This window comes from Fusarium mangiferae (assembly GCF_900044065.1).
Source record: "Fusarium mangiferae strain MRC7560 genome assembly, contig: FMAN_scaffold005, whole genome shotgun sequence".
Classification (NCBI taxonomy): Eukaryota; Fungi; Ascomycota; class Sordariomycetes; order Hypocreales; family Nectriaceae; genus Fusarium; species Fusarium mangiferae.
This window is the reverse complement of record NW_024573925.1, coordinates 738,252-873,563: the sequence shown is the minus strand read 5'-3', so window position 1 is coordinate 873,563 and position 135,312 is coordinate 738,252. Positions and strand designations below refer to the sequence as shown.

The window sequence follows — 135,312 nt, the reverse complement described above, 5'->3', positions numbered from 1 at the left end:
AGCCAGTGTAGAGGGCATAAGTTGTCATGACACTACCCAGATTACCAAGACCAGAGACCAACGCAGTCGCGGCAGCAACTCCGACTTCGCCATGGCGCTTCTGGAAGATCTCAGAGCTCCAAGCCATGCAGATAGGGACAGTAGGACCAAGACCGAAACCGACCATAAGAAGACCTCCATATCGAGCCCAGCCGTTGCTAGTTGCCAGAGTAGTGGTAAGCAGACCGGCAATCTGGATGCACACAGCAGCGGAGAAGAAGTACGGGCGAGATCGGTGGAAGCGGTCCGAGATAGGGGTGACAATGAGAATGGCGATGAGATCCATGATCCAGATTGGCGCAAACAGAAGACTCACTTCGACGCCGCTGGCCTCGGGTCGGATAGAGGCAATGATGACGGATCCATACATCTGGGTGCCAATACCGACGCCAACAACACCGAAATACATCAAAGTCAGGGGCCAGAGACGCCAGTCGATCAGAACAAGGCCTAGGTCCCTAAAGTTCCAGGGTCGAGCGTGATAAACACGTCGAAGGTCGTGGTAGTGAATAACTGCGTCTTGGCCCTTGAGAACCTCAGGGGTTGCAGGGAGCCACTTGAAGATACCAGTCTTGGGTCGGGTCTGGCCAGGTGCAAGAGGACGGTCGGGGAGCCACCACAGGAGGATAACGCTCAGAACGACACCAACAAGGCCATAGACCATGAACATCCAGCGGAAACCCACAATGCCCCTCTCTCCGTCCATGAGTTGGAATCCCGCAGACACGAGACCAACAACGGCAGCAGACACTTGAGACGCAGTGAAGTAGTAGCCAATTCGCTGGCCGGTACGGGAAGGAGGGTAGAACAAGGTGAGGTAGAAAGCCATACCAGGCCACATGCCAGCAATGACGAGTCCAAGCAAGAATCGAAGTAGCTTCACACTCCAAGGATCATTGACAGCAGCGAAGCAAGTTCCAATGACACTGGTAGCAAAGACAATGCGTGCCATCCAAAGACGAGGGCTCAGCTTGCTCATGATGAGGTTGGAAGGACAGTCAAAGATGACATATGCAACGTAGAAGAGGGCCAGAGCAGTTGAGACATCTTTTGGCGTCATTCCAAGGACAGTCATGAGATCGTGTCCCTTGTCCTTGTTCATGGTTTGAGCAATACCAATGTTGGACCTGATGGCTGAGCAGAGGAAGTATAGGACCCAGAAAGCTGCAACATGATGAGTGAATGGTTTCACAAGTGGTACAAAGCAAGCTTACCAGGAATGATACGACGATCAATCTTTCTGCAATTCATAATGTAAGTATATATCGATTCGAGAAGAGATTGGTCACAAACCTGTAGATACGCTCTACCGTCTCAACATCATAATCACCCTCTCGGGCATTTCCCTCTTCCTGATTCTCGAGCCCAGTAGAAGCAAGATGAGGCTTGGACGCGGGGTCATCATGCTGGCCACCACTGGCGAGCGAGCTATGAGCTGACTCTGCCATTGGAAGTACGAGACTTGAAAGCAATGGAGGAGCGTGCTATAAGTCTGACCTGATTCAGATATTGCAAGTGACGACAGCAGATTGGGATAGGAAGAGAGGCAATGCCAGTCGAGAGGGTTTTGGTAGTGAAAATCAAAGTAAGGATGAAGAAGAAACTGATGTTGAGGGGAAGAGGGAACAGGAAGAGGGTGGAGGGGATTTATTTAATGAAAGAAAAAAAGTTGAGGGTCCGAATCAATCATTGGATGAGATCCATGTGTTTGTGAGCCGATCTAGGCCGCTAAAACCGATGCAGATTGACTCTTGGGGGATAGCTTTTGCAGGTTGGGGTAGCTACAGCCCACTAAATGCGGCTACTTAGAGCTAACTATCAACCCTTAACCCAACCCTTCTTGTCTTGTTTGTCCGCCGTAGACTCTGCCAACGTGATCGGCTGGTTTTTAGTCACTCCGGACCTGAATATGAAGAGACACGGATAATGTTGTATCTATTGAGTGATTGGTGATCTATAGACACCGGAGGAAAGGTGATTATTCCAGAGATAAGAACTGAATCCCAATAATTGTAGGCATAGAGCTCCAAAGCTCCGGATGCGACACGGCCCGGTAGGAGCCGCCTCGGTACTACCACCGTATAAGAGCTTATTCGGCAATCTACCGAGTCCAACACCGACGATCGGAACAGCAATAGTCATTCAAACTTGTATAAAACGACAGCGTGATCTTTACTGGCCTATCCTCGGCTTAAAGGCAGTGTCTGGTATTCTAGAAACACTCGGTGCAGTCCGGAGTACTCTCGGCTTTGCGGCTGTTCGACTTATGCCTGGGGGAAAGACAAAGTGCCTGCAGCCAGGGTCCAACGACTCTCTTAACGAAGACAGCCTAGTTCAATCATAGGCTCAATCTTGAAGACTCTCCAAATAATAGCATCGGATTATAATGGATACTATGATAGTCACCACAGCTAGGATTGGGTTACACCAAATCGCCTACTGGCAGCTTCGCCTTACGTAAATCAGCCCTTATACGCCTTCTCCAACTCAGCAATATCAAACTTCTTCATCTTCATCATAGCTGTAGTCGCTCTTCCAGCTGCAGCTTTATCCTCGGATCCCATCATCTCTTTGAGCGCTGAAGGCACGACTTGCCAAACAACTCCAAACTTGTCGGCCAACCATCCACACTGTTGGCGGGCCTCATCACCACCTTCGCTGAGCTTCTCCCAGAAGTGATCAACTTCAGCCTGATCCTTGCAGTCGATCATGAGAGAAATGGCTTCGCTGAATTTCCATTTCGCCGGACCGCCATTGAGGGCGACAAAGGAACGACCTCGGAGCTCAAATTCGACAACCATGACCCTTCCGAGTTCCTGTCCGTGTTGGTCTTGACCGGCCGGAGTGTAACGTTGGATGGTGTTGATCTTGGAATCAGGGGCAAAGATTGAGACGTAGTGTTTTGCTGCCTCTTCTCCTTGGTCCTCGAACCAGAGACAAGTAGTGAGTTTTCCGAAAGACATAGCGTTTAGTGATGATGGACTGTTTGACAGAGTATTGAATTGTGTGTTAGTATGATACGGAGGGTAAGAGGGAGAAATACCATCTTCTTTATAGACCTGTGTGTTAATTGAACCAACACCGTGAACTCTGGTGGCTTATGCCAGGAGTATTGTTCACAGATTGAGGCGTAAGACTTGGGTCAATAATCATCTGGGGTTAGCAAATGGAGGAAATGCACAGATGAAGGCTTTCACATCGTAACACAGCAAACTGTTGGAGCACCGTGAACAAAGACATTTGCCGGAAGCCACTTCATCTGGAGGCGTTAGCTATCGCGTTGTCGAACCAATTGTCGCTGTTGGGTCTGAGGATCGAGAGCGGGGAATGCTTCAGCTTCAGTAACACAAGCATAAGACGGAAGACAAATGTCCGACCTGATATTTTGCTGTGATCCATACTGATGACATTACATCGCTTGGGCCTCAACCCCTCGAACTGTTCTGTGGGCAGAGACGATGATGTTGAAGCATTGCTCAAGGGTTAAGGTTAAAAGGAACCTCCAAACACGACCTTTTATTTCTTCAATTGATAAGCTCTAACAAGATTCTTGAGATCGGCTCTGATCGTCGTAATAAACCAATAACGATACGCATAATTCGTGTGGCTCATAGCCATGGTTCATCCTCGCAAGCTCAGCATTAGCTGCTTTAGGCCTGGCCCTTGTCCGGTCAGGTCGCATCCCATCCCGTCGTTGAATAGTTCAACCTGAGGTTCAACCTCATATTTCTGGTGCAAATGCACAAATGCCTTAGAACTCAGATCGCTCCTTCCCATCCCGTCCCCTAATCTATCTAAACCACAAGGCGCCCGAATCTCCAAATTCTCACCCAATTTCAATTTCCCCTCTCTCAACACCCAAAACCGTCACCACCAGGGACTATCTGCGACTCAAATGCTATTGAATCAACAGGATCCTTACTCCTTACTCGTTACAAACTGACCCTCTTATCCTTAGCGATCTCATCGATCTTCGGTAGTCTCGCCAATGCCTCACTTGGGATTATCGTCGTCACCACCAGCGTCATCTGCTTGTGCCACCCACATGTTGGTGCTCTGATACATACGCAACAACTCCACGCCAAAGTCTGCGATACGCTGGTAGTCGCAAGCCTGTCGGAAACTAGCATTGATTTGGACCATCAATCTAGCAAGCCGCGACATGTCCCGCCCAAGACTCAGTGGTCTAGACGTTGATACATTCATCCCTTTTGATATTGTTCCTGTTGGATAAAGCTGCCCACTTTATGTTCAACTGTTGCCACCTGGAAACTAAGGTTGCGAGGCCTCACAACCAAAGGACCAACACCAACCTGGCACGATGAGTCAGGTACCTATGGGAGACCAACTTGGACGAGGCCGACCAGTCATCGTATGCTTCATCCATTTTTGGAAACTGCCTTGATTTATCTGATTATCTCACGCCCAGTAAGTGCACACTATTCGGAAACAGAGATCCTTCACTGGGCCGTTGGCGATTTGAACGGTAGCAGCCTGATGCCTGTTTGAGTCCTAAGAGCCAGGGTCGGACAAGTCACTTTCTCAGTGCACGTCACGGACTTGAACTTGGAAAATCCTGGCAGATGATACGGATCCTCCAATAAGCAAAGTTGGCTTAAAATCCAGAGACTGTGAACAAGATCACGAGATCCTATCGGAATGCATCTGCAAAGGATCCATAAACGCGGCCCGCACAGCCTCATGCCTAACTCTATTATCTTCGAGCGAAGATCAGAAAAGGCAACGACTACGATCAATGGGCGGGCACACAAGGAAGTCTACTTGCGTGCTGTTAGTCGCCGTCGTAGCCTTGCACTTCCCCACGCCTCCATTATGCGACGCCACCAAAAGAGGCACGGCGCGTGAGTCACGATTTTTAACGCTTCCGCATAAGTCCAAGGACTTTGCTTATTATGGGACCTGCCGTATCGAGTCATCGTTATCCATTGTCTGCCTGGAGTAACAGTCAAATACTAATAAAGTCGTGCTCGCAACAAACTTTCACCCAACAATTCGGATCTGTCGGCGCCACAATACTTGCTTTTGCTGAGCCACGCACACGCGATGTCACGTGCCGTCTCTGACTAATCCTAGATTTTGCTCCACCTTGTTCTACCCGTTGCCTTCCGCTTTTTCATACCAGAATTTTCAGGCCTCCAACCTTCAAGCTTCATTCATCATAACCAACCCGAACCGAGCGAGCAGTCATCGGCATAGCGATTTGCAATTACGCCTCCTCTACTACAGCACCAAATTTCGCCCACGATCCTCTATAAAGCGTACTCTCGCCCCCCGACCACAAACGCCGCTTTTAATTCACGCGCCTCTCGATTACAAACTCCTGCGACCGCGATTCTTGCGTCGCTTTCCAATTGTCGCAAAGCAATATCAGTCACTCACAGGCACCATGAGTGTCGCATTCGAGCCTCGTAACTTTATTCATGATGGGAGCTATCCTCCCATCGGCGACGACCACGATCATGGCGCGGATCAAAGATTTACAGACAGTGATGTCGCCGAGCAACTCAGTCATTACACAACCGAGGCGTCCATGCTTCCGGATACCACAGGCGTTCTTGGAGATGATAGAGGGATGATGCCAGAGGATGCTGCTGCTGTCCAGGAAGCAACCCGACTTGACCTAGGACCCCACTCGTTTCCGTCCCCGATCGAGGATGCTTTGCAAGCACCGTCACTCGACCCTCTACCCGACGACAAAGATCTTTCCCCGAGTATCGAATCTCCTCCTCCCTCGTCTTCTCGAGTGAAGTCCATTCCAAAGCCCGAGAGAGATGCGGTCAAGGGTGCTGATGGCAAGTTTCACTGTACCTTGGACGACTGTAAGGAAGAAGTCCGAGTATTTTCGCGCAAATGCGAATGGAAGTAAGTTCCTACCTAAATTTTGCACTTGTAACAGTTTGCTAACTACTTTGCAGCAAGCACATGGACAAGCATGAACGACCGTACCGATGCCCTGCTGAGGGATGCGAAAATCTCCCCGGTTTCACATACTCTGGCGGTTTGCTTCGGCATGAACGAGAGGTTCATGGCAAGCATGGAGGACCCAAGAACACGGTCAATTGTCCTCATCCCAACTGTAAGCGACACACCGGCAAGGGATTCTCAAGACAAGAGAACCTGAACGAGCACCTACGTCGGGTTCACACCAATCCTGATGGGTCTACTCCTACCGAAATCGTTCAATCACCCGGGGATAACGACAGCGAAAAGACGGGCATGAAGCGCAAACGCCATTCCAGCGAACAGGCCACTGAGGAGCTGACCGAACTCAGAGAAGAAGTCAAACGCCTGAAGGAGGAGAATGAGAAGCTGAGGGCTGAGATGAACCAAAACTCCCAACACTCTCTGTCTATGATGGCCCAGATCGCCGAGTTGCAAGACGCTCTGCGTGAAGGTCTCGGACATCCCCTGGGAGCTCCCACTGCACAGATGATCTAGGATCCAATCTTGCCTTAGGCAGTCCCCAACTTCAGTGGGCCATAAGCAGGACAAGGTCTGATGAGCATTATCACAAGCGGTCTGGACCAGGCAAAGTTCTGATATTCTCGGGAAGTTCATTTCGACAGCTCCATCTTCTTTCACTCAACATATACACACTCCACTCGGCGTTCGGCTTTATGCATCGGGCTCATGTTTTAACATCAAGTAGTCTATGAGTCCTGGCATGACTCTTTACACTTTTACACTCAAATCTCTTTTTGGCACGGCGTTTATTCCAAGGTACTGGAACTGAAAGAAATGATATCCCCCTCCTGTTTGATACACAAATACAATGCACACGCACAGTTTACATGATAAATGAAAGAATGGCAGATGGATTAGGGGCTATGGAACGGGACATATACCAAGCAGTATACATGAGAAATGAACCAAAGGTGTCGGACGGTTGAGCTTTTTTATCTGTAATACCCCTGTAATATACTACTAGATGGATGCTATACGCATCCCTTTTCTTCTCCTATGAGTGCTGTTAGAATTCTCATGTTTAAACCAAGCTCCTCGTCCTCTAAACTTTTCCTATGGACTTTCTTGTGTCTATGACTCTTAATTTCCGGAAACTTCGGTAGAGTGGCAAAGACACCACAAATTGCTTCGTAAGCTCATACCGATGGGATGCGGCTCAGCATGTCTTCCATTTTGAACCCCGAGTTCATGCACTATGTACCTATACCCCATGAATGCATCCCTAACCCAAAATATACACAGCTCCTGTCTTGTCATGTCTTCTCCATTCTCTGGGTAGAAGTTTGAAACAGAATCTCAATCATGCAGCTCCGCTTTGCCCTCTTCATATATACATTCGAACCCGGGTTCATGCTGAGAAACCAAATGGGTACAAGGTAAAGTTGGAACTTCTTTCAAGGCGACTTCATGGTGCGCCGACAAAACCCGCACCTGCAACCCCTGCTCGTTCCCTAGACGGCCTGCACGTAACTCGCAGGCACACTTCCCGTGACGCCCGCCTTCTCGACCTCGACCCAGCCATCACCCGGGTCATCCTGCACAAGGACAAAACGTTCACCTTCGGCCATGGAGTGCTCTGACTCAGCCTGTGCCGTGTATTCGTATAGCGCTTCGACGTAGCGGAGCTTCTTTGCGCCTCGCTTAGGCGCTACTGCGGGACCCTTCTTCTTGGTTGATGGTGCTAGGGAGGATGTTGTTGAGGTGGAATAAGTAGATGATGGTCGGGCTGCGGGAGCGGGAGCAGCCGGAGTAGTAACGGTGGTGAATTCGACATATGATGATGGAACGAGGCCTTCCTTGTAGCCTGCGCGGACCTTGACCCAGCCAGAGCCGTCTATAATACAATTAGATATCGTCATTAAGGTATCGGGGGTTCAGACTTACCGTCAGGTTCCAGCAGGACCACATCTCGACCATCTTGTACTGTAAGTTCACCCTCACCACTAGCTTCGAATGCATACAGCATCTTGCCCTTCTTCTCCTCCTTTGCGCCACCATTTGTCTCGCCTCCACCGGACCCTGTGATGTAAGCTGCTGGCGGAGGCGCCATGATTCTGTTCTTGCGCATAGTGCCAGATGACTTGGCCGAAGACAAGCTTGGCCGTCCTGCGTCTGGCGGTGTTTCCTCTGATGGGCTGAGCTGCCCAGATATGGATCCTGATAGAGATGGGCGTGCTGAGTGAGAGCTTAGAGACGTCATGGTATTGGAACGGGTGAGTTCGGGTCCATCTGAAGCATTAGAATGTACCGATGTCATCGTGGCACTGGGCTTGAGTAGCTTATTCGCGGCATCCTGGCGTTCGGCCTTGAGCTTCTTGCGCTCATCCTTGGACTGTTCGCCAGGACAGTCGGGAGGCACCTTCATCTCACACTTGCTATGGCATGTGTAGCCACAGTCTCGACAGTCGAAGCCTTTTGCGCTCAGTCCCCAGATTCTCTCTCCACACAAATCACAATTCGTGGGTATCTTGAACGTTTGACTTTTGAAGTTGTGGTTCTTCGCACCCAGCGTCACATCACCCACCACAGATGTGATCGTTGATGTTTCGACTTCGGCCGTCAGTCTTTGACGGTCAATAGAATGCAGATCTTCCTGCATAGAGAAGAGTATGCGAACAACTTCCACCTCGTCCTTCTTCTCTTTTCCTTCCCTTACTCGTTGCTTGAGTTGTTTGAGACTTTCAACCTCTCGTCGCTTCTTATCAACCTCCCTCCGTAGTTCTCCCAGTTGCGACTTGGACTTGCCCAATACGTTGCGCAAAAAGACCTTTGCGGTCTCATCAACCACCATGGTGCCATCATCGTGCCAAACCGGACTGGCCTCGAAATGCTTGTCGGGTGGTTCGTTAAAAGCTCCCATATTGTGTTGGATGTACATCATGGAGTCGAGATGGGGCAAGTTCCTCAGAATCTCGGTGCCTTGGTGTTGGACCATGCCGTTGCTTTGTTGCAGCATGTCAGACTCGAGGTTTGTCGCAACAGTCCAGAGACTGTTCAGCTTGGTCGTTCGAAACTCGCTAAGATCCTGTAGACTATCCATAACCTCGGGGACATATTCGTGGTAATATTTCTCCTTCTGCTTATTGGTAACATTGATTGCGATGATATAGGTGTTCTTGGCGTTGTTCATCTCGAATAGCTGTTGTGTGTAGGCATTCTGAGCCTTGGCCTTGTCATAATGCGACTCGGTCTTCTTACGCTTAGACTCGACCTCTTGGCAGACTGTGTCGTATTTACCCTTTGTCTTGGCGAGCGAGGCATATGAAGCATCGCGCTCCTGCTCGAGCTTGGTGGCGTAATCGGAGTGTCGTTTGCGCAATTCTTCAAAACGGCCGCCAAAGAACTTGAGCGGCTCAGCGACCTGAGAAATAAGATTGTTGGCGTATCGGTCATGTTCGTTGGCGCGGGATTCGAGCGTCGTAAGCTGAGTTGTCCATGTGGTCAAAGAAGCACTGTAGTGGTCGCACAGTGATCAGCGTGTGCTTTCATGCCAACTCATGAGATATCACGTTCGTACCTTTCGAGCGAGCCGGGCGTCATGGCAGGAGTGTCTCCTACACTGAGCTGAGCCGTCTTTTTGTTCTTCTTGTCAAAGTACTTCTTGGCAAGTGCTGTAAGCTTTGCGCTATATTCCTTCTCGATGGCTGCGCGCTCGCGGTAGAATTGCTGTATGTCTTCAAGCCAGGCGATGCCGTGACCGAGCCATGCGTTCGCGGGTTTGAAGCCATCCTAGGACGCTTTCTGTTAGCCATGCGAATGCTGAGAGAGCATGCAAAAGGAGCTTCCAATGCAGGCGCAAGACAAAAAGGAGGCCAAAACGATGCACTATCAATGGCAGGCTATATTCAGCCAAGTAGGCAACCAACCTTGAGCTCTGAGCCAAAGGTGGGCATCGCGTCCACCTCAGCCATGATGGGCAACGTGTGTATTCAAATCGATCTCAGGAGCGAGGGGTAATCGGTCGGCGCGGATGAGACGGAGACATGTACGAGATCGCAGATTCGAGGCTGAGGATGTATCAAGAGAAAACGGCCTCAGCTATGGAAATAAGTTTGGAATTGAAAGTTATTTGTAAAAGTGAGGTTATAATGGACAATGACAGCCAACGATAGCGGGGGAAGATGAGGCGCAGCTTATGAGGATACAGTATAAGGTAACTAAATGGAAGGTACCTAAGGTAACTTTCAATTGAAGGGTAGAACAAGACTAACGAAGAAGGAAGAAGGCGCCGCCGCACCGCGCCGCGTGGGCAGCCGAAAGAACATGCCCGTTCAACCCTGCAGGTGGTCAGTTTGGGCTCTAGCGTCACTAATTTACAGCATTGAGAGCCTAAAACCCCGCCAATGAAGAAATATTGGGGGCGCCCCCATCATACGCCACAGCGAGGAATTGATGGAGAGCCCCGACTGTTGGAGCAAGCTCGAGATCCTTTTCAATTTAGGCTTGGGAAGACTTTGCCGATTTCCGGTCTGAGCCGCATAAACCTTTGTCAGAGTCGCATTCATGTAGGTACAGACAGTTTGACGTCTTGACTCTTGACTTTGTTCTAGAAAATGTGTCATGATGGATATGTCAGGGGTCGAATCGGGCATCACCATTACCAATTTACATCAATGCAACGGACTACTCCGTACAAACAAGATATATCCATGCTAGATATGATATGCTAACCAACTGTTACCAGTACGGAGTAGTGCTCGTCTGACAGCTTCGACGCCTCAAGATTAATGCCCAGCAGCCAAGAAGTAATCAGACTCAGGGGCTACGATGATACAGGGTCCTCTATGACAATCTGCTTCAGAATATTTCGCCGATACATCTCCAAGGCAACACTGACCTTCAGGGCCCAAAACCAAGAAAAGAGAGACGCGTAAAACTGGCTGATAATCCACTTGGCAGTGGACATAGTTCGGCGGGTGGTCGGCTCGGATGGAAGCCGAACGACCCCCGGGACATGGCCCAGCAGTAACAACAGTTGAGTAGTAGCAGTAGCACGTCATGTAAACTATTCCTAAAATTCCCCTATGCGAAACTAAAACTATCAGACCGTTGCTACTAGTATCTAAAACCGTTCTCTCAACTCTACTTGTTCATCATCAGTTGTTGTCAATTTCAGTTACTGCCTCTCTTCTTCTTATCAGCGATACCCCTGCCAAGACCAAAACCTCAATCTCTCTCACTTAACTACCTACCTAATCACCATGGCGCTCACCCTCCAAACAGCCATTGACAAGAGCAATCCGCTCGCAGAGGCCATTATCGTGCCATCCAAGCCCAAGGCCCTCACCATCAGCTACTCCAACCTCGAGGCCGACGTGTCCGCCTTCCAGCGCAAGCTCGCCGATCTCGGCATCACAAAAGCCGCGCCTGTTTCTATCGCGCTCGTCAACTCGTACGAGTTCATCGTCTCTTTCCTCGCTGCTTCGTGGCAGCGCGGTATCGCCGCCCCTCTCAACCCGGCTTATAAGCAGGATGAGTTTGAGTTCTACATCGAAGATGTCAAGAGCGCTATCGTGCTTGTTCCCAAGGGAGCTTGGGCTGCTGGTGCGGCCAGTGTGAAGGCTGCCAAGAAGTTCAACGCTGCTGTTGCTGAGTGTTATTGGGATGCTGCCAGGGGCGAGGTTGCGCTCGATGTCAAGGACTATGGTCTTCTCAAGGGGAAGAAGGAGAAGGTTCTCACAGCTGAGCCTGATGATGTTGCTCTTATCCTTCACACCAGGTAAGTTCTCATGATAGCCATGATAAGCTCAGAACTAACAAATTGACAGCGGCACTACCTCGCGACCCAAGGTGGTGAGTAGATTTTCTTGTGATTTTCATTGACAGCTTATACTCACATGAACAGGTCCCTCTCACTCACCGCAACCTGACCCGAACCATGAGTATGATATACTACACCCCATTTCACTTCATATACTAACTCTGCTATAGACAACATCAAGAACACATACCAACTCACACCCAAGGACCGAACCATGCTGGTCATGCCTCTGTTCCACGTCCACGGCCTTCTCTGCGGTCTCCTCGCTCCTCTCTTCACCGGTGGCTCTATGATCGTTCCCACCAAGTTTTCGGCCTCCGAGTTCTGGACTGACTTCAACACCCACAAGGCCAACTGGTACACTGCCGTTCCTACGATTCACCAGATTCTTCTCAAGAACCCTCCTCCCAGCCCCAAGCCCGAAATTCGCTTCATCCGATCATGCTCCAGCCCTCTGTCACCCACCGTCTTCCAGCAACTTGAGGAGACTTACAACGCCCCCGTTCTCGAGGCTTATGCTATGACTGAGGCTGCTCATCAGATGACATCCAACCCTCTCCCTCCCGCCAAGAGAAAGGCCGGAACTGTTGGTATTGGTCAGGGCGTTGAGGTGAGGATTCTCAATGAGCAGGGCGAGGAGGTTCCCCAAGGCTCTGAGGGTGAGATTTGCATCATTGGTGAGAACGTCACCAAAGGATACCTCAACAATCCTTCCGCCAATGCCTCTTCCTACCACAAGAACGGTTTCTTCCGAACAGGCGATCAGGGCAAGAAGGATGAGGACGGATACATTATCATCACCGGCCGTATCAAGGAGCTTATCAACAAGGGCGGCGAGAAGATCAGTCCTATTGAGCTGGACAACGTCTTGACCCGTCACCCTAAGATTGGTGAGGCTGTCAGCTTTGCTATTCCTGACGAGGTCTATGGTCAGGATATCGGTGTTGCTGTTGTCCTCAAGAACGGCGAGAAGTTGACTGCTGAGGAGCTCAAGGCTTGGGTCGCTGAGCGATCTGCCAAGTTCAAGGTGCCCAAGAAGGTGAATTTTCCTTGCAATATACTTAAGAAGTAGGGAATGGAAGTGCTAACAGTGACTTAGATCTACTTCACTGAGATCATGCCCAAGACCGCAACTGGCAAGATCCAGCGAAGAATCGTTGCCGAGACCATGATGAGCGCTCCCAAGGCGAAGCTGTAAATGTTGTATTTGTTTCGCAGTCGCATTAGATTTCACACTTAGAAGATTACAGGAAGAGGGTTCTAGAAGAAGTTGGATAGAAATTGTTTCCAACATTGATAGAGCATCGCTATTTAGATGCGGCTGAAATCGATTTATCCCACGCTGTCTAGCATGTTTATTCGCTGGCCATGATCGTGACCAATGACCTCCCCCATATCCCCCTCGTTCTATATCCCGTCCCGTAAGATGCCGACCAACTCCTCCGCATTAATCGCAAATATCCAGTATCTTTTTCCCTTAATCGTAGTGGCCATCATGGTCAGCAACCTCAATGATATCATCGTCGTCGTTGATGTACAACCGACTATCATTCCTCTTTAGCCCGGGCTTCTCAGCGCCCGGCGCCTGAACCTTTCTGTTGGTCACAGTGTGTCGCTCAACCCAAGCCGCTGTGCCATCGGCTGTCTCCCATCGCAGCGGTGCCTTGGTGAGTGAGTCCTTGGCGTCTCCGTCTGCGGGCTTGGCGCTAGCAGGGTCAACGCCAGCTTCTTGTGCCGCATGGAGTAGAGCAGCGTTGGCATCTTGAAGATCGAGGAATACAGAGGTGACTGTGACGTTGGACTCTGTATCGCGCTGGAGGAGGATGTAGACTGAGGGAGCCATGATGGGTTGGTTCCGCAGTTTGTATGGGGATGGGAGGTAAGTGTGGTTTTCAGGTAGAATGTATGGCATAGGTTGTTGTGTGTTTTTGCTTGTAATTGTTGAATAGTAGTGGTATGTTTGTTCAATTGTGTGAGTATGGTTGGGAAAAGAAAGAGGGTGAAGCTGAGATATTATATCACATTTAGATCCCACCTCATGCACGAGCCTCCACTGACACAATCCAATTGCCAGGTGACCTCTCCGTAAGTACTATAGATGTCTAAATTGGACCCGTCCCCCGCCAACAATTGCGCGACTTCTGGCTTGTCATAAGTGGTGTGACTGAACTACTCGTAAGGCGAACGAAGGCCCAAGATTAGCAAGCAAGACTTATTACCCATTCAGTTCTTTTCGAGCCGAATTCACTCGGTTCATCTCGAGACCTGAGATCCCCGTGGGGGGCGAATTGCGCAGTACGGAGAACCAACGCCGAAGCCTTCGGAGCTGAAGCGGAGCCAGTCCGGGTTTAACAACTCCGGCCCGTCCGGTAGTCGCCGATCAAAACAAGTTATGATGTAAATTTTGAACTCATGATATGAAAATTTCTGTGTCAAAATTTTGAAGACTGAAGAAAAGATACAATTTCCGCTTTCACCGTGGTCTCCGTCCCCAGATACTGTGACCCCAGAAATCTATCATGGCACGATATACCCACCATGTCCATCTTACTAGCAAGGATATCACATAGCATGATGACATACGATGCAGACAAACCTCAACAAAAGAAAAGATATCCCATCATAAAGCCCAAAACACAGAAGTATTACAAGTCAGCTCCTGTGACGTTGAGTTTTCGGAAAGTTTTACAATCTCGGGAACAAGACAGAATCAGGTTCGCCGAGCTTCCCGATGGCATGCATCGACTGCTTAAAAACAGGGTCTCGTTGTTAGGTCAGGGTCCAAGCAGGTATTCGCTCGCTTAGCAGAGCTACCCCTGGAGACAAATACATCATCATTTGACCTCATCGACGGGGTACGGCTTCAGCTTCGTCCCCATCTCCGTATATCGGCGATCTTCTGCTTTTTCAACATGAGTCAATTGCTCATGAGAACAATGCCATGGGACATCTATATGTAATGAGAAGTACCGGAGCGGTCGGACGTCTGAAAGGACAATGGTTTATGTCGACAAAAAGAATTGCTTTTCTAACAAATAATAAAATCTACATTGATACAGATACACCAGTATTGGGTACAAAGATAATCTCCTCCCACTTGCACCAACATCTTCGGTCGATGTTATTGGTCCCGAGTTTCCATCGTAGACAAATATATCGAAACCCCATATGTATATCCTTCAACATCATAGACGCTGTGCTCATCACTACGCCTCGACTAGTCACCTTCGGATCTCGTACTCGTCACCAACTGGAAGAGCAGAGTCAAGTTTCTTGATCTCATGCTTCAGATTTCGTGTCACAACTCCAACCAAGAGGAATATCGTTGTAATAAGCATCTCTGGTACAACACTTAGGCAGACTTGAACTGCTTTCGAGGTCAAGAAACCTGAAGTTGGGTGCGATATCTTGAGCTGGAGGTATGCGATACCATAGGCAAGGCGCAATCCAAGGAGAGGAAGGTTGATAAAGACTGCATACATGAGCTTGGAAATGTTAGTATCCACGTCTCGATCTTGGTGATGGTAGGGGATTCAACATACTAGCTTGCCGCCGCGAAAGGAAGATACACGGTTGTTCGTAGAGAGTCTTTGACACTTTCCTAAGGACCACAAAGCCCAGATCGCGAGAAGGAACCATGCTAATGCGATGAGTGCAGACGCAACCTTGAGCAAGGTCTTGTTGGTGGAAACAGAGTTGCCACTTTGTAACCCGACAACAGACACGATGATGAGAGCCATAGCTGCTCCAACAAGACCATGATACTTGATCTCGAGAATGATGTCAAGTTTTCTGTTGAGTCTAGGGTTTGTTCCACGACGGCTAAATGACTTTTAACAAAGACAGGGATGTCAATGGAAACAGGAGTACTAACGCCTCATGCAAGATGCCAGAAGCTGCCAACAGTAAGGGAGAAAGACCAATACTGTTAAGTATAATCGATCCAGTTGAGCTGTTGGTTTCGTGGAGACCAATGCCACCAGTGACGATTCTGAGCACGCAGAATATCTGGACGTAAAGCCATCCTATGAATCCAGTCTTTCCATGCTTAAAGAGGCAGTACAGGGCAGGTTGGAGGAGAATAATGTAAATGGCTAGCTTAGCCGCTGAGATAGAGTCTGTCATTTTGAGAGGATGAAACAGATTGAGATCGTTATAAGTGAGCTGTGATGTCTGTCTGATAAAACTGCCAAGAGCACGAATGTTGCTACATTATTATACTACTGCAGCAACTACATTTCTGGCTGCCTCTTCAACACTGCCTCTCTTCACTATAGGAGCCAATTTCGACGTCGAATCCCAATGAGGAAATGAATTCGATGAAACCATCTTTCGGCCAATCATAGGTAACCTGGAGCAGGTGTAAGCGATGATGATAGTGTAGTGGCGGAGTTGCACTGGTGTCGACGATCACGACTAACAACTTAAGGTTCTCACGTAATTTCATATCATCCTGTATCGTATCGTCGAAGCGTTTTGGTAGCACTGCAACCAGGTTACGTGCAGTAAAGCAGGGCGTCAGATGCGAGCTAGACGACTCAGAGCCGTCACCCAGAAGTGCCTTGCGATTCCGTCGAAAGCTAGTGAAGGCTTCGTGTCGGTGATATACTGATGGAAAATCCTGACCTCTTGTCTTTTTGGGCAATCTGATCCTGGAGATTCAAAAGATGAGAGAAAAGAATGAGAATCTTGAGTTGTTATAAACGATAACGGGGGAGTGCTGAAGGAGATTCCGCCAGCTTATTCCGCTCTCCGATCTGCAACGACCTTGTGAATACTTTGGATGCCGTATTTGCCGAGCACTGATGAGATCTAATGTGGCTTGGGTAAATTATCGTATTAGTAGTAGTCATGTTAGTTCTCAGAGTACGATAAGTCGCCAACAAGTTGTAGCCATAAGTGACGATCCTACCCTAAAGACATGGGATACTTTACGAGGAGGCCATCCCAACCTCAGACTAGCTATTTGTTCACTTGTAATCCTCTTCCAAATAAGTTGCTTTTGCGAGGATGGCCAACCGAGGCGTGTGAACGGGAAGGACGATGAGAATGACCTTCATTTCTGCTTGATTAGTTGATATATGATGACACTGCAGGAACAAAGCCACAGAGAGAGCATTCATGACGACCAGAAACGTTTGTAATTTCCACTTTCCTGCTATATACAGTAGTTGTCCCAGCAAAACTATATAGCCAGATAAGTGGTAGCTCTCCGAGTACCTCACAGTTAGCCATTGAGCTCATTATTCGTGCCAATTCAAGTAATTCCACTGAAAAGAGCAAACCCCAGCATTGGAATTATAAGCCAAGACACGATAATCCACTCCTTCACCCCAAAGGCGCACTATCATCGTCAACTCCTACGCCCTTCAAAACTTMCCCCGCCAATCACGGCAATCACCACCCCGCAACTCGGAGCCCATCTCCGTCTGTATCACCTTATCCTCCATTCGATGCATAAATACAACATCACCATAACCCAAAACATGAACTCTCGTCTTGCATTCTCAATTTCTAGAGCTAGAATTGCACCTCGCTTCACTACATTCCGAACAATGGCTTCCTCATCTGTTACCGTCCCTCCCGGAAAGTACGAGTTTCTCGTTGTCGTCCATGACAAGCCCAACGTTCGCGAGAAGAGACTCGAGGTTCGAGGGTGAGCTTTGTTCTGATATTGTACCATATGTGGCTTGAGCTGACAGGCCGAAGAACCCACTTCAAGAACATGGTTCCTAACGTTGAGAATGGAAGCTGGAAGATGGGAGGTCTGTATTCTCATCCACTCAGGCCTAGGAGCTGGACCCTAACAATGAGACTAATGTTTTGTCCAGGTGCCATTCTAAACAGTGTTCCCAAAGACGACAGTGTTGACAGCCTCGACTTTGCTGGCAGCACCCTTGTCTGCATCGCTGAATCCGTAGAAGAGGTCAGAGAGCAACTCAGCAACGACATCTATGCTACATCAGGCGTCTGGGATATGGACAAGGTAAATAGAACGCGAATCCATTCCAAATAAATTTGCTAATCTGATATACAGGTCCAGATCTACCCCTTCAAGGCCGCCTTCAGAATGAACTAATACACAAAGTCAATACCTTTCGCGTAGAGCCACGATAGAGACCCTTTTCAAAACAGCGAACTGATACTATTTGTGCTAGTTGTCATGGTCCGCTACCATGATGTACCTGTTGTCCATCCGTAGATTGCTGACCTCGAATCTTTGTGATCATTCGTTCGTTCCCTGCCGCTTTGCCAATAATACCAGCCCTCAACAACCCCTGCATACCGATGTCATTACCAGCTCGATGAAAGCGAGCTAAAGCTATTACCAAAAACCGCGAGGAAGAGCTATCTGACCTATAAAATTCCAATTCCAATTCAAGTGATAGTAAACGCCATCGTACACTGACATATCCATGCTCCTTTGGTATGGCCAGCCACCAAAATCCTGCGTGGACTAAGCTTCGTTGCCATTTGAACCATTCTCGGCTGCTTCTTCGGCTGCAACTCTCAGTTCGTAGTTCAGATCAAAGCATTCGGCCAACAGTCCGGTAACACTGCCTTGTCCTTCGGGGATGTCGCCATTTACCACAAACTTGCCGTCAACTTTCATGTTATCTAACGAGTTAAGCTGTTTCATGTTAGAAATACCCAGGTTATGCCACGATGTATCAACATACCTTCATGCTATAGGGGTAAAGCTCCCGCACAGAAGATACACCTCCATTCTTCTTGACCTCAACGAGGCAACGCTTCAGTGTCTGCAGTTGGTTGTAAACAGGCAACAGAGCCTCAGACACTGGTTCGGATGCCAGCATAAATGAGTAGATGTACGCATAAGACCGTCGGATCAGATAGAGCAAAGTTCGCTGTGTCCAGAGATCAGCTGGTCGCCCCCGATCGTCCACCCAGTTTCCGTTCTGTCGGCTCTCATCAATTCTGTCAAGTTGCCGTTGGAAATCGTACAAATCCGTCTCTCGAAGCGACCATGCTTGTGTAAGAGAAAGCTTCTCGAGGTCGTTGCGAATTTGGATGAGCTGATCGTAGATTGGTCGCCATTGCTCAGCTACTTCTCCTTGTCTTTAAAGTGTCAGTGGACATTCATGTAAAGTGTTGGTCATCTCACCTCTCAAGAACCATGTCCGACCAGCGGACACAGCGATGATACAAGTCTTTAAGCACTTCACCTCCCTCCTCCAAAGTTCCATCCTCTGCGGTAAATGTGCCGTTGTTGTGCTTTTCGCCAATTTCCAAGATTTGGTTCCGTAACTTCTTGACCTCGGATGTGGAGAACTAGTTGACGTTAGCAAATTTCGGAACACTCCATTCCATTCCAGCTTCGCTTACCTTGGACTTGGTGTTGGCCAACGAGATAGATCGCAGGATCGAAATGAGCTTCTCATGAGCCTCCAACAAGTAATCTGGCAACCGCTCCAATCTTTTCTGAAGTCGCGACAAGGTTGAGTTGCAGAGCGCAACGCGGTTCTCAAGTAGTGCAAGCATGTATGGAGGGTGTCGCTTGTCGGGCGATGGGTCAGTAGCGGCATCTTTGATGCTTTTAGACAGATCTTCAAGTGTAGACTGGATGCTTCCAAGATCCTTGGCTGAGTAGAGCTCGGCTTCAGTGAGGTGGTCGAGTAGTCGCTTGACAGTTGAGGTCATAGCGTATGTTGCTGGTGCCTCATTGTTTCGTCCGATCGTCAGGTAGAATAGGGACAGCAGCTGGAAGCAGCTCTCCAAGACCTTGTCCACTGGAAATAAATTTGTTAGCATACTCGGGGTTGGATGCGATGAAGACGGTGACATACATCTGTTCTCCTCCTTATCGCCTGTTTCGGCGCGCACAATCGCCAGCTCCTTGACCTGATCCATGGTCTCATCAAACAATGGCATGACATCTTGAGTTCGAATGTAGTTTGTGCGATCCTGTTTCAGAAGCAGTAGGCGATCTCGGACCAGCTGTAGCTTCTCGAGGATAACTTGCTCCCGGGGGTCCCGCGGCATTGGGATTGCTGGAGTCTCCATGCTGATGTGTGCCGTTTCCGAGCTTCTTATGGGGGTGTCGTAGAGGTTTGTGTGATGTAAAGGGTCGAAAGAGTAGTAACCCGTCACTATTGAGCTTAGACGTGTATTGGCTTGTTGTTTGTGCTTTGCGCAGGTCTCCGAGGCTCCGATGAGTGACGAAAGACGACGAGTGGCGGCGGGGCTCACGATCCAGGGAAGTTGAGTCGGCTTTTGGTGGGGAGGTCGTGATGAACTAACTCACGTAGGTAGGCGCGATACAAGTCACAAGATATTAATTAAGCGGTGGATGAAGAATGATAGTCTTGAGAGAGAATGCGGAGACAAGAATGCAATGGATGATGAAATAGTTGATGGTGGAAGAAGTTGACTAGCGAATGGTAGATCGTGGAGAAACGTTTCACGGCTACAGTTAATTCACCTGCCCTTCCCATCTTTGCCTCGACCAAGAACGCATGTTGTCACTTAGTTAATCATGGCAACTGGAAGGAAGGCCTAGACCGACCCCTCCATCAGGTCCTGCAGTCGCTTCACCTATTACCGTACGCGGTACGCCCTACGTTATCGCTACGGTATTGAGCCAGACGGCAACGGCTAAGCTGGACTGTTTGCTAGTGGGGGTTTCCCAACAAGCGATGGTGGGCAAGGGAGAGACAAGAGGGAGTTGAGGGGGATTGGTCTTGAATAAAATCAGACGTCAGTAAGGTTGGATACTATCTCATTCACTTAGACAATTATAGGTCTGGAGACTTTATGGTTCATGATATTAAAATTGTAATTACTCTTATCATCATATCTTCATTAACAATGCTCTTATGATGTCTTCTGTCAAATCTGTCTGGTTCCCTAAGGTGGGGTAAAAAGCGCCGCAATTCACTGCATTCTTGGAAACATATCTCATTGGTTCGTTACCTTGCACCCAATCAAAGGCGTGACTCACACTCTTGCACCCACGGAGCGGATTAATTCATATCGATCGCTCCTGCCTCCACTTTTCCTTTAGGTCTTGAAGCCCTCCAGCCGAATTTCGACCAGATTTTCTGTGGTAAGCCCATTTGGTGATATCCCGACTTCAAACTACAACCGACTCGACTTCGTGCAGACTTTACAATCTCCCACCCGCACGTCAAAATCATTCACAATGTCTCACGCCGAGCTCGCTTCGTCCTACGCGGCCCTGATCCTCGCCGACGACGGTGTTGAGATCACCGTACGTTTTAACCCCGCGATTCCGTCGACGTTTTGTGTGCCCGTGTTTGAGGTTATTGATAGCTAACATCGTCATCGCGACTTTGCAGGCCGACAAGCTCCAGACCCTCATCAAGGCCGCCAAGGTCGAGGAGGTTGAGCCCATCTGGACCTCCATCTTCGCCAAGGTACGAACCGAATAGCCCCAGCGATTTTAATGCGCCCATGCATATCCAGGACTTCGATTTTCTGACGGATTTTATTTGAATAGGCTCTCGAGGGCAAGGATGTCAAGGACCTTCTCGTGAACGTCGGCTCCGGTGGCGGTGCTGCCCCTGCCGCCGGTGGTGCCGCCGCTGCTGGTGGTGCCGCTGAGGAGGCTGCTCCTGAGGAGGCCAAGGAGGAGGGTATGTCTACCCACGACGCTCGACGACTGACTGCGGATTGCTGACAACCACTACAGAGAAGGAGGAGTCTGACGAGGACATGGGCTTCGGTCTCTTCGACTAAGAAGTTACGCCGCTACGACTGTTTCCTTGTTCTTTGTACTTCGACTGCATGGCTTCGGGGTTTCCAATCGATCGATCATACAGGATGGAGAGCGGGCACTGTAACCTGCGCCCTGGACAGAGTAGCTTCTTACATACGATGCTATGAGGAACGCACTCAACGGAGTTTCGCGGAGGGAGAATTGGTCAATTCATACGGCTCTGATAAAAAAAAGTCCCGCCATGGGTGGTTTGAGTTCAACTGGGTTTTCTTCAAAGTGTGACTATCTCGCCAAAGTGCCAGCGATTGTGATTGTGATCAGGACGAATATCGTCGTCCTCTTGTCTGCTCTAACTCTACCTAAAGGACTTTTTTCTGTTCTTCGTAGTACGACAGATTCATCTCTCATGTCCCCCACCAACGCCGCGCCATGCACACTCTTTCAGGTCTACGTCATAAATTTATTTGACGATCAGGACGGACGACGGAACTAATCCCGCTTCCTTCAGAGTCTTGGAGAAATCGAGGTCACCCTCAAAGGTCTTGCGAGGGAACGTAGTCGTAAAGCTGGACACAGCATTCCCCGTCTCACTCTGTAGCTGTTGCGCCAGCTCGAACAACGTGGTCTCAGCGGGCAAGGTCTTGGTGATGTTTCCGCCGTCGGTCTGTAGTCGAAGTCGGGCCTCATTGTGGTTGGTCTTTGGCTTGGATGCGGCCGCGACAGCAGCAGCGCCACCAGGAGTAGCAGCTTCGACTTGAGGGGCTCGACCCTCACGGGCTGCCTTGGCCTCCTCTGCCTTTCGACGTCGCTCAGCTTTGTCGGCCTCGATCTTTGCTTTGATGCGCCTCTTGGCTTCCAGGTCCTCCAGCTTCTCTTGTCGTTTCTGAGCTGCTTCCTTGACTGCTTGCTTGCGGGCCAGCTCTTCCTTTGCTTCCTGGCTCTCCTTGGTAGACTTTTGGCGAATTTGCTACGACAGGTTAGAACTGAGGAGGGGTGCGACTGGATGATTGTGTTACCTCGTTGCGCTTGTGGTCTTCCTTGTCCTTGACAGATTGAAGAGCTCTCTTGGCGGCGAGGCGCTCGCGAAGTTGTTCAAGCTTGGCCTTCTTCTCGTCCTCAGTTAGGGGTGCAATCTCCTCTGTTGACTCCGAGAAGTCAGTATGCTCACTGTAGTCTCAGTCAGCCAAGAATCCCCCAGAAGATAGTTGTGCCAGTTTCACATACGTCTTGGTCGCGTGATAGGTAGCCAGATCATGGTTCTTGAATCTCTTTCCACAATCATTGCAGATCAATGACTTGGCAGTACCAGTCTCAAGCTCTGCAATCTTGGCTTCCGTGTCCTCTTCGTCGTCATCCTCTTCCTTCGCAGCGGCAGCAGCCTTGATCTCATCAATAGGCTTGTCCTGGTTATCCTCAAGCCACTGAAGAGCGCCTTGGACTAGCAAAGTTAGCCTGACACGAGTCATCGAAATGTGTGGCTTACGGCCTCCGGTCTTCTTGACGGCAATCTCAGCACGCTCCTTGTCAAAGCCCATATCGAGCAGGGTATCGAGATCAGAAGGCATGTTGGCGGTGTTGCTTGGTAACAGTTGGTGATAGTGGGGTTGGATGAGGGGCAACTGTTGATGTGTTGAGTAGATGAAGATGGAAAGAATGAAGAGATTAGATCTTGATTATTTTAGTATCAGAAAATTGGTTGACAGGCAAAAATTCCCAGTCGTAAATAAGTCGTGGGATATGCTTTTGCACTGAGTTGTCATTTGATGCTGGAACCAAAGCTTAGGTAAAGCCTGAGAACGTCATTCAAGCCGCCGCCTCAGTGACGTCGCCGGGTTTACTACGGTTAAGCACGGGTGTAATCATGTCTGATGTTTCGATTTCTCTCTCTTCTCATGATGTAGTACAACTCAAGACCTTATTACATACCTACAGTCCGACACACTCGAGAAATGGAAAATCTATGCTCGCTCAAACAACGAGCATCTACGAGAGAAAAGCTTCCCGAAATCACGGTTCACAAACATCAAATATGCAAACGCATCTATCGATTCAAACAAGTATTATCATTAAGTGGGCTCGCTAATGAGCTTTGGGTATCATCATAAGTTCATGCCGCCTATATCTAACATCCAACAAAATCTTGATCCTCCTGTAGCCGTCTTCACCACTGAAGTGGCCAGCTACCGTGTTTTCGAGCATATGCCTCTCCGAGACGATTCAGCACCTCTCGCGAAACATCTTGATGGTACTTCCTGCACCAGTCGTTGACTTGGTTTCCATTGAGGGACTCCTGGCGAGTAAGAGTCAGATATCGATGTAGGTATGCGACTGCATCCTCCATATCATCGGCTCGAATGTTGTCGTAGAGACTGTTGAGTTTGCTGCACAACGCATAGTCCCACGGAGCAGCGTAAACTGTCAAACCGCCGTAGTTACCGCGATGCTCGAAGATGACTTCATGCTGGTCCTTGGCCCATTGAAGAATATCGACCTGGACATTTCGAGGCACAAAGAATTGCATCGAGTTGTTGAACCACTGCTCCCCGAGAGTTCCTTGAGCCTTCTTGTTGGCGAAACTGGCAGCATTGCTGAGTGTGATGTACTCTTTCGAGGCAGGATCGTGAAGGAGGAACTCGACATCAGGTGTTGTCTCTCTGTGACGCAGATAAAGTGTGTTCACAACACCGCCAACGACAGCACAGTTCACATATGTACCACATTCGTTCAGGTACTCGGCCATATGTTGGAAAGCGTCGATGATCTGCTGTCGACTCAACTCTGAGGTTTCAGGGAAGTCTTGAAAGATAGACGAGGGAGCCATGACAGAGCCAACTGAATGGCTTGAGATGGTCACAGGACGGATAGGTCGAGACTCCATCTCGAGGATGTGGCGAGAGTTGTTGCAGCCCATGATGAAAGTGGTGAGAGTTGTGCAAGGATAAGTTGAAGCAATATTGGGCAAATTTCGAGTATTATACTGCAAGACATACGAGAGATCTATCTAGATATCGTATAAAGAGGTGATCTTCTCGGATTCAGTCCACCTGACTCTGGAGATCTGTTCGTATAAATACCAAAGCCAAGTGCCGAATAGCCTTATTGCAACCTTTAAGACAGGAGTAGCACACACACATTTGCGCCATAAGCGGTTGTTCCAGAAGAATTCAGTCAGCCGCAGGATGATTCTCTACTTCTACTGTAACGTAGGAGCAGAGACAATGGAGTAGCCGCCCGTGGCACCGCCTCGTGTCGATCAAATACGAGGGTCCTACCCGCAGATGGCGTTCCTGTGAGCCTAGCTTTCCACCTTTTTGTTGGCTTTGGAGGACTGTGGTAGGCTGAGTCTGACTTATCCGTAGCGTCGGAATTCAATGTTTAGGATATTTTTAGACTTCTTATCCCTCCATCAGTTGCTAGGCTAGGGGAGGAAAGAAAACTCAGGACTTTGACACTAAGCGACAGAATTATTTAGGTAAATCTAGCCTAGATGTGGATGACTTTTAACCAAGTTTATTTTAGCACCTTCTGCTCAAGTCTTGAGTTTTCTTGCTCCCTGAGGCTACCTAGGCTATGGTTGTTTTGAGTGTGAGCGGTTGATTAACATATCGTGATATTTAGTCAAATCGTTCATCGCACCAACCGCGAAACTTCATCAATAAAACACTCCCTTGCCTGAGTTGAGTAACGGTTGGTGATGTTTGCACACAGCCCAAGCCCAAGCCCTATAACTACCGGCCACCACCACCCACGAGCTGACCACCTTCTTGTCAGCATTTAGAGTCAATACACTGCACTGTAGGTTTCACCACTTTGAAGATTTTTTTCCTTCTGGAGTTGCACAGCCTGTCGAGTCTCAAATGTTGGAGAATATGCAGCGAACCTTGGGCAGCAAATTCCGAATTTGCGTCGATGAACGACTCACTCATATAATCCATGACTGATGCGCTTGTTGAGGGAGCTGCTTCAGCTTAGAAGCGGGCAAACTCGAGACCTTGATTACAAGTGACGGGAGTGCTTAGACAAGGGAGAGTAAATAAACTGGGGCCTTGCTGAACAGTTATTATAGTCCTCTGGCCAAATGGTCTCGAGTTTCATTGTTCATGAGTTGCAGATAACGACACATTCTCCCAACCCCTTCGGCGAATGTTGCAAAAGTCATGTTCATTTGATGGCCCCAAACCATTAATGCAACTTGCTCTCCAAACAAGAGATCATTGTGCTCATTCCTTGTCTTTTAATGTGTCAATGAATATGGGGATAGAGGTGGGTATTAAAACTGTTCGAGACGGTTTGTCAATGCTCAACAAAGAATTGAGAGTTCATGACGGCTGCGCTAACGAACCTGCCAAGCTCTGACGCTACCTTCCGTTACCTCGAGTTTGCCTCGGCCCTCCGCATCTGTTCTAAAACCATGTGCCATGATGCCCTCACTTCCCTGATTTGAGACACTTGAACAACCATTCAGGTGCTTACCAATACAAGGAGGACCTGCATATCGTGGACCAGCTAGACCCCTTTTTGTGGACAGCAAACGGAGACCTGCAAAGATAGTGGACAACTGCAGGACAACGGAGTAAACAGAAAAGGTAAAATGCAAAGATGACGTTTGGTCAAGAATAAGGTATGTGCTGCTTCAGAGTGTTTAATCAACTGAGTACCATGAAACCAATGGCGAGCAGAGGTCCAATAGTGACTGATAGCGGAGTTTAAGCCCCCTGATGGCTCGTGCACCCTGTAGCAACCACCTGAAGTTGAACCGACTCAACTGGGAATAGGGCGATAGCAGAAGCAATTACGTCGTAGCAGATCCCCAAGACACAGGCAAACCAACGTCAACCTGCCTTCCATAGGTTCCCCTTCCAGGTATAATCAACTCAACTCACCACACTCCACTGCTACTAATCTTTCATTTCGTCACCAATTTCTTCCTTCTCCCACGCGACCAACTTCCCCAAATCTTATCGACTCGGTGCAGCCTCGTGTTGCTATACTTTTAACTTACCTTTAATCAAACTCGCCCCCCCTTTGCTAATCAACGAACGACATTTCATACTGTACTCTACCTCCCGTTGCCACGTTTCCACTTGGTTACCGCCGAGGAACCATCGCGCGATACCACAACCCGTAACAACTTCAGCATTTTATTACCGCTACCACGATAACAAGCCAAAATGTCGGTCGATATCGAGCCATTTGAGCTGTCTTTTAGACGTGCGTGATCTGCGATGGACGATGACGGGTCTTCGAGTATTGACAGGATTGCTAGGCCCCTTCACCACCGAGGTCTCCCAGACTTTGACTCTGAAGAACCCCAACCCTACCCCCGTAGCTTTCAAGGTCAGTCGGACAGCGATTCCCATGCGACGGATTTGCTAACAAGAAGAACAGGTCAAGACGACTGCTCCCAAACAGTATGCTTGCCCCTCTAACCAAGCCATTCCGATCGCATACCTGACGTCTCCTCACTAGATACTGTGTTCGACCAAATGCAGGACGCATCGAGGCCGGTCAGAGCTTCGATGTCTCTGGTGAGTCTGCTCCTAAAAGCGCATGCCGGCAGCCGTTAACGATCCCCAGTCCTCCTCCAGGCTATGAAGCAGGATCCCCCTCCTGACGCTAAGTGCCGTGACAAGTTCCTTGTCCAATCCGCCCCGATTACCGCCGATAAGGAGTTTGCCAGCGTTGCGAATGTCGTACGTAGTCAGTCGATCTCGCAATCCGGACTTTAAACTAACTCAATCACCAGCTTGAAACGACCGAAAAAGCCCACCTTGTAGAGCGCAAGATTCGAGTCAACTGGCTCGCGGCTGGTGAGGCCGACCAAGCTCCTAACCGGCCTTTGTCCACCCCTAACAAGCAAGCTATTGCCAACGGCGTAAGTTTCACCGACTCGGATCCGGAAGTTGACAACTAATGGCAAAATCTAGATCAACGACACTCCTGATGTTTCGCGTACATTTTCTTCACCTGGCATTCGAGACGAGTCGCCCTCATCCTCGGCAGCGCCCCCTCCTTACCAATCGCCCAAAGAATCCGCCTATGAGGATGAGAAACCCAAATCTACCTACGAGGAGTCCGAAGTCAAGAGCACTATCGCTCAAGCTACAACGGCTATCAAGGAGACTGCAGAGCTGACCTATGAGGAGCTCAAGGCTAAGCTTGCCCAGGCCGAGCAGCAGCTCGTGGCTCTCAAGGATAGCGGTCTTCGACAGCGCAATGTCAAGTCCGCCTCCAGCGATGATGATAAACGACCTCTCGCCCAGACCGCCCAAGCTGTCACCCAAACCGTCGAAGGTGTTCCTGTGCAAATGGCGGCCATTCTTTGCTTGGTCAGCTTCTTGCTTGCCTATTTCTTCTTCTAGAATTAAGGAGAAAGTGACAGCCTTTGGATCTTTTCGACAAACGAAACTAATAGACGGGCTTGACGACGCTCATGAGAACTCAGCCGGAGACTTAGGATCCCCGGATGCATAAATCTTCAACGTACGGCGAAGCTAAAGCATAGGATCAGGAAGCATATCATACGATCGGCGGATCACTGCAGGATTCGCAGTTCAGCATGAATCGAAACCCACTTGGAAGGGTACCTTGGGGACAGTGGACCATGTCCCTAGGCCAACGTGGGTTCGGTCAGCAGGACTTCGGACACCTTGCAACTGAGGATGAAAGCCTCGCTGAGGAGTTTAAAAGCGATGGGAGGAGGATGTGGCTTCCGAGGCGGGAGCTTTGACTGTACACTCTTACCTTGAGCCTTTCGCGGCTCTCGTATTTTCTTGTGTCGTATTATTCTGTTTGCGTTAACTGATAAATTTGGAGTTCTAACTTGTATCTCTCGTCGACTCTCCTTTTCATCTTTCGTGTTTCCGGGTCATTTGCAAGCCTAGCCGCTCAATTATTTACACATTACGGACTTAAAGTCTGGAGCCTTTACACATAAACCAAATGGTGATGGCTCATGAGATCACAGAGCCGGACTCTGAGTTTTGTGATCGCTCAAAAGATTGTATTTGCATTTTTGCCCATACCCTAAACGCCATGCCATATCTGTATTCTATGGTATACTCATCTGAATCTATGTCGCCTGGCTCAGCCAAAAAGCTACCAAAAGCAGCAAGTTTTCGGTTTGATCATGGCCTTGATATACCATAACCCGTATCAGAATATCAAAACATCTGCATTACAACGACTTATATGTACTTTTGCGTTGCTTCTAAATCGACTCGATCTCGGACTGCTTCCAGTCTGCTACAGCACCGCCACCGACAAGGCGTCCTCCCTGCTTACGCTTGACACGGCAACTCATGCCAACGTTCTCATCGAAGATGAAGCGCCAGATGGCATAGCACCAGCTCTCGTGGCGGGGCAAGTCATCATAGAATTCGTGAGCAATCTCGCGCACTTTATGAAGACGAGTCCAAGGCACTGCGGGGAAGTCGTGGTGCTCGTTATGAAGCCCGACGTTGTAGGTGAACCAGTTGAGGGGCCCATAGTAAGAGAAGGTCTCGGGGACAGGGATCTTGTTCTCCGGGTCGCGAGCGGAGGGAGCCACGGTCTCGTACACGTAGTGCTCGGCGATGAAGTGGCCAGCCAGAGGGTGAAGACTCCCGGCCAAAAAGGAGGAGAGCAGCAGGTAGAGGAGAGAGTTGACAGAGGCGTACTGCAGGAGAACGAGATCAAAGGCGACCTGGACAGCGATGTTGAGGGCGTGAACTCCAGTCAAAGGAACGCGGTAGACGGCCATGGGTCGCAGGGCGTAGAAGAAGATCTGGAAAGTGCAGAAGAAGGCCTTTCCGAGAATCGAATCCAGAACGAAGGCCTCGAAGGCAGTGGGAAGATCGGTATCGAGGCCATCGACACCGAGGGACTTGTGGTGGGTAAGGTGGTATGGCTGTAGAGTGTTAGCATTATGTCAGATACCGAAATGCGATCTGGGTCACATACTCGGAACGAAGCGCTGTAAGGAATGCCAATGGGAAGGTTGGCAAAGATAGCGATCAGACGATTGAGACGGGCGCTTCGGAAAGCCAGGTTATGGGAGATCTCGTGAATGGCGAGGAAAAGGTTCTGATTGGCAGTGGCACCAAAGACGTAGGCGACAGCCCAGAACTTCCATGAGAAGAAAGGAGTCGACTGGAGCATCCATGCGAGGAAGACCTGGAGGGAGACGACACCGAGGACGACCCATTTCGTGAGAGGCTCAGGACCGCAGAGCTTGGTGATCTGTAGATGGAGGCTAGATTAGCGACATGTCATGACACAGCGGGGCCAATCAGTAGAGCACGAACCTCGGGGTGAGCCTTGATAATAGCGAGACGGCGAGTTCGATGAGGCTCCTCCGTGTATGTCCAGAAGAAATCGTGGCTCTTATCAGCACCTTCGGCTGCAGCAGGAGCTGGGCTTGGGCTATCGCCCTTTGCCCTCGAAGTGACCGTAGATGAATTCGTCGCAGGCATCTTTCCTTCAATAGTTTGGAAAAAGTGAAAGAAAATCTAAACCCGCGAAGAACAAAAAAGTGCAAGGACGGTTGAATTAAAAACGAATGTGATACATTTGCCTCCTTGGTAGCTGCGGCACGGGAAACAGGGGGCAGAGAAAGCTACGTGGAAGGCGGTGAAAATCCAGGTCCAAATGTTAATTGGGAATCTGGCCAATGATGGATTGGTTAGGGGCTAGATTTGGCGGGTGGGGGAGAAATTCAGGGGACCACCAGATGGATCATGGATGGTTTTTGAGGGGTTCAGGAAGGCGGGGCATGTTCGGGCAGACCATTCAGAGAGGCGAATTGTATGGCGTGGCATTTGAGGTCAACTTTATTTGCGTATATCATGAGCAATTGAGCAGCATTGCCCAGCAGTGATAGTTCAGATAATTCCAATTGGCACTGCGCTGAGTTGACTGTGATGCTGTTGCTTATAACCTCAATGATAAATCAATAAATTAAATCTATAAAAGAAAAATTAAAAAATTAAAAAAAAAACCCTTCATCCTTTGAATAATATTGTCGAACGACAAGAGGGGAAATGGTTCGAGTAGTGCCATTCGGGACCGTCAATTTCCGCTGATAAACACCAGGACCATACGATTATTCGGTTTTTCTTGGAAACTCCCTGGCTCTATCTCTCTCGATTCCGTTGGCGAGATGCGTAATTGCGGCAATCTGGTAGGGCTTTTCCCTTGATAGGTGGACCACCACGATGAGGATGCAACAGAATGCGATTCTTGGTCCCCATGAAGTGCGAATACGAATACTATATTGCCAACGTGTCTTTCCCAAATACTCAACTTGAGTGTATATGGTGAATAAACAAGGCTTCTTCAGTGTCACTATCAGTTCAATGCTCAAGGTAGCTTAAGCAAATAAGGTTCCATCCGAATACACCAGATGCCAAGGTCGGTCAAAGCCGTCAAATTCCTAGAATCGACACCTACATGTATGTTGGAGTGAGCAGCAACGTTGCCTCACTAATTCCCGTTGAGCTCGAGCTGGATTAGCAATTTATGATATGAATATGCCTTAAAGGAAATGCAACAATGGGGAAAGCGCATGTGACGACAGGTTCTGGGCGTTCTTGGCAAGACCTGGTTGGCGTGGGTGTTGAGCTAAGGTTCAGCTCAGGCAGAGCCTCAACCTCCACTTCAACTTTACTTCAACATCTACGACATGTCGATTTCTATTTCAATGATTTACCATGCGGGATCCAATTCTACAATTCCATGTTCTACGTAACGGGACCGATCGTGGCTGAAAGCAACCCACCATCGTCTCGATCAAGAAAGACCAACTCCGCGTGTATTGTTCCAGCTCGGGTATCATTGCATAACGTGTTTCCCTACATCTTCCCCCTTCTCTCCTCTTCTTCAAAGACCGTTAGACGCACACGAGAATACGCCAGCCACGGTGCCAGCCTCGTACTGGTCGATAATACCCTGTACACTGGCATATGTACCAACAGTAAGAAACATAATACCAATCGCAATCAAGATGAGGTTAACAATGTTTCCGGTGAGATCAGCGATCTTGCCATGTCGTCGACCAATCTCTTTATCAGCTTTGCGCATTCGGAAATAGGCAACTCCCCAGAAAATGAAGCCAAACCAACTATCGAAGAGAGACGACATAACGGACAGCACTGGAAGGTGGCGGTTAGTAACGATCGATGCCATAACTCTCCAACGGCCACTTACAAGAGTTAAAGAAGGGGATGACCATGGCGATGATGAAAGCAAAGATCCAAGTCACAAGAAGAATTCCACTCCAAGATCCCCAACCAACAAGGGTGTGACTGTTCAAGTGCTTGGAGTTTCGGAAGAGTCGGAAAAAGACGAAGCGTGCCGATACTGAGGCATAGAGAGTGCCAAGGAAGATGATGGTGGGAATCATAAACGAGAAGGCCGCCTTCTTGTACACGTTCTCGAGCGAACCAAAAGCCGGCGCAGTCACATACTGGTTGCCGGTATAAGCATATACGATGGCTCCAACGAGACTGAAAACGATGATCTCAGCAATCGTACACGCCCACAGAGCCTTGGGGAAGTCACGGGGATCTCGCATCTCTGCAATGAAGCTGGGCAGGGTAATCTGGCCGATGAAGGTGTAGCTGATGTTGAGAAAAGCGGACATTCCGTTGACAAAGGTCGTGCCCTTGACAGGGATAGCTGTGACAATAGGCTCGCCCAGCTTTGCAGGATCATATCCAAATGGGTGATCCTGGATACCGGCGAAGATGGCGGCGAGCAGAACGGAAATGAATGTGAAGAAAGCCGATGCTGTTCCGAGCTTGGCCATCATGTCGAACGTCCTGGGCAGGGAGCAGACCCAGCTTATGACAGCAACGATAACCGAAAACATAACGGTCCGGCAGCTGCCAACATCATCGGCTTCGGTCATGGTGTTGAGGTACTTGGCACCAACCAAAACGTGAAGACCTTGAATGAAGGTGTTGTTGAGAATGAAGCACACAGCAGTTGCCCACCAAGCCCACTTCTTGTCCCAAAATAGCATCTGTCCAATATCGCAAACATCGCGCATCTCTGGGTGGCGGAGGCAGAATTCCCAGAGAACGAGACTGGTGTAGAGAACGATGAGAGCAACAATAATCGTCAGAATAATACCAGGCACCAATCCGAGAACACTGTACGACCAAGGGAAACTCATGATGGCAAGACAAATGTATTCGCTGAAAAGCAGACCAGCAGTTTTTTGCCATGAGCAAGTGCGGTACTGGATCTGTTCTCCCTGTTCCGCAGCCAGCTGTTTGTTGAGAATGGCAGAGCTTGAGTCCTCAGAGTCTGAGAGATCACGCCTCACAAATTCGGGCAATTGAGCAATTCGAGGTCCAGCAGTGACACCCTCGCCACCAAACAGAGACGCCCATCGTGACGAAGGGGTTTGGAGTTCAGATTGGCGACGTTCTGGGTCAGGGCTTCCACCTCCAGAACCGAGAGATGTCTTTTCAGCCATTATGACACTGTATGAGGAGAGGGTGAGCTTGTCAGGACTGAAAGGTGTGTTGTGCTGAATTGAAACACCACGATAGTTCAAGATGTTACGGTATCGCAACAAGAGCAAAAGAAGAAAGGTGGGCCAGGCACAAATCACAAACCAGGCAAGTGCTAGGTGTGGGCGAAAGAAAATGCTGGGAAAGGAGCTGCATTTAAAGAGGGTGAGAAGATCTCAATTCTCAGACATAATACCACACCAAGGTTGCGATCCTACGATCCCTACCAACTTGGCTGTTGGTCACACAAACAAGGTTCAGAGCCTGCTTCCATCGTCGGCGTAGAAGCTCACTACTGAACTAGATATGGGGTCTTTTAGTCGTCAGTCTCTTCATTGACCCCCCTCGGACGTCGTCCATATCGATCCTCTTTGGCCCTCATCTATCAAAGCTCACGCTAGGATAGCAATTCACGACAAACCGCAACACAGCACACCACTCACGATGGATCAGATGTTCCACACACCGGAGTGTCGCCAAATGCCTACCAACGTTAGATATGAGCGGACAAATGAAGTGAAGCCATAGGCCGCAAATCTATCCGGAGCGGCGAACGGAGCCCCCACCCGGTCCACGCCATGTGCCGAACATCCGTACCAGACCTCTAACAATCCCGACGACCCAGACTGAAGCTGCATGTCAGCCAGTAAAGGCCCATTTGGGTCGCATCATCGTCCAAGGTGCAAATCCACCGGAATCTCCGTCAGGTCGATCCCAGATGCATTCCCTGCTGCCTGGCAGGGGCTCAAAACAAAGTGATTTCAACATTCCTGACTGGATCACTGTCCTCCAACGCGTGGGGTCTTGAGCTGTGGTGCATGCGTAACGTAGCTTTTACGTACATGAGCGATGGAGGCGAGTCCGACTTTGCAAGCCTGTTCCTGCAAGCTGATACTGATAGATCGCACGCAATTCGGCTGGATAATGAGCAACAATCAGCTATTGATGAGGCGTCAACCAAATGGATGATCGGATGTGATTGTGGTCAGCTGTGATAACATTGATCTGAGCTCAAAAGAGAGAGATGTTTGAGCCAAACCAACAAGAAGCAATTGAGGTTATGATCTTCGCTGCAGGGTTATGCAGGCCCAACGTCACAGCGATGCCAGTCAATTCATCAGAAGGTTGATGCTTGTGAACCCTTTTCTTAATGAAGACTTCCCGAGTGTTTCGATCGGTCTATCTTTCGATAGCCTTGTTCTTCATCGCCGTTGCTCACTGGGCGATGATCAAGAATGGTCCGAGTCTCTAGAAATGATGCAATCGCTAATGCCAAAGGAAACCAAAAATGGCAACAGGCTTGAAGTTTGCCTTGACCAACGAACCACGTCCCGAGGGTCCGGAGCGTTTACCCCCTCTCCATGGAAATAAGAGTGGTGCCATTCCCGTCTTGGTCGTTTACTTTAGACCCTGCTGTCGCATCATCGAATCCCTAAAAGGCGTCATTTAGGCTAGGAGAAATGAATTGCGGCTCGTCGGGCTTTTCTTGGGGTTGTGAGCCATATCGTCTCGTTTTGTCAGTCTCTCACGTAAGAACGCTCCACCATTTGCCCATTGCTCTGTTTTTATTTCATTTTGCAAGTCTCGGGGAGTTCGGGGATTCTTCTCCAGGACGAGAGAACGCAATGTTCTGTGCGCATGTGGGGCCTTTAAGCTTATTTCGCAAAGCAATTCGTGAGCGTCTGTGGTGTTATCTGAGGTGATTGATATCCACAGTCAGCGAGGTTATCGCCAAGCTAGTGCCAAGGGCTGGGCGATCTCTGGGCGATTAACTCTCCAGCCAATAATAAAGCATCACATTTAACGTCAATTAATTATTATTAATATTAAATATAAAGAGAAGTATTTAAGACTTAATACTTTATATTAATTTAATTATAATTACTTAATATATCTTTTTATATATTATAATACTGTATTATATTATTTTATTTATATTATTTTATATATTTATATAATATAATATAAATATATATTATTTACTTTAACTTAAGTAATAATTTTATTTTATAATAGTTTTTTTAATATATAAGTTATTTTATTTTAGTAGTTTTATTTTAATTAATCTTAAAGTCTTGCAAAAAGGAGAATATTATAATGTATATAATAAGCTTATAGATAAAAATAAAATATACCAAATTGGCAAAAGAGTTCGGAGGCTGGTGATAAGCCTCCTACATCTCTTTGTCGTCGGGGTTTGTCGTCGGGGTTTGTCGTCGAGCCATTTCCTTCGGCGGGAACAGTTTGACCTGACCAGTTGCTCTGGCGCCTTCTGTTCCCCCACCACCTAGGGATTTTTCGGTTTTTTTGTCGTCGGGTATGTCGTCGGGGTTCGAACTCGGGGTGTCGTCGAATTTTCGAATTCCTTATCCACCAGGCGAGAGCAGTTTGTCCTGACCGGTTACCCCGGCGCCTCCTGCTCCCCCTTGGAAGAGAGGTGATTTAGATCAGACTATATCCCCTCCTCTTCTGATGCCCTTCCTGGTGCGAGTTTGAGCGGTAGTGCTGTGAGCTCTGGTGAGGCAAGCGGGGTTGCCAGCGTGCTGCTGGGTGGCTGGCGCTTTGCCAGCTGGTGGGCAGGCTTCAGCGGCATTGTGAAGCGTTAGTGACGTGAAGCTCTTGATACCCCGCCCAATACAGCGCCACGATGATTCCAAGGTGTTTTGAAGTCATCGCAATGTCCTCTACACTCAAGGCATTTCTCAAAATGTGTTGAGGCTATCGCCACTACCCAATATGGTCACGACCATAGCGACCACCACACCCATAGGGACAACACATACACAACAGCAAACATGTGAATAGATAATTCTCAAGCTATTGAGAAATAGGAATGTAAGATAAATGCACTTGCATCATACTGGTAAATCTTCTAGCATCGCAGTATCTGTGCAGCTGTATGTCCCAACATCATGAAATCTGTTGACTCGATACAGCATACACCATGATTTCGCGTTGGCCAAGATTACTCTCTCACACATCGGGTCCACGTTACAGTTTCCTGCTCATTACAATGGCAACACTTGGTACAATTGTTCTGGATATTATATCGATATCGCGTCGGGTCCTCGATCGGTGAGGGAAGCAAGTCAACGTTTGCTTCCAGGTCATTCGGCGCTAGTAGGATTGCAATTGAAGTAAGGCCATGTTGCATCACTCGAGCAGCATTTTCATTTTCAAATCATGGGCAAGCAGGGCAGAGCAATTAATGGATGGATACAGATGTCGTGATAGATTGGGAGGAGCATAATAAGACACGAGAATCTGCGCACTAGCGCAAGAACACAAAAGAGCCATGGTTATCAAATCACAAAGGATCAAAAAGAAGATTGTTGGGGTCGGCGATAGGAGGAGGTGGGTGACTTTCGACGGGTGAATGAATGGTTGTGATGATGCAGGAGTAAGAATGAGGAGGCTCTAACACGACGTGGAGACAAACTCTTACCTGAAGTGGATGCGTAGGGCTTTGGCCGTGTTTTGCAGATCACGAGGTGGGGTCGGTTACAGGCATATACGGATAAGTACAAGACGCGACTTACGCCCAACGTGGAAGGCAAGCAAGCTAAGCTAAGCTAAGCTGAATGAGTCTTATCTTGAGGTTGTGAATGATCAACTTGCTATTCAGTTGATTTTGGTTTCATGACCTTGGTTTTGTTGAATCAAGATTTCGTATGCACGGCGATGCATCATACTTAAGACCTTGCAGATTTTGGTGATTGATAACACTTACCTAGACCGGAAGATTTGTCAGTGCTGAGGTTACCCTCTGATGCTGTCATTGTCCCAGATCTTGCTTGCTTGCCCTGCTTTATGTAGGTACTGATCGACTCTCTTGATTGTGAGATGTGCTGCGAACCTATCATGTTGATGTGACGCTATGCACCAGCCAACCCAGGTCATCCTAGCAGCATCTGTTTGGTCGATCAGTGAAAAATCACAACGCATAAACCTGCCTTTCTTGAAACATGAAACTTGGTCTGTTGAATCAACACAGAAAAACAAAAGAATATCAAGATCATTAGCACGTGCCAATAATCAAATGAAATGGTAAACTTTACTTGGTTTTAGCGGCCGGGTGACTACTTTAGAGATGAGCTGCCTCTGCCACGTGAAGATAGCAGAAGATAAGCAAAATTTGGCCGCTACCTCGATTAGCCACATTGCATTGCTGTGTGCGCAAGTCACACTCAAACATCAAGCAACAGCCGAACCCAGATTTGACAGACGGAAGCTCCAAATCACTACGTACCTTTACCCTACCGCCGTGAATTTTAGACCGACCAACCGCCAACTTTGGGGAACTGACCGTTTTATCTTGATCTTGAACTCTTCAACCTCAAATTTGCTTCATCTTGTTCCGCTCGAGCTCTGCCACTTGTCACCGACCTTCGATATATTGCACGCACTTTGACGAAATCGAGACGAACGAGCCTTATCGATGGGTGAATTCTCCCCTTGAAACTCCCTACTCCGCACACCGGGCGACATCTTAGCTGTCACGATATTCTTCGCTATCGCCTGACGTATCGCACTTGGATGCCCAACTGCTGAACACAACCAACGAACTCGGTACCCTCCCCTCGGCGCGGCCTACGCCTGCCATCTCTTCGCTCCGATGTGGTGGTTATTCAGGGCGCTATTCAGCTCTATCTTTCTGCTCAGCATCGTCCTCTCCATCCCCGTCGCTTTCGATGTCGGCGGTCGCGATAGTGGGCTGGCTTACAGTCTAGCCCTGTTCCTCTTCTACTTTACATATTCCAGCCTCGAGCTTTTGACGCCAGAAAAGTCACGCTCGCGGTATTTCCTTTCTGGATTTCTACGATTGTCGCAGTGGATCATCGTCCCCGCCCTCCTCATCTGGGCGCTGGGACAGTTCGCTGTCGATGCCGACAACACAAATTGGGTGGAGCGGACAGTGGGTGGTCTGTTCAACTCCAAGAGCACAAGCTGGAGGGAATGGATGTTTGGCAAGGACGGCTTGGTTGAGACGATCACGCTGGGTGGGTGGGATAACCTGCTACGGTATTCGGGGCCCGTGTTCCAGCTTCTGGAGGGCTTCTGTACCTTGCTGGTCATCCAGGCAGCGGGGCAGCTCACAAGATGGCTTGTCAACCGTGGAAGAAGCGATACCTGGTTGGTAAGTTTTATATCAAATCATCGAACCTGACACATGCTAACCCTGGCGCAGATCGTTCTTCTGGTTCTCTCCAGCTCCATCATGGCTAGCGCCGTATACTTCCTTTGGAGGGTAGCACAATTCCCTCAAATCGGCAACCTTGATGCTACCCTTATTGGCATCGCGATGACAACTGCCGTGTTCCTGTGCGCTTTTGGCATCGGCAGTGGTCGCGGCAATCCTATTGAGTCGTCACTTCTGTTTGCCTATATTGTACTCTGCATCTACCAGATCTTCACCGATTATCTGCCATCAGAAAATGCAGATCATACGCAAGATCACGATGGCTCAGAGTCTGATATTCCACCTTTACCGCCTGTCATCATGGCATCTTACTCGACTTTCCTCCACATGCTGGGCTCATTGCCATCCGCTGTTCACTCGTCATTGGCGCTACTATATGCCGCCTTCCAGACTATCACGCCATCAGTCATCATTTCGCTAACATACCGCTCTTTGGTATTCTACTGCGCTACACGTATCATCCCCTCAATCCGCGAGTCGGGTGCGCAAGCCATGATGCAAGAACCAGATTGGGAGGACTCTGAGACTGCAAGTAAATTCTTGGGATTCCTCAGCTGGTTCTCCCCGTCAATTTTAATAGCAGTCTACACCAGTCTGCTCTTACAGCATTTCTCCACCAGTGACGGCCCAGATGGCTGGACTCTCCGAGGTGGTGATGTTGAGGGCAGTAACTGGCAGTGGGCCAACATCGGTCTGACAATGGTTTTGTACGGTGTCGAGCTCTATCTGGGCTCTGACGAGCATGATCACTGGAAGGTTGATTAAAAGTCACGGGCTCCAGAGTTACAAAACTACAGATGTCTGCTCGGCAGACCATTACGCAGGGGTTCAATGTACTTCTCGGGGAGTACTGAGCCATAGAACGGACTTAGAAGATGGACGACATGGAATTTCTTTTTTCGAATCAGCACACATTATTTTTGTTTTTCGCAGGCAGCATAAGGAACTGGACTGGGCTGGACTGGGATAGGGCAGTGGACAACGGGACAGGCACGATACCGACACGGCGTTGAGGAAGGGCTTGGCAGGTTTTTGTTTCTTTGTTTACTGCTTTACAGCAGCATGGCGATGGATGATGATGTTGGTTTCATTTAACCCCTTTTTTATATAAGTTAGTTTGCGTAAGGCAATAGCAGCACGACGTGAATTAATAATTCTTTTGAAACCTTGAGAGATGCAGCATCTAAACGTAAATATATGTTGTAAGCCTTATAGTCACTCCGACATTATTGCTAAATCAGGTCTTGCGTTTGTGGTTTTTGGGGCCAGGGGTTTCTGAGAATTATTACTTGACTTCAACGTCAAATAAGAGACGTCTCGTCTTTACAAGTTTACCACACACAATCTTCCCACAACCGCACAATGTACCTTTTGGAGTGAAAGATACCAATGAGATATATTCTGAATACGAATAACCATTTACATCTTAGTGCTTTTGATCCTTGTCTATGATATGATGCTTCTCCGAAATCATGGGGCCGACACCGGCTCGCTACCCTAGACCCACCAGCGATCCTGGGGAAGATCGGATATAATGAATATCCATGGATATCACTTCGAAATAGTAACTTCAACCTCTGCTCATTCTTCTCATACAAAGGGTTTTTTATAATATCTCTCCATGTCTGTAAAATATGTTACCGAAGGCCTTCCGGCCGCCCCAGAAATTTCCCTCAAGACCATTCATATGGCGGGTTTGCGTGTCGATGTCTATGGCCTTGATGAACTTCCTCCCAATGTCCCCGTTTCGTGCCTATGGCTTCTGCACCCTCGTACCAGATCACGAGACACCATGAATGATATCGCGAGACGCACCATAGGAGCATGGGGCACGCACGCTGGTAGCAACTCCAAGCGCGGTCTCATTGCCCTGGCATTTGATATGCCCAACCACGGAACTAGAAGGGTTAGCATATCAGCGAACGATCCTTGGAGCAAGGGAAATCCGACTCATGCGCTTGACATGTTTTCCATGGTGAAGGGAGGCGTATCAGATATGAGTAGTCTTATGGACCTTGTTTCCGGGTATCTTGGCCTTGAAATTGATGGACATGTGTGCCTTGGCTGGAGTCTGGGTGGACATGGTGCCTGGCAGGCATTCTTTGGGGAGAAGAGAATCGACGCAGCTGTGGTGATTATCGGCTGTCCTGATTTTTCAGGTGAGTTATTCTGGCCAAGTGCGAGAAAAGTAAGCTGACGAGACAGGACTCATGTCTGGTCGCGCTGCTGGATCGAAACTCGACTGCGGCCCTGATTTTATCGGAAGCAAATACTTCCCCAAAGATCTCATCGAAATCTGCAGCAGACACGACCCTAAGGCTATTTGCTTCGGTGATTCGCCCATCCCATCTTCACTATCCTCTGCCGAACAGGACCGTCTGAGGGCTATTCTGGATGAGCGCATCAAAGACAAGAAGCTACTTCTCTGCTCCGGCGGTGAAGATGAGTTAGTTCCATACGCCAACACCAAGGAATTTTCGACGTTACTGAAGGAGGCTGTGAGTGAAAAGGGCTGGTATCGCGATGGTGGGTTAGAGGTGGATGATAGAGTATATGAGGGTATTGGACATAAGTTCAGTCCCAAGATGGTGGAGGATGCTGTGCAGTTCCTGGTTCATGCCGTGGAAAGGGGACCGAGAGGCAAGGTACATGTCAGAGAGGGGGAGAAAAGTGTTCTGTAGATTTGCGGTATAGATATAGATGTGATAGAGATCACCAAGGTCGTGCTACTTCCTCGTCCACAACTTCGCTTCCGTTCTCCATCTTGATGACCAAACCACCACGATCGTCATCTTCACTTGGAAACACACCCTGCCATGCACTCCAAGGGTTCCTCTTCGCTCTCTTCCCAGCAAGACTCTCCCCTCGTCCATGAGGATCATCCCTCCACTCACCCATCGCCAAAGCAGCGCCCTTCATCGCCTCTTCTTTGTCTTGATCTTTCAAAGATGCTGCCATACCGGGCGGATCTATACCAATGAAGGTGACTCGGTCGAGAGGGAAGCCAATAGCTGCGCAGTGCCCATCGACAAGTCTCTCTTTCTTAAAACCATGACTAACAATAGTGATGTGAGCTGGCCATCTTTTGTAGTGGGAATAGAAGAGCGTTAAGGAGAAGAGGACGTTGTGGTACGAGTCAAGCGCACGCTCTTCCAACAACACTGCATCGTTGATATCTTCATCTTGTAGCAGCCCCCAGTAGTTGTTCTTGGCTGCGATATTTTTGTAGCCCTCTGCCTCGGAAATTCTCGACTCTTTGCGCGTCGGTCCTCTTATCATGGTTAGAAAATGCGCGAAATAATAGCCGGGTTACATACCCAGAAAACACCAAAACAGAACTTGGACAATTCTGAGCGAGGGCATCTACGCCAGCTTTAATATGCTGAACAAAAGTCGGGGTTTCACCACGCTGGAAGTCTGCGATTAGCCATTCGCTTTCATCTTGGCCGAGGGTTGGGCCACCGAGCCAAACTCCGTGGCAGCAGACGATGATAAGATGTGACGGTGGCATGGCGGTGGCATGGCGGTGAGATGGAGGATGAGGGGATTCAGAAGTTGGAAAGGGTTGGATGTAAAGTGAGGGTATGATCATGTGATACCTAGTTCGTAAGCAAATCAAGCAAACAACGAATTGAGGTTATCAAAGTATAAGGTAAAAGATATAAAGTGGTTTTTACGGTGTTTACATTGGAGGACTGGAGCTTCATGATAGATTGAGATAGACTTTGCCCCCTCTACCCTGGTAATGTACATATAGATTCTACCAAATCTGCCCATCCCATTTCCCCTGCCAATACGTAAATCGCTTTGTGATAGTACATTTGCGTTATAGATATTCAAACATTCCAAGTCATCATGAGTTTCCCTCCGTTTTCCTGTTAGCAGCCACCTGTGCTTCAAAGGGATCGCTGCTGTCCCTCGCCTTGGCCTGTTTTATCTCCAGTGCCCTTTGCTTCTCAGCCGCAGCGAGTTGGTCTTTAAAGCTCTCCTTGTTGTCCTTCGACAAGTGTTTAGATTTGCCTTTGCGCTTCTTCTTCGACCCTGCCGGTTGGAAAGGGGACTTGGTTGGGGGCTTGGGGGTCGCTGGATACCCAAACACTTGTCGATGACTCTTGTACTTCATGTGCGGTAGTGCACGATATCCCCTAATTTTGAACATGGCATCTTCATATTCTGCCTTGTGCTTCGCAGCCTGTGCCTCCAAGTCTGCTAGACGGGAGGCAACATTTTCCACGGCCGTTTCAGGCTTATCTGCTTTCTTCTTTGGGCTTTCCATATCCCTCTTAATGGCGGCGATAGACTTCCGATATGCCTCTGCCTGTTTATTATGAAACGCAGCCATCCTTTGCAGCTCTCTTGTCTTGACGGGTACCTTTAGTGGTTGGATAGGGCCGCCGTCGTGTACTTGGGCAAAGACCTTACTTCGTTTCGGTGATAGGAAGTGGTGTCGTCTCGCCTGTTTGAACTCCCGAGCCTCCTCGTCTGTCAGATTTCTCTCCCGAGCAATCTTGGAATATCGGTAGAGCTGAGCTCTGCCAGGTCTCCTCGTACCTAGTTCTCTTCTTCGACGAATGCCTTTGAGACCCAATAATTGTCGAATCAGGTAAAGACTCCCCGTAACCACTAAAGGACCACCGTCACTCTTCTTGCAAGCCCATGGGAGAGCACTCGCGATGTCAGGCGTTCCAGAGTATACATTGCCAGGAGCGATTTGTTTCATCTGGGCGTATTCGGTACCGAATGAGGCGGGCAAAGGCTGAGGATCATTGGGACCTTGAGTGAATTCAACCATAGCAAAGTTGTCCTGGGGCTCGACAAGCCTTTCCATCATCTTGAAGAAAGGCTTGTGCTTGCTTTGGGACATACCCATAACCCAGGTCACTGGTTGGTCACCTTTTCGTAGTCGTTTGTTGACATGGTTGCGCAATTCTGTGATTCCCAACATGTTATGAGCACCGTCGACCAGGATTTCCCGCGGCTGAATACCAGAAAGTGGCGCGTTGACTTGAACTGTTTCCAATCGGCCTGGTAAGAAAGGATCGGTTTCCATGAGCTTGTCCAAGTTGATCTCCTGCAACGGGAAGAGATGACGGAAAGCCATAGCTGCACACAACAGATTCTGAACTTGGTAACTCTCAAGCATCCATTTTGAGTTGTCGAGAGTTAACAGTAATGGTTCGCCCTTCCATGTGAGGATGATGTCTGTTCCAATTTCTCGAGCATGTTTTCGTAGCACATGGATGACAGAAGGCTTGTTAGTGTGGTCAACAATACAAGGAACGTTCCTTTGCATAATGCCAGCTTTGACCTTGGCAATGTGTTCGATGGAATTTCCGAGGTACTCTTGGTGGTCGAGGCCGATCTTGGAGATGATTGTGACAGACTTTTGCTTCATGGCATTGGTTGCATCTGTGGCACCACCCATGCCAACTTCGACGATACCATAGGGAACATGCATTTTGTTGAATACTCGGAATGCTGTTGCTGTTTCGGACTCGAATGGTGTCAGATTCGGAGGCTCCTGTCCGTGCTTGTATTTCCAACCAGCAGCAATACGGTTGTACTTTTCCTCAACATGCTTCATTTCCATTTCGTACATTCGCGGATTCACATAAAGGCCATTTATTGTGACCCCATTGTGCCTCTCTGGAAAGGCGGGGGATGTGAAGCTTCCATAACCGAGACCAGCGAGCTTGAACATACCAGCAAGAAAGGTGCATATTGAGCCTTTGCCATTGGTGCCAGCAACGTGAATACCCTTCCACTCTTGCTTGTCTGGTATGGCACGGTTGATACGATCCAGGCCTAGTCGAATATCTCTGTAACCTGGTGTCCTCTTGCTGGCCAAGACCCGATTGATACGGCTAATGGCGAACTGGATTTCCTGAATGGAAGACATGATGAAGATTTAGGTGAGACGGCATCTCATCGGAGCCCGGCGCTGGGGAGGAGAAATGCCGTATGAGGCTCCTGAGATGCTGATTGAGTCAGACCCAGGGCGGATTGGCGTATTTAGTGATGATTATGAGATGAGTTTCGTTATAGACGTCACGACGTGAGTGAGACTACTATGTCCATTATTTTTCACTTTGGGGCAATTCATGTCGACATGGGGTGGGGTGTTGCAAGCCACACTCACCCGCTCTCCGAACGCCGATGAAAGTGGTCTGATGTGGCTCTGTGGCTGTGCAGTCTTCAATCTGTTCAGCGGATGGTCAGATGTGGTCTGTTAGTGTTGATTGGCTGAAGCTAGTCGTCCACTAACAGTCCTTATCGCGACACCTTAGAAAGCACTATCAGACGCGCACGCGAACTGAACGCCCTGGGCTCTAAGCCTCAAGAGCTCTAGATCCTCTGATTGGTCAAATAATTTCATCGCAGTCTCCCTGCCCTGGAGCTGCATCTTGAACCCCCCGCACCCCCTTTGCCTGCTGCCCACTCCGTTCTTTCATCCTCTCCACTGGTTAATTACCCGCTTCACGCTTCACGCATTTGTCGCTGGCTTTTATCAACCTTGCTACTCTAGGCAGCATCGTCATCACTGTTCTATCGACTTTTCATCAATGATAACAATTTCTGGTCTTTGCAATCATCTCGACTTAATTCTTTGATTCCTTGATTCACTGTTTTCGCTCGTTTTCGTCATTCACTTTCCACTAAATCAGTCATGGGCCTCCCGTAAGCGCATCCTTGTTTTTTTTCCCTACCTACCCGTCCGTTACCTTCGTTGCCATCGCGCCAACGTAGTGATGCCCCGGTCGATCGATCTTGTCGTTGTCGCCATCGCTTCACTATATCAACGCAAAGGCATGCTGCAAATGTCGCGAATGCGCACATCCGTTGCTTGATTGCGCGCTTCGTGCTTTGCATATTCGTCGCAGTAGTGACGGCCTCGTCCTCTCAACACCGTGCACTTGTTAACCTTGCCTTGCAGATTGTTTGTTGCCCCCGTTGAGTCAGATCTCCCTTCCAAAGCTGCAGAGAAGAGCAGTGCGACGTCGCCACCCCGCTCCGCGATTCGTCGCACTATACGCACAGAACGAATTGAACGCCGCGCCGCGCATCGCCGTATTTTCTCAATTCGCGACCGCTTAAATGATGGTTCGCTACAACAGTCCGGTACTCTGACCGGCCGAGATGGTCGCTCTGTACCATGGGCTGAAGCTGGATTCCCACCTGATCTAGAGACTACGAGAGGTCCTGATGGGCTGCGCCGAGCGAGACCGTTTCGCGATGTTCTTAGAGAGATGGCTAGATCAGATGATCGCAGAAGGGACATGCTTGAAGAGCGCATAAACTCTCTATTTAGGGATGGCAGCAACACGCAAGACCGAAACAACACCAATTCACAGCCGTTATACGATGATTGGGATCTGGGTTGGCACGAGGGCCCTCGACCTCGTCCTGCAGTGGTAAGTTCTATCATCGCTGACGTTTTGTCCCAATTGTGCAAGTTATATGATTTCACTAACGACTAACTCAGATTGTACCGGTGTCTGCGCTTCCCGGACGAGCTCCTGAAGAGAATGGAGCTCAACCGCAGAGACTTCCTTCTGCTGTAACGCACCCCGTGATTCGCACAGATGACTCTGAAGAAATGAGCCAGCGCCGAGCTCACCGCTCCGCAATGCGCGAAGCTCTCCGTGCGTCAAACAGGATTACGCGATTCGCACCTATGCAGCGTGTCGACGGCCTTGGCGACCGTGATAGGAGCCTCAGTCCAGAGGTCTGGGATACTCTCCTATCCACGCTTACCCCTGACCCTCAACCACCTAGCGCAGGTTCCTCTTTTGCATCAAATGTTGCATCTCAGAGCGCCGGTGCTACATCAGGCACCTCTTTCACCACGCCCGATCAAGACCTTGACGCGCTGGCTGACCAGGCCTGTGAGTCGGGTTGCGAAGGCTCCGAAACTGAAGACGTTGACCAGACTCTGAGCGTTCTGGATCGAATTAGAAGACGCCGGGCAGAGATGCGACGTGTTCACGTAAGACTACCTGAAGCTGGCCAAGACTCCCCAATTGATGGAGGCGCCATTCGGGATAACGCAGCAGTTGGTTCTGATCTCAGACAACGAAGATCCCCGGATGGACTAGTGCCCAGTGATCGTCACCACAGGCTCAGGACCTTGCGCCGAGAGCGCTCCCTCCGATCACGTCCCGCCTGGGTGGGACACTTGTCCGTGGGCAATTCAGACGATGAGCAAGGACCGGAACGAAACAGACAGAACCGAGAGAGTTCAACAGCATCAGGCAGCAACACAAACGTTGAAGATGACTGGATGGGAATGCAGCGCATCGTGCGTAGCCTAGCACGACGTGAAGATATTCCCGATGAATGGTGGGCTGAGGCTGGCCTCAGTCGAACCCTACCAGGGGACGGGACAGAATAAAGAGGGCGCACGCTACCAGTTTGCATTCGATTTGAAGCGGGATATAAAATACCGGGATTACTTGCTACAGATTTGGTCAGACGGCGTTAAACGGAAAACTGAGCAGTGTCAGCAATGGATTGTATCATAGTTGTACGGTTTTTAACATTTTGGCTCGACAATGAGCATGGAGAAGATCTAATGAAAGTTGACGTTGAATGAACACATACTTCTGGACCGTTGCTTGTGCTACCACATACTGATATGATGGATAACTGCCGGGATTGCTGGTCCATAAAGCGGCCACGATTAGACGCACATCATTGTGAGATCCTGGTCGATCTATCTTGGTGTGGCTTGAAGGACCTTGTCTTCGGGACGGCTACGTGCTGCCAACTTGCGATATGTACAGCTACGGTGAAGCAATACGAGGACATAAGGTATCAAGTTGATATGATGTTCTTTTGTCGTCCAATACATGCTGCTCAGTTAGTGAAATCACACTCCATTTGCCGGCATAAGCCTCCCCTGAGGCAGTATAAGGGATTGTTGAGCACGGCTGCCGACATGATATATCAAACTCAAAGACGACCCTGCGGCCAAGGGAGAAACCGAATGCCATAACTCATAAGTTGCGATATATTACTGTATTGGTGAATGTCTCAGCTTCAGTGTCTGTAGAGGGCGTGAAGTATCGTCATGGCAGCGTCACGTAATGCCGAGCCAAGCGGAGGCGCTTTGAACGAGAAATGAGATTGCAATCTCAGTTTAGTTTATGGTTCAGCTTACATACAAGGAAAACAAGAAAAGAGAGCCTCCGTGCACGATATCGATCGACGGTGAGATACGATATCTTTCCCAGCTTGGCATTGACGCCTTGTAACTTAACTCTATCAAGCAAGTCAAGTCGAGCTGACTTGACTGCTGGCATGATATGAGACGCATTAACTAGTGGCTTCGAGGGTTGGATCGGCGCGGTCCTCGAGCAAGGTATTTCGATTGGGCTGTTGGTCGTTGCTGACAGGGAAAGACATAAGTTGACTAACTAATAGGTATTTGAGGCGTCGGAGGAGCTGGCTGAAAGAGAATAACCCGGATGGCTATAGAGTTTGTGTGACGGATGAGTTTCCAAGTTGATCGTCGACGGTGAGGCTTGTTTTGAAGTGTGGTAAGCATGTTCGGCCGTTGTTGGAGTTTATTAGCTTAGAGGGCGTAGTTATGAAGTCGGTACTTTTGTTTAATGATAAGCGGAGATGAGATATGTTGTTGACTTGGAAGAGAATACTAGAATACCAACCAATATTGGGTTGCGTGTGCCTGTCTGTGTCTGAATGCATCCACTGCCTTGGCTTACATGGCATGGCATGAACATGAACTGTTTCAAAAGGTGGAGCGTTCCTTGAAAGTGAAGAATTCCAAAACATACCAAGAACTTTGTCTCTTGAAACTGGTGCTGAGAATCGATGTTGACATCATCATCGAGTCCTACTAACAATGAATTGTTTTTATAAGTCGGCGTGTTGTTGCTTGCATTGCTAGGTTGCTTGTGTCGAGCGAGTGTGGAGAATTGAATAGCGAGCGAGCTAGTGGGGGATGGCCCTGCAAGTTGAAGCTGGGCGTTGAAGAGCGCTGGACTTGCAGGCGACACGGGCCCCCGGGCACCCCGTCACGCAACGAGCACAGCTCAAGGTACAGTACGAGCAGTCCAGGGCCACGAGGATGTACCGACCATCCATCACCTTACGGGGCTGCCCCAGGCCCTGGGCCGATTCGGGTTGGGTTGCGAGCCTCCACTGCCTGATGAGTTGAGTTAGTCTAGTGAGATGGAGGTGAATCTGAGACGAGAAACAACACCTTCAGTCGAGTCCAGTCCAGCGCATGATTGATTGGAGATCAGTGGCTTTTTGGTCCTGCTCCGAATTTCCACCCAGTTTCTTACCTTGCTTTTTTTTTCTGTCTTTCTCCAAGTCTACTTCATTTTATTTTTCTACGACCCTTCCACTCACTCTCTCTCCCTCTCTTAACAACAAACTCACGCAATTCAATCCCTTGCCCTTCCGGGTTATTCATCCTGTCCCTCCTTTAACCCTGGGCTGTTCTGTTAGCGACCGCACGAAACGAAACGACCGAACGAACGGGCCTTGTCCATCCCATTCCCCTCCTCGACCACGCTGACGACGTCAACCAAGCTTTCAACGAGCTCAACTACATTCGCCAGGCTCGACGACAACAGCTCTGTACCGAACCCGATTTCATATGTAGAAACGAATTACACTGCGCCGCTCCGCTCCCTTCCTTCGATATTCGCCGGGAATGATATCTCCGTCTTGGCCTGAACATTGTCCTTCCTCCGCCAAACTGCCTCTGCTTTCACCGAGGAGGCATAAACCAGCTTGTGCCGGCCAAACCAGAGCATTACTGAGTTAGAGAGCGCCTGAGAGATAATGCCCGAGCGGCAGTACCACGCCAATGGCCGCGCTGCCGTGGCCTCCCGCGAACGACCCTATACACCAGGAACGCCCTCACGAAAAGACAAGATACGAGAAAGCTCTGCCCTTCAAGATCCAGGGCTCAAGGACTACGTGCGTATATCCAACTACCAATATCACCGGCGTTCGATCCCGATCCCTGGAAAGTCGGATATCATGATAAGCGAGAGTAGCAGCAGGGTTTAGTAGAAAGTTGTCGCTAATGTTTACCTTTTCTGCTTTTAGCGTTTAGGTGAATGCCTCGGGAAAGGCGCTTTCGGATCTGTGTACAAGGCTTTCAACTGGGGAAATGGCGAGGCGGTTGCTGTGAAGCAGATCAAGCTCGCAGATCTTCCCAAGAGCGAATTGCGCATGATCGAGGTGGGTTGTTTCTGAGCTCTACCCTAAAGCTCAATGGTTTGTGATTCAGGCGAACTGACATGAGTGAGTGCTGTTTAGAGTGAAATCGATCTGCTCAAGAACCTTCATGTAGGAATCCTGGTCTGAGATGGTATCATATCTGAAGACTAACAAGAAGTAGCATGACAACATCGTCAAGTACATTGGCTTTGTCAAGTCCGTTGACGCCTTGAACATTATCCTAGAGTATGCGACTCGATTCTACTTTTGAAGCTTTGGAACTAACAAATCTAGATACTGTGAGAATGGCTCTCTGCACTCAATATGCAAGGCATATGGCAAGTTCCCCGAGAATCTGGTTGGGGTCTACATGACGCAAGTCCTGCAGGGACTACAATACCTGCACGACCAGGGTGTAATACATAGAGATATCAAAGGCGCCAACATTCTCACCACAAAGGACGGCACCGTCAAACTCGCAGACTTCGGCGTTTCAACCAGCACCCTCGCTGGTGGTCAGGATAAGGAGGCACAGGTTGTCGGCACGCCATATTGGATGGCCCCTGAGATCATTCAGCTTTCCGGAGCGAGTTCTGCATCCGATATCTGGAGTGTTGGATGCACGGTTATCGAGCTTCTTCAAGGCAAACCACCATATCACAACTTGGCCGCTATGCCTGCTCTATTCGCAATTGTCAACGACGATCACCCCCCACTGCCTGAAGGCATCTCTGCTGTGAGTCTCTCCAGTTGTATTTGAGGGTGTTTTTACTGATCTCGGCAGGCCGCCCGTGATTTTCTCATGCAATGCTTCCAAAAAGACCCCAATCTACGTGTGACTGCCCGAAAACTACTTCGTCATGCCTGGATCACAGGCTGTCGCCGAACTGAAGCACCCGTATCAAAAACACCAGCCAATTTCAGCGATGCCGTGGAGGAAGTGAAGCAATGGAACAAAGCTCTAAAATCCTCCGGACCAAGGCTTCGACAATCGACTGGCTCTGATGCCGGGCCTTCGTCAAGATTTCTTGGTGGAACTCCCGCCAAGGGAGGACTATCACTTGCAAAACTACGTCCAGGAGCAGGAGCCTTCAGTAAGCCTGAACTAGCTGGTGCGTCAAAGTCTCGGTATCTGAGTATTCTGCTTAATCCTGACCGTATCACAGATGATGACAACTGGGACGATGATTTTGCGACAGCTATTTCACCAAGCGCACTACAACTGCCTCATCTCAAGCCACAAGACAACTTCGGTGGTCTGCTATCAAGTGATCGTCTCAAAGCCTTTGCCTCAGTGAATGATGGAAGAAATGACAGTAATTCGTACGATGACGACTTTGAGGGCGAGTTAATGACAATAAAGGGGCCAGGCCTTTGGCAAGACATTGATCCACAGGAGCAGACAATCAGACCGTTACCGAAGAAGCCCACGAAATCTTCAGAGCCTGCGAAAACGCACAGTCGAAATAAGTCAAGCTCAAGTAAGGTCGCTGGCGCTGGCCGGACCAGATCGCCGACAAAATCAAATCTAAATACGAAGTTCGAGCTTCCACCAAGGCCTGATATAATCTATCGGGAACAAAGTATGGAAGACTTCTCAGATTTATTCGTGGATAACGATAATGTCTTCACCCACAATGCGAATCAAGCTGTTAGACGAGTAAGTTACATGTGTTTGCACCCCATGCGATCAAAGCTCACATACCTACAGAACTCACGACAGACTGATGCACCACAACTCTTTCATCCATCTGATCTTACATCATTACCGAGGTCAATGCAGGAATCTAGCTCAGGTAGTATGAAGAAGAAGCCTTTGTCTCGGCCATCAGTTCTCCCTGACAGACCAATGCGACGAACACGATCATCGATAGAAATCCAGAAGTTCGCAGAAGATGACGACGAAGATTTTAGCGACGTTTTCGGACCTGAATCGTCAATAGCGGAGAAGGAGGAGAGTGAAAAGGGGTCCGAGGATGGCGGTTTGATGCTCATGTCTCGCGTATCGAGCAATTCCTGGTTAGGCGACGACGAAGACGAAGACGATCCCTTCGCATCGATGGACCCAGGATGGGATGAGATGGATCTTGAGGCCAACATTGCCAGAGATCGACACGCCAGGTTAGCCGAGAGAGTAGAGGACTTGGTAAGGTCTCTCAAAACGACTGAGGGTGAGGATGCCCTGGCTGAGTTCTCGGAAGATTTGGTAAGTTCTTGTTGTCCTTCACACAGAGAACCAATTTGTTAACGTATCACAGCTTGCCTTGCTCTGGGAGAACAACGAGGTGAAGAATCTAATCATCAGCGCTCACGGGTTGTTACCTATTCTTGAAATTTTGGAGCCTTGTACAGTCAAAAGCAGGCAGTACATGATCCTGCAGCTCCTCAAAGTCGTCAATGCAGTAAGTTTTAGTGCCCGTAGTATACTCGCGACCTGCTAACTCTTCAGATCATCCTGGACGACGTGGAAATTCAAGAAAACCTGTGTTTCGTCGGTGGCATTCCCATCATTACCAAGTTTGCTGCGCGCCAATACTCAGATGAGATTCGTCTAGAGGCGGCTGCTTTTGTCCGTCAAATGTATCAAACGTCGACATTGACCCTCCAGATGTTTGTATCCGCAGGTGGGCTGAACGTGCTGGTCGAGTTTCTTGATGAGGATTACGACGTTACTCGAGACCTTGTTCTTATTGGGGTCAACGGTATCTGGAACGTATTTGAGCTTCAAGGGCCAACCCCCAAGAACGACTTTTGCAGAATCTTCTCACGAAGCAAGATTTTATATCCACTGGCACTTGTGTTGCACCGAGTCTTAGACGAAGAGGGTGAGGACGAGCTTGGTGAACTCGTTGAAGGACGAATCGTCAACATTTTCTATCTCTTCAGCCAAGCAGAGAACTACGTCAAGGAGGTCGTAGCAGATCGGCAAGTTCTGAAGAGTGTACTAAAGGATCTGCGGCGCATGACGCCGATACATCAGATCACAATGCTCAAGTTCATCAAGAACCTCTCGATGCTTTCCACAACGATTGAGTCGCTGCACTCAGCCGATGCTATCGAATTCTTGATTGATCTTCTGAGCTACAGCATGAAGAAGGGCCAGACACATTTCCGCGAGATATCTAATCAGGTTCTCAACACATTATTTAACCTCTGTCGCCTGAGCAAGGAACGACAGGAGGATGCTGCTGTCGGTGGTATTATTCCTCTGCTCCTACGAATCATGCAGACCGACCGGCCTCCGAAGGAATTTGCGCTACCAATACTCTGCGACATGGCACACTCAGGGTCCAAGGGCCGCAGATATTTGTGGCAGAACAAAGGTCTCAACTTTTACGTATCACTACTCACAGACCAGTACTGGCAGGTTACTGCGCTCGATGCCATCTTGGTCTGGCTACAAGAGGAAACAGCTAATGTAGAGACTCACCTTGCTGATGGTAATTTCACACGAGCGATTATTAGCTGCTTCAGCACCAACAGGGTGAACGCCTTTGATTCCAACTTGTTGGAACCACTGCTCAAACTGCTACGCCTCAGCCCGTCAGTCGCGGCCTCGCTGGCGAAGCCCGAGATGTTTGCGGGGATTGCGCAGCGTTTGACTCACAAGAAGGCGGTTGTGCGACTTAACCTCCTGAGACTGGTGAGGACTATCATGGATGCCTGCGAGCCTGGCTTGGGCAGTGGTGATGGAACGAGATCCCTCAACAGCTCCCAAGTGCGATCTCTCATGGCTGCCATTCAAACTCTATCGGAGAAGGACTCGGCTGTCCTTGTACGAAACCTCGCTTCAGAGTTGGTGCGGTCCAATATCGAGCCAAGTGGAAGGTCCGGTGAGGGAGCTTCCAGTGCTGTACCAAGCTCATCGTCGTCAAGAAGGCCAGGATCCCGACGGGGTGCAAGCTACACGCCCCCTGGCTTACATTCGTCGGCCTCAGTTCCGCAGACACCTACACATAGGAGCCGGGGTAGTCTTGCAAGTAATACTTATATCGAAGTAGCAGCGAGCCCACGGCGAACAGCTGCTGTCGAACGAGAACGAGAGGGAGCACTATACAGGCCCCGAAGTAGGGATGGGCCAACAGGTATCCCCCGGCGTGTCAGCGGCGAGTTTGTATCCGCAAAGAGTCGCCTCCCTCGCACTTCGCTAGCTACGTCGGGTAGCTCCAGGGCAGCTATTGGGATCAGTGCCAACGGCAACAGTCCAGCCCTGAGCTCCCGCAACGATATTACCATGAGCGCGCGAAGCGACAGCAGCTTGAGCAATAAGGAGAATGTGGGCCGCGCGCCGAGTAGTCGCGATGGGCTCAGAAGCAGAGATGGGTTGAGCAGTAGAGATGGATTAAGTAGTAGAGACGGGCTCGGCAGTAGAGATGGCAGCATGGCATCTCCGGGGTTGCCAGAGGTAGCAGAACGAGTGGGCATAAGTAAGAGACGGAGTCGAATGCCTGGAGAGCCCAAATGGACATGACGAATTGAAAGGAAACCAAAGGATGGAGACGAAGATGAGAGATGAGCGGAATGCATAATATGAAGAGCACGATATGATAATTCAGGGGCTACATGATAGACATGAGGATGGGTAAAGAAGCAGCGAAACTGCGATTGCATGAAAAAACAAGACAAGACAAAGACAATACATACATGAAAGAGACAAAACATTATGAAGCAACTCATTTTGTCAATCAATACTGCCTTCTTGCCGACTTTTTCACTTTGTTCTTCCCATTCCCTTCCCTTTCCGCTCCTGCTTCCAAACATCCACACAACCTCAACACCACAACACAAGCTCACGACATCACGACACAACGTAAAAAGACATCACATAATTGCCAGAAACGGCAAAAGATTGATCTGGAGGGCCTTTGGGATTGCTCCCGCCAGGGCTTGAACCTGAGACCTTCGCATTACCGAACACTCGGATTGAAGTATTAGTACGACGCTCTAACCAACTGAGCTACGGAAGCCATCCAGATGTGATTGTTGAAGGTCGGTGTCGGATTGGGGAACTTGAGCTGATCCAGGACAAGCGGAAGGCAGACGAGATGTAGTCATAACTACTCATCATAATATCATCCTAAATTTATAAAGAGTATATCTATCCTAAGCTTAGGATAAGTGTGATAAATGTTTGGGTTATATGTGAGGAGTTTAGATCAGGCTTCCTCAGACATATGTGTATCTCTGTATGAATTGTTTATGCGAAGGACATATGGTTGGTTCTTATATCCTTTACATGACGAATTCATCCTCACAAAGACATGTCATTATATGAACAAATAAATATCAAGTGGCTTTCAAATTGTGATTGTGCCATTGTAAAACTAATCTATGAATATGCCTTTCCCATGCCAGTTCACATATCGGTCCATGATAGCATACCAGGTTTCCTGGCTGCCTGCATAGTATGTACCCCTTGACATGAAAAGAACCAAGTCTCCTGGGACCTGGGCCATGACCAGCAGAGAAAGACAATACGTGGTACCTTAACGAATGCAAGAAAGCAAATGTCAAATTTGCCGAAACATTGTCCCCGTAGGAACGCCGGCCGTAAATCACATCAGGGGCTGGCTGAATGCCTCACAGAGGCCGCCAGTCCAGACTTTATTCCCCGGTGATGGTTTCTCATCCTCATTGGTATAAAGATTCCTCATCAACCCCCCCCAAATAACCCATTCGTCCATCTAGGCTGAGACAAGATTATCCCCGGGCGATCCCCCCAATGTCGTGACGAAGAAGAAAAGTCTGAAGGAGAGACTGTGAAGTGAATTATAAAACTTCTGTAATAGTAAAATTCGCGGAAATAGATAAGGAAAACGTGTTTCATCCACCCCATGCAGATGGTAACAGGACTCCCAGCGTGATCAGAAAAGACTAAACGACAGCCATGAAAATGCAGTCCGCCAGTCCAAGCAGTCGTGTGAACAGAAAGAAAAAGTCCGGGCGCGTAAATCGTGACAGTGTTAGGGGTTCCGGCCGAAGCGTCACCTTTTAAGCAGCGGGGGTGCTCTTGGTGAGCACCAGTCTAGGTGCCTTACGCTGGCTATCAGCCGAGTCTTGTGCCTTGGCGGCTCGCAGAGCGCCATTCTTGAACACATTAGCAAAAGAGCTGTTCTCGCTCTCCGTGTTCGAGGCAACACTGTCCACACTGTCCACGCTCTTGCGAGCCTTCTGTCGCGAGCTGGGACGATCAGAGCCAATAGCTCCCCAGCTACCACTAGCAGAAGTGCGCGAGCTAGGGCACTCCATATCACCAGCTAGGCTGCCGGATCCACTGCGGCCGGAATCGGACTCGTTATCGGTGATTGGTGTTGAAGACTCCTCGGCAGTCTCGGAAACGGGGCTCATGCTTCCACAAGAACTACCGGTTCCCTTGCGGCGTTCAAGGCCGGCACGGACAAGATTGTGCACAGCGGAACGACGAGTGCGAGCAGAGAAGTTCTTGCTCCCCTCGTGCTTAGCAGTGGGCTTAGCCTTGAGCTCGTCCAGGGAAGGAGGTCCACGGGGCTGACGGATAGGATGCTCTCCAGCACGGGCCTGACCAGGTCCGTATCCACCAGTCAAGGGAGTGATTGGGAAAGTAGAAGTCTTGGGTCCAGCAGACTTGGGAGCGTCAGAAGACAAAGAAGCAGCTAGAACACTGTTGACGGGAGCCAAAGATGAGGCCTTCTTGTGTCCACGGCGGAAGGCATTAGCAGAAGGTGGAGGAAGAGGAGCAACCTCGGTGGGGGACTCGTAGCGCTTGGGAGGCGAGTTGCTGCGGAACGAGAAAGGCTGAGACTCAACGGGAGGAGAAACCTGAACAGAGGGCGTGTTCTGTTGGTGGTGGAAGCCACCAAAGCCGGGGGTCGAAGGCTGCTCGTTGTAGGGCGAAGTGACCTGAACAGAAGGCTGAGGATCTCCAACAAAATACTGACCAGTCATAGGGTTGTAGTAGATTTGCTGTTGCTGCTGCTGTTGAATTTGCTGCTGAGCCTGTTGCTGGGCTTGCTGCTGTTGGTTGAAAGCAGCCTGGACGTTAAGTTGCAGGTTCTGGAGCTGCTGCTGCTGCTCATATAGAGCAATTTGCTGTTGTGTGAACTGAGAGTTGTTTAGGTTCAGCTGCTGAAATTGCTGAGCAGCTGCCTGGACATTCCTAAGCTGCTGCTGAAGGCGCTGCTGCTGCTGAGCCAGGTACATGTTGGTAGCAAGAAGCTGGGCGTACAGGCCAGGATCGTCATGGTTCTGCTCATCCATAGCAAGCTCAGGGGGCGCCAGAACCTGTTCAACAGTGTACTGCTGGCCTACCATTGAGTTGTAGTTGTTCTGAGTACCGTATTGGGGATAGGCCGTCTTGGGGGCGTTGTAGGCGTTGTCCTGGCCCATGCCATAGGCATTTCCAGCCATGGAGTTCCGGGCATACTGCTGCGTAGGACCGGCGGTCGTGGGAGATTGAGGGCCGAAGGAAGCAGCAGTAGCGGACTTGGGGGCCGTTCTGAGGCCAGCAAGAAGGTGTGAACGACTGGTGCGAGGGGTGGGAGCACCAGGGTCCTGGTCTTTTGTCTGGTTGATGAGATCAACCGAGAGGGGCTTGGGGTTTTGGCCACCGCGACGGGCAGCAAGGCCGCCAGTGGGCATGGAGAGGCCGTTAGCGAAACCGTTGGAAGACATTTTGAGCGAGACCGCCTGCGTCCTTGGCTCAAAGCGGGATTCGTAAATCTAAAGATTCGAGAGATAATAAAAATAGACAGAGAATGTGGTTCGACTAGTTCTTGCGTTGAAGGAAGTAGCCGGTCGGATTAGAAAGTAGCGTTTGTATAAATCAAGGCGACCAAATTAAGCGATGTGGGTATATCGATAAAATCGACCAAAGTTGGATTCCGATGAATTGTCGATGCAGAACGTATGCCGAGGAAGCGTCACGAGAAGCCAAAAGAGGCAAATCCAAGAAGCCGGGTGATCGAACAGAACAAAGTTGAGAGAGAGTCAAAGATTAAATCCAGAGTAGTCGATGGAGTAAACAAGTAAAAATTGATGAATGAAAGGGCGATGCGAATAGGCGATCGATGAAAGGATATCGAAATGTCGAGCGGTAGATCCCTCAGCGAAGAGCCGTTGAAAAAGATCGAGGGAAGCAAGCTTCAACGAGGTTGAGTACTTGCTCAGACCGTGATCAGGTGACAAAAGGGCCTGGAGTGTGGTCGGTTTGAAGTGTATTCACGCTCAAGCGGCGAGTCGGGTGATTAACACACGACCTGAAACGCGAGCACCAGCTGGTTGTTGTCTTTCCAAGACAGTTTCAGCAGACAACGTCCTCCAAACGATGCCTATCCAGATGTGAATAGTCCAGGTATTACCTTCTATCGAAACCTCCTCTTGTGAAATTTTGATAAAAACTTTTGATGTTTTCGATTATTCTGTGAGTGGAAATTCTGTTTGCAGTCTGATTTCGATGACGGTGTGTCGAGATTAAGCTGTGGTGGTGACGATGTATCCGAATACCGAAGGCGGAATAGGCGATAAGGCAAAGAATCGACGAAAGAATAATACAGAGATTAAAATGTGAGTTTTCAGGTATCAATCACCAGTAGATAGATGCGCCTTCCAGAGCCTCAGGGTTTGGTCTTGTTCCTACAAATTTCCGTTCCGTTCCGTCTCGTCGTTGTAGTTTTTCTTTTTTCTCTTTGTGATGTGCAAAGCGGGCAAACGGACGGACTGAGAGCGAGAGCGAATGCGTGCGGCAAATTGAGTGGGAATGGAGTTGACTTTGTCTCGCAAACGCGGAAGCGCAAAGCTTGCTTTGGGGAATTGCGATGCAGCCGAAGCGACGCGGGAAAGAGGGAGGAGGGAAAGAGGAGAGAGATGGAAATGAAGGAAGGGCGCAAAATAGTAGGCGAAGGGGAGAGGAAGGAAGGAGGAAAAAAGGAAGTAAGTGGTGGAGTTTAAGTCTAATACGGATACTAGAGGAGAGGAAGGAAGGAAGGAGTGGAGATGGAGAGGATGAGCGAGCAGACGAGAAGGCGCGAGTGCCAAATGGAGAACGAGCAAGAGTGGGAAGTGTGGAGACCAGAGAAGCCCTTTGCTTGGCGGGCGGGTGTGCTTGGGCGTGCTGGGGAGGAAGGAAGGAACGGAGGCGATGCTGTATGCTCACTGTGCGATGACCCAATGAAGCCTGCCACGATACAGTAGATCTTTAGGGGCCTACTGTACTCCCCCGAGCCTTCCCACCGCCTTGAGTGATGTTCGTTTCGAAGACTGTGAATGGACAGAAAGCATACAGTGCATCACACCCAGATTAGAGGCTATCTTGGCCAGTGAGAATACGTGCCAGCCCCTTGGGCCAATTTTGGATATTCCCTATTCCATCATTTCTAACCCTCCATCTTCAAAGTCGACACGACGGTAGAAACGCCCTGCAGCAGTCTAAAGGATGCTGTTGGATGGATGGAATGAAAGCTACAGGGCTAAGGCACGTTCACTCAGCGGCCAACGCGCTACTGAGAGCCCAGTTGCTCACTAACAAACCAGGCAAGGGGGGTATGGCCTGTATCGACAGTGCCTGAACACAGTACGAGATCGATCACCTCATTTATGCCTGGGGGACATGGATTTCTTCTGATGCTCGCGCACTCGGCTGAGTTTAATCCATGTATTTGGTTTCGGGCACTGACTCACAAAAAAAGATATATTGATGACGAAGTTGACCCCATCAAACATTCGCTTGACCGCAGCCCAGGGAAGAAGTTAGGGTACGTATGCACACAAAAGCAAGATTTTTTATTTGGATACGAATAGCTAGACGGAACAGCTCATTTGAAATGCCAAAAAGGAAAGCTTCCACAGCAGGCAAAACCTCCCACCTTCCGGTGGTGGCCAATCGTGGCTCGAAATAACACCTGAATATGCTAACTTGGTCGCGCAGTAGTCTCTGACGAGATAGCGCGTGACAATCCAGTAAGAACCTTAGAAGGACCTCCTTCTGGTGGGTATGGACTGGACAGCTCATCCACAAGGACGCCCCCCTGGAGCTTACATGCAAGTGACAAGGGGTGCTCGAAGGCTCATCATCTCCAATCAGAGGAGGCTGCGGGCGCCGCGACCGACATGAGGCAGCCTCCAAGGGGTAGACGACAGGGGGCACAGTCTCAAGGCGGCGTTTTGGCGTCTGATGCCGCCAATCATACGAGGCCTTTCAGGGGATCGAAGCATCGGATGTGATGGGAGAATGGATCCTTGCCGCTTTTTGTAACGGCCTGATCGGCATCCATTCATTCTTTTCGAGGGTCAGTCTCTTTGAAGCTGTGCCTCTTTGTTGGTTTGATTGTTGCTATATCTGGCTGGCAAGATCAAAGAGATCACGACACGTTGATGAAGGATTCGTGAATTGTCATGGTAGCATACCGACACGCACGCACGCACGCAAAAAGGTCCGAGTGTCGCTTCTTTTACTCCATAAACGAAACATTATGGGAAGCGAGACATCGGAAATGACAGTAGCCACAGGTTAATATTCAGCGCCTTGAGGAATGAATAGAGTCCCGATGAAAACAGTCGTCAAGTAACCAAGAACGAGCGCCAGACTGATTGCCAGTCGCAATTAAGAATCCCGGTGAGCGACAGGGAAATACCTGGCGCGTTGGAAATTTCTTCGCTGTCAATGTGAGAGTCAACATCAATGTCAAATTGAAACCCTGCTACAGATCGCCCTCAGTGGGCTTCGTCCATGCAAAGCATGTCTACTTGCTTTTGTCGCCATGGCTGGACTCATCCAACAGGGCGGCTGTTGTTTATTATCGTCGCTTTGCTTATAGCAGGGTCATGTTATTCTTTGACGCCTGGCCTGCCTCAGCTTGCCCAGAGTCTGTATTTGGCAGGCAGTCGTTCTACCGGAGTGACCGTTAGCTCTGCCTTAGCACCGACAGCTGCTGCTCAATTCATCCACACGACCCAACAGCACAGCACAGGGCCCATGGCCACCTATACCTGAATCTTGGGGAACGGACCATCCCGTGTTGCTTGAAAAAGCATAAACATGAGTATCAGTGTTGTAGCACATCCGTTCTCCTTGTGGGCTATCAGTTCGGGAGGTTCATGCCCATCGTGGTCAGCATCGCCCGAGGCCCCTTGTCGGCGTCCAACTCGATTCGTATTTTCCCCACGTCTCGAGATGTTTCATCACCGCAGAACTCCTTGTCCATTTCCCATTTCGTTCCATCGTCCTGCCCTACCCTACCCTGTCCGCTTTGGGGGCTAAGTTCGATGCTAGGCCCAGCACTAAGAAGACCCTGGCTGAACGCGACACGTGCCGTGAAAAGATGACGCGCTGCCTATTTCTCAGACGAGCCGAGGTGATGGATTTTTTTTTGTTTATTTGGTACTAAATTAGTATCTGCATCTTTAAAGGATGCAAGTGGTTGTTGTTGTTATGAATAGCTCAGTGGCTTTCTCCATTGTTTCTTCATTCTGGTCGAGCTGCAGCTCGAGAGACATGGCGCAAGTTTTGGAATGAGCTTTGATGCACCATGGACTGGACCCTTGTCTCGAGCCATTGAGAAACGAAACACTACGGCACCGTAGCCACCAAATAAGTCGATGGGACAAGCGAGGATACTGCCTGCAGCCTGTCCAAACGCAGGTACATGCAACCGTACGGACACGCACAAACACACACCAAGAAACTTTTTGGGTTTGTGTCAGTGTAGGCTAACTTGAACCCTAATGCGATACGTGGTCGGTCGTGTTCGTCTCATTCTTATGCAGGGGCTTTGATGATAGGAGACGGCTTGCAAGACGCGATCACGAACAAGATAGCATAACCCAAAAATGAACTACATAGTAGGTAATTTACCCGCTCCATGTCTCGAGCCTAGCTGGGGTTTACCAGAGGCATACGGAGTAGACCTGTCTTGATCTCCCTTATTCTACTCTACGCGGGGAGATACCGAAACCCATCCGTCATTCTTGACTGGCGCCGGAATAGGAATTTGTGTTGGTTCTGTGCTGTTTCAATCGTGTAAGCTGTTGGTTGAACATGCAGCTTCGAGCTATAGGCCACCGTCGGCTCTCTTGATTCTCTGCATATTTTTGACAAATACCATGCTCTTACTGTGCATCTAGTATGCATATTGGCGCCTGGGCGCAACTAACACTGGCTTCCATTATAATGTTTTCGTCTCCCAGCCCACATCACGAACCATTCATTTATTGCCGCACATGCATCCCTCATCCTCGCGCTTACGTGCAGACCTCCCTCTTCATACAGTACAGCTTTATCAAGTATACAGTCGGTATTTCTTGCAGATCGCGTCTAACAACCAATATCATAACCTCCCAACCGCCCTTTACGCGCTTGCCAACTGCTCAGCACCAATAAATCAGCACCAAGAGACGCAAGACGCACAACATCACAATGTGCAACCGCATGCAGATATGCAGCCATCATGTATTGCTCACGGCGCTTACAAAAGGGGCTTCTGCACTGTTTACATACCGTATTCAGTATTTTAGCGTCAAGTGCGTGTAACCGAAGGTCTAGAGCTTTTGCTTGTTGTGATTTGCCTGTCTGAGACCCTGCAGCCGCCGTCGCGGTTATGCCCGAGTCGTTGAATCGATAGCGTTGAGGCTATTGAATCAACCCAGTTATTTTCACAACCGGAGGTGCATATTTAATTACAAGGGCAAATTATGCTTTTGGCCGTTGAGATGGTTAAATTACTCCATCGTCTCCTCTGATCTCTTACAAGGAAGGTCAGTTGCGGCATCGCAAAGTCAATCTACCTACCCTGCATCAGAAGTGCTCTGAGTCTGAAATGTGCCACAACTTGATGGCAAACTTTTGTTGAAAGTCTTTTTGAGTTCAAATTAGCAATAATCTTTCGACTCTGTGGCATTAGCTGCTTCGCATTGCTCGTACGCCAGCGACTCGCAGTAGTTTATGTCGTAACTGCGCCAGACATGTGCAAGTTCCACGTCCCTAGTAAACTCTGTACAAATTGACACGGAGCCTCACTCGGTAGATCGGATGGACACGCTGTCACTACAGTACCTAGTCAAACTTTCGTAGACTGGTACTTCAATCAAACGAAGCGGATACCGGCAGTTCGGTAGAGTTTAGACCAGATCGTCGGGAATGTCTTCAGATGTGAATGAGATGAGTTTCGACTGGGCTTACCGAGGCTGCTCTCGTGGCAGGCCGACAGGCTATCGAGGCCACTTGAAGAAGACATGGCCAAATGAAAGTGATTAACTGTGTTGAAAAGCTCCGAGTCCCTAGAAGGTCATGACTGTTATCATGAGTTGTCGAAGTTTTACTTGTCTATGACCTATGTGGACGGAGCATTGATGAGCTTCGACTATCACCTCACCCACATGGCACGAGTCAAGATCCCAATAGAGAGTCGCCCGGCAATTCGCCGCTATGACTGTCCCCGTTTGGACAAAAGAACAGTAGCTGTGGTTGTCCTCTTTAGATTGTGATAGACTCTGCAAGTAACCCTGTAATATAAAGCCCAACAACCTGATATGCGATACATGAAGTTGAACCACAACTCTGCGATTTTCAGTTCATACAAGACTAGAACCTCGAAGAAAAATAATCAACTAGATAGAAACTGGTCAGTGTGTTTGTAGGAGTTGTGCCTTGGGTGAATAAGAACCCAACTCACGTTGGCAATTGAAGTCACGAAGTCTCAGCATGTACCTTACATCTATCGTGAGGCCCTAACTATCCATTATGGGAAGCGGAATCAATACAAAATTGTCTCAAATTGCCAGATTTTCGTTCGATATTCTGCAAAGTTGTTCCGGAGCGTTGTTAGTTTGGGCCTCGGCGGTTCCAACGACTTCCAACAACATCTTGAGAAAGATCATAGAGAGTGTTAAGAACATACTACAACACCAATTATTAAAGAAATAGAGTGCTATTAGAACGGAAAACTTGGGGAGAACTGTAAAAGAAAATGTTGAAACGTGGTTTGCTGCGTGTGAATCTGAGAACATCAATGCTGCAAGAGGACTTCAGACTAGAATCCTAGTGACTACATTCCGAATTTACAAAGGACGCATAACAATCAATGAGACCTTCACTTGGTGAGTGGGATAATTGAGTAAGTGGCTACCTATAAAGGCTAATATACTCATACTTGGCCACCCATGATCTTCACTATTGTGTTGCGTTGCTGAGTTTGAAGAGGCAAGTCCAGCACATTCATATTATTCGGGTCAGAAACATCTCTTTGAGAGACGCAATAAAGAGAAGAGAACAAGGTAACGTAAAGCCTATGTGTAACATCTAGCACAATTTCAATGTGGGATAATAGCCAGCATCAAACTGGCATAATAGACGGAGAAGGACCTTGTTATCCTAAGGATTACCCCAGGATGAGAACCACGTGATGGCTAAAGTTCCCTTCGACATAGAGTTTGTACCTGTACATATAGTACTTACCAGAATGCAATGGCCTTGTCTGGTCACCTCCTCACACTGGCTCGCTTGCTCTTAGATAGCTAACCCCCAGTTCAGCCCTAGGCCGCCAAGCATGACTAGAACCTTGGCGAGATCGACCTTGACCATTTCAAGTTCCTTCTTGTGCCGGACAATAAACAAGACAAGTAACCCTCGCTCACATAGTATCACACTCTTCAGCAATGACGACAAGCCTACGAACAAGCTGATGGGAGCTACACTAGGAACAATATACTGAGTTCCCGATTCGCTGTTCCTGCTCATCACCACGTGGCTTGCTATTAAGGTGCTAATCAAGTCATGTCGTAAACTCCGTGTCAACTCGGACCGAACGTTGGTCGCCGGAGAGATATGTATGTATCCTGCAGAACCTCAAAAAGATGCACTACAACGCACACTAAACAGATACGCAAGCAGCAATGCGTCTGAACCAATAAGGTCCCCTCACAAAACAGGGAAAAGGAACACAAAGCGGCCCTATGTAATGTATACAAGCTGCAAGCTGTCAGTGACACCACAACCATGCTCGACCTCTCACGACGTTCCCCAATGACACTTGCCCTTTCGAATCTGCAAACACCTAAAGCATACGCGCTAGAAGCATCCAAAAGGGGCATCATCTTTCGACCATCCCAGCCGTCCACTTACGAGGCCAGGCCAAATCTGCGACCATGTCAAAAGAGTGTTTCAATATCCCAGGTCCTATAGCATATGCAGATGCACCAAACACGTCATGCAGACATGGTACAAAAGTCCCACAGCCGGGCTTTGTTATAAATCTTTCTATCCTAGACCAAGCACATCTCTCCCCACAAAAGCCATCAGCAAGGGGGTTAGATAGCCTGTTCTTGTTTCTGACAGATGTTTCTGACAGATGTTTCTGACAGATGTTTCTGACAGGACTAACTCCGAAGACTAGGACTTCGATTCAGTTTGGTCGTATCCCGTACCTAGCTCTCACTCCATGTGACAACTCAATCTCTCAACATCAGCCCTATAAACCCCGTCTTCTCACGAGCACATGTCCTCATTCCCCGTCATCACCCGCTCACCGCACACGACCTTGGAGGTAATTTCCTCTCATCTGACGTGAGATCTCTAACTTCTTCCCAGCCGCCTTTATACTATCCTATCCCGAGCAGAAAGAAGCCACCCCTATTCCTTCAAGAGCTTACCGTGCCAGAGCATCATAGGCCAAGAGAACTCGGCACACATCGCCGATCATGGACGCAGGGTAAGCTTAGGGGCGGGCGGGTAAATCACCTGAATTCGGTGAAAGGTGTGTAAGTCGTTGGTTTGATCTTCAGTCCTAGACCTGCATAGGCTGCATGACGCGCGAGTGCTCCCCCTCCCGCACGAGGCTTTGCAACGGCTCTTAGTCTTGGGCGATCTTCTATGTTGTTTCTGCATTTGGTGATCCATTCGGACATCGGGTATCTTCTCTGGGATGCGTCCGAGGCTTAGTCCTACGATAAGCACTTGCAAGGTATGGACTGTGGCAGACTCCTCTGTAAGGCTGACGAGAGCTTCATGGTTCAAATCCCGTGATATGGCCTCGAGGCTGCTTACTTTTACAAGGACTGGAAGACGTGTTCGAATGGCGACCCGAGCAGTCCGAGTCAAAGTCTCCGTCAATTATGGGGCTTTGTTGAGGGCATTCGCGAGTGGCTTTGGGTATAATATCAATGTGGGGCTCTACATTCAGTCATCATGCTACGATGCCTATGTTCTGGCAGAGATAGCAAGAATAAGATATTGTCGTTGAAAGAAAATAGGTCATTATATCATCATGAGCCAAGATCTAAACCTCGACATAATAAACTTTATGAAATACATCTTCAGTTCCATGCGCCCTTAGCCTAATAGCCAATAAAGTAGATGAGTACCTTAAGGGGTATATTATACTGAGCAGTGCAAAACAAAGATCCAACCCAAATCCAAACCGAAAGCAAGTGAGACAACACATCGCTTCAAAACAGCGGCGCAGGCCGCGGTTCATTGAAGTAAGACATGAGAAAAGGAAATTTTTGCCCAGAAGCGCAGTTGTTGCACCACGTCCACCTCTAACATAAGTCGTAAACGGTCGTTACACATGGGCCCCTATGCCGAACCAAAAGTGCCAATCACGTTTGGTCGGAAAAGTCAACTGACAGTAGTACACCTGGTCGTTACGAAAGTGTCAACCCGTCATCGCATCTCCTCAGGCCGGACTGTTGCTCCGTAGAAACCGCCCCCGTGATTGCCACCGGAGGCCGCACATGCAAGGCAGACTCCGCCGCCATAGACACGCGTATGTCTCGTCCATCCGGCGCCTTCGGAGTCCAGAACACCAATGATCTCGCCCTGGACGCCGATCTCCACGGTTCCTGCGTTGGGTGGGGCCGGTGGAAGCAACGGGCTTGCAGGTGGATAGGAACTGGGCGAAAAAGTCAGATCGGCAGTATCCGACATCCTTTGGGATGGCTGAGACACGGGAACTCCGATAGGGAGAGTCTTGTTGTAAGAGCGCCGGCGGGTGACCGATGTTGAGGGTGGGTTGTCAGGCAGAACAGCGTTGGCTGTCGACGACATGTAATCGGGGTTAGGCTGACGAATAAAACTGTCCTCGCCTGGTCGTGGGCGGTCATCAAAAGTGAAGACGGCAGTGCTCAGCTCAGGCGGCGTCAGAGGTGGTGCAGGAGGTGGTCGCGACATGACATGCCTGGACATGAGATTGTCTGTACTCTGCCAGTTGGGGTCGATGACCAGTTTCTTGTCTTCTTGCTTGGCGTGCAACATATCCTCAGGGGCCATATCCTCCTGGTTAGCAGGCGGCGTCATAGTCTTCTCATTCATAGCCCAAAAGGGTTGCGACTGAAGCCGTCGAGTATGCGACAACGATGAGATGGGTAGGGTATGCTGATCCAAGCCGCGCATCTGTCGCAACCATAGGTAGAGTCGCAAAACGCAAAAGCGTGCGATAACAGCAACAGCAAAGATTGCGAGGCCAGCTTGAAGAATCTGAAAGGAGGAAGACGACTTGTTCAAGTAGTTGCTCTGAGTTGACCTTGAGGTGGTGGTGTCAGGTGTAAGTTGTGTTACACCTCGATTAGTTACGGGCATGGTGCGTCGTTTATGTCAGTGATTGATTGATATATTCGCGGAAACTTAATTTTGGCGCCGTCGTTCACTTGGCGGGGCCAAAGGTCACTCTACTTTCTGCGGTCAGACGGTGACTTTCTGGGGGTATGCTTGCCCGTTGCGTTGACAATCCTCGTCTGGGCGGAGTCGACTATGTAGACAAGAAGGCTGGGCTGGGCTGAATAGACAGGGTTGTTGGCGGTTTTGAATCAGGTCGACCCAAGGCTATGCTTCAAACACCCGCGGTTAAGGGCGCTTGGTCAGAAAGAGAAAACGAGTTTTGTTTGGAGAAAAGCGGCGCCTGAGTAAGCCTTGTGTGTCTCCAGACTTTGGTAGTGGCTTGTATCAGATAGATTATCTGGTTGATGACTCGGTCACGAAGTAACTTCCGTCGCAAATCTCAACACTCAGTAGATGCTGGAGCTGATTAGGTCGACTTATACCAGGGGATCGCCGTCGGATTATTCCCCAGCAATGCGGGTATGGTAGATGGCCTCTTGGTCGTCCTTGGATCACCAAAGTGATGCTCGAGTTGTGATTGAATAGACAGGGCGTGGTGTGAAGCCTGTTATATGAGATGCATATAAGAGAAGTCAAAGGATCAAAGTGCAAAAGCAATATCGGCTATTTGTGTAAGGTTACGTAGCTGGGGGTACTGAGTCTTATATGATAGTTGTTCATGAACTGATGGAAACTCTCGAGTAAGGTCAATGTAGCAAGCCAAGCCAAGAGCATCACTTGATGAACTTCGGGCCCAATGTCGAAGGATAGTACGACACCCCTCTTCGAACACACCCTGCTCTTCAAGGGTCTGGGCTAGGAATATGGAGAAAATGAACATGGATTCTCTTTGCAAAGGAGCGGAAAGAAATGCTTCAGACAGCCTCTTTCAAAGGGGCTACTAATCGAGACTAGCTGTGGCTTCGGTCCCGGGACGTGGGTACAACGTTTGACTTGTAGGGGTGGCTTTGACAAGTGGAGTATTGATTTCTGGAGGTGTTGGAAGGATTTGAAAATGACCGAGTAAGTGTGCCTCTGGTTAAGGTTGCCCGAGTTCGAAGAAGCTGTCACTGAAGACATCAACAAGAGCTGCCAGTGGGACGAGCCTTTCGTTGATCGCTCCGTGCGACATTTTTGGCATGATCTCATGTGTAATTCAGAAAGGACCGGGGTTTTCATGATGAAACATTAATCGGGGGCAGGGAATGAGATCCTAGAAGCAAGTGTGAGATTGCAATGTCATCGCAAGCTGAGCCGGGCTGGATCGTGTCAATCAAAGTTGATCAAGGAAACTCGATGAACCGGGTGCTCCAAAAAGTCTCCAGCCATCAACAGCTGGTCATGGGGCCGTCGAATAAAGTCAGAGCAAATTGGTTGATGGGTCGTACTGGACCCCGAGGGCGTGTTGTAAGAGTCGTTTCCTGCAGTCTGCACAAGATTGGCATCCCTGTTTTCAGCCCGAGATTTCCAACGAAGGCGTCAGAGGCACAAAAGTCGCTTGGCCAAGCCGGGCGTCCCTGGGCCATGATGCCCCACGATCGCACTGCAATCTGCTTCGAGCCCCCAGGGCCCAAGCCCTGCAGATTAGTTGACTGACCAAACCCAAATCTGACCAGTTTGGCGAGGGAGTGACGCCAGAAGATGGGCTAAATTGAGCATTTTCAGCTGAGGTGAGCCCTACTTGTAGCGACGCCATGGACTAGAGACAGACCCCTGCGGCGAGCTTGTTCCAGACCAGGGGTGTATCTTAGCGGCCATTGGTTGAGCTAGATGGGACGATGTCAAGCCTTTGGCCTTTTGGGCAAGACAAGGCTACGTTAGTGGCATGGGAATCGGGCAAGTCTCAAGCCTCTGTAGAGAAGGAATCCCTACTGCATCTATCGAACCGTTTTCGAACGATCTAAGGCAGCGACAATTGGGTTGGTCCGACACGTACTGGCGCACAAGATCGACGAATGTGTCCACATCGCAATAGGGCTTCTCAAGAAGCTTTGCGAATCTGGATCGTCAGGCTGAGCGGTGTGGTACATTTATTCAATACTGGTGTAATGACGCCGACTATGTCCCTGCATGAGGCGCTGCCAATGCAACCTTGAACAACCGATATTTGTAGAGTAGCAGTAACGGTCGCGGTCATAAAGGTTATTACGAATTCTTTTGCTTCTTGGACACTTTCCCTGTCCACTGGCGGTGCAGGGCGCCTGACGAAACTGGAGTGGTCTCTCCGCGAGGAGAGACAGGCAAGCCCGCCTCCGCGTACTGTAGAAGATACTCCAGCAGCCAAGCCCAGTGGAAGTCATCATAGGAGCATCAATGGCGGGGCTATTGTTATTATTCGACTGCCTCTGCATTCGGTAGAAAAGGTGTAAGTGATATTGCATATGGAGCTAACCACGATGGTTGCCATGAACTTTTGTTGGGCTGGAAGAGTCTATGCAACTCGAATTCCCTTTGACTGGTGAAGCGCCTCATCATGGGTTTCTGCGTCGTTTCGGGAGCTTCTTTGTAGGCTGAGAGGGTCTCGTATTGGAATCTGTTCGTTTGATAGGTTTCTTGGTCCAAGCATGCCTGTGCTAAATGATGACGATTAATGAGCATTTCTCCCCGATTTGATGCATCATAAGGACGTGTCGCGTGGCTGTATACCACCCATGCCACGCGGAGATCGATGCCTGCCGCTGTACAAGACACGGCACGACGCGGGACAGCATGTCATTGCAGCTGGAAGTGCTTGCTTCCGAACTAGAAGGTTGAGTTTTGGTCAATGCATCCATCGATGGATGGAGATCCCCGTCCTCCCGATATCGTTGCCCTTGGGCTGTGGAGGATGCTCTTGTCTTGGGGATCGTCCAGTGCAGTCTCGATTGTGACACTGAAAGGAACCGACCCAGCTGAAACCATGGAACCGCGACACGTGATTGGATACAAGAATGGAAGGAATGGGACCGCCTTCCCTTGTTTGGCGCCGGGCTTGCAAGGGGCGCCTGAAACTTGACGTTCACACCCAACCACGGAAGGAAGGAGACCGACCACATTGTATGTACAAGTTAAAGGTTGCCGCTTAGATCTTGCTTTATCGAAAAACTCAACCAAGGACGTGACTCGGTTCGTCAATGTATTGCATGATGCATGATGCATCCGTACTGTATGTACTATCATGACAAGGATTCGCAATTATGATATCGCCGCGCATTATTGCCCAGCGTCACATTGCATTGCGAAGCGACGGTTGGCTGTGGTCGTCTCCGAATACCCTCTCTTAACTCGGCTAGGTTCTGACATTCAGTCCAAGCAGTTCGAAGCCTGTTTGATTACTTATTTCCAATACCGAACGGGCCGTCGCATGCTAGTTCATGATATCTCACAAGCCACACAGACGCATGGTTCAGGTTGACCGTCAATATAACATTGTCTACAACAATTCATCAGTCTCGGCCAAGCCAATGTCTCTCTTTTTCCCTGCTGGCGCTTTAGACCTTCTCCAGCGTTTCGGTAGCCAATCATAGACCCAGGATCGGCGACGGCGGTAACCTTGCCCAGCTGGACTCATTGTCAATACGATGGGTCTGGGCTTCTGTCAAGGGCCATGGAAGTGAACTGTCAGTTGCCATCAAAGAGAGTCGCGGGTAAACCGCTAACAATAAATGTTTATTCAGGCTCCCCTTACCTCCCGCAGAATCTCGGACTCAGCAGCTTCCTGCCGAGTCAGTCGTGACTACGAACATGAACCCACCCCAGGGTAAACCGATACCCTACTGTTTTCTAGAAGCCACATTAGGGCGTCTCGTCGCATTGCAAGAGATGCGGCTGCGCCGCATGCAACGCAATCTCTTTCGCTAGGTACCAAGGCTCAGGCCGAATTGAAAAAAAGGTTCACCTTGAGGCCAGTGAAAATACGAGGGTGAACCCCGTCTTTACAAACATCAATGGGACAACCCCGCGCGTTCCGAAGAGCCCCTTTTCATTCAGAGAGGTGCATGCAATCCTACTCTGAATGGGTTTTCAGCCGTGATGGGATTCGTTTCCTACATCATCATGCTTGCTTGGCCAAAGTGCACATCAAGCAACGATCTTCAGATACGCATCGGTAGCGTTTCCATTGGGCTGTCTGGGGTGGTGGCCGAGATTTCTAGCGTTCTTATACGATGATTATCGCCTGCGATTTGATGATGACAAGACAAGGATGCAATGCGAGTCCTATGCTTTCTCTCCATGTGGGTGGCTGTCTTGCGCTCTTGCAGTATGGTTGTGGCTGTCTTACAGGTTGTGGATGCAACATACGCCGCATCTCAACACAACGTCGATTTTCGCAAAGTGCAACAGGTAGTCTTCCTCTCATACAACCCTGGTCTCGGCAAGTACCTCTAGCAGAAATATCGGCCGCTCTGCAACTTAATCAGGCGGAATCCTTTCCTTCGTGGATCCACGCCGACATTCTGACGGGGGATGCAAACTCCGCCATTTCGTCCTGGCCTGGCTCTGGGACTAACAAGAGCTCCTAGCCACTCTTGGTCAGTGTTCAAAAATAGCACCCTGTTCAGCCTTACGAGCCAGTCCCCACCACCTTGGTCAATATCCTTGTCAATGTCACATTCAAGTTCAGTCAAATCCTCGCCAACCCTGCAAAACAAACAACTACTGGCGGAGAACCTCCTACGGATACGGAAAGCTCCTTCAAATCATATCAAGTATCACAGATATATACCTTGTCTAGGACTTTTCTCCCTCTCTTCTTTGGAACCAATGCTTTATGCGTACAGGGTATAATATCCGTCTTATTCCACTTCTTGGTCTTGAGTCATCCATCGCCATCGCTCGAATTGCCTTTTTGAGAGTTGGCAAACTGTTGCCTCCAGCCTCGTGTTTGAACGTGGGCCTTGCTGACAAGGAAATGACTTACACAAGTCTGACTGGCGCAGCACGACAAAAATACAAAATGGAGAACAAGCTCGGCGCAATTCTCCAGCAACGGATTGCTCGGCCTCATTGATTGCGCAAGATACGCGACGACTCTTGCCACTCTCACAAGTCAATTACTCGCGTTCGTGTCCAGTTTCAGATAATTCGAGCGCGTCTAACAGCATCCCAATCATCATCGTCACAAGCTATGGTTCACGATGAAACAATGACATTCGCTCCACCTGGGATGTCCAACCATGAACCAGCCATTACATCTCACCGCTTGGCCTAAGCGCGGATCTAACCAACCTCTTGATATCACACACCACTAAAGCCTAGATATTGAGCTTCATCGTTGACTACGCAACGCCCGATTCTCATGGCCGTTAATTATGCTTACTTCAGAAAGCCTTAATCTTGGCTGGTCTTGAACCCACTTTGGTTAGGTTTCCACTTCACATGAATTGATAAACTCACATGATTTAGACTCATGCGGTCAGCTACATTAGTCGATTCTCTTGTCTAAGGAAAAGCAAATAAATCTCAAGATCCTTGTACAGGAGAACGAGAGGCAAGTCCAGTGACGATGAACTTGATCCACAGAAGCCGAATATAATACTTACTAACGATACACTGGACATCGAACACCACAGCGTAATTGGTTTAGTGGTAAAATTCTCCGTTGCCATTCGAGCAGCGTCGGGGAGCCCTGGGTTCGATTCCCAGATTACGCATCACAACAATCATTTCAATGAGTGGGTAATTTTTTTGCATATCGGGCATGCAAAACCCTTTTTGCTGTTCTATGGGAAACTTGTTGTACGTAAGAACTGGAAGATGCTGGTCTGTTGAAGAAACAGGTGATCTGACTGCCCCGAAATCTTCTCATCGCAGGAGGTCCCCTTACACATCATTCGAACCATCTGATTCGAGGAAGTTTTGTCCCGAGCAGATTTCTCTCAGGTGGAATGAAGAAGATGGCTTGCGCATGACCAAGCCTCTTTGAGAATATAACTCACGGATCACCGCTCTTAGAAATCAATATCAGCCGCATTATCGGTGCTGGAGCCCCTCCTGTTGGTGTACTATGGTCAAGTTGAGCAAATCGGTAAGGCACAGAAGCATGAGGCTGGCTGACAAGCCTCGGCGCTATCCTCACAACCTGGCAGTTAGTGAGCGCCTCGGTTCCGATAACTTGGAATCCCCCCTCTATTGAATGCCTTGGCGTCAAGCCGTCTCCGGCAGTGCATCCTAGTTTGATTGACCAACTCTGACCGTTGACCTGGTGGTTGGTTCTCAAGTGCCACTGACTGACTTCCCCGGAAAAAGCTAGTTCTGAGTTCAAGAGCAAGTGTATTTCATAGGCAACTATCAACTCGCTTGCGCTCAGGTCTATCGTGCAAAATTGCATACACCCATCGCCCATTCCTTTAGAAACTCTGCTTCTGCTAAATCCTCCCAAGACTAGCAGAGGATTAACCAACCCCATAACTATGCGCGCCCCTAACCAATAAGGATATATATAAGTACCTTCGTCAAAACAAAAGAGCAAGATAATAGAGGAGCTAGATCCGCAACGGAGAGCCCAATGATGTTCACTAGATGCCACCTGACAGCTCCATTGGTTCGGACTCCATAGCGCCGACCATACCATCCTCGTCCCGCTCTTCCTCCATCATCTCGATCAGGCTGTCGAGATTCGTGTCTAAGCTCTCGCCCTCCTTCGGATCCAGGCACCTCTTGAGAAGTTTCCTATACTTTTCAATCTTCTCACCCGTGCCCACCATGCTCAGCGCCTCAACATAATCCGTCTCGGCTGTCCTTTGCTCAGCAAGCAATGTACTTAATTGGCGGGCGAGACTCAGCCTCTCTTCGTATGACTCCTCCTGCACGCCTCCATCGCCATTGATGCGGCTGAGTTCGCTGTCCACTGACCGCTGAACATGTAAGCGGTTCTGGTGTGTGATGAGTGACAGCACCTGATGCTTGGCTAGGTTGGCTTCTTGGTTGTTTTTGGACGCCGCTTCTTCTGACTCGAGCTGCCCCTCAGCGTCTGTGATGTTTTGACGGAGGGCATTTAGATCTGCCTGGGTGTTGGCCAAGATTCGCTTCGCCTCTGCCTCTGCTACATCCTTCTCCCGCCATTCCTCTTCGTAGCTCTTAGCTAGATCCTGGAACTTCTCCATAATCAGGGGTGTGATCCGGGACTGGACAGTGTTAGCTGCCGCAGACTGGAAAGCCACCGGGGGGTTCCGGTTCGCCTTCTCGAGCAGTGCATCCTTGAAAGAAGCATGCCGTTGGGATTCAGGGGCAAAAGGAGACGACGATCGTTGAGGTCCTCGTTCTTTCTTCGTCGCGTTCAAGTCCATAATAAGATCCTCTGCCCTGACTCCTTTGTTATTCGTAAGATCCGATGAAGCGTTGCGTCCTAATAGTGCTCTTATGCACTTCCTAGCGTTCCGATGCGCCGCAAGGTGTAGTGCTGTATTTCCGTCGTTATCTTGAACATCCAGCAATCTCTGAAATGCGCTTGGTTCTAGGCCCTCCTGAAGTTTGTTGAGAATGTTGTCCAAGTAGTATCGTGAGCATGATGAGTTGAATACTCTGCCGTTCTTCATAACAGCCGCATGATGTATCACTGTACAGCCCATATTGTCACGAGCATCGAATGTTTCGAATAGCTCTTTCATCACGGCGGGAAAGCTCTGCTTCTCGTAACAGTTCGTAAAGTTTACTGAGTGCATGAACGGTGTCTCGCCGCGTATGTTTCTGACAGTGGATGAAGCGTTAAATCGCTTGAGTTGTTTGACAACATCAACGTCTCCCATTGCAGACGCCCAGTGAAGCGCCGTATGATCCTCCGCATCGATCGGCCAGTTAGGTTGAAAGTTGGCGGGTGGATCAGGCTTCACGGCTGGTTGGTCTGTCTTACTGAGGAGGAAGTAGTCGAGAAGCTCGTCGCCGTATAGCGCATGCTGTTGCTCGGTAAGGTCTTGCAGGTTGCTGTCGTCTCTTCTGCGTTTCCGTCCTGTGCCTGGCACTTGGGGCATCTCGAAACGTTCGTCTTCGGCCATGTACGATGCTGATGCCACTGTAAGGTTATCTGGTGTGTCTTCGTCACCCATCACCGTATCGGGATCATCGTGAATTACGGGCGCAGGAGCTGGAGCTGGAGGCGGATCTGATAACTGTCAGCTGGATCCTAACTGAATCACACTCGACATACTGTTCCATTTCGGTAGCGGAGGCTTAGACTTTGGTCCCTTGGGTTTACTAGCATGCCTGGGAGCAGGAGGTGGGCTCTCCGCACCAGCGACATATTCAAAGATGGGTCGCAATCGATCGAATACACTGTGCCGCTCTGCTAATGCCTGTCCGCTCTCGAGTGGTATCCAAGTACCTATGCAATGGCGTTAGATGATAAACAGCGTATTTGAGGAGTTGGCGAACCTTGATATTTTCCATAACCACCTTGTATTTTCTCGTGAACATCTTTTTGCACGTCTCGTTCGAGAATTCTGGTTCGAGCTGGCTTGTCGAACCCAGCAGCCTTCAGAATATGTGTCGCATTGATCCAGTTGTCGTGTCTCCTTCGCATCACATGTTCTTTGAGGTCACCACCAAACTGGAATTCGTATACAGGAATCTGAAGGAGAATTGATTAGTAAAAGCATAGAATAGATAGTACTAGTGGGGGATGGTAGTATCAGGGGCAAGCTCCATCAGAGACTTTTGCTGCTCATGACGCCCCATCCTCAAACGAAGTTGTTCAGAAGAATGCACCAATAGAGTCACATAAAAGAGGTCGCAGCAACTGAGAAGACTTACACCACTGTATACTGCGCTGTAGACGCCAGGTCCAGAAGCAGCAGCTGCTGCTGCATTAGCATTGGCCTTGACCATGTGGGCGGCTAAGATGAAGCAATTCTCGGACCATGCGTGATGGTGACGGGACGAGGGCGGAGAGGATTGGATTGATCGGGGGGGTCAGCAGGGCAAGATAGAACTCGTAACAATCATAAACAGCAAAAGAGAGGTCGAATTGAACGTTGCAAATGGGCTTTGCAGTATCGTCGAAAGCTCTTCCCAAGGTTCAAGTTGCCTAGGTAATATGAGTTCACGTCAAAGACGCGGTCCACGGTTGACGAGACGCGCCTTCACGCGAAGCACTTAAAGTGCTGCTGCCTGAGGCGCTGAAGAGTTCCCTCGGACTCACGTGACTCGAGTACTGCCACGGGGCGCCTCCTGAAGCTGGCAGATTGCTAGCGGGCGAGGCATTGGCCTCGACGGGATTGATTGGCAGGGGTACAACAAACAAATAGACAATACCAACCAACACTCGGAACTTTCTTGAAAGACCCTTTATGGATACGACGAGCTGCAGACGCACCGTGGGATTCTTTGTTTGTTAGTTAATACGTGAGGCCTTGAGGCTATTACTCGCTGCGAGCTCAGAAGGACCAACACTGGGGAGCTCAGCCGGGACTCGTATGGTAGCAACAAAGACGTCGGGAACGATATATTATAGCGACGACATACAACACCCAGGGAGAAATTCTTAAACCGACACGCCATGGCCGACTCTTTACATAATGCGCCTATAGTTCTCGACAACGGATCTGGCACTATTCGAGCTGGTTTCGCAGGCGATGATCTACCAAAATGTTACTTTCCCTCATGGGTTGGTCGACCGAAGCATCTGAGGGTTCTCGCGGGCGCGCTCGAAGGCGAGGTATTCATAGGACAGAAGGCTTCCACCGAATTGAGAGGGCTGCTCAAAATTCGGTATCCCCTCGAGCATGGTATTGTCACCGACTGGGATGATATGGAGAGGATTTGGGAGTATGTTTACGGTGAAGGTTTGAAGACTCTCAGCGAAGAGGTTTGTTGCTTGAGTGCCTAGCCGTGCAATTGTACTGATATCTTTCAGCATCCTGTTTTATTGACGGAACCTCCTTTGAATCCCCGAAGCAATCGCGATACGGCCGCCCAGATCCTCTTTGAGACATTCAACGTCCCCGCACTCCACACATCTATCCAAGCCGTGCTATCACTATACGCCAGTGGTCGAACAACCGGTATCGTTCTCGATTCCGGTGACGGTGTTTCTCATGCTGTACCTGTTTACGAGGGTTTCGCCATGCCCAGCAGTATTCGCCGAATCGACGTGGCAGGCCGAGACGTGACTGAGTACATGCAGACGTTGCTACGGAAGAGTGGATATGTCTTTCACACGAGTGCTGAGAAGGAAGTCGTGAGGTTAATCAAGGAGAGCGTCTCTTATGTTGCTCATGATCCACGGAAAGAGGAGAGGGATTGGGTTGGTGTGAAGCCCAATGAGAGCAAGTTTGCCGAATACGTGCTTCCAGACGGCTTCAAGCTCAAGGTGAGATTCTTTGTTCTCTGCTCAATGTTGAGACAGGCTAACGGATTGAAGATTGGTGCGGAACGTTTCAGAGCATCCGAGATTCTCTTTGATCCCGAGATCATCGGCCTCGAATATCCTGGTGTACACCAAATCGTTGTTGATGCTATTAATCGAACAGATCTCGACCTACGAAAATCTCTCTACAGCAACATTGTGCTCTCCGGAGGTAGCACATTGACAAAGGGCTTCGGTGACCGTCTTTTGACAGAGTTGCAAAAACTGGCTGTCAAGGATATGAGGATCAAGATCTTTGCGCCACCAGAGAGAAAGTACTCTACCTGGATCGGAGGCAGTATTCTAGCTGGATTGAGCACATTCCGAAAGGTTAGTGATGTTACTGTGCTTCCTTTCATTACTTTACTAACGTGTGACAGATGTGGGTGAGCATTGACGACTGGCATGAGAACCCCGACATTATCCATACCAAGTTCACGTAAGAATGGCGTATGCGTGTCACCCTTTGACTTCGCACCTTTGTGATGCAGCCATAACGACGAAACAATCGGACATGAACATGCCTGAGCTCATCGACACTGATTCTTTTTCGCCGTCTGGACCTTTATGATCGAGATGACCTTGACCCTTTGTGATCGCAAGCCCTCACAACCCAAATCAACCCCCTTTGACGCGCTGCTGTTGTTGATAGAGCGATGCAGAAGCCTTGCATGGAATGGAAGATTTAGTGCTGCCTGGTGTGTAGAGACACCAGTGCAGTTGTAGACAACCTTTGCCAGATAGAGGAAGCCTAATGATACCCTGATGTGTTGAGATTGTGTTTAGTTTTGTGAAGTTCTCTCGACCAAAGAGTCGCTGTTTCTGAGCATAATGTTATATACAAGAGGACACAAGAGTACCTAGCACTTCAGGTCCGAGTGATGAAAAGACTTGGGTGAGTTTATATCTCTCAAGATGCCTTGAGATCCGCTTATTCTGGCACCCTGATATTCATTAACGGCAGTGATTTTCTTGCTTCCTGAGGGTATACAAATCACGAGGGTGAGGAGGAGGAGGAGGAGGAGGAGGAGGAGTAATAAGTAATAATGCTTTTATAATAGAAAAGAGCTGCGCTCGGGGGTATATAAATCTTCACCAGAAACAAACATCATACAGGCAGAGCAAGAGTAGAAGGGCAGTTTCATATCGCCCCTCTCAATTGTCAGTGCCAACCGTACATCCGGGGTATAATCGTCAACCCATTTGCTCTGAGGTCCCCATTATGTTTTTCGCCCAATATCAAATCCTTTCAACGCCAGTCGCTAATTCATATCTTTTCGTACAAACACCCTCAATCATTCTTTTCTTCTTATGTCATGTCTTGTCTTGTTGTTCAGTCTCGGCTGAAAGTGCTGCTAACACGAGCCCAAAGCCTCGTCTTGGAGCTCATGGAGCTGCTGTCGCTAGCATCAGAGCCGGCATCGCTATCCTTGCGATGGAAGACATTGCCGGCGCCGCCAATGCCGACATGTCCAGCAGCCATTTGGTCACGGGCAGCAATGCGGTCGTACTCGTCGTCGAGAGACACAGAGGGCTGCTCGCTTGCGCGGTGGACGTTGCCAGCTCCGCCGATGCCGCTGAAGAAGCGGCGAGAGGGGGTAGTAGTGGTTGTGCTGGGGGTCACGACGGTGCGGTTTGATGGGGAGGATGATGTGGTGTCCTTTGAGGCACGAGAGATGTTGCCGTAACCGCCGCGGCCAGAACGTACGAAGACGTTTGTGGAGGGGGAGGGCTCAGTGAGGATGTAGCTGGGCATTGTGGTTGTGGTTGTGGGCGTGTAAGTGAGATGGGTTGTAAGTTGTGGTGATTTCTCAGTGTTGAGGATGAGAAGAGGATACAATTGATTCAATGTCAGGTTGTAGATTGGACTGTCAAGAGTAGTAAGTAGAGCTTGAGAAGGGAAAGAGAGGTTGTCATGATGGGAAGAGCTTGGGTAGTTATACCACGACTCAAGCTTAATCAAGGGGGCCACAGCATAACCTTACCTTGGCTTGGACACAGCCAAACCAAGCCAAGGCAAGCCAAACAAACACAGCACAACAAACGCAATTGCTGATACTTTTTGAGCTCACCCCACAAATGGACCCATCTTTAGATTTTTTTTTTCTCTTCCTTCTCTCTTGTTCCTTCGCTTCTCCCCGCATTTTAGATCGCCATGTCAATACCCGCCACTCCCTGATCCCATAGCCGCCAGACGGACAGGAGACGTGATCACCCAAAGAGTCAACAACTCCGCCAGTCTAGGAGCTGCAAGGCAAAAAGTCAGAGCTTTTTTCTCGTCTCCTGACATTCTTGGTCAATTGCGCTTTGCAGTTAACGGCAAGCACTGTGCGTGTGATCCCAAGACTGTTCCTTGCCCAGAGAAATGGCGCTGTCACGCGGTCCCCCCAGATTTTCTACCAAATTGTGTTCCTGGATCGTCTAGAGTTTTTAGTATGTAAAAATTACCCCATCGAAATGCACTCCCCCCGAGCTATTGGCCAATGCAGGGATGCGAGGATCCACGACTAGGACGTCTTTGCGTTAGCGTCATCTTGGAAGAGGACGACGTGCTTTGGATATTGGATATGACAACCCAGTCCCAGTCCCAGTCCCAGTCCAGATAATTCCTTGCAATTTTGCCTTGTGATGTCGTCGTCATGAGGGGAAGCGTAAGTGTCAGTGTAACAGAACACGTTGTCAATGGGACTCTGTAATTGAATGGGGCCTGTTGGTGGTGAGACCTTGAGACTCTCAGCCAGGTCGATCAGAGCGATCAGAGCAATCAATAGACTCCAAGCCATGCATCGTGAGTTTGGAGTTTGTCTATAACACAGTTGGCTGTACGGAGTAACAGCTCTCCACTTCAGACAACACAGATGACCTCAGTCTGATGTACAAACACTCAAGGATAGTGACCACATCTTCATTCAACATCCTTAGAGACAACAGGCTAGCAACGGCCGCTCCCGCCCTAGATCTAGGTTGTGTCCCTCAAATCTTAACTCAACAATGGTCTTTCTCGGTTTCGAGGCCCAATTCCCATCTTTTACGAGATAGAAACGTTGATATCCTATCGTCTCACCAACTTGTGCTATGCTCTGACCGAGATCTCGAAGCTCCCCATGTTATCAGATCCGAGCCCTGCTTGGCCTACGTCTCTTCCCCAGATCTTGTTCCAAAACGGATATGCTCCATCTGAATAGACTATTCTGCAGGTAAAAATAGACACACCGAGTACGAGAGCAGTCCATCAAACACCGAACTTTCCGGCTTTCCGAGTATTCCGAAAATGTCGCTTATACTGACCGATTTCGAGGTGTTTCGTAAAGTAGAGCGTCTACTTTCATCTCATGCCATTCCATCTTTTGACGTGAAAATGTACGTGATCTTTATGTGGCATGTTGTTGTCGTTCCGAATTGGCACTAGATAGTTCCGTATGGTCGGTCATGTGCTAGTTTGTCAAAGCCTCTGGAGATCTTCGAGAAAGAAAGTTTCACTCTACTATTAGCCTCATGACAGTGGTTTCTAACGACAACTGGTATCACACTCGAAGAGGCAGTCATCATTCTTTCAAGGCTTCTCCTCGGTGTTAAGAGACCTGTTAAGAGAAAGACAGCTTGTCTCAGTCCCATAGTGGCACAACCCCATCACCAATGATACCGTGCCCGAACCATTGACGTTTCAAGGTAACCGTGGAAGCATCACCTTCCATACCGCCTCCGTTTCATGGCAGTGTTCAAATTGCCGAATATCCAGAAGCGAGATATTCTATGGAGATTATCAGGATCTGCGCGAGTACGGTGCAAAACATACCGACTTTTGTCAAGTTGGCAACAAACTCTATCGTGCTGTAATATCAATTTTCTGAGTATGACGCAGCTTCTCAAATTAGACTTGCGTGGTCACGACGAAAACCCATTAACATTTCGGTAAATGCTCAATTTGGTCAATTAGACTGTGTTGTTGATGTGCTTGTGTCACTCGCTAGTTGTATAGCAAAGTGTCTGGGCCTTTGAACATTAGTAGAATTGTGTGGATGTTCTCACTAGTTGCAGGGTACAGAGTAAATGGTAAAACATTATAACATTTAGAGAATAGATATCCAGCCTACCAGGCTATTTAGGTCAAGTATACTCCATCCAACGCCCCAGAGATCATTTCTTCAGATTCCAAATACAAGGCTGCAAAAGAAGCACAATTGTGCATGCCGGACTTCGTCTTTCGGCATATTCAGAAATCGAGAAAGATCCTCTATTTGCCCATGCTCATCCAGCCAAAGATTCCGCATGCAAAGGACAGAACCAAGAAAGTGATGATACCAGCACCAGCCCTATCCGCAGTGGTCAAGGGCTTGTAGGTCCTATCAATCTTGCCGTCTCCGACATTGCCGGCGTTGGGGTTACCCTTGGAGGTACCTCCAGTCTTGGCCGTGACAGGAGGAGGAGTGTTCTCCATGAGCAGAGACGAAACGGCAGCAAGGACGTTCATCTGCTGGCCGGCACCTGTCTTGCCATCATAGACACCGCTGGCCCACTTGAAGCCACAAGCACGCTTCGTGTCTCCTCCAGTACATTGCTTGATAGCAGCTTCGGTTGATGTCTGGAGAACAGGAAGGATCTTTGGCTTGATAAAGGGAGCGAGATGTGTTGCCTGAGACATCCAGCGGTGGACGTAGCCCTTGAATGAGTACATATCGGTGGTGCAGGTGCCGTGGTTCTCGCAGGCAATCTCGACAGCGATATCCTTGGGGAAGAAGTTGCTGATGGTAGCGTCGACCAATTTATCCAAACGTTCCTCCCATTTCTGCGAACCATTGGTCTGAAGAAGTTAGTGGATTGTCATCAGATTCATGCTTGGCCAACTTACATGGTTGTACATGAAAGCAGCGCCTTGGAGGAAGACGCCAGAGTTATAAGAGAACTGAGCCTTGTTGATATCGGTACAGTTAGTTCCGACATGAGCACCGTCATAAATCTTATAAGTGGTAGGGTCAAGGAAACCGACGCCCTCAATCCAGTCCCAGGTCTTCTCAGCCCAGTCGGAATAAGTCTTGTTACCAGTGTAGCGAGCAAGTCGGGCACCCAGGTTGAAGAAGCAACCATTAGCAATACCTTTGACAAGTTAGTACAGGATCGATCAAGGTAAATATCTCAAGAGAAGCGCTGACTATTTTTGTAATCGTATCCGTTGTTAGTTCGAGGGATTTGCCATCGAAGACCACCGTTGCAAGTGCTGTCATGTCTATCGGGATTGGCCTGAGTGTTGAAAACGGCCTGGGCGAGGGCAAGCCATCCAGGCTGGTCTGAAGCAGGGTTGGGGAAGTCCAGCTCGGCAGCCAGCATGGCAGACATTCCCCAGAAACCTTGATCGTCGTTTCCGAGGGACAGAGTGACGTTGGCAGGTTGGTAGTCCTGATCATCGCCGACTTGGAACTGCATGGCCTGCATCACCACTTTGTTGTAGGTAGAATCGCCGGTGCACTTCCAGTAATCCATATACGTCCCCCACATAGCACCACCTTCCCACCAGTAGTAGTCGCCATTGGGGGGAGGACCAGGTAGAATACCAGGAATACCGCCAGGGTCGTCTCCGTGGTAGTATGTGATCAAGTCAGCAGCGAGTTGCTTGGCTGACTTCTTGATGTCGGCTGTTGCTAAAGTCAATGTCTGTTTACTTCCGAGCCAACCGTTGTAGGGACCGCACCTGTGGATGCAATGCTATAAGGTGACTGGGCATTAACGAAACCCGTTGAGGCCAAAAGCGCAACGGCGCCGGCTGAAAAAACGGACTTCATCGTGGGCGAATGTGAGTGAAATGAAGCGAGCGAAATTGAGAGCGAGCGATGGAAATCGACGGGAACGAGCGGTAGACGCGCCCAGTGAGGGCTTGGTCGAAATGTCGATAAAGCTGTGAAATTTATCGAAAAACAGACCGAGCAGTCAAAGAGTGTGAGTCGATCTGACGGGCTAAAACGACAAACGGTCGACGTAAAGTCTGCGATGAATCGATGTTGTTGAAGAAGTCAAAGTGCCAAGGAAAAGAAATGGAAACCGGCGACGGGGGTTAATGCGAGCGTTAGTAGGAATAGGTACTTGCCGCAAGGTAAGGTACATGCAGAAGAGCGCAATGCAATTAAAAGGGAGCGAGAGAGGGAGGGAGAAACAAGAGGCTCGAACCAATGAGATTGACGGTGGATCGCGAAGAAGGAGGGTGACACGAGCTGTTGAGTGGCTCAAACGGAGTGAGCGAGACCCGGAAAACCGTCACATTAGCGGCGTCAGGTACCTATTTTTGCTGCGATGGGTGGGCGGGCAGCATGATTACGCATTGATACGAAGCAATCAGGGGTTGGGGAATGGTTTGAGCTGATGGATGGTTCGTTCTTGTTTTGATCTTGCACTGCAGCTTCAGCGCAGTTGCTCGACCGTATACGCTCTCTTTACTCTGTACGACGAATACCGTATGTCCTCAATTGTTGCATTCAACTGTTGACAGATTGACCGTTGGGTTCTGGAAGGTTTACGCCGTTGCAAAGAATGGTCTCCATTACAACCAACGTACGACGCCAGCCCTGGAATCCAGACTTGCCGTGCCTTGCCTGAATGGAGGAGCCCGCCCTGCAAGCTTATTCCGCCCCGATTCACCCATTTCTTTCGCTTCTGCCGAAAACCTAATTGACGCTGTTATTTGCCTCTGCTAAATGCTCATCTCCATGCTATTTTCCTCTTCCTTCAGCGCATTTTTGGTGTCGTTAATGCTTCAAACACAAAACATGTCGTCAATATCTTTGTTCAATGCCAAGGCGCTTATCGGCACACTTTTCCCATTCGCGACCCAGGGTCTGGTATGCCAAGATGTCCAGATGCCAAGTTTACCCTGTCCCGTTGTCGTTCGCGTGGTCTCCCGTCTCGGCGCCGAGATGATTGACTTCAGGTAGGGGAGCACGTGATTCGTATTCCCGTTGATCGGGTTTAACAGGCTTCAACTACAGTTGAAACCATAGGTATCTAAACATGTGAGCTTGATTTAAGCAATCTACATCCATGCACACCAACGCTCGACCCATCTACTTCTCCATATTCTCCATTTACTTTATCTCGGAGGATCGAGATGGTGGGGAACTGGTCCGAACCAACTCTGCCCTTGAAAATACCCCAGAAAATGGATGACGGACCCAGTATTCTATTCATTCAACAGTGCTGAGATGATCGACTTTGTCGAAATACAGCCGGACCGAGCAGGCTTCTGTTAGTGGTGCTTCCTGTAATGCTTTGCCTCTTTCAGTTGGTAAGCATGGTGATTGTGACGAAACATTATGGCATTTCGCTCCCAAAATTTCTATTCCACCGTACTCCTACACTTGATGAGTATTGTCGTAAACAGGACAATTAAGGGATTGATATTTCTCAAGCAGGATCATTATCATAGAGGACTATTTGAATATTCGTGTATCGGTGTCTAAACAATTCCAAAGACTCAGAATAGTCAAGACGGCGCAGCCCCTATCGTTTAGCAATTTCTGACGAAGTACAGCATAGGTATGAGCTTGATTCCGGAATACTGGATCTCTCGTGTAGAAATGGTATCTCCCTACAATTTCAAGCATGGATTTTCGTTCTAAAAATGACTGAGAAAGATCATCTTGCCGTCAGCGCTTGTAACTCTGTCGAGTATTTCTCTATTGAATCTTTATGGTCTGAAACACATCACAATTGAGCGGCCTGAAATGTCACAATAGGTTCTATGAAATACCCAAACATTTATTTGCCATGACAGCTGGCTTTATTAATTCGAAGCCCAATTTGGTGACTTACACTTCCCCCAATCGACATATCAGAGCCCGTCGCCCGAAAACATACCTTCGATAAACACCTCCACACGTGGTCCGATATATGCAGTTGAATCGTCTTGAATGAAATAAAGGTGAATATTTTCTAAATTCAATTCTGCCAAGTTTAAGGGATGGTCTCCGTTCCGGCCTCAGCAATGAGAAACAAGCATTGGCAAGGGGAATGTCTGTTCAACTCTAACCGTCATCATGCCCCTAATCCAAAGCAGTTTAGACATAATCTTGTGGCAAATTTCAAGAAAATATCAATCCTCGAGTATGAGTCACGGGCTTATATCTTCTTTTGTTCGTTTGAAATCTCATACTTGAAATCGAAATATAGGTGCGGTTTGTGATGATGCTCGATGCAGCCGTTATCCTAGCTGATATCTCAGAGCTACCCCCTACCAGCCTCACTATAGATGATCACTAGTAGCATGTGTTATCATGAGAATTGACGGTCTTAAGCTAGGAGGCTTCGAATAGACGCAGTGATGTCGCCATTTGTGCTTGAAGTGGAACCGCTACTCGAGCAAACCCGCTTTAAGGCCGACCTCGATTCAGGAACAAGCTCGGTTCGGCGACACTTTATCCCATCTTGGCTTTGCCCACCAATCAGCGACTGGACCCTGACGACGCTGCTTCAGGGGGATGAGTTTAGTTACAGATAGCTGTCCTTTCTGATTGCGGCTGTCAGCGCAACGAAGCGACGACATCGAGAATTCCCAATTTCGTTCACCAACAAATTCCCGGTCAACTTTCGAACAAACTTTCCAAGACCACTGAAACCGGTTCCAATTGGTTTCCAGTCCTTCGACCGTTATTTCACCGAGGCATGCGGCAATAGGCTCAAACTCCTTTGCGCCTTTGCTGTCGATCAAGCGGCTCTCGACCATAATTTGCGACAGGACCGATTTCGCGACGTCGCAACATCGAAACAGCTTTCATTGTATATATTCGACTTGGCCTAGCGGGACTAGAAGACTTTAGCAAAGATGATGAACGGAATGGAAAAGCCGGATTATGACGAGGACAGGTTTGGTCCTAAGGAGGGAAGTTTGGTCAGCGCTTTCGATGCATTCCGTATGTCTCTCGTTACTGCTGAGATTATGTGCGCTAACTTTCGACAGCCAAATCGAAGCCGCAATACATCCAGCGAACATCGGGAGGTGGAAAATGGACAGTCGCCGTGTCCATCATCTCAATTGTCCTCATCTGGGGCGAACTCGGTCGCTGGTGGCGCGGCGCAGAGTCTCACAACTTCGAAGTCGAGGCTGGTGTTTCGCGAGAGCTTCAGATCAACATGGACATCGTGGTGAAGATGAACTGCGACGATATCCATGTCAATGTCCAGGATGCGTCTGGCGATCATATCCTAGCTGCTAAGCGTCTCAAAGCCGACAGGACCCTCTGGAGCCAATGGGTCGACAACAAGGGCATGCACAAGCTCGGGCGGGATAGTCAGGGCCGCGTCAACACTGGCTCTGGATACAATGAGTTGGGATACGAGGATGAGGGTTTCGGCGAGGAGCATGTTCACGATATCGTTGCGCTTGGCAAAAAGAGGGCCAAGTGGGCAAAGACACCCAAGTTCAGGGGCAATGCCGACAGCTGTCGTATCTATGGAAGTTTGGACTTGAACAAGGTGCAGGGTGATTTCCATATCACTGCGCGAGGCCATGGTTATAGGGGTAATGGCGAGCATCTCGACCACAGCAGTAAGTCGGACGACTTGTAGTCCACATCACGTGCTAACCAGGTTACAGAGTTCAACTTCTCGCATATCATTTCGGAGCTTTCGTATGGCCCATTCTACCCGTCGCTGGTCAACCCTCTCGACGGCACCGTCAACACAGCTCCTGGTAACTTCCACAAGTTCCAATACTACCTCTCTGTTGTGCCTACCGTGTACAGCGTCAACTCAAAGTCCATCCTTACCAACCAATATGCCGTCACCGAGCAGAGCAAGGCGGTCGACGAGCGATATATCCCTGGTATTTTCTTCAAGTACGATATCGAGCCAATCCTGTTGACCGTTCACGAGAGCCGCGACGGTATCATCAGCCTGTTGGTCAAGATCATCAACATCATGAGCGGTGTCCTCGTTGCCGGACACTGGGGGTTCACCATCAGTGATTGGATCCACGAGGTGATCGGTCGGCGACGACGCAGCAACGGTGGTGTTGGAGTGTTGGGAACCAAGGAGGGCTTTGATGAGTAGGTGGATTGATGAAGAATACAAGCATGTAGCATATAGCGCTGCTGGAGAGCCAAGCAGAAGGAGTTATGGCTTGGGGTTATATACAACTGATTTGTGGAGTTTAGGTTAAAACATGGGAATTCGGGTTTAGCATAAGAGAATTGACAACAGATTTGCATAAAGCAGCAGCCAATATTCGTGAATTTGCCGAGATGTTCTGGTCGACTACCCTGTAAAGCACTCGGCGATAATTCGTCTGCTCGTAGCAAGGATGCATTCTTGAATGTGGCTTAGAGAGCGCAAAGCCAAACGCCTCTTCTCTGCAACAAAGAACCAATCCTTTTATTGCCCACCCCTGGAGTTAAAGTGCTTTGCCCGATTTCTTATGATGGCTGTATTGAAAACGCCGCCAAACTGATATGGGAAAAGACAGAAGCATGGAACATTCCAGTCATGAGAACACCACGGAACTACGGAAAAGGCCATCAGACGGAGACCCTTCTCGACGATGGTAGTGCGTGGAATAAGGCTGTCAGCATCTGATTGTGCATGTGGTCTCAACAAAGAGAGTCTGGTGACTCAAACCTCAAGAGACCGCGTAATCAATTGACCTTGAAAGCGGAGCCTGATGACTCCGGAAATGTCTCTCCTGATGATTTGTCCTTTCATTACTTTCTTTTTTATTATTGTTAATAATATGATGGACCTGGGCTGAGGTGAGGTGACTCCGCTGTTAACTAAGAATAAAAACCAAGATGTTGATCGTTGACGGGTCAAGGGTTTAAAGAGGTGGGGTTCTTCCATTAGAAGCCTATGACGACACCAGCGACAGCCCAGTTCGAGTGGAGACAGACCTGGACTGGACTCATATGTATGTAGCTTGTTCATGATGATGCATGCTCATGCTCGAGCCTATTGATTCGCACGAGATCGACCAAGGTTCACGGTTCGGCACGTCCAGTCTCTACTAAGGTGGTAGGCAAATGGAAAGCTTCGTCGCCTCATTCCTTTCATTCCTCGAGCTCTAGGAAATGTCCCTGTCGATGAAGAACTGGGCCTTGGTTTGATTGAGGTGGGCTCTTTAGATCCCGACCGAGATGGAGGGTGGCCCCGTGCGAGTTTGGTCTTTCTTTGTCTTTTGACTTTTCAAGTTTGTTGGGTTTATTTAATTGAGACAAGAGACAGGGCGGGATAGGCCTGGATCTGTTCAACTCGAGACGGGCGTTTACATGAACCGTTTCGTGTAACAAGGGTTGAAAGAGACGGGACAAAGAGTGCATTCGGCAATTGGGTACTACTATAGATATTGGATGCTTGTTTGCAGTTTGAGTCAATGCGTTTGGTGAGGCTCTGTGCCCAACTCAACTGGACTGGACTGGACTGCTAGGACTCGATATTCTTGGTATCATCTGTGGATCTTGGAATCGTATTTCGGGCATAAACGATCCCTAACAGTTGATCAAGAAACTGCCCGAGATAACCCAGAAAAGAACCATTCTCTTCTCCCCAAGACTACAGATTCTATCTGAGGTTGCATTGAAGTTGACTCTACCAAAGACCTGATTGGCTTCGGTCTCAGAACGCCCAGCATCAGCCGGGCAGAACAAGAGACCTTCTGCCACCCATCACGATATCTCGCCCAATCCCGTGCCATGCTCTACTGCACAAGCAGCATCATCTTCCATCATAGCCACAGCAGGCAGGCTTTCACTCCCAACCCCTGTCAGAAAAAGCCGTCCACTGAAGTTTAAGGGCTCCACGCACACTCACACGCTGGAGCCGGGCACTGATGTCCATGCCCATGCCCATGCCCACGCTAACTGCGCCTGGATGAATCAGAATCAAAGCCCAGCCATTCATTCATTCCGGGATGCCCAGTTCCTTTCTTCTCTCTCTCTCTCAGCAGGTTCCGTCATAGCTCATCTTGGTTACTTCCCAGCTTTTTCCCCCCCCACCAAACCACTTCTCTCCCGTCCCCTTCTTTCTCATACAAACATACAAGCAAGCAAACAAATCTAGATTTCGCTGTTGATTTCCCGTTGGGCGTTCTCTATACTAAACCTTTGGATTTACTTCCATTTTTGACGACATTCCCTCTTTTGGATCCTCATAACTCTATCGCACAGCCTTATACCCCACTTGTCACACCCCGCGATGGGTGACGTCTACAGAGAGTCTCGCGTCTATCGCGAGAGGGACTGGGAGCGAGACGATGGCTCTTCAGACGACGAGCGCTATCGCAAAACCACAATCAGACGATACAAGGTCGCACCAAGCAGGTCTGATCGCTTCGAACGAGGTTCCGAATTTGATGATGGACGTTCCCATTTCTCCCGCTATGGTCGCTCTTCTGGCGACTTAGCTGAGCACGACCGACGCTCTTTCGTCCCGGATCGCCCTCGCTCTGCCTTTGAAGGAGCTCCCTCCCATGCTAGTTTTCATGAGGATCGTGGGCGAGACACGGCTCCTCGATCTTACGTTTACGAAAAGGAAACTGAACGAGAGACTTATCCTCCGCCGCCCCCGCCTATGCCAATGCAAGCGCCTTCGCAGGTCGGAGATCGATCTCGTGCGCCAGCTTTCGTAGAGACCAAGGAAGTTGAGCGTGACTGGGACCGACGATCTCGCTTTGACGCTTTGTTCGACGAGGACGTCAAGGTTGAGAACCAAATGGTCAGGACTGAACGCCGAGATAACGGTGAATACCGCGTTGAGAAGCGTGTTGAGGAACACATCGATGATACCCATGGATGCGACGTTGAGCGATACCGCAAGGAGACGGAATACTACACCCCTTACGACCCACCGCCTCCTCCAGCTCCCGTCATTATTCGACAGCGCGCGCCTGAACCACAGAAGATCATTGTTCAAGAAGCTCCTCCCCCGGCTCCAGTCATCGTTTCTCCTCGCCAGCAACAGCAGCCTGGTGTAGTTGTCATTCGTGAGAGAGAGCCTGAAAGACAACAGGTTGTAGTTAGAAGGGAGCATCGAGAGCATCGACACGAGCACCGACATCGCCCTTCGGAGGAGGAGTACTACTATCGCCACGAGCACCGCGACTCCCGTGGAGACCGCGACTACGCCATTGAGCGATATGACCGCAGACGTCGTGATCACGGCTACCACAGTGATGACGATGATTATTACGTCCGGCGCAAGGTTATTCGTCGCCGCGAAGGCAGCGAAAGTCCCCACCATAAGCGACACTTGGCTGAAGGCGCTCTTGCTGGTGCGGGTGTCACAGCTCTTCTCAACAGTCGCCGCGACAGCTACGGTGAACTGCCTGAGAACCGTGGCCGCAAGGTCATTGCTGGAGCTGCTCTTGGCGCTCTTGGTACCGAGGCCTTGCGCCGAGCTCGTAGTGCTTATGGCGATCGCTGGCATGGCGACGATGATTCTCCCGACCGCTCCTCTCGACTTAAGCAGGGTCTCGGAATCGCTGCTGTTGCTCTAGCTGCTGCTGGTGCCGCCAAATACTACCAGTCAAATAAGATTGAAAAGGAGGAGGCGATTCGAGGTAGAAGCCGCCGTCGTGGTTATTACTCTGATGACTACTCGCGCTCTCGTTCGCGATCCATCATTCGAAAAACCACGACGACAAAGAGCACTAGCCGCGGTAGCCGTCGTCGTAGTTTGTCGACGGCAGCCAAGGCAGCTCTGGGAACTGTTGCTGCTGCAGGTATTGCCAAGCACATTCGCAATAGGTCCAAGTCATCACGCGGCCGCAGCAGCAGTAGGTCGAGCAGCTCGCGCAGCCGCAGCCGATCAAGGAGCCGCAGCAAGTCTAGACTTCGCCGCGGTGCCGAGATCGCTGGTGCCGCTGTAGCAGCCAAGGCTGCGCACCACGTTTGGAAGAAGCGCAAGGAAAAGAAGGATGGCAGTGACAGTAGCAGCGATGATGAGTACTACCGCCGAGGCCCCTCGAGAAGCCGGAGCAGGAGCAGGTCCAAGGCCAGATCCATTCGTTCAGAGCGCGGGACTGATCCTGAGCTAGGCCCCGTAGTTGAATACGGCACCGATCCCCTCGCGACGCAACCGCCGGCCTCAACGTCGCGAGGCTACGAATCCGAAGCGGAGGCAAGACGTCGACGCCGTAGACGACGCGACCGTAGTCGATCCGCGTCGTCTGCGGGATCTGACAATAACCGTAAACGCAGCAGAAGCCGACTCGGGGCCGCCGCAGCCGCAGGAGCTGCAGCCCTTGGCATCAAGGAATACAAGGACAAGAAGGACAGGGAGAAGAGAGAGCAGCGCTCTAGGGAACGACGACTCGAACTTGAACGAGAACGCGAGCGGGAAGATGAGCGAGACCGTCGTGGTCGAGCTACCAGATCTCCTTCGCGAACCCGATCTCGAAGTCGTTCCAGGAAACGTGAGCAGTCCTTGAGTGACCGTGACTGTGTTGACTGACCACTATGAAATAGGATTCGATGACTATGATGATCGTCGCCCTCGCTCACGCTCACCACCTATGGCTTCTGGTGGCGCTGGCTTCCCACCTTATCCTATGGACCCTACTCCTCCACCTGGAAATCCTTACACCAATATTCCGGACCGCTCTGCTGACTTCCAGCCGTACGTTCCTCAAGACTATACGGGCTATCCCCCGCCGCCTCCTGGACCTCCTCGAGGACTTTCCACAGGACCCGCCAACTACCCACCGCCAGGACCTCCTGGGCCACCACCGCCCCCTCCAGGACCTCCGGGACCTCCACCGGCTGGCGGTCCAAGAGCGCCTGACAATGTGAGTAATCCTGTCCACAACCTTGGCTCAAGAGGCCTTGATGAGGGTGCGTCCGACCGTAAAGGGAGGGTTGTTGGCACAGGAGAAGAAACGGAAGCTGACTCTACAACAGTTAGTCTAGACTCGTCTGATGAGGGCCAACCGGCCAAGTCGGTAGTGTTTGGCCCTTTGTCACCGAAGAGCTCTATGACCATGAGGCGGCACCGCGAGGAGACAGCAGCCAAAGAAGAAAAGGAGAGACAGGAGCAAGAGGCTCATGACATACTTCAGGGTCTGGTACATGCTAGGCCACGTTCAAAGTCTACTCCTCCTGCTATGGAAATGGATGACTACTTTGGACGGAGACGTCGTCACCGAGATGATGACTCCAGCTCGGATGAGTCTGTAGAAGAACTACCTGACCGATTTGACAGACAGGGTAGGCCCCTGGATGGACGGTCGAGTAGGAGTCGTGGTTGGACACGCAGACAAGGTGATTTTCAGTATAAACCCAGACATCGGGATGATTGGGACGTCAAAGGAGCTTGGCAAGTAGCTGGGACGGATAGTCAAGCTGTGGATCAGCTTGTTCGTGGTGTCACTGGAGCACTTGAAGGCAAAAGCGGATGGCTTGGTCTAATTGGGAATATTCTTGGAGGACTTCAAGAACCGGAACAACGGGATGCTATTGAAGATGGAGGTCACGAAAGAAGAAGACGCAGAAAGAGGCACAGAGACTAACGACGTGACGACTGTGATTTTGGGAACGATTTCTTTGGGAGGATATGATTAATGGTCTGCTTTTCCAGTTGAGCTTTATGATACGATGTTATGACTATTATACATTACGGCCGATATAGAGAAACACGGTTTGATGTCCTTTTATATGATGTCCCCATTCCGTCTATGTGTGTTTGTCTCTAAACTTTCCAAATTGCAAACCTCTACATGCCCTGCGAAAGGTGACACTTTATACGAAGACGCGATGATGGAGCCGCACTGCAGCTGTATAGCAATGTTGATTGAGTATTGCTTGTGACTGAAGTGTGAGTTTTTGATGTATTATTTAGAGTGGAGTTTGTAGGAGAGCTGAAGCTCGATCCTTTGTATTACCTCGCTCGAAATGGGACGAATGGTAGATGAGACAGGCATCTTGTTTTGAAAGTAACGTATGTGTATGCATATCGCTTGCTGGTTTCGCAAGAATCGTCTCCTTAGATGTAACCCACGTCTTTGGCAGACATCGGGGTATTATAAACCAATCAAGCAGCGCGAGCAACATCAGAACCATGCTCGCACATGCAGCTGTATTTAGCGACGTTCAAGACGCCGCCACATTTCCCGCAGAGGATAAGATACTTGTCCGTGTGATAGTCCGTGTCTTTGACTGTGACAAGGTCTGAGCGGGGAACTTCTATCACGTCTGGGGTCGACGTGCTGGGGGTGCTGTCACCAGGAGTGTTTGTGGTGGTTGAGTCTGAACTTGACATGTTCTAAGGAGTGTTTACTGGCATGATTGTTAAGGAGTGAAGAAGAAGAAGAAGAAAAAGGGAAAGAGAGGAAAAAGAAGAAAAAGGCGAGATGTGATTGATTGCATTGAGATTTATATAGCTATCTGATGGGCGCTGCTGTTAGGCTGTGATGGCTTCATTTATGGAGAGGTCTAAGCCACATTAGTCAGGACAAGGATGTTGTAGAAGTTTCGCTTAAGCTTCGAGATCTAGTCGATTGGAGGATTGGTCCCTTTAGGTATGTGATTGAATGATATGAGGTTGTGAATACTGTGAGAGCGTTGGATTGTTCTGGGTGGTTCCTTGTAAGTCGAGGTTACATTCTGTGGGGCACATCTTTACCGTTGTCAGTAACTGGAGGTTTTGTTCCGGTTCCTGGATCTCACACCAACAGCCTTAAGCATCTTGTAACCGATACCTTAAAAGCCACTTCCATAACGTCTATAATATTCTGAAACATGCCATTGGTATCCTTTCGTATCGACACTAATACATATCATATAGCCCCCCTTCTTATAAATCATACAACTAACTCCTCATCCTCGACGCCAATCACCTTTTACTCATCATAACTCGTCTCTAGTGTGCACTGGCTCTGGTCGCCCGCTGTCTTTATGTAAATCGACGCCGCTCTTGAGTCGCCACTTCTCCCAGAGGCTCCAGAAATCGCTTTCCATGTTGGAGTCCATCTGATCGGGTAGCACGACTGCGTACTCGACGTATAGGTTTCCGAACTCGGTCTTGTGGTACACGCTGTCGCCATCCTCGTGCCAGATGGGCATACCTTCTCCAGCGACAGTCTCGATATGGCCTGGCTGGATGACCTTACCGCGGGGTCGACTTAGCCGCACGACGTGGTTATCGAGATGAGTGAGGTTGCGAGTCCAGCCGCCCATCCAGGCTTCCCGAAGAGAGAGAACCTCGGTCCAGTACAAATCATTACCCTTGCGACGGAAGAATGCGCCATCGGTCTTATCGGGGTTGTTGTCATATGATGGAGCCCTCTCAGATAATGTCACCAGCAAGTCGCCAGGGACCCAATCGGGACTCTCATCAGCTTCGTTCTCGTAGACAACGCGGGAGTCGCGAGCAGCTCCACGCTGGACGTTGAGTTGAACAGTCGTCGCCTTCCTCTCCACCCGTTCACCCTGGCAGACCTTGCACTTGTGCTTGATGTTCTTGCCCCTACCGCCACAAGCATCGCATCTTTGCTGAAACTGTTGAAACATTCCAGGAGCGAGCTGGCGCTTGACGATGCGTACACCATGGCCGCCGCACGTATGGCAGGTATCGACTTGTCCATCTGCACTTCCAGTGCCTTCGCAGGCTTCACAGATATGTTGCTTCTGCCAGGAGAACTCGGTGGTGGCGCCGTTATAAAAGTCGCGGAGGGAGATTTCGACACGGACTTCGACATTGTGTCCTCGGGGTTCGCTGGATGCTCGTCCGAAATGGCCGTGCCCACCGAAGAAGCGGCTGAAGAGATCGAAGGGATCATGGCCACCACCTCCTCCACCTCCTTGGCGGCGCTGTTGAACACCCTCGTGGCCATATTGGTCGTAAACTTTGCGCATTTCCTCATCGCTCAAGACATCGTAGGCTTCGGAAACCTCCACAAACTTATCGTGTGCGGTGTCATCGCCACTGGAAAAGGTCAGTATTAGAAATCAAGCCGAGGGTGGATGGAGGGGCATACGGATTCTTGTCTGGATGGAACTTCTTCGACAATTGACGATATGCCTGCTTTAATTCCTTCTTCCCTGCTTGCCTGCTTACACCGAGAACCTGCATAACTGTCAGAATATGCATACTTGTGGCATATGGGAGTTGTTGTACCTTGTAATAGTCCTGGGCGCATACAGCTAGCTGGACCAGAGCTAGAAGGACCACGAGGGCCGCTGTATGGAATAACATCTTGTCTCTCTTCCTGCAGATATAAAAAAGAAAAAGAAAAGATAGAAAGAGACTTTATATAAAACAAACTTAAACTTCCGACCTTGAGTGGTAAAGAAGGACAGACCTCGAGATGTTGCGAGGGACTAAGGAGGGTGAGTTGAACTTGATAAAGAACGAACAAAGGAAAGTCGCCTGAACCTCGAAACACCAGCGTGTTATCAAGTGCTACACTTTTTGGGACAGTAGCAAGCTTATCAGTAGACCCCTGCCAAGTGGCTTCTTATCGAGAGTATGTGACTGGCTGTGAGGCTTGACTTACAGTCGGATTATGCTTTCTCCGTTGCCAGACATAATGCCACACCCAGCTCTGTACTCGATGGTACAGTTAACTCACAAGAGTATTCACTTCTGGATATCAAGAAGCATCCTCCTGTGGCCGGTCTATAACTCACATGCCAAAGTTTCTAGCATGGTTTTGTAAGTTTAAGAAAATTGCCCTGTTTATCCAGCACTTTACTTGGTCAAATATTTGGCTGGCTGCAACCTCCCAGTTTAGCAGCGATACCTGAATTCGAATACGTTACTTATGAACTTAGTCGTAAATCTATCCTTATTTGAATATGGACACTGGATTTTGATGCTTCATCATAGACTTGGCTCGATGTCTGTTTACCAGTGAAAGCTTCAGTCTTTGGCCACAGCCCTGGGGCAAACGGAGAATAACTTTTGCTTGAATCATCCCCGAGGAGCAAGAAAACATTATATTGCTTTAACCCAGTAGCGACCAATAAGTGGGATTCAGGTATTCCAATGCCACAGAATTATCAACAATAAAGTCTCTGGCTAGGCTGAAGTCTCGAATACATTTATTCAGTAAGGTTACCTTTAGGCTGCAGCATCTCAGGAGCAAGAAACAAAAGACTCTAGTAGAGGATGTCAAAATAAACCCAGTAAAGAATCCCCTAAGCTTAGGCTAAATTGCCTAATTCTTTTCATCACTTAGGATAAATGTCCTAAAGCTTCAAGTACCTCGTCTAAGCTAAGTGTAACTCTCAGACTTTTAGACTACTACACTGATAGACACCTGACAATACAACCAAAGTTAATACGATTTTTTATGTATATAAGGAGACTGCGGCCCTGTCTTTAAGCGCGATTCAAGCTTTGAGAAGTCACGTGACCCTGTACATACAGTACATACAACCTTCTACGGACCCAGACCCACCTTTCCACCTCAACCTACTCGACACAAACATATCATGAGCGCCAAACGCTATGCCTTCCTCCCTATGGAGGATGAGGCGGAGTCATCGAAGGAGCCCTCGAAAAAGAGGAAGAAGACAGAAGATACTGCTGCACGGAATAAGGCGGCGCTACCTGATATTCGAGAGCGATCGCGACAAGAGTACCTCAAGAAACGAGAAGCCGAACGACTTGCTCTCTTGCGGAAGCAGGTTGCTGAGGAGACGGATGAGTTGAGGAGCGGCGTGCGACTTTCGGAGAAGGAGAAGGCTGAATTTGCCAAGAACAGAGAGATCCTGCGCCTGGCCGAAGAACGACTTAATATTGATGACCATCGAGATGGATACTACATGCCTGAGGACTACATCACCGAGAAGGGACGCCTCGATCGCAAGAAGAAGGAAGAGGTACTCTATAAGAAGCACATTGAAAGAGACCAATTCGGACGGGAGAAATTCGTTACTGAGCATGAAGAATGGGAACGGGAACAAACCACAAAGGTGAAAGCGCAAATCCAGCGCGCCGAAAGAGAGAACGATGATTACGACTTTCTTATGGATGAATCACAGTATATTCAGTGGAAATCGGATGCGAGAAAAACCGACGATGGTCGAACATTGACCAAAGAACAACAAGCCCTGAATGCGCGGATCGACGAAGCCGAGAAGAAGGCGCTGTCAATACAGGAGACGCGAAAGAGTTTGCCCATTTACCAATATCGAGACGAGTTCCTCGCTGCACTGGAGAAGTACCAAGTTCTTGTCATTGTCGGAGAGACTGGTAGTGGAAAGACGACTCAGCTACCACAATACCTCCACGAGGCGGGTTATACCAAGAACGGCATGAAAGTGGGATGTACACAACCTCGGCGAGTGGCCGCCATGAGTGTCGCAGCTCGTGTGGCCGATGAAGTAGGTGTCAAAATCGGTAGAGAGGTCGGATATACGATCCGATTCGAGGACTGCACCAGCGACAAGACCATCCTCAAGTATATGACTGATGGAATGTTATTACGAGAAATCATGACAGACCCAGAACTCTCGTCGTATTCAGCGCTGATGATAGACGAAGCTCACGAACGCACAGTACATACTGATATCCTCCTGGCGTTACTCAAGGATCTCTCGAGATCGCGACCTGATCTGAAGCTGCTGATTTCGTCAGCTACCATGAACGCCGAGAGGTTCGCACAGTATTTCGACGACGCCCCCATCTTCAATATTCCTGGTCGACGATATCCAGTCGATATTTACTATACACCCGCTCCCGAAGCGAATTATTTGACCGCGGCCATTGTAACAACATTCCAGATTCACACAACACAACCCAAGGGTGATATTCTAATCTTCTTGACCGGACAAGACGAGATCGAAGCCGCTGAGCTTGAACTTACCCAGACAGCAAAAAAACTTGGCAACCGCATCAAAGAACTCGTCATCTGCCCAATTTACGCAAACTTACCGTCCGACTTACAGGCAAAGATCTTCGAACCAACACCAGAAGGAGCTCGGAAGGTCGTATTGGCCACAAACATCGCCGAAACCAGTTTAACCATTGATGGAATTGTCTACGTTATTGATCCTGGTTTTGTCAAGGAAAACGTCTACAACCCCGCCACCCGTTCATCGAACTTAGTTGTTGTTCCTTGCTCAAGAGCATCTGCGAACCAGCGAAGTGGTCGAGCCGGTCGTGTTGGCCCAGGAAAGTGTTTCCGTCTATATACAAAATTCGCATACATGAACGAAATGGACGAATCAACTACACCAGAAATCCAGCGAACAAACCTGAACGGTGTTGTGCTTCAACTGAAGTCCCTGGGCATCAATGAACTGCTTGATTTCGATTTCATGGATCCTCCGTCTAAAGACTCTCTTATTGGCGCGCTGAATCAGTTATATGCTTTGCAAGCGTTGAATCGTCATGGGGCATTGACCAAAGTTGGCCGTCAAATGGCCGAATTCCCTACAGACCCTTTGCTAGCCAAGGCTGTGTTGGCTGCCGGCAAGGAAGGCTGCGTCGAAGAGGTTCTGTCCATTGTATCGATGCTTGGTGAAGCTTCCACGCTGTTCTTCCGACCCAAGGACAAGAAGATTGAAGCAGACAGCGCCCGAAACCGATTCACCATCAAGGATGGAGGTGACCACGTCACACTCCTCAACATCTGGACCCAATGGGTTGACAGCGGCTTCTCCCCCATCTGGGCGAAGGAGAACTTCCTTCAACAACGGACTCTCACAAGGGCACGTGACGTTCGTGACCAACTGGAAAAGCTATGCGAAAGGGTCGAAGTTGCGTTGTCTTCGTGTGGTGCCTCCAACCTCACCCCCATCAAGCGAGCCATCACATCGGGGTTCTTCGTCAACGCTGCACGGCTGCAGAAGAGCGGCGATGGTTACAGGATGGTCAAGACCAACACATCCATGTGGATACACCCAAGCAGTGTCATGATGTCCGTCGACCCCCCGCCGAAGATGGTCATTTATTTTGAGCTCGTGCAGACGACCAAGGATTATATGCGCAGCGTGATGCCTATCGAGCCTAAGTGGTTAGGGGAGTTAGCACCGCATTTTTATAAAAAGGATGATATGGAGGACTTAGTGGCCAAGATGCCGAAACAAAGGACATATAACTAATAGGCAGTATTGCAGCCATAACTTTGAGTAACTATGATAAGCTTAGGATTGCACACCCATAACTTTGAGTAACTATGATAAGCTTAGGATTATACATTCATAACTTTGAGTAACTATGATAAGCTTAGGATTGTATATCCATAACTTTAAGTAGTTATGACAAGCTTAGGATTGCACATCCAGAACTTTGAGTAGCTATGACAAGCTTAGGATTATACATTCATAACTTTGAGTAGCCTTATGACAAGCTTAGGATTGTTGCTCTGAGTAATAAACATAATTAGGCAAATCCTCACTAAAGAGAGCATCAAGGAGAAGGGCTACAGTAAGGAAATGCATAATAAGTGGACTGGGATTAATCAAGGTGGGAGCATTTGATGATAGCCTGTCAACATTAGAGTCTTGTTACCCATAACTTGTACTACTAAATTCACTAGATATGCCTTCGAATTTTTCATTCCTCAAGATCGAGGTCCCAAGTTTTCATGCCTCTCTTAGTTGGCCTCTTCCGTTTCCTTATCGGGAACCCACTCGTAGAGAATGTCTGTCCTCATGGTGTATTTGACCCCTTTGTGTACCGTTGCTCCTTCATGGAAAAGCCCTCTGTGTTGGAAAATGAGAACGCTTCCAGTTTTGGGGTTTACATCGACTCTCTTCTCTCCCTTTCTGTCGAGGAATGAAGTTGCGCCACCTTCAAGTTCCGAAGCTGGATCATTCTCAATAGAGTCATTGAGGTATAGGTGAACGGTGTAGAAAGTCTCAAACTCTTTGCCTGGGCCTTCGGTATAGTAGAAAGGGCCGTCGCAGTGGGCTGAGATATGTTAGCTGTGAGACACTGGAGACGGTTGGTTACACATACGCTTGAAGAACTGTCCCGGTGAATACTTCAAGAACCTCATCCTCTCGTTAAAGCGACTAAACACCCATTTCCCACCCTTCATATAAGGTTGCGGCGGCACCACAGCCAAAAGTTCCCGCAACCCCTCGGAGAGCATGCAGCGCTCCCATAGGCGATCAACAACTGTCTGCTGATTCCATATAATCCTATCACTCTCCCTGTACCCCGGCGCCGGGGCCTCCCATCCAGGACCGGCGCTTATCAAAGCAGGTCTCCAAGTCGGTGCACTTTCATCAGGTCTTGGGACGGACGCTTCTGCTAGAGAGAGAAGCTGTTTGCATTCTTCTGGTGAGAGGACGTTGTCTAGCACGATAGCGGTGTGGCCATCGTACTGGGGAAGAGGAGAGTTTGCAAAGTCGATGGGATGAGTCGTTATTGGTTTTTCAGGCGGAGAAGAGAGGAAAGTATCAGGGATGGGAATGTCGTTTGATGTGTAGTCCACTTTGGTGAGCATGTTCTTGGAAGGGTCGCGTGGTTTGAGGAAGGATTGGGATCCGGGTTTGGAGCTGAGGCCTAGTTTTGAGGCGAGGTTGGATAACATTTTATAAGCACTGTGACGGGGGTATCTTGAGAGGATGAGAAATGAAATAAAATTGATGCTACTCTGAGAAGAGAAACATAGATGCCTATTAAGTAGATTTTTCTAAAAAGGACAGTTTTATGACAAGATATTGGCGGTTTTATTGTTGGTGTTGCTGCCTATGAGCTGAGCTAGGATGGGAGGGAGTGGCTGTGGGGAGATGCAGCCACCACAAGTCCTACGCCAGTGACAGCTAGGCTTTCACCATAAATTAAGGCAGACTAACTCAAGTAAAAGACTGGCTAATACATGGTACCTTGATGTTTGTAGACCACTGAAATGAGGACAGATTGGTGATGGTGATGGTGATGCTTGGTTGGGCTATGGTTAATTTGGTAGCCTTGAAGGATCACAGCAGACTGGGTCCAGTGTAAGTTGGAAGCCTGTAGCCTGTGACAACCGACGAGATCAAGTCGAGTCCAGCCAAGGCCAAATGTTTGGTAGACACATTTAACGGATTGTTAGTTACAGCCAGGTCCGTTGAGATACGGCTATGTGACCATTGCTTGACTCTAGGGTCATATTAGGCATATTCTCGGAGTCATATGTGCTATGAACTGACTGTAAGAACACAGCACATCAAAAGACGCGCATTGACTGGACATGACAAACAATTATTGGCGCATTTCCCTGGAGAAGATGTCTCAGTCTAGCTTGAATCGCACGAGACATAAATTTATTTTTGTGTTATGTGCTAATCCTCTAGGACATTGAGGTGTCTGAGCCTAGGTTCGCATAAGTTGGCCAAACAAAGTCATGTAGAGTGGGCATAAGAGAAAGACCATAATAAATTCAATCTATGCAAGATCATGTTATGTGGAAATGAGATCCTTGCAAATAAACAGTCTGTAAAACTGTTGTTTATGCGAGCAATGAGTCTGTGAGTGAGCCCGTGAGACCGATTATGATAATCTATGAGGTGATAGACATCTTGAGTGTTGAGTACAGCAACAAAGACATCAATAAGTGAGAGGGTCACTAAGTGGCGATATAGGCAGAGCCATGGAGTGATAGAGAGGCAACCACACGGGAATAAATTTCATGATCTCGGAGCTGAACTGCACTGCTTTCTGCTTATTAACCCAAGCAAGCTTCTAGAAGAGGGCGAAAGCGAAAAAAAGAGATCTTGGCGATTCTTGGCTCAGATGTTAATTCCCGGCTTGGCCAGACTAGTCTATACTTGACCCATGCCGCCGAACATCATGAGAGCCGCACAATGTCTCGTGAGTGTCAGCAGCATTGGATAATTATGAGAAGAGGTAGACATGGGCAGTGTTGTCATTGAGGAAAGAATTGCGACATTGAAGTTTATATACAAGATGTCAGATGTAAGATGATGTTGGTTGCCTTTGAACATAACATGCCACCGAACCACGAGCTTGGAATCCTTCAGACTATACCTAAGCAGAGATTTTTCTGGAAAACTCGGCGACGTAACCCCAGCCGGCATGATGGGGCCGAGAGTGACCCTCCAGATCGCCGTAGTGACTCTGTAGTGGGCTACTTGTAATTTGATATCAATATTTCCGTCCAGCGATATCTCAGACATGAATGAGGTTGAGAATATGTAGAAATGCTGGAGGAAGAGCCGAGAATTCGAGAAACAGTAGATACAATCATATCTTATTGTTACCTACCGTCAACAGGCTGAATTCAGTTACAATGTGGGTTCATGCGACGTTACCACGGAACTTTAGTGCTTAGCCAGATCCAAACTTAGCGACCTTCCCTTAGCGGGTTCAAGTTTGTCACTCTGAAGATCCCATTGACATGGTTCAGCAAGGAAGGGATAGTAGTAGAATACCACCCAAATACACTTTGCTCGTACGTAACTGCAACTCTCTTGACATTGGAGAGTGGATTTGCCTCTGAGCACGCAATTCCTCGTGCCTCGTTTTTGCGGATCTCGAAGCCAAGTATATCATCTATCAAGAGATGAAACTTGTATCTCTATAGATTCCAACTTACATGTCTTACTTACTGTCGCAATTGTGATCAAGACAACAGTCACAATGGAGTTCCCACCGGAAAAAGAACATGGCAAATCTCCTGACGATGACGTCGAGAATCTACCGCACAGCGATGTCCCGCGACCCACGCAACAGGATCTGCTGCAGCGTTCGCTCTCAGCGCGCCAGGTGCAGATGATTGCTATTGGCGGCACCATCGGTACTGGCCTGTTTCTCGGTACTGGAAAGTCCCTTGCCACGGGTGGGCCAGCGTCGATATTGATCGCCTACGCCATCGTGGGTGCTATCGTGTTTACGACCATGTTGGCTCTGGGGGAGATGGCGGCGTTTATACCCGTTGCTGGAAGTTTTTGTACTTTTGCAGGGTGAGTTGTCTTAGTGAGACACTTGTAGGCGGGATTATTGCTAACGAGGCAGACGTTTTGTTGATGATGCGTTTGGCTTTGCTCTCACTTGGAATTACTGGTTCAACGACGCTGTGTCCACTGCCTCGGATCTCGTCGCCCTGCAGCTCGTTCTCCAATACTGGACCGACAACTTCCCCGGCTGGGCCCTCAGTCTCATTTTCTGGGTTGTGCTCATCGGCGTCAACATTATTTCCGTCAAAGCATATGGTGAACTCGAGTACTGGCTCAGTCTGCTAAAAGTCATCACCATTGTGGTTTTCATCGTCATGGGCATCGTTGTTAATTGCGGTGGAAATGAGACGGGAGAGTACATCGGCGGGAAATATTGGCATATCCCTGGTGCGCCTTTTGTTGGAGGTATTGGTGGCTTTGCCTCTGTTTTCGTCACGGCCTCTTTTGCTTGTAAGTTGAGATGTGAATCTCAGATGGTATGAGATGAAACTGACTGGCGTAGATGGAGGAACTGAGAGTATTGCCATCACGGCTGGTGAGACCAAGGATCCCACACGAAACCTCCCCAAGGTCGTCAAGAATGTCTTTTGGCGGATTATCCTCTTCTAGTACGTCTCATTCACCCGCACTCACTTACTCATCTCACTAACAGAACCAGTCTCCTTTCCATTCTTCTCATCGGTCTCAACGTCCCTTACAACTATCCCGATCTCAACTCCAAGGAGACCCGCACTTCTCCTTTCACCATTGTTTTTGAAATGACGGGCGCCAAAGCTGCTGGAAGTGTCATCAACGCCGTTATTCTCACTAGTGTCCTGTCTGCTGGAAACCACGCTCTCTTTGCTGGAGTGAGATTGATGTACACTCTTGCTATCGAGGGTCATGCCCCCAAGGTCCTTGGGAAGCTCAACAGGAACAGAGTACCTTGGGTTGCTGTCCTTGTGACAGGGTTCGTGGCTGGTCTCTGCTTTGGCTCGAGTTTCATCGGAGCGGGCGATTTGTGGAATTGGCTCCAGAAGTAAGTCAAGCATCGATCGGCATCTACATCTTGGGCATAGCTAACATTCACAGTATCGTCGGTGTGTCCAACCAACTCAGCTGGATCTCCATCGGCATCACGTCAATCCGCTTCCGCCAAGCCCTCGCACTACAAGGCAAGACTCATCTTCTCCCCTTCAAGAACTGGACGTATCCCTACGGACCCTGGATCTGCGTCATTCTCAACAGTTTCCTCGTTCTCGTCCAGGGCTGGAGCTGTTTCAGTCCCAAGTTCGACGGTGTTAGCTTTGTCAGCTTTTACATCGAGCTACCGGTCATGCTGCTCATGTTTGTGGTGTGGAAGCTTGTCAAGAAGACAAAGTTCGTGGGGCTGAGCGAGATGGACCTTGAGACGGATGTTTATACGATTGAGGAGAAGGTCACAGAGGAGACGGGGTGGAAGGCCAAGGTGAAGAATGTGGTTACTTGGCTGTTTTAATGTAGCGGGATATGATTTGCATTTTTGTTAGGATACCATGATGCATTGCAATTTGATGAATTTCTTGATCCCTTTTTAGTCTTGGAATTTAAGAACCTGTATCAGTGGATGAGCAGGATCATCGCGATTCAAGTTCCAATTGATTATATGCGAAAAGGGTTTATTAACAAACAATAGTTGAATGGTGAGACCTAGTCTCGATGAGAAGTCAAAAGATCGCTCGCTCCATAAGCGCCTTCACCAACACTTCACTCTCCATCGCCACCCTCAGCATACTCCTCAGGAACCTCTGGCCACGCATCAACACCATCCTGAATAACCATCATCATGCCACCAACCATGTGATTATTGATATGGCAATGGAGAAGCCAAGGACCAGGATCGGCGGCGTGATATCGAACTACAACCCAACTCGGCTCCTTATCCGCCGGCGCCGAAAGAAAGGCATCTCTTCGAGGCGGATTGACAAGATTGAACTGATCGGGAATTTCTTTGGCAGCTTCTTCAACAGAACTCCACCTGAAAGGGCCAGTTCCCGTGCCTAGCATGTACATCTTTGAACCGTGCTTGTGAATCGGATGTGGAGGTTGGGGAAACATGGCTGCCACAAAGACGAGATCTACCCATTGTCCCAGTTTTGTAGAGATTGTAACGTTGTTGTGGACGTAAGGCTGGGGGTTGAAGAGTGTAGGTCTTTGCTCGTCGAGATCCTTTGACATAAGACCTGTGCTGTTCAAAGCCCAGAGATACGAAGCGCCTTTGATCTCCATGCTTAGATTAAAGGTGACATCAGCAGTTGGCGAAATCGAAACTGGGGGGTAAGGAAACGCCACCATCTGGTTAAACACCACGACGTTCTTTGACACAGGAATGCCCACGAGGTTGATCCACGGTTCAGCCTCTTGTGTGTAACCGAAGCCGTCAACTGAGAGAATAGCATGGCCGGTGATGATCTGCGGCGCACTGTTCGAATTGAATCTCATTTTGAAGTCCCCGGACTTTTCAACCTTGACAAGAACGGAATATCGGTCTCCGTTTGTGGCGGCAATGGCTTGGACTTTCTGAGGTTGGATGTAGGAGCCGTCCATGGCGTATACCCACATATCGTGGCCATCTATGGAGAAGACGCCGTTGACAAAGTTGACTGCAGCAACAATGTCAAAAGCAACCCATTTTGAGGAAGCGTGGTATTTGTTGGAGACTCTGATGACTTCGATTTGGCCCTCTGTTTCTTTGCATCCGGAGAATGTTCCAGGGAGGAGGGCCTCTTCGTTGCCTAGACCACCGGCGAGGGCATTTAGAGCAGACGCAGGAAGGCAGCTGTAAGTGTCAGCAATTGACAGTAGAGTTTGCCCTGGAGACTCACGACTTGTCAGTAAACTCAGCACCGCCTGGTATCAACTCAAGGTAGCTCTTCTGAATCTCGTTGAGATTGGCTGCCACGAGATCCTTAGGTAGACACTCGACTCTTCCCTTGCCATTAAAGAGGATCGAATCATAGCACGAGTCCTCGATCCCAGCTGCCACTGTCATATCCCACTTCTCAGTAGAAGTAAGGTGCACAAAGTCAGAAATAACGACTGGCTTAACATTCCTCGTTGCCTTTTGGATCTCATACAAAGTCTCCTTATCATCGGAGATCAAGTGAAACGGGTTCGGTTCGTGGGGTCGTGGATGAATAATGATAGCTCCGTAGAGACCATCTTCGATCTGGCCCCGGTGATGAGAGTGATACCAGAAACTTCCGTATTGTGTGGCGTGAAACTTGTAAGTGAAGCTGCATCCTGGCTTGATGGGATGTTGTGTAACGCCGGGAACGCCGTCGGTCCATGGTGTGCCTTTCATTTCCAGTCCTAGCTTATCAGTACCTCCGAGCTTATTCTACACTAGAGACATACCATGGTAGTGAATAGTGAGTTCTTCTGGAGACTGATTGTGGACTTTTACCACCACCAAGTCATCCTGGTTGATCTCAAGCACAGGTCCAGGGGACTGCCCATTTACGAGCAGCATCTTTCGTGTGAAGCCATCTGGGGCGTAGTTCTCCCATGTTATGGTAAGGTCAAACTTCTTGGTGTTGTTCCAGTATGTGGCGGATACTGATGTGATGAACGATTGGAGAACTAAGGGGAGAAATATGAGAGAAGAGAGTGAGAAGTACATATTGCAAGTGCCGAGTTAGGACCTGCGCCCAATTGAGGAACGAAAGGATAAATATCAATTATCTGTCTTCATATTGACCAAGGTACTCGGGTTCCGGCGCTGTAATATACTGAATTCGGAGACTTCCTTTTCTCACAATATCCATCCGACGGTGAATGCACACAACAACAACATCATCTTACATGACAAGACCCTCTGCGCCACGAAGTCACATTTTGGCTCCCCTAATATCACGACTCAACCCAATCAGCAGAGTCAATTGTTGACTTTACCTGGAATTGAACAGGATTGGGGGCCATACCAAGACGGACGCTCTCAGCTCAGTGGCATACCACGGAGTTGGCACCGGAATAAGCATATTTTCGCAAATTCTGTCAGCGCTAGGTCCATCACTTGGGACGAGTCTAGAAAATCTGTCAAGATATGGTTGGATAGCATGCGATGTACGTTGTCTGAGATAAGCGGGTGTGGTTGCCGTCAAGTTCTCGATGTTGGTCAATATGATGCTGTATAAGAGGGCATACTACCAGTTTAATAAGACTTACCAAGTGTTGTTTTACTCAAAATAATTGCATAGAAAACTTATGGAAACTCAACTGAAATGGTGATTGAGTGTACGGTTGTTCGTTGAGCTTGAAATAGTTCACCGATACTTTGGTAGGGCTGACATGTTTTGAGGCCTTGATTTAGCTACCAACTAGCAAGCTTGGCTGTCAGCATTTACAAATGACTTGGTCTTGACCAACAGCCAATGCCTAGTGTTCTCTTGAGGTGTTAGCTACTGGGTCATTGACTGATTGGCCAAATGCTTGAAGGACCAGGGTAAATTGATGAAAGTTGATATAGCCCCCAATTATGAAATTTCGATAACTTGTTTTGAGCCCGAAATGAAGTAGAATGGTAACACAAGTAATCTAGCTTTTGTCTCAGATAAATTCGAGCCATTATTCCCTTCAATTTAGGTGAGAGTCCATTGCGAACTCACTTAGCGGTGGTACCAGCTCAGACTAATCATACATGCATGTCATAGTATAGTAGACCTCTAGATATACCAGAATGGCTTTAGAGCTGACCCTCCTGTCCTTCTCAGTCTCCCATTGGCACGCGTGCCAGCCTTATATGCACATCTTACCACTGTTCATCAATGCCTAACAGATTCTTTATCGCATCCCGTGATTATACAGTCATCCTTTGTCAAGGTTAGACTACCTTATCCATCCGAACCACAAGCACAGATCTAATCTTCCATGTGTTACCGCACAAAACCGACTGAGTCAGACGTCAACTGCGATATTGACAACAGTCTTGGTCAGCACATCTTAGCAATTTGCAAAAGTTCCTGACATGTGCATGCTTCGGTTACCTGAGGGTCACTTTGCTCTACGCCTGTAGCATTTGGAGACTCCCACTAAGCATTCAAAACCTGAATGAAAGGTCACGAGTAGTCGGAGAGGAAAATATGGTGGCTGGTGGGTTCTCGAAATCTTCTCATGAGGCCAACTCATAAGAAGAGGCGGATGAGACGGAATGATATATATGTGTACAGTATCGAGTTCAGGACAGATCCAGTTGCTGTGGTGCACTTGAAACTTGTTTCTTGACATACTCAGGCATTAGCGATCCGGTCATTCTACTTTTTGAAGTACTAAAAAAAGAGTTTTAAAATCTTGGGTCAGATATTGAAGTCTGACAGATGTAAACTCGCGCTCTAAGCGCAGGCGTGGTTTCTCGTGAGGTATTCTATGCCATGGACAAATGTTGTTCCACAAAGGATTCAAGAATTCCTCCACGCTCTGATCACCTCGATTCTACTGTATACCTTTCTTCGATTTGTGACACAGCAGGCACGGGCACGTTCTTCACGTCCCTGGTGGCCCCTCTGGTGTCTCGTTGCTGATGTTTGATGCCTCGGCGACCTGCGATGAGTGGGATTCTCGTCGGTCTAGCATCGATAATTATAAAAGTGGCGGATCTTCATCACTTCCTGTTTGCTCTAGTGAATTTGTGCCATACTGGTGGAGCGATGATCTCACTATATCGTGACAGTGTAATTGTAGAAGGTGCGCTTCTTCGAGGTGACCCTAAGGTTAAGAAAAAGGCTTCAGGTTTCTGGGGAACTATACCCTTCGATCTCCATTGTCTGTGCTGTTGATTGCTATGCCTCATGATGATTAAAGCTTAGACAATGCTTGTGGTCTTGATTGAATAGTGAGCCAGTTGGTTCCTTTGTAGTCTCACATGTATGAGTCTGCGGACAAGTCCATGCTTTGAGGGACGACAAGAATTTTCGGGTTCACAGCATGACCTCTTCCACGGAATCCGATCAAATTCCGCCATCGACCGATTCCCATTTCCGTATAACTGATACAGTCCCTGACCGTGAACTTCTCATTTTCCCAAATAGGAAAATAAGCAACCAAGCTAAATGTGGATCATTGCAACCTTAATATGAACCTCAAGACACGTCCATTCGTTCAGACATTCAGAAAACAATACCAAAACCCCATCAGCCCATACAAAATCTTTAATCTTTCATTACCGTGTGAGTCACGGTGCAACGATCCGTGCATTTCATGAAACACTTGTACGTTGGCATTCGGATAGATCGCGGACTTTATCTCAAGTCCGGGTCGGATCATCGCTGGGAAACGCCACGGACGTGAGGGGGGTTCACGCTGAGGAGGGGAAATGTGTAGTTGGACCGTGAACTAGGGACATGTAAGAAATAAGTATATAAGAGCTGAAAACTCCTCTTATCATTCGATCTATTCATCAGCTCATGCCATCAAAAACAACAGCCACTTCCAAAGAATAGTCAATCACTTCATCATGCCTTTCAGTCACGTTGCCCTCGCCGTCGGCGAACACTACGTCGAGATGCGCGACTTCTACAAAGCTGTTCTTGCTCCTCTTGGCTATGAACTCAAGTTTGAAGGCACAGGTGCCAAGGGAGCTCAGTACTGCAGCTTCGGCGTCAAGAATGGCGCTCCAGACTTTTGGCTTGGCGGCGGTGGCCCTGCGTTGAAGAAATATGATGGCAATCTTGAGAACAGAACTGCACCTGTTCATGTCGCTTTCGATGGTGAGAATCAGAAGCATGTTGATGAGTGGTATGATGTGGCCATGTAAGTCAATTGTCAATCTGAATATGTGATGAAGATGCTGATTAGGTTGGTGTAGTAAAGCTGGAGCGGTGGATAATGGAAAGCCTGGGCTGAGGGCGTATAGAGATGGATACTATGCGGCGTTTGTTCTGGATCCTGTTGGGAACAACATTGAGGTACTTCACATGTCTTAAAGCGGTGTGTTAGGTATGAATGAACTGGCGTTGGTGTGTGGGATGAAGAATTGAATGAAGCGAAGTCATTTGATGAGCCGATAGTGTAGTTACAAAAGTGTTGTCCGCCTCAATTTCCCTCTCCGAGTGCTTCCTTGGTTACAGTGCCTAAGATTGAAATCGTTGAACCTGTGGGTTCTCCTGTGTCTCAGGAATACCATCCCTTATCAACCACCAACCGATCACTTCGAGCGGATAATGTCCTGCACTTTCTCGCTCAGGATCCTCTTCAAGACCATTTTCAATATCCTTCTTAACCTCTCCCCAAGTCACCATGAGCGGTGTAGTATCTCTGTTACCGTGTGACGCATTGAACAGAAACTCACTCAGCATCGCTGCCCGATCATTTCCCCGATTCCGCGTCGTCTCCCACGGGATCTTGACCCTCTCCGGTAGCGGTAGAAGCACAGCCTTGTAGCTCTGCGCCTGATACGGTTCACGTCCCCAGACCATACCGCCCTTGTGTCGCAGCTCAGGGAGAATGTAGTTCAGAGTGCGCATGCCCGGCATGAAATCGTACAGCGACTCTATAGAAGATCTCCAGTATTCCGCCATTGTCTCACCGGCAGCTGGGCGGGGAACATCTCGAAAGAAAGCGCGCCATTCAATGCCGACGTTGAGGACTTTGTCATAGCCATGAATTGTAACTATTGAATTATGCGGTTTGGCCTTGAGAGTGACACGTTGGTTCCGGTCAAAGTAGAGGATGTCTGTTTCTGGCCTGAACCACACGCCTGGGTTGTCTCCGTGAGGTGAGAGGAAGAAACCTTCGCGCTGTGCAACAGCACGAGATTCCCGACATATTCGAAGAGCTATCGGAGGCGCATAATGGATGTGGAAGCGGAAGAACAGTTGGTCGACTGTAGGATTGGTAGATGGCTCTTGAGTTGACGTCTTCTTTACATGGAATAGACGACAGTCAGGGAGGGAGAACTTCCAGATGAGATCTCTCAGCTCAGGCGGGAGACCTTCCATTCGGAAGTGTCTTGAGCTCGAATCCTCAGTAAAGGTCATGTTGATTTTTCGGATTGTAAACGAAACACGAAATACTCATGTCTCGGGATGGGTTTCGATGAAAGAAGCACGTTTTATAAACGGGCGTCAGGCACCCGAATTCGGTGATACGAGAATGCGAGTCTGCCTTAAGCTACCTTGGTTAGCCCAATCGGCTTCGTCAGCATTATCGTCACCTCGACAGGCACCGAAATAAGAGCACAACCCCTCAAATTAGGTTACACAATTAGTTCATATCATTATTCTATCTAGTAGGTAGGTATCAGTCAAGTTTGGGCTTCGTAAATGTATAAAGTGCTGTTATGCTGATCAGGCAGTAGGTAGAGCCTCAGCTTACCATCCTTGACGCTAACATCCATTGGATTCTGCGTCAATCTCACGCCAAGCTTACTCTCCAGCTCAATTGGCACCTCAGCTAGAGGAACCATCGTTTTGACGTCCACGAGAGCGATGCCGCCAAGATTGTAACCGCCAATTGTCGTGACGCCTGAACAAAGCATGACACTCTTTCCGCCGTAGAAACCACTGTGGCCCAGCCACTTGCAGTCTTGGTAGTCGATGAAATAACTTGGATTCCGTACGACTCTTTCGGGTCTCGGTGCTGCGTCACAACCTGTTTTGGCACTCTTCAGATCCCATGTTGCAGCGTCTCGTGCGCCCCAATTCAGAGCCGTAATGAAATTGTCGCGGGTGTCGTGGACAATACCGCCGAGATGGTCTTTATAATTGAGGACACGCTCTGGCACCAAGGTTGCTGGGTCTGTCCGATATACATACGCGATACTGTTGGGTCGGTACTGCGCGATGGTCCCCCAGATATACTGACCATCGTAGTCAATTCCTCCATTGTGATACTCATCATTCCCTTCTTTCGTGATTGTCGCATCAGCAAGAAGCTTTCCTTCACTGTTGTACACCATCAGATGAGCCAGCCCTGCACCAGCTGTTCGGTCTGTTCCATTGATGATCTTGCCGTACTTTTCAGTTGGCACGGTCCAATGCCCTGAACTGACCACGTAACGGTCATCGCCCAAGCGTACCATTCCCTCAGGCTCAAACGTGTCGCTCTCAAAAGTAATGTTCGAAATGCTTTTCCATACAGTTGTGCGACTCAAAGACTGGAAAGCGTGTATAATATCTGGTCCATCTGAAGCTGCATGAGCCGGCGGTAGTGGAGTCGGAGCCAGGGCATCATCCGTATAAAATGTGACGTTCCTCGCCATAGCCAGCGCCGGACAAACCGCAATTGAGCTCGTAAGCTTCATATCTATCGATCCAAGATCAAAGAGAAAACAAATTTGAGGTGCAAGCATGACAATCGTCAAACCCACAATGAGCGGAAGGGTCAGTTTAAATGCGATGCTGGCACACCACGGCTTCCCCGGAGGACGATCGCGATCAGGATCTGGGTCTCCATCTTCACGCATGCTCGACGAATGTGAGGAGAGGTAATGATGATTTGATGCTGTTGATGGTGCGAGGTAAACAAATAGAGACTCCTTAAGTTAGACCAACCCGATAGCTCGGCGCCGTCACGTGGAGCTTCGCCGATCCTCCGCCGGTAGTTGGTGTCTTCGGGCCCGGGCATTTACAGTGAGGGTCCACTTTCCGGGGGACTAAACTTTAACTTGAGTGACCCTCGATCCTAAATGAGAAGATACTAACACAGGCAACGTACATAGTATAAGTATAGGTTAGGTAAGTTTAGGATGGGTTGAGGATACCTGTTGTTGAGTTTATTTCGACAACCTATATCAAGGTCTTGTGTTGGCTACTAGCCTGCAGAGGAAACGAACATGTTCAAAGAGAAAACAACGGGGGCCGTCGCATGCAGGCCCCAGTCTCACCGCCATCTCATGAATCTCTCGCCAATCAGGCATCCTGACAGCACGTGTTGGCCCGTTATACCAGCCCGCGAGGCGTGTTTCGCATTGGGAGATTGGTCGGTATCGATGATGAAATGGCCGGCCCCCAGGTTGAAAGTGAGGCTATGGTTGGACGGTGATAAGATCTTTGGACCGAACATCGCAAGGCTAATTCATAAGTAGGAACCCAGGCGGGTATTTAAACTTCACTCAGTCGCGCGTATTACACTCTTTCAATGGAGTCATTTCTCATTGTTTCGCTTAACATTAGCTAGGCGTTTTGAGTTTCACGATGGGGCTTTTCAACGACATTGACATTGAGCGAGACTTTCCTGACCATGGTAAGACTTCTCTTTAGGGTGTCAATCACTTGAAAAGAAGCTAACTTGGGGCCAGAGGTCAAGTCTATGGTGAAGCGTTCCGAGTGGGCAGCTCAGCAGCATCAAGACTTCCTCCATCACCAATACCCAACCCAAGAGTACAACACTATTCACTCTTACAGCCCAACATACAATGGCAACGAGCAAACTTCAGCCAACACTTCCTACAGCACTCCCAGGCCTCAGATTTAGTCTGGGAATCATGCACGTATTTATGGCTTTGATCCACACGCCGGTGGACTGGCCGATCTACAAGCGGGATTGTCGTTGGATAGTAGTGGTTCCGAGGATGATGGGTCTGAGATTAGGAGTGAAGACGAACATGCGATGGGCAAGTCAGATCTCTTCTAACGTCATCTTATCAACTTCAGCTAATTAGTATCAGGCACGAAGGAGGTAGTGTGTTGTGGAAGATCTTGGAAGCAAGGAGCCAACTTCAGGTCAGTTCATCTCCTCCCTCGGTACAGTAACAGGTTTTCTAACATTTCCTTTGACCAGGAAACATTACAATCGTAAACATAACCGTCGTCTGAATTGCGTCTTCCAAAACGACTGCGGCTATCTCGGGGCAGACAAGAAGGAACTTCATCGTCACTACTGGGTATCTCACAAGGACTATGCTCGAGCGAACAAGATCCCTGATCCGAGTGGAACTTGCGAGGCTTGTGGGAAGTATTTTAGTCGGAAGGATCGTATCCCCCGTCATCTTTCACGGTCGCTTTCATGCCGTACTAAGTTAGGGCTTAAGAAATAGTTGTAGCTTACTATGGCATGGGGGAACGGTGCAAGATGATGAGGGATACGGCCTCTGACTTAACTAGGGCCATCACTGTGGTTGGGACATATGTTTCGTGTTTTTGTTGCTCTGTATTTTGCTCTACTATACCATTCACTCTGAGAACTCCCAGCGCCTTACATGTGCTACTGCTTCATGATTAGCTCTAGATCAACTCCATCAATCTATACAGGACATCGCCAGCAAATCCTGCGAGTCCTCTCAGTACAAATACATAAGCCTCTTTGTTTACCAAACAATGCTTTCCCACTGCTTCTTCGCCAGATCTTCCTTCGACTCGGCGGCAGGCTTTGTAAGCGGAGGGAGCTCCTTCAGGTACTCAACTAAAAGCTTCGGATGGAGTGCGATACCCTTCAGCTTCTCCTCCCATTCTTCTTGGGACGAGCTCTCAATGATCTTTCGAATCTTAGTCGAACTAGGCGCATCTTGAGGTCGTCGATCCAGGTCACACGGTACGAATCGGATAGTGCCCCTGGGCTGAACCCGGTTCTGGCGACAGATCGAGATTTTGTTGTCGAAGCGAGGTCGGCCATCCTGGAGGTTTACCCAGGGCGTGCAACCCGCGAGCTGTCGAAGACTGTTGGGATAGCGAAAGTCGACAGGGCGAGAGATATCACTGGTGATAGCGTCGCCGCAGTTCCAGCCAACAGGATTATAGCCGCCATCTGCAGTAATGGCATCTGGACCGAGGAGAAGAGTGAACTTGAGGTCTACTCCATCCCTCTTCAACGCATTGACAAGCTTGGCATGGAATCCTGGCCAGCTAGCTTCAGAGTTATCATAGACCCATGCCCAGTCAACAGGAATGCCGTCTCCACGCCAGAGGTTCACTCGCTTCTCACGAGAAAGAACAATACCGGTCTCTCTCCCATCCATCTTCCTCTCAAGTCTCTTGTCGTCAGTGGTAATGATGATAGCTGCGATGATATTGAGGTCTGCTCCCGCGTTATAGAAAACATGCTTGAGGAGGTCAAGATGACCTTGGTGAGGAGGGTTGAAAGATCCGGGGAATAGTAGGATGCGGTTGACTCGACCTCGGATAACAGGCGGCTGTGTTGCCGTGCCGTTGTTGAAGGGGCGGGCGGTAGTCTGCGATGAAGTCTTGTCAGCCTCCTTGATGCGTTCGATGTAGTCAGCGAGACGTCGTGGCGCCATTGTTTCTCCTAGAGAGGTTGCTTGAGGGTTTGCAGAAAAAGAAGAACTCATGATGAAGAGAAGCAGTGTGAGATACCTTTATAGGGGTATAGTCGGTTGTTCAAACGAATGCGCTGGTAGCAGGTGCTGTGATTCACGGATGTGGCCTGCGCACAGAGTATGGATCTTGACGGCTGACTTGGATAGCTTTTTTGTATAGGTAGTTTAAATGAACAAACTTGTTTGAATCAGAAGTGAGTCGTCCCTCTTGGTATCTCAACCGATTCGAGGTGATCTTGTTGATGTTAGTGTATTCCGCAACGAAATTATGAGTGCTGGTGAGAAGTCGTGATAACTATCGTGAAAGCGATGTCTGTAGGTGATCTAATGTATTGTTGCCCAGTCTATTCGACAATTTATATACACGTTGGTGCGAGCCGTTGCTGGTGGTATCCGATTCGTAGTGCCAGTGCACTCACTCAACGGACTGGTGTTCATAACGTTGTATTCGCATACCCTAGAATGAATTGGGGAACGCTAAGAGAGTACAGGTAGTAATCGGGTGTCAGCGTATATAAACTTGTATGCTGGATTCAAACAATCATTTGCTCTTATGAACAAGCGCAGTATAATAAACGAAAATTATAAGTCGTGAGTGCTTAGGTTTTCGGTGTTGCGATGTTCTCCAGGGTAGCACTTTGAAATCGCAGGGACATGACGTTGAACAGGGATATTCACCGATCAAGCTAAATATAGAAGATCGAGCTATGACACATGATCAATGAATTTTGCATCTGAGATTGACGGGAACATTCACTTGTAGATTGTCATAAATGAACAATGATTTGTTTGTTCGTACGCGACCCAGCAGAGCCAAGCGGACAAGATGAGCAATCATTTTGTTTCCAACACAACAGTCACTGAACGTCTCAGCTGATCAACAAACAACCAGGTCGCGAAACCCTGTCAGCATCTGAATCAAGCACGGTCGGTGATGGTTCGTCAATCAGAATCAGAACGGGATAGTCGCAGGCACAGCTGCATGGGATCGACACCGCACAAACACCACATTCACCTAAGCACAGCACAACATAGCATGAAAATAAATACGATACGATGGAAAAACGGTCGGACAGATGCATGAGAACTGAGATTTCCGCTGGGAAGAAAAGAAAGAAGAAAGAAAGATTTGCTGATCTTGTTCCTGAGTAAGAACCTTGCATGAGCGGAACGACGGATGATGATGCCGCGAATAGTAATCGTAAGGCGGTGAAAAATGAAAACAAAAAGAAAGACAGAAAGAAAGAAAGGGTTTGCTCCGCTCATCATCTCGCTGAGGTGTGCCATCAATGGAAACAGGCCAGGGGTGATTGGATGCCGACATGCCAGCTCTCAACCAAAAGATATGGGGTAACGTCACTACAAGTCATGGCAAGACGAGAACAGCACCAGCCCTGTATTTACTGTCTGTCTTACAGTGCAGTAACACTCACTCATCAGTGATCTGACGGGGCATCTCACCCGGCCAGAGTCAACACATTCGTGAGCTGTGTCTCTCCCCCATGATCTTTTTATTACTAGCCAATTACTCCAAGACCAGTCTCGGGAATGTGAGGATAAAACAAACGAACCAAACCAGACAGCGGAACACACGACCCCCTGTCATGCTGATATGGTAGGGTATTTCAGGCGTCGTCCCATTCGTCAGATGGACCGCGGCCACGGCAGACAAGGCTTGGGGCGAACTGGGACTAGTTTAGCTTGAAAGCTTTTTGTTGGAGATTTTCATTCTCTGGCGTCATGGGCATGATGAGATGGTTTGATCATGAAGAGGACTCGAAGAGTGAGCTAGAGTTCCAGGCTGACTGAGCACTTGAAGGCGCTCTGATTGAGTGCCATGCTGAGGGGTATGTAGCGGGATATTCCCTGAGCTTAAAATATACGTGAGACTCGAGTTTGCTTGTGATAATGAGAGCTCCAACCTCCAACCTCCAGCTCCCAGCTCCGAGTCAGCTGTCGCTGGGTTCAGTGTTGCATCACATCAAGCTCCCTGTCTGCCGTTGCCAGTTTTGCTGTAGGTGCTTACTCACTGTGCATCGCTTTTCTAGCAAACAGCTTCTCCCCTCCCCCTCTTGACTCTCTCAAGTATCTAGAGTATGTACCTACCAGCCATCGGTTTGAACCTGATTCAAGCAAAAAAGACCACCAACAGGGTCTTTTGCCCATCTTGTGTGTGCTGTGTGTGTCACTCGCCCATCCATGTCTCACTGTCCACTTAGCGCCCACCGCTTCCCAAGGTCCCCCCCCCTCCCCCTGGCGCATTCTCCCCATGCCCCGATCCCTGTCCATCTTTTTCGGCGCGGGTCCTGGGCGTTCAAGCCATGATGAGCTAGACACGGTATTCATACAGTACGGTATCATTGTGCAGACGAGGTGAACGTGATGCATCCAGTCGAGGAGATATCTTTGGTTTTGCGACAGATAATACCTAGATAAGAGAACAAGGTCTGAGCTCATGGTTGTCATGATATCGACTTATAACCCTGCTATTGCTTCTCTGTTAGTCTCGATCTTAGTACAAAATCGGATTCTTATTACACCCCAGCCGGGGCACAGCAGTGTAACAACAAAGTCGATCTATTGGGTGATGTGATTGTTTCTGATCACGCCTCTGTCCTGCTTTGAGCCAGCCAGCACAACACCTCAGTTTCAACTGTGTGTGGTTGAGATGCGCGAGTGGAAGAGTGGACTTTACTGTCGCCTCGTGGAGCCATCTACTGCCCTTTACTCCTCCAAGATAAACATCGACATTTCCAACATTTGCACCATTTCTTGTGTCTCGTCGTCAGTATCACGTTCTTCTCGCATCTGGCACGTGTCGTATGTGTTTGTCCGTCCCTTGCTTTTTGCGTGTTCGTGTGTGGTAACCGTATGTATCGGGATGTATGTACCTACGTCTTTTCTGCTTACCGCCGCGTTTTTTGGTCGCATAATCACAGCCGTTTTGCTTTTTCGCTTCTGACCTTTGCGCGCGCGCGCTCTTGTAACGGTCTGATTCACGGCGGATACATCAGTTGCGCATTTTTTCCTTTACCTTGCACTCCGAGGCACAACGTTTGCTTGCTTGTTCTTCACTCCCGCGCAAACTAAACCCAATTATCACAAACACGAACTGACAACTCAAAACGTTGATGAATCCAATTTGCTAACTGACTTAGTACCTAGAGTTAGTGGATTCGACTCGACCTGACCTCCACTGACTGGCATTTTTTTTTCTTTGGAGATTTCCTGGGGTGGGAACAGGATTGGGTGGATTCAGGCCAAAGAGGAAAAGCGCCTTGTTAAAGCGAAAGGGAATTTTGGAGCTAAAAAATTGGCGCCATGGATCCACGGCATCCGCCCAAGCTTCCCTTTTCGCCGTCGCCATACGCTATTGTTTCTCCTTTCCCTCAAGTTCCAGTTCCAGTTCCAGTTCCAAATCCAGCTCCGTTTCCCGCTTCTCCAACAACAACAAAACGACCATCGTCAACACCAAACGGCGCCATCACGATCCCTTCTGCAGGCAGCGCCCCGGCCACCGCGACTGCGGCCGTATTCTATCCCATCGCCTCACCTCCTCCGCATTCTTATGGAATCGCGCGCGCCGAATCTTATCATCATCCTCATGCTGAGAATTTGAGCCCCGATCAAAACCCTGCGTATGCCGCTCCTCACAGTTTGGCCCAACGACGACCCTCCGATACCTCCATCTACGCTCCAACGATCCGCCATACAAGCCACGAATCAAACCACGCGCGCTTTCAAAACTCTACGGCCATTAACTCTCTGGGAACTCTCAATCGCGAAATGCCCCCTCCGACGTCGCCTCCACAACCGGGGGCGAAGCCGCCGCAAACTCAACCTCAACAGGTGCACAGCATGATGGGCTACGGGCCTCCTCCTCCGCAACCTGGCCCTCCTGTCGCTGTCGGCCCCCCGATGGCTTTTCCTTCAGGTCGCGAACTTCCTGCCCTCGGCGCGCTGGCGAGATCAGGCAGCAGTAACAGCTCCATGTCGATATCGTCAATGTTGGGCGGTCCACCTCCAGCCATGCGCGAATCGCAACCTCCGCCATCGCATTATCCTCCTCATTCTGGGCCACCCGTCTCTGGTCCTGGCTTCGCGACGGCAGTGCATGCTTCACCACGAATGCACTCTGCAAATTCCAGCTACCCGCCATTTCGTCGACCTCACACTCCCGATCATCAGCGACCTTACGAGCCCAGAAACTCACCGCCTGGACACTACCCCACCCCCGAAGTCCCTCGCTACAGCACACCTTCTGCCTATTCAAGGCACCCTTCAGGCTCTGCAGATCATGCAAGAGAACCTAGCAGGTTACCACCAGGGCCTCCCCCAAGGCCGAGCAGCCAGCCTAAGTATCCGGGAATGCCTCGACCGATGGAGATGGGACGACCGCCAGGGCCAGAAGAAGCATATGGGCGACGTGATGAGATGGGCCGACCTCCGCCTGGCATGGAATACAACCCTGAAAGAGTTGGTTTGCGACCCAATCCGTACGAGGATCGGTACAGGGCAGAACGCGAGCGAATGGGTGAAGTAGAGCAACGTGAACGCGACAGAAGAGAGCGCGCATACTCTGGCAGCGATTCGGGAAGACACTCGATACATCCCGGCGACTATGGGCACCGCGAACCACCTCGAAATCCTTTACCTTATGGCCGACCGCCAGATCGTGACCCGAGGGACATCAGAGATCCCCGAGACCCTCGTGATCCCCAAAACCGTGATCCTAGAGACATGCGAGAACGGGATCCTAGGGATGCACAATGGGGCCGGCCAGGCCCTGACCCTAGCTATCGAGCACCCATGGATCATCAGCGACATCCCGATTACCCCCCTGGCGCGCCTTATCCGCCTCATGGTCACTCTTATCAAGGGCCCCCACCCGATCGATACGCGCCATCCTCACATCCGCCAGCTCAGAATATGCCACCTGGACCGGCACCTTACGAGTCCCCAGATCGAGCGCGTATGACTTTAATCCCTACACAACAACCGCAACATCCCCATCGAAGGCCAGAGGAAGGGCCACCACCACCAACAATTGCGTACAATGGAGCCCATGGCCCTGGCCAATATGACTCCCCACGACATAGGACTAGTGACGATGCCTCAGCCCCGAACGGCCAGCGTAACTTGTTAGCCATCCAGGAGATGAACCGAAAGGGTAGAATCTCGCCACTCCCACAAGCTGTACAGGGCGCGCAATTACAGCAACCTGGACCAACTGGCGAGCCGGGAATCAAGAGCGAATTCGGTCGCATGTTTGCGGGTATTGGCAATGGAGTCATGGGCGTCTCAAGTCCCATCGCTTCTACAGCCATGCCTTTCACAAATGCAAGTCTCGCTAAGCGCGAGGACTCGGAGAACATAACACCCGATTCAGGAACAGAGGCAGGAGGCAAGGCCACCAAAGGCAGAAGAAGGAAGCTCAAGGACGATGATGGAAAGGGCGATGATGACAGCTCAGGACGAGCAACTCCAGCAAACAGGGCAAAGCGTCCCAAGACTCACCAGCATCACCATCATCATCAGTACGTTGGCTTGCCGTTTTCTCTTGATTTCGCTGACCGTAATAGTCACCCGCATCACCACCATCATCATCCAGCCGACTCCGCGCCATTAACTGGTACTGCGCCTTTCAAGAACTTCAAGACTGGTGCTCCTCCAGGTGAAAAGGGCCTACCTGTTCCTCATCATCACCACCCTCCGCGACCTGTACATACACACCAGCACCAGCCAGCGAAACAAGCTGCCATCAACTCGGCCCCGGTTATTCCCCCGAAATCGAAAACCATTATATCATCGAAGGCTGTCTTGGAGTCCGTTTCTGACCGACCCAGGCACCACCTTGGAGATTTCATCTACGATCCCGGACTGAAACCTGGGCGTTTGGTACCAAGTACCTCTACACACCGAGCTTTTGCTTCCAACCCGAAACCATTGCCATGGGATATGATTAAGAACAAGGAGAATTGCATCCTAACAGTCAAGGTCGCAAGAATTCATCTCTCGTCAATCGCAAGGGAAGAGATCACTTCACGAGGATATCTATGGGGCACTGACGTTTATACCGACGATTCTGATGTTGTTGCGGCGTGCATCCACAGTGGCTGGATCAAGGGAGAATGGGCTGAGGACGTTGACAACTCGGTTTTGGACATTGATCAGGGAGTCACCGACAAGCGACGTAAGAAGCCAGCGAACTCGACTGTCGATCTCGAATCCGAAGACCTTATCATCGCCCCTCCACCCAGCGGCCCCATGTCGATCCCTGCGCAACGCGATCTGCACGTCAACGTCCTGATCCTTCCTCGATTAGTCAAATATTACTCTTCCACACGACATGGGATCTCTAGCCGGGAATTTGGTGGCGATTACGGTCATCGTCATTCGGTTCACGATGGCATCAGTTATATGATCAAGAGTGTACGATGGGTTGAGAACGGCGCACAACCACAGGCTCGACTTCGCGGCAAAGCTCGACGTGAGCGCATGCGTAAAGCTATGCGTGAGGTCAAATGGGGCGTTGACAACGGCCCTGATCTCGACAAAGACAAAGAAGGACAACTAAGAGGAGGAATATCTGCCACATGGAGAAAAAAGGAGCCTGAACCATCCACATCGAAGTCTAATGATCCCGTAGCAGAAGCCGACAAGGAGAATCAGTCATCTGCAAACGACGAAGAAGAAAAAGAAAAGAGCGAAGAAAAGGCTCAGGACGTGGATATGGACGATGTCGCCGAAACTCCAGCCACAGAGGAGAAGACGGATCGATGACCTGGTCGTCACGATTTATCACGTTGATTAAAGGCGTTGGTGTCATTGCATTGCAGGGCAGAGAAACCGAGGTCTTGTAGCATTAGAATACCCCTCTTATGATAATAACAAATTTAATCAGAAGGCGTTGGCCTTTGAGTCTAAATCGCCTTGTCTAATTTTGATACAATTTTGTACAATTGCCACCACATGGTGAACCAAATTCCCTTTTTGAAGGCACAGCTTCGATGACTTTTAGAAATCCGTAACTCGTCCATTGTAAGACCAGTCGCCCTCTCCACCCCATCTCAAGGGCTCGTTCTTTGGACCTCCAACCTCTCCAGTCTTGGGATTCCTGTCACCCTCAAACTCAGGCGGCGCACCACGGAACAAGCCAACATTCACATCATCCGTCTTTTCGGGGGTGGTTGTGTGACGAACCTGCGACGTAGCAGGCGTAGTAGCAGCAGGTGATGCTTCTTCGGGCTGGAAGGCAGATGATACGGAGGCTGCGCGCTGGAGACGCTCGAATTCCGCTTGTTGATCGGCGGGGAGTTTTGGTGGTGAGGGGCGGGTCTGGAAGGTCGAGGAGAGGCGGGTTGTGCGGAGGGGGGTCAGGAGGATGCGTCGGGGAAGAAGGCGTGACATTGTTGCTTGTGTTTGAGTGTGGGTTTTGAGGCGCGAAGTGGTTTGTTTGGTGGGATTGAGTTGCGGTGGTTTGGATATTGAGAATGCGATGGCGAATTGATAGAGGAAGTGACGCAGATGGGATCGGGGAAGAGACGGGCCGAGGTTAGATTGACATGATTGATCGGTCATAAAGTGGAGAGTGATCGGGATGGAGAGGTACGTATCTTTTGAAGTGGTGATGGCTTCATTTACGACTTGCGGAGTAGAGGTGCTTGGGCCGAACACCTCCAATAGCTCACATAATGAAGATGGCTTAGTCTAATTACTTCTAGCAAAGCCGAGAATTCTGTTTCCGTAGCAGAATAATGTTGGTTAGCTTGCCCCTGAATAAAAAAATATCACGAGAACTTCCTCATCAACACATTCGCTTCTTCTCCTTGGGACCTTGATAGACTTTACACTGCTACAGTCACAAGTTTTGACGGAGGCACCCGCCAAGTCAAGAACCGCCTTGACCTCTGACACATCGTCCCATAATATCGGCCGCTTCGGTCGCCCGATCGGGTGGCTTCAATGGCACGTGGGATTAAGGCTGTTCCTGGAGCCTCAAGACAAGGGGTTCTGCAAACAAAGAAGTAGCCGAGACGCTAGGATACTATCGACGGTGTCTATATGTAGGTGTGGCGTTGTTAGTCCGACGTCTGAGCTCGGTCAAGGATATCGAAGTGATGTGATATCTTTCTTCGATTGCTGTCTCGGTGAGGACCGCAGTGAGATCATTGTCTGAGAAGTTGACTCATTTTATAGACATGCTTATTCGTGGAGGTGTTGGTAGATATGCCTTATTGTGGTGGTGATGAAATGGCTTCACTCAAACCAGGCGAGGATGAAGTCATGATATACGCGCCACAATGGCACAGAAAAGCCTTGAATATCCGTCGATTCCGTTGAAATAACCTCCTTGCTAGCTTCTAAACCGCCAAGTCTCTTGAATTGTATCATCCTTCTTAGTATCGCCTCAACACGCGTCTCTCACCAGCCTCGTGCTCCATCCTAATCCTATCATTGGCCCATCAAACATCTTCACCACCACAGCCCCCAAATCACGACGGCATCTTTGATAAGTCTCGCTCGGTCCTCAATTCGATCAATTTCACCCCCTGCATCGCCCGTTTCTTCACCAGAGAAAGCCAAGATCGGGTCTGGCATCTCGCCTATCGAATCATAGCTTCGCAAGGACGCACACTTTTTGCGGGAGCGCGGATAGCTTAACCAGTCCTTTGGGTGTTTAAAGGGAGCTTGGGACCCACGATCGTCGACTGCAGCTTATGTATGCTTTGACCAGTGCTTATCGACCTTTGTTGATGGTTGTCTTGTCTTGGTCATGGATTGAGAACATCGCTGTCGTGGAGACAGCAGCTAAACTCTTGATATTCTATTATTGCTATTACCCCGAATGAGATGGCGGTGCTTCATCAGTATGATTATATCTTTGCTCTTACTGTTATATTTGCCTGTCTCGATGCCTGGAACATTGGTGAGTATTTCGAGTATCTTGTTGAATAATGCTGACATTGTAGGCGCCAACGATGTTGCCAATTCCTTTGGGACGTCGGTCTCTTCGAGATCGCTGACCATGAAGCAAGCAATGCTCGTGGCCGCAGTTTGCGAATTCAGTGGCAGTGTATCAGTCGGGTCTCGAGTAGCAGATACCATCCGAACAAAGATTGTCGACCCTCATCACTACGACAGTTCACCCGGCGTTCTACTTCTTGTCATGATGTGCACTATCATGTCGTCCTCACTCTTTCTGACCTTTGCGACTCGACACGGATTACCCGTCTCGACCACACATTCGCTTATTGGAGGACTCGTTGGAGCTGCCACGGCATCGATAGGCATCATGAGGATCAATTGGGGCTGGCATGGCGTGTCGCAGATCTTTGCGGCGTGGATCATTGCGCCATTGATCGCGGGCTGTATGGGGTTTGTGCTGTTCATGTTCACCAAAAACTTCATCTTGACGAAACAGACAGCTGTCAGGAGGGCATTCTACTCCATCCCATTCTATACCTACTTGACAGTAGGTGCACTCACAATGCTTCTCGTCTGGAAAGGGATCCATACTATCAACCTATCTACTCGAGATATCGTCATCTCAGTCTTTGCGACAGCTACTGGAATGACTCTCCTCCAAATCTTCTTTCTACTGCCCTTTCTATGGACGAGAATAATGCACGAGGATTGGACTCTCAAATGGTATCATGTCTTTCAAGGACCACTTCTCCTCTGGCGATCACCACCTCCGCCGACTCCAGCTGGATTCACCAAGCCTCGCATCAGAGACTACTACCAGGGGCATCTCACGCGGGAGGAACTCAACCATCTACGTACCTCCGAGACTCTTCTTCAGTCGATTCAGACCCCAGATGGCCAGTTACCAGATCTCGACCGCGACGATGAATGGATTCTCCCACCGCCAGCTCAGACACCCCCCAAAACACCCCCAGGCCGCTTCGAACCTCGCGCCTCATCAGAATTCATACCTCCGCGACCCGACGGCTCATGGAACAGTCCAAAAGTAATGGCATGGAAAGTGAACCGGGTCCTACTCCGCGGACTGGAGAAGGACGTGGTGGCAATGCAGAAGCGGAACAACATCCTCAACTGGGACTTGGAAGACATGCATGCTCGATCAGCGCACTATGACAACCGTGCAGAGTACATGTATTCCGCACTCCAGATCCTCACCGCCGCAACAGCGTCTTTCGTCCACGGCGCAAACGACGTCAGTAACGCAGTAGCCCCGTTCACAACAGCATATCAAGTGTGGTCCAGCGGGGAAATCCCCCAATTCGTCGCCATACCGATCTGGATCCTCGTCGTAGGCGGCGCATGTATCGTGGTAGGACTATTGACGTACGGCTACCACGTCATGCGGACGCTAGGCAATCGTTTGACACTTATTTCGCCAAGTCGCGGTTTCTGCATGGAGCTTGCGAGTGCAATCACCGTGCTTATGGCGACGAGGCTGTCTTTACCCGTATCTACTACGCAGTGCATCACGGGAGCTACGGTGGGCGTTGGGCTGGCGAATGGGGATTGGAGATGTATTAATCCGAAGCTTGTGCTTTGGATTTACATGGGTTGGTTAATCACATTGCCCGTGACAGGAGTCATGTCGGGCTGTTTGATGGCACTGATCATCAATGCGCCGAGATGGGACGGGTGATTACATCAAGGTGTTTGTATTTCTGGGTTTAGCGATGATACCTAGTCTATATGCTTGTTTGTGCTTATGATAAAATGGCTATATTTAGAAGTATGTACTAGAAACTTATAATACTCGAGACCCAAGCAACTCGTGCAAGTAGAGACCAATGCAACTCGCTCATGATGGCTTTATGGTTGATTGCAACGGCTAGCTTCCTGCAACAAGCCTCGTGCATGGCACCTATTACGCTCCAACATCTCCTCAAGTTGACCCCACAACTTGCAAACATCAGACTCGTCAAGTTCAGGATCATTATCACCCACGGCGTCCCACTCCTCCACAGGTGCGATATCGTGCTTCGCCAGTCCAACCACGAACCTCCTCATTTTAACATCCGACCCGTCTGAGTGATCAGCAAAAGGGTCTCCGATGCGTTTATGCACTGGAAGCACTGTGGTCGTAAATTCAAGTAGTTGCTTAGGCTGTCGTTCAAGGAAGAGGTTGATGATGTTGATCCATATTTGCTTGGCTGGGGCTATACAGTTCCGCAGACTGATTTTCTCAATTGTCCCTGCATGTTTGGAAAGAAAGGCAACGAGCTGGCTCGAGATCTGAGAGTAATCCAGCTCTAATGTTGTTAGACATGGTAGATTGATAAATGGAGATGCCCAGTTTATGGGTTCCACGAGTTGCTCATTGCCCATGACTGCGTTCGCCTTCCCAGTGAATCGTAAGACCTGAACATTATGTAAATTCTCCAGAAACATCTCGGGGAAAAGAGTTATGAACGCCTGGTGTGCTGAAGTCATCTTTCCATACATGTAGCTCCCCCCATGTCCCATGTGTCCGACACCAGCAAGCGTCATCTCAAACGACGTCAAGTGTCTAAGAAGATCTTTCCACGTTTCTGACCCACATGCACGATATGTTTCTCGTCCAGTTGGCGGAAGACTATCGATCTCGAGTCGAGAAAAGGAACCAGCGCTTTTGCTTAACGCCAGTAGACTCTCTTCAATAAGAACTCTCCAAGGTTCTGTATCATGTTTTCCGTGCCATAGATGAAATTCCCATCGATTCAGACACTGTGGTGATAGAGCCCATTCTGATAACTCCCAGTGACTCAGGTCGAACTGAAACTTGTCCAAGGACGGGAAAGAGCTGAGAGATTGTAGTGCTGTTCGAGTCTCATCACTGAGCTTGATCTCAGGCTTGTGCCTCCTGTCACGAGCTGGCCAAGGATGGTGAGGTTTGTATCGAATTTCGCGAACAATATCCCTTCGAGGTCCAGATGCGAGGGCCAACAAGGCACTTCCAGATTTTGAAGTTTCGTTTAATTCAATGGTCGAGTAGGTTTGATGCTCAAATGTTGACATTAGACGATGAGATACGGCGCAAAGTTTTCGCAGATCTTCATGATCGACGTGGTTAGAGATTTCGAGAAGAATCTCGGGGGCAACTCGATTAAGTGCCATTTCCACGGTGTGCTTTAGTGAAATAACATATAATAAAAGAAGAGATCAAGTGAGAGATGTAGAGAATCTCAAGTGAGTGAGAAGTGGAATAATCGGCTTCACATTAAATTGTTATCGAAATCTGACGTTGGATCGTGGCTCTTGGCGTATGAGGTTTGAGTTGAGATGACACTAACAGATAAGAATCTCTCTGACGACGACACGAGTCATGCAGTGCCATCCGACCGGAATGACATCAACAAAAATTTGTTGAGATTCTTCTTAGTCAAGCCAGTCCATCAAAGCTGGTATCCGTGACAACGTAATCTGAGTCGCGGACGACTTCAAAACCTGCTGTTGAACTGAAGCCTATTGCCCATGGAAGACCTGGCTGCGGCTTGTGAGCAGACCCAGGTACTGTGCCAGAAAAGAATGGGCTTTGATATCGCAACCTTGTAAACTGACTACCTGCTGCGCTAAATAAATGGCACTTTTTACGTGTGAAGGCATGGATTTGAAGAAGAACACACTGTCTTACACTGGTGGCCGACTACCCTGTACCCTCTACGAAGCCAGTGGGCGTGGCCTAATTCAGCTAGCGACACCCTTTGCCTCAACTCCCATGGCCATATCAAAGAACAGGATCATCATATAAATATTCAAGAAATTTATCAGATCGAATGTCTTCAGTTTATTTCTATTCACTGCATGTTCTATCTTTGCAGGATTGGCAGCTCAGATAAGATGAGATGAGATGTGAGTGGAATGCAGATTATTGGGACCAGGGTGAACCAAACTGTCGGGTCAATCGAGTGCGATCATGCTGAATGGGACCATGTTGAGGGGTGAACAGTATTTCCCCCACCTCCCACCAAAGTTGACTTTCACTGCTGCCTTCAGTACTAAACCGATTGAGGGATAATAAGTTAAATCGTCTGGTGCTGTATTTGCAAATACCTATTCAAGGTTGATATGCGCTGAGTTTACGAGTCAAGTTCTGCATAATTTCGAGTCCAGCAATATTGACTTTTTACGGCTTTCATGATAGCCAACCCAAGCTTCAGATGTTCCATTTATAGTTTATAATAAAAATCTACAAGGAGTAGATAAGATCACTGAATTGCGAGTCGAATCCATCCAATTGTCTCATTGTCATCGATATAATTGCAGTCTTCACGAACCCCCGGATACACACCAAAACCCATGGTCATATCCCCTATCGCATTTAACGATGCCGACCGCAATAAGAGCACCTGTGGTGTGGATCAACGGCTTCCCAGGTACTGGAAAGAAAACCATCGCCGACGCCATGAAGCAACTGGACCCCAACATCATGGTGCTAGACAACCACAAGTTGATCGATCCCGTAGACGCAGTACTCTCCAGAGGCCACCTAGACTACAATGTCCGGCGAAAGCAATTACGCCAGGCTATCTTACAAAGAGTAGTACGCCATCCTTCCAGCCACGACCGTCTCGTCGTCTTCACAGGTACACCCCCTCCTCCGTGTCATCATCTAGCTAATGCTCACACTCCCTAGACTTTCAATCGGACAACGAGCTGGGTCAAAGTGTTGCACAAGAGTACGCAAGCGCTGCAAGGCATGCAAACCTCCCCTTTCTTCCCGTGTACTTGACCTGTGGGATTGAGGCAAACATTGAACGGGTAGACAACGCGGAGAGGTTGGCGAGCGGCACGACCAAGTTACTCGACCAGGAGCTTCTGCGAGATATGAGGGGGCGGTGTGAGCTGTTTAGGTTTCAAGGATATCCCGGTTTGATGATTGATTCAACGGAGAAGACGGCTTTGGAGAATGCCAAGAAGATTCTCGATACAGTGGAGGGATGGCGAGATGTAGAGTAACCACAAGTAACAACGGCGGGAGAATATCATGTTTTGGCACGGCTACGGAAGGCTTCCCCGACCCGAGAAAATGAATCACGTAACGGGAGAGACGTTTGGTATCGGGGGTAAGTCCAGCTTCGGTGCGCGCAGACAATTTGACGTTTGGTGGTGGAAGCGTGGGCAGATATGCAGACTCCCGCCTAGGGGAGGTCAACACCCGTCGGATACAGCGCAAACATGATGACGAGGCACCAAACAACAATGGAGTCTTAGAGAATTCTATGTATTAAATTAGTGAACATAATGTGCGTAGGCATCGGATCACACGTTTCGCCCTCGGGACGGGGAAGCTAGATGCCCTCACGCGTGGATGTTGAGTATCATATCAGTGATGAAAACCGCGGGATCCAACAGATATGACTTACAGAAATCACTATGACGACTCAGTTTCCCCAAAGACAATCTGATCACGTGCGAGGCACTGCTACTTTCTATCTCAAATACTCGTTCCTTCCTTCCATTTCCTTTCCTTCTCTTTTTCTCCAGAGTCCACCAATTTCCCCACCTGTCACCTTGTCCTGCCTTCTCATCACCTTCGTACTTAGACGAGTCTTCTTGGTAGAGTATCAAGTTCACCTCCAGTGCCGGCAGTACTGGTATCAAAGCAACATCCCCTTTCATGATATCTTCTCCTTCATCACTCCCCTACGACCTGGAGTGCCTTTGCCCCCCCTCAATGTACGAGCGGACTGATGGTATCGGCAGATGCCAGTCTCGTTCTGTACAGCTTTGTGCCCTTGCTGAGTAACCGTGATCTCATGGTTTCCAAAGGCAAGATATCAGGCACCGGAGGACAACGAATATATTGCCCACCTTGTTAGTTTGTCTTCTTTGCCTCTGTGTTGGGGCTGAAAACTCTTCTAACATCACAACCTTACCACATTTATTTCATGGACAGGACACTGCCGCTCTGTCGCATGACCATCACCCCTCTCATCTGTGCAATGAGCCTATGTTTCCTGCCCTCTACCAACTCCGCCTACATTCTCCCACCTGCCCAAGTTTGCACATCGTCAAACCAGCGGCCAAGGCCATGGAAGATATCATGACAATCAAGACTCGTCTGTCTTGGTGTCTTTGACTGGACATCCATAATGCCCGGCTTCGAGCCTGAGCTGCGGGATTCACTTCGCACTTCCCCTGGCAGCGGTGCGAAAGAACGCCAACCAGGACAGCCTTATTGCTCCAGCCAACATGCGAAAAGACAAACAACAGGCCAACCTGGTTGCTCCTCCCAAGCATTATTTTTCAGCTGGACAGCATGACTCTACCTCTACACCGGAATTCACCTAAGTACCGACCGCATACATTGCGACAATCGGAACTATCCTTATACCCTTGCACACCCCGCCGCATGGAATGATTCCCTGCGTTACTACAAAGCGAAGGCCAACTTCCCAGAAACTCTGCATGTACCAGCACGAAGCCGATGCTGTTACTTCTAGCATCAAAGCTGTAACCAGGGAAGCTATACCTGGACAAGCCAAGCTGCAGTTAACGAACAGCAAGGTGTGTCTAGGCTTCGGTTACATCCTCACAGACAAAGACTTGCACAGGGCTGCATGGAGAGGAGATCACTCTTGTCGCATCCATCCATCATCTTGGGGCGTTCCCAGACGGATTACTTTCTCCCCAACACGTTGTCCAAACAACGAACCTTGAGAAAATGTCCGCCGGTTCTCTGATTTCATCAGCGGCACCGAGACGGAGAGCGTTGACATGGAAGCTTCCATGACTTGATTAGTGTCATGTCACAAGGGAACTCGTTTCAAGATAGAAAAGCTGGAAGCGCGAGCAAACCTACTAATGTGGTTCATCCTTCTCCTAGCTCTTTCTACCCGAAACCTCGTCCTCGCACAAAATGTCTGCAAATATCACAAAGATTCTCAGAAAAAATCAGGTCGACTCTTCAGATTTACAAAGACTTCTTGACGATCTCTGGGAAAAGGAAGCACTATGATGCTGAGATGGAGTTCAAAAAATAGAAGAAGAGTGAGGAAGCGGTTCACGCACTTCTGGGCGGCGAATCGGGCTGCTTTAGCTTCTGCGAGGATGGTAGAGCATTTATATCACCATCTCACCATCTCACCACAGGAGTCACATGACTTCATATTTAACCAATCGACATTACTTCAGCTCAATTGAACCACATAGAAATGATGGTTGGTCTGTCCTGAGAAATTATTCAACGGTCCATATCTCAAGCGCATGGCTCTCGCGACTGGACAATATCGTGACGCGTCTGAATCTACCGGAGCGCTACGATGCTGCTTCTGGGGAGATCAGGGCTGTATGGCCAGCTTATGGAAGGGCCCTTCCGACTCGGAAACCTTGGAGGTCTTCCATCAACGTTTGGAGGACCTCAGGGGGCAGAGGCTTGATGATGAAAAAGCGGCTCAAAAGAGCTACAAAAATGCTCTGAACGCATCAAGCCACAATTGGTCAAGATCGTCAAGCTTGATGAAGCCTTTCATATAGAAAAGGAGCTCACATAAAACCTTCCCATTGCCAACCTGTTCCGTGGGTTCACTCTACCGCCCATCAACCAAAGACCAAAGCTCAATGTTGATACTCGAACCCGAGTCTTCCTGCCAGTTGTTTTCAAACCATATTGATCATTTCAGATGGAACCTTTACCTGGCGGGCAAAGGGGATCCCACCTATGACCGTGTATACCTGCGGCCTGGGGATGCCCAAGGGCATCGGCCCTAAGCTCAAACCCTACCTGTCTAAGTTGCACGCCTATCTTACTGTCAGTGCACCCCATGAGAAGGCCTTCCGCTCCCGCACAGGCAACTCTATTAACAGACCCGCTGTGCAGTTCAACCTGAAATATATACAACCTCGATATGACGTCCCCTATCATCCGGTTAACCTAGCTCCTGGCGAACCGGAACGTGAAGTCGCTCCTGGGCACCACTGTCTGACCGTCTAAATCTACCTGCACCACCTGCAAGAAGAAGCCCCTGCTGCGACCCTCCGTTGACGACTCGTTTAAGTCCCTGAGCCCCCTCGAGAAGAAGAGTAAGGAGGCCGAGGCGCGCCGCCAGCGACCTGAGGCCAGCGCCGGCACCACCGAAATGTTAAAGATGTTTATTGGCGTCTTGCGGCCACGATGATCAACTGGAAGAGACTCCAACTGTGACCAGCATTCATCCGTACTGCATTGTCTGCCCGGCGCAACTTCTGTGCACTCACAGATGACGAGGCCTCGAGAATGAGTGTCACGGGGTAGGACAAAAGGAAGATCATAGTAATGCTGCCAAGCAGTAAGCATGCTAGCCAGTTCATAGCTGAGAACTTCAAAGTTTGTCGAAGGCCATCTGATCAGTGTATGTGCCAGAGGGAGACCTAGTGTCGTATGGACGCGGAAAAGACTACTCATAATTTGAACACTGCGTAAAGACCATCGCTGGCCCACATTCTACGATCTTTTAATGACGACAGAGGAATAATTCACATCACGAAAAGACAAACTCAAGGTTCACGCTATCGAACTCATCTCTCTGCGTCTCAACCTTTGGGTGACCAGGATCACATCTGTGCAAAGATATGAGCAAGGATCCTTCGTCATCAAATGAGCCAAGACTGGCGTTACCTGTAAGCCCTCAACGACATGATCCCTATGAGACGTGTCCGGCTATCAAGGCACTGGGAACAATCGGACTCGTACTCAAGCTGGCCAAGAACATGGCCCAAGTCACTTTATGCCATGCTGGCGATGAAGAGAAAAGTTGATCTGAGCGATTGTTAGGACATCCAGCGACCGTTATTCTTGATGTCACTGCCCGGATGCATAATCTACCACAACTCATCCTGGGCGTATGTCAATATAGCCAAGGAACTGGACAAGAAAACCGTCCAAGGGGTTGAATTGAGCTTTAGCGAGACGTTATTTCTGGAAGCCTTATCCCTTCTCTCTCTTTCACCAACGAGCTTCGTATTGCAAGCACGAGGTCCTAAAACACTTACCGACATGTGTTTTACAATTTACGGACAGGAAGACGACCACTGCCGATGATATCAGAAAGAAAGTACGGTCACATGCCAACTCTCCCAAGGCTTTCAAGTCGGCGGAAACCGAAACTGATACGAAGCAAAAAGACTCATCGGTCAAGTGTATCTCTGTATCTTCCGGCTTTAAGTGGAACTTCGGCTTCTTTTTCTATGCTGTGTCAGTCTGTGCGGTGGCATTGCGTGCGTTGGGGTTGTACCTCCTGCTGGTCTTGAGCCAAAGATAGCTCCTTAGTTTCCTTAGTGGCTCTCCGAGGCCCCTTTGATCTGCTGAGCGACGCCTCTTCCCTCTGCTCAGCAGAGCCATCCCCTACAATTGATCAAATGAGACTATCATCCCCCCCACCCACACAGAATGAGCGTGAAAAGGCAGCGCAGATCCTGACCGATATGTCAGACCAGAGCCTTCCTCAGCATCCGCATGCGTGCTATAATATTGCCATTGAGTGTACCACCTGAACCGCCATAAGCTTCTTCCTAACAAGATCAGAAGTGCTAACTACAGTCTTCTCGGCAAGATGGTCCATAAAAAGAACACAACAGAAAGCGCAACCGCAACGCCACGGCTGCCGAGCCAACAATCCCCGTTATCCCAGTTAGCATCCCCCCTTCAACCAGTTGACAAGTCTGGGGAGGGAACTGCGAAGAAAGTGAAGACCACGAAGGTCAAGACTGTGGAGCCAAGGCGGAGTCCAAAGGGGAAAAGTCTCTAGCCGTAACGTCCACTCGCCTTAGTGAGTCGGATAGAATGGCTCTCGCTGCTGCCAAGCGAGCTATGTTCGCTGTTTTCTCGTCCAAGGGCAACGGTCCCAAGACACGAACCGCCCTTAACCCCCTGCGTGACTTAATCCAAGAGTGCCCTGACGAAGGTATCGTTAACATCATCACCAGTGGGACCTCCTACATGGCGGTATTGTATAACAGTACCAGTCCTGCTGTGGCCATTCCAGACTCAGTGGCCTCTCAGGATGAGGAGGCTCCCGCATCTTCTACACAAAAGCACATCCTGAACCACGATGATGGATATTCGGAACATTGACTAGTTCAGAAAATACGGAGGAAAAGATTCTTTGGGAGGTGCTGCAGAAGATCAGAAGGTCGGGTCGCAAGATGGAACAAGCAAGTTCTTGCCGATCTAAACAGTTAGAATGATCCACTGGAGGAGGCGATCAAGTCAATTGAGAAACAACACGAGATATTTCGAGGATCGCAATCGGAAGGAGTGAGAATCTATGAGGCAAAAGCCTTGAAGCACAACCTCTTGACCTTTTGGCAGTACCATTTTGCTGATTGAGGTTTCTACTCTGCACCCAATTACCCCAATCATGAACACCGGGAAATGACCAAATCAAGCATCTGTCCACTACTGCATTTCAGGGTATGGGCTTTATTCTCCAGCCATGGACTCACCTTGTTTACTCAGACGAGCTGTTTCACCTGCCAACCTTGGGATTGTATTTCGACGACAATCAGTCCCGAGAGGAAGTCCAAAGAGAAACCGATTGTGAATTGCCGGACCTGACGATGGACATCACCGACAGACCCATACTTGATTCATCCCATCAAGTATTGTCGCTTCAAGTGAGCCATGGGAACAAAGTCTTCTCAATTTTGCAATGAAGAACCCATCAGGGAAAAGGAACAACGGTTCCTCGGCGCCGAAATAGTCGTCCACGACATAGCGTACTGCAGTATCTTTATACTCGCTACAAGCCACAGCACACCCAGCAAAAGTCTTCAAGCCGTGTGGGAGGAATTGCCAGAAACGAGGCCAAGCAGAAGGCTGCGAGAGCCAGAAAGAACCCCAAAATAAGCACCGTCGCTATCAAAGACTTTGTACCCATGGCAAATCACGATGCGGCCCAAAGGAAGCCCTTTGAGCCAATTACCACTGAAGCATCTTCGACTGTCCACTTATCCATCCAGCGGTCCGCGACAGCGCCCCCAAAGCGAAACAGAAATCGGACGAGGAGAACCGCAAAGATGAACAAGCAGAGGCTGAAGATAGGGTCGAGAAATCC

General features: G+C 49.2%; 46 protein-coding genes and 2 non-coding genes across 48 annotated transcripts in view; 21 read left to right on the top strand and 27 right to left on the bottom strand.

The window, feature by feature from the left end:
- FMAN_07223 (uncharacterized protein) overlaps positions 1-1,487 on the bottom strand; it is a gene marked incomplete at both ends in the record, with an annotated part of 1,732 nt that extends 245 nt beyond the window's left edge. The window contains 3 exons of the mRNA XM_041830820.1: positions 1-1,203; positions 1,254-1,279; positions 1,333-1,487. The exon at positions 1-1,203 is cut by the window's left edge and continues 245 nt beyond it. Coding sequence (XP_041681445.1) covers positions 1-1,203; positions 1,254-1,279; positions 1,333-1,487 — 1,384 coding nt within the window. The remainder of the gene's footprint in view (positions 1,204-1,253; positions 1,280-1,332) is intronic.
- Positions 1,488-2,501: 1,014 nt separating this feature from the next.
- On the bottom strand, positions 2,502-3,002 carry FMAN_07222 (putative 3-demethylubiquinone-9 3-methyltransferase; the record flags this gene model as incomplete). Its single annotated transcript, XM_041830818.1, has 1 exon — positions 2,502-3,002. The coding sequence occupies one exon, from the start codon at positions 3,000-3,002 to the stop codon at positions 2,502-2,504; it is 501 nt and encodes a 166-aa protein (XP_041681444.1).
- A 2,444-nt stretch (positions 3,003-5,446) lies between these two features.
- Positions 5,447-6,498, top strand: FMAN_07221 (uncharacterized protein; the record flags this gene model as incomplete). The annotated part of the gene is made up of 2 exons (XM_041830817.1): positions 5,447-5,922; positions 5,976-6,498. The coding sequence occupies 2 exons, from the start codon at positions 5,447-5,449 to the stop codon at positions 6,496-6,498; spliced, it is 999 nt and encodes a 332-aa protein (XP_041681443.1).
- A 977-nt stretch (positions 6,499-7,475) lies between these two features.
- FMAN_07220 (uncharacterized protein) lies at positions 7,476-9,935 on the bottom strand (the record flags this gene model as incomplete). The annotated part of the gene is made up of 4 exons (XM_041830816.1): positions 7,476-7,858; positions 7,909-9,476; positions 9,542-9,753; positions 9,891-9,935. The coding sequence occupies 4 exons, from the start codon at positions 9,933-9,935 to the stop codon at positions 7,476-7,478; spliced, it is 2,208 nt and encodes a 735-aa protein (XP_041681442.1).
- Positions 9,936-11,225: 1,290 nt separating this feature from the next.
- FMAN_07219 (putative fatty acid transporter FAT2) lies at positions 11,226-12,983 on the top strand (the record flags this gene model as incomplete). Its single annotated transcript, XM_041830815.1, has 5 exons — positions 11,226-11,743; positions 11,793-11,817; positions 11,870-11,906; positions 11,956-12,824; positions 12,885-12,983. 5 exons carry the CDS (start codon positions 11,226-11,228, stop codon positions 12,981-12,983), a joined length of 1,548 nt encoding a protein of 515 aa, XP_041681441.1.
- A 279-nt stretch (positions 12,984-13,262) lies between these two features.
- FMAN_07218 (uncharacterized protein) lies at positions 13,263-13,628 on the bottom strand (the record flags this gene model as incomplete). Its single annotated transcript, XM_041830814.1, has 1 exon — positions 13,263-13,628. One exon carries the CDS (start codon positions 13,626-13,628, stop codon positions 13,263-13,265), a length of 366 nt encoding a protein of 121 aa, XP_041681440.1.
- Positions 13,629-15,006: 1,378 nt separating this feature from the next.
- Positions 15,007-15,910, bottom strand: FMAN_07217 (uncharacterized protein; the record flags this gene model as incomplete). Its single annotated transcript, XM_041830813.1, has 3 exons — positions 15,007-15,270; positions 15,328-15,607; positions 15,660-15,910. 3 exons carry the CDS (start codon positions 15,908-15,910, stop codon positions 15,007-15,009), a joined length of 795 nt encoding a protein of 264 aa, XP_041681439.1.
- Positions 15,911-17,340: 1,430 nt separating this feature from the next.
- FMAN_07216 (uncharacterized protein) lies at positions 17,341-17,864 on the top strand (the record flags this gene model as incomplete). The annotated part of the gene is made up of 4 exons (XM_041830812.1): positions 17,341-17,441; positions 17,495-17,550; positions 17,617-17,771; positions 17,823-17,864. The coding sequence occupies 4 exons, from the start codon at positions 17,341-17,343 to the stop codon at positions 17,862-17,864; spliced, it is 354 nt and encodes a 117-aa protein (XP_041681438.1).
- A 378-nt stretch (positions 17,865-18,242) lies between these two features.
- FMAN_07215 (uncharacterized protein) lies at positions 18,243-19,810 on the bottom strand (the record flags this gene model as incomplete). Its single annotated transcript, XM_041830811.1, has 5 exons — positions 18,243-18,416; positions 18,466-18,865; positions 18,912-19,078; positions 19,133-19,536; positions 19,594-19,810. 5 exons carry the CDS (start codon positions 19,808-19,810, stop codon positions 18,243-18,245), a joined length of 1,362 nt encoding a protein of 453 aa, XP_041681437.1.
- Positions 19,811-20,948: 1,138 nt separating this feature from the next.
- FMAN_07214 (putative RPP1A-60S large subunit acidic ribosomal protein a1) lies at positions 20,949-21,505 on the top strand (the record flags this gene model as incomplete). Its single annotated transcript, XM_041830810.1, has 4 exons — positions 20,949-21,017; positions 21,106-21,183; positions 21,267-21,402; positions 21,459-21,505. 4 exons carry the CDS (start codon positions 20,949-20,951, stop codon positions 21,503-21,505), a joined length of 330 nt encoding a protein of 109 aa, XP_041681436.1.
- Positions 21,506-21,945: 440 nt separating this feature from the next.
- Positions 21,946-23,050, bottom strand: FMAN_07213 (related to chicken h-caldesmon, Uso1p and YKL201c; the record flags this gene model as incomplete). Its single annotated transcript, XM_041830809.1, has 4 exons — positions 21,946-22,452; positions 22,502-22,652; positions 22,710-22,923; positions 22,969-23,050. 4 exons carry the CDS (start codon positions 23,048-23,050, stop codon positions 21,946-21,948), a joined length of 954 nt encoding a protein of 317 aa, XP_041681435.1.
- Positions 23,051-23,646: 596 nt separating this feature from the next.
- Positions 23,647-24,396, bottom strand: FMAN_07212 (uncharacterized protein; the record flags this gene model as incomplete). Its single annotated transcript, XM_041830807.1, has 1 exon — positions 23,647-24,396. The coding sequence occupies one exon, from the start codon at positions 24,394-24,396 to the stop codon at positions 23,647-23,649; it is 750 nt and encodes a 249-aa protein (XP_041681434.1).
- A 2,260-nt stretch (positions 24,397-26,656) lies between these two features.
- FMAN_07211 (uncharacterized protein) lies at positions 26,657-27,847 on the top strand (the record flags this gene model as incomplete). Its single annotated transcript, XM_041830806.1, has 7 exons — positions 26,657-26,696; positions 26,752-26,822; positions 26,874-26,896; positions 26,955-27,013; positions 27,063-27,178; positions 27,232-27,360; positions 27,413-27,847. The coding sequence occupies 7 exons, from the start codon at positions 26,657-26,659 to the stop codon at positions 27,845-27,847; spliced, it is 873 nt and encodes a 290-aa protein (XP_041681433.1).
- Positions 27,848-28,695: 848 nt separating this feature from the next.
- On the bottom strand, positions 28,696-29,938 carry FMAN_07210 (uncharacterized protein; the record flags this gene model as incomplete). Its single annotated transcript, XM_041830805.1, has 3 exons — positions 28,696-29,373; positions 29,427-29,705; positions 29,771-29,938. 3 exons carry the CDS (start codon positions 29,936-29,938, stop codon positions 28,696-28,698), a joined length of 1,125 nt encoding a protein of 374 aa, XP_041681432.1.
- A 1,405-nt stretch (positions 29,939-31,343) lies between these two features.
- Positions 31,344-32,946, bottom strand: FMAN_07209 (uncharacterized protein; the record flags this gene model as incomplete). The annotated part of the gene is made up of 2 exons (XM_041830804.1): positions 31,344-31,615; positions 31,671-32,946. The coding sequence occupies 2 exons, from the start codon at positions 32,944-32,946 to the stop codon at positions 31,344-31,346; spliced, it is 1,548 nt and encodes a 515-aa protein (XP_041681431.1).
- A 4,652-nt stretch (positions 32,947-37,598) lies between these two features.
- Positions 37,599-38,948, top strand: FMAN_07208 (uncharacterized protein; the record flags this gene model as incomplete). Its single annotated transcript, XM_041830803.1, has 2 exons — positions 37,599-38,120; positions 38,172-38,948. The coding sequence occupies 2 exons, from the start codon at positions 37,599-37,601 to the stop codon at positions 38,946-38,948; spliced, it is 1,299 nt and encodes a 432-aa protein (XP_041681430.1).
- An 856-nt stretch (positions 38,949-39,804) lies between these two features.
- Positions 39,805-40,864, top strand: FMAN_07207 (uncharacterized protein; the record flags this gene model as incomplete). Its single annotated transcript, XM_041830802.1, has 2 exons — positions 39,805-40,342; positions 40,389-40,864. 2 exons carry the CDS (start codon positions 39,805-39,807, stop codon positions 40,862-40,864), a joined length of 1,014 nt encoding a protein of 337 aa, XP_041681429.1.
- A 31-nt stretch (positions 40,865-40,895) lies between these two features.
- Positions 40,896-41,694, bottom strand: FMAN_07206 (uncharacterized protein; the record flags this gene model as incomplete). The annotated part of the gene is made up of 2 exons (XM_041830801.1): positions 40,896-41,454; positions 41,501-41,694. 2 exons carry the CDS (start codon positions 41,692-41,694, stop codon positions 40,896-40,898), a joined length of 753 nt encoding a protein of 250 aa, XP_041681428.1.
- Positions 41,695-42,036: 342 nt separating this feature from the next.
- Positions 42,037-44,082, bottom strand: FMAN_07205 (uncharacterized protein; the record flags this gene model as incomplete). Its single annotated transcript, XM_041830800.1, has 1 exon — positions 42,037-44,082. One exon carries the CDS (start codon positions 44,080-44,082, stop codon positions 42,037-42,039), a length of 2,046 nt encoding a protein of 681 aa, XP_041681427.1.
- Positions 44,083-44,850: 768 nt separating this feature from the next.
- Positions 44,851-46,575, top strand: FMAN_07204 (uncharacterized protein; the record flags this gene model as incomplete). Its single annotated transcript, XM_041830799.1, has 3 exons — positions 44,851-44,861; positions 45,118-45,595; positions 45,667-46,575. 3 exons carry the CDS (start codon positions 44,851-44,853, stop codon positions 46,573-46,575), a joined length of 1,398 nt encoding a protein of 465 aa, XP_041681426.1.
- A 2,423-nt stretch (positions 46,576-48,998) lies between these two features.
- FMAN_07203 (uncharacterized protein) lies at positions 48,999-53,853 on the top strand (the record flags this gene model as incomplete). The annotated part of the gene is made up of 9 exons (XM_041830798.1): positions 48,999-49,212; positions 49,276-49,403; positions 49,482-49,511; positions 49,564-49,628; positions 49,677-50,118; positions 50,167-51,042; positions 51,094-51,588; positions 51,641-51,784; positions 51,832-53,853. The coding sequence occupies 9 exons, from the start codon at positions 48,999-49,001 to the stop codon at positions 53,851-53,853; spliced, it is 4,416 nt and encodes a 1,471-aa protein (XP_041681425.1).
- Positions 53,854-54,254: 401 nt separating this feature from the next.
- tRNA lies at positions 54,255-54,349 on the bottom strand. Its single transcript has 2 exons — positions 54,312-54,349; positions 54,255-54,290 (listed from the first exon to the last, which is right to left on the bottom strand). It is a non-coding gene; the product is annotated as a tRNA-Ile (tRNA).
- A 1,024-nt stretch (positions 54,350-55,373) lies between these two features.
- Positions 55,374-57,032, bottom strand: FMAN_07202 (uncharacterized protein; the record flags this gene model as incomplete). Its single annotated transcript, XM_041830796.1, has 1 exon — positions 55,374-57,032. One exon carries the CDS (start codon positions 57,030-57,032, stop codon positions 55,374-55,376), a length of 1,659 nt encoding a protein of 552 aa, XP_041681424.1.
- An 8,980-nt stretch (positions 57,033-66,012) lies between these two features.
- FMAN_07201 (uncharacterized protein) lies at positions 66,013-66,927 on the bottom strand (the record flags this gene model as incomplete). The annotated part of the gene is made up of 1 exon (XM_041830795.1): positions 66,013-66,927. One exon carries the CDS (start codon positions 66,925-66,927, stop codon positions 66,013-66,015), a length of 915 nt encoding a protein of 304 aa, XP_041681423.1.
- A 5,569-nt stretch (positions 66,928-72,496) lies between these two features.
- Positions 72,497-72,578, top strand: tRNA. Its single transcript is given in 2 exon segments — positions 72,497-72,532; positions 72,544-72,578. It is a non-coding gene; the product is annotated as a tRNA-Gly (tRNA).
- Positions 72,579-73,442: 864 nt separating this feature from the next.
- FMAN_07200 (putative MBP1-transcription factor, subunit of the MBF factor) lies at positions 73,443-75,734 on the bottom strand (the record flags this gene model as incomplete). The annotated part of the gene is made up of 4 exons (XM_041830794.1): positions 73,443-75,025; positions 75,071-75,244; positions 75,295-75,490; positions 75,675-75,734. 4 exons carry the CDS (start codon positions 75,732-75,734, stop codon positions 73,443-73,445), a joined length of 2,013 nt encoding a protein of 670 aa, XP_041681422.1.
- A 683-nt stretch (positions 75,735-76,417) lies between these two features.
- FMAN_07199 (putative centractin (ro-4)) lies at positions 76,418-77,709 on the top strand (the record flags this gene model as incomplete). Its single annotated transcript, XM_041830793.1, has 4 exons — positions 76,418-76,726; positions 76,775-77,230; positions 77,282-77,596; positions 77,647-77,709. The coding sequence occupies 4 exons, from the start codon at positions 76,418-76,420 to the stop codon at positions 77,707-77,709; spliced, it is 1,143 nt and encodes a 380-aa protein (XP_041681421.1).
- An 890-nt stretch (positions 77,710-78,599) lies between these two features.
- On the bottom strand, positions 78,600-79,022 carry FMAN_07198 (uncharacterized protein; the record flags this gene model as incomplete). Its single annotated transcript, XM_041830792.1, has 1 exon — positions 78,600-79,022. One exon carries the CDS (start codon positions 79,020-79,022, stop codon positions 78,600-78,602), a length of 423 nt encoding a protein of 140 aa, XP_041681420.1.
- Positions 79,023-81,500: 2,478 nt separating this feature from the next.
- On the bottom strand, positions 81,501-83,043 carry FMAN_07197 (putative DFG5 protein; the record flags this gene model as incomplete). The annotated part of the gene is made up of 4 exons (XM_041830791.1): positions 81,501-82,067; positions 82,116-82,360; positions 82,417-82,896; positions 82,953-83,043. 4 exons carry the CDS (start codon positions 83,041-83,043, stop codon positions 81,501-81,503), a joined length of 1,383 nt encoding a protein of 460 aa, XP_041681419.1.
- A 3,029-nt stretch (positions 83,044-86,072) lies between these two features.
- FMAN_07196 (uncharacterized protein) lies at positions 86,073-87,298 on the top strand (the record flags this gene model as incomplete). The annotated part of the gene is made up of 3 exons (XM_041830790.1): positions 86,073-86,160; positions 86,208-86,795; positions 86,844-87,298. The coding sequence occupies 3 exons, from the start codon at positions 86,073-86,075 to the stop codon at positions 87,296-87,298; spliced, it is 1,131 nt and encodes a 376-aa protein (XP_041681418.1).
- A 2,133-nt stretch (positions 87,299-89,431) lies between these two features.
- On the top strand, positions 89,432-92,142 carry FMAN_07195 (uncharacterized protein; the record flags this gene model as incomplete). Its single annotated transcript, XM_041830789.1, has 3 exons — positions 89,432-91,649; positions 91,702-92,021; positions 92,134-92,142. The coding sequence occupies 3 exons, from the start codon at positions 89,432-89,434 to the stop codon at positions 92,140-92,142; spliced, it is 2,547 nt and encodes an 848-aa protein (XP_041681417.1).
- Positions 92,143-93,262: 1,120 nt separating this feature from the next.
- Positions 93,263-93,490, bottom strand: FMAN_07194 (uncharacterized protein; the record flags this gene model as incomplete). The annotated part of the gene is made up of 1 exon (XM_041830788.1): positions 93,263-93,490. One exon carries the CDS (start codon positions 93,488-93,490, stop codon positions 93,263-93,265), a length of 228 nt encoding a protein of 75 aa, XP_041681416.1.
- Positions 93,491-94,077: 587 nt separating this feature from the next.
- FMAN_07193 (uncharacterized protein) lies at positions 94,078-95,425 on the bottom strand (the record flags this gene model as incomplete). Its single annotated transcript, XM_041830787.1, has 2 exons — positions 94,078-95,155; positions 95,208-95,425. 2 exons carry the CDS (start codon positions 95,423-95,425, stop codon positions 94,078-94,080), a joined length of 1,296 nt encoding a protein of 431 aa, XP_041681415.1.
- A 1,241-nt stretch (positions 95,426-96,666) lies between these two features.
- On the top strand, positions 96,667-99,282 carry FMAN_07192 (putative pre-mRNA splicing protein PRP2; the record flags this gene model as incomplete). Its single annotated transcript, XM_041830785.1, has 1 exon — positions 96,667-99,282. One exon carries the CDS (start codon positions 96,667-96,669, stop codon positions 99,280-99,282), a length of 2,616 nt encoding a protein of 871 aa, XP_041681414.1.
- Positions 99,283-99,776: 494 nt separating this feature from the next.
- Positions 99,777-100,721, bottom strand: FMAN_07191 (uncharacterized protein; the record flags this gene model as incomplete). Its single annotated transcript, XM_041830784.1, has 2 exons — positions 99,777-100,093; positions 100,142-100,721. 2 exons carry the CDS (start codon positions 100,719-100,721, stop codon positions 99,777-99,779), a joined length of 897 nt encoding a protein of 298 aa, XP_041681413.1.
- A 2,051-nt stretch (positions 100,722-102,772) lies between these two features.
- Positions 102,773-104,566, top strand: FMAN_07190 (uncharacterized protein; the record flags this gene model as incomplete). The annotated part of the gene is made up of 5 exons (XM_041830783.1): positions 102,773-103,095; positions 103,148-103,539; positions 103,592-103,697; positions 103,748-104,107; positions 104,161-104,566. 5 exons carry the CDS (start codon positions 102,773-102,775, stop codon positions 104,564-104,566), a joined length of 1,587 nt encoding a protein of 528 aa, XP_041681412.1.
- Positions 104,567-104,814: 248 nt separating this feature from the next.
- FMAN_07189 (uncharacterized protein) lies at positions 104,815-106,729 on the bottom strand (the record flags this gene model as incomplete). Its single annotated transcript, XM_041830782.1, has 3 exons — positions 104,815-105,886; positions 105,933-106,419; positions 106,465-106,729. The coding sequence occupies 3 exons, from the start codon at positions 106,727-106,729 to the stop codon at positions 104,815-104,817; spliced, it is 1,824 nt and encodes a 607-aa protein (XP_041681411.1).
- Positions 106,730-109,558: 2,829 nt separating this feature from the next.
- On the top strand, positions 109,559-110,027 carry FMAN_07188 (uncharacterized protein; the record flags this gene model as incomplete). The annotated part of the gene is made up of 2 exons (XM_041830781.1): positions 109,559-109,854; positions 109,910-110,027. 2 exons carry the CDS (start codon positions 109,559-109,561, stop codon positions 110,025-110,027), a joined length of 414 nt encoding a protein of 137 aa, XP_041681410.1.
- A 147-nt stretch (positions 110,028-110,174) lies between these two features.
- Positions 110,175-111,080, bottom strand: FMAN_07187 (uncharacterized protein; the record flags this gene model as incomplete). The annotated part of the gene is made up of 1 exon (XM_041830780.1): positions 110,175-111,080. One exon carries the CDS (start codon positions 111,078-111,080, stop codon positions 110,175-110,177), a length of 906 nt encoding a protein of 301 aa, XP_041681409.1.
- Positions 111,081-111,346: 266 nt separating this feature from the next.
- Positions 111,347-112,507, bottom strand: FMAN_07186 (uncharacterized protein; the record flags this gene model as incomplete). The annotated part of the gene is made up of 1 exon (XM_041830779.1): positions 111,347-112,507. One exon carries the CDS (start codon positions 112,505-112,507, stop codon positions 111,347-111,349), a length of 1,161 nt encoding a protein of 386 aa, XP_041681408.1.
- Positions 112,508-113,458: 951 nt separating this feature from the next.
- Positions 113,459-114,079, top strand: FMAN_07185 (uncharacterized protein; the record flags this gene model as incomplete). The annotated part of the gene is made up of 3 exons (XM_041830778.1): positions 113,459-113,660; positions 113,711-113,765; positions 113,824-114,079. 3 exons carry the CDS (start codon positions 113,459-113,461, stop codon positions 114,077-114,079), a joined length of 513 nt encoding a protein of 170 aa, XP_041681407.1.
- Positions 114,080-114,349: 270 nt separating this feature from the next.
- On the bottom strand, positions 114,350-115,327 carry FMAN_07184 (uncharacterized protein; the record flags this gene model as incomplete). The annotated part of the gene is made up of 1 exon (XM_041830777.1): positions 114,350-115,327. The coding sequence occupies one exon, from the start codon at positions 115,325-115,327 to the stop codon at positions 114,350-114,352; it is 978 nt and encodes a 325-aa protein (XP_041681406.1).
- A 3,309-nt stretch (positions 115,328-118,636) lies between these two features.
- On the top strand, positions 118,637-122,098 carry FMAN_07183 (uncharacterized protein; the record flags this gene model as incomplete). The annotated part of the gene is made up of 2 exons (XM_041830776.1): positions 118,637-120,852; positions 120,898-122,098. The coding sequence occupies 2 exons, from the start codon at positions 118,637-118,639 to the stop codon at positions 122,096-122,098; spliced, it is 3,417 nt and encodes a 1,138-aa protein (XP_041681405.1).
- A 234-nt stretch (positions 122,099-122,332) lies between these two features.
- FMAN_07182 (uncharacterized protein) lies at positions 122,333-122,725 on the bottom strand (the record flags this gene model as incomplete). Its single annotated transcript, XM_041830774.1, has 1 exon — positions 122,333-122,725. One exon carries the CDS (start codon positions 122,723-122,725, stop codon positions 122,333-122,335), a length of 393 nt encoding a protein of 130 aa, XP_041681404.1.
- A 1,443-nt stretch (positions 122,726-124,168) lies between these two features.
- Positions 124,169-125,939, top strand: FMAN_07181 (putative PHO89-Na+/phosphate co-transporter; the record flags this gene model as incomplete). Its single annotated transcript, XM_041830773.1, has 2 exons — positions 124,169-124,244; positions 124,288-125,939. 2 exons carry the CDS (start codon positions 124,169-124,171, stop codon positions 125,937-125,939), a joined length of 1,728 nt encoding a protein of 575 aa, XP_041681403.1.
- Positions 125,940-126,109: 170 nt separating this feature from the next.
- On the bottom strand, positions 126,110-127,393 carry FMAN_07180 (uncharacterized protein; the record flags this gene model as incomplete). The annotated part of the gene is made up of 1 exon (XM_041830772.1): positions 126,110-127,393. One exon carries the CDS (start codon positions 127,391-127,393, stop codon positions 126,110-126,112), a length of 1,284 nt encoding a protein of 427 aa, XP_041681402.1.
- A 1,210-nt stretch (positions 127,394-128,603) lies between these two features.
- On the top strand, positions 128,604-129,235 carry FMAN_07179 (uncharacterized protein; the record flags this gene model as incomplete). Its single annotated transcript, XM_041830771.1, has 2 exons — positions 128,604-128,862; positions 128,913-129,235. The coding sequence occupies 2 exons, from the start codon at positions 128,604-128,606 to the stop codon at positions 129,233-129,235; spliced, it is 582 nt and encodes a 193-aa protein (XP_041681401.1).
- Positions 129,236-134,039: 4,804 nt separating this feature from the next.
- Positions 134,040-134,330, top strand: FMAN_07178 (uncharacterized protein; the record flags this gene model as incomplete). Its single annotated transcript, XM_041830770.1, has 1 exon — positions 134,040-134,330. The coding sequence occupies one exon, from the start codon at positions 134,040-134,042 to the stop codon at positions 134,328-134,330; it is 291 nt and encodes a 96-aa protein (XP_041681400.1).
- Between the last annotated feature and the right edge of the window lie 982 nt (positions 134,331-135,312).